The 111,396-nt window shown below is 32.8% G+C and overlaps 2 protein-coding genes and 1 non-coding gene across 5 annotated transcripts; 1 reads left to right on the plus strand and 2 right to left on the minus strand.

Annotated features, from left to right (window-relative positions):
• The first annotated feature begins 17,573 nt into the window (after positions 1-17,573).
• Positions 17,574-56,111, plus strand: gogo (thrombospondin-1 like protein golden goal). Its single transcript, XM_035349273.2, has 8 exons — positions 17,574-17,658; positions 25,957-26,026; positions 30,498-30,748; positions 36,476-36,778; positions 38,793-39,171; positions 41,455-41,622; positions 47,270-47,641; positions 54,834-56,111. Exons 2-8 carry the CDS (start codon positions 25,984-25,986, stop codon positions 55,472-55,474), a joined length of 2,157 nt encoding a protein of 718 aa, XP_035205164.2. The 5' UTR covers positions 17,574-17,658; positions 25,957-25,983; the 3' UTR covers positions 55,475-56,111.
• On the minus strand, positions 37,733-37,806 carry TRNAA-GGC (transfer RNA alanine (anticodon GGC)). The gene has a single exon. It is a non-coding gene; the product is annotated as a tRNA-Ala (tRNA).
• A 25-nt stretch (positions 56,112-56,136) lies between the features above and the next one.
• On the minus strand, positions 56,137-109,558 carry LOC118191114 (multidrug resistance-associated protein 1-like). Of its 3 annotated transcripts, XM_085808675.1 has the most exons (31): positions 109,476-109,558; positions 109,222-109,398; positions 107,786-107,911; positions 107,102-107,236; positions 105,691-105,813; positions 103,260-103,321; positions 98,986-99,105; positions 96,795-97,016; positions 96,494-96,665; positions 92,710-92,946; positions 89,915-89,980; positions 89,689-89,826; positions 82,513-82,653; positions 75,418-75,499; positions 74,311-74,504; positions 72,562-72,738; positions 72,298-72,465; positions 70,558-70,766; positions 70,333-70,444; positions 70,161-70,256; positions 69,959-70,061; positions 68,001-68,145; positions 67,723-67,888; positions 63,801-64,000; positions 63,593-63,716; positions 63,404-63,505; positions 61,142-61,288; positions 60,855-61,013; positions 60,591-60,736; positions 59,111-59,275; positions 56,137-56,442 (listed from the first exon to the last, which is right to left on the minus strand). In XM_085808675.1, exons 1-31 carry the CDS (start codon positions 109,509-109,511, stop codon positions 56,379-56,381), a joined length of 4,314 nt encoding a protein of 1,437 aa, XP_085664801.1. In that variant the 5' UTR covers positions 109,512-109,558; the 3' UTR covers positions 56,137-56,378. The 3 variants fall into 3 exon arrangements, with proteins under 3 accessions (XP_085664801.1, XP_085664802.1, XP_085664803.1); XM_085808676.1 differs by lacking the exon at positions 70,161-70,256; XM_085808677.1 differs by lacking the exons at positions 107,786-107,911; positions 109,222-109,398; positions 109,476-109,558 and adding an exon at positions 107,379-107,665.
• Positions 109,559-111,396: the final 1,838 nt, after the last annotated feature.

The raw sequence follows: 111,396 nt of genomic DNA on the forward strand, positions 1-111,396 counted from the left end.
ATGAAGAAGGTAATACCGTAAAGGTGGCAATGCTCACAGCATGTACAATAAATTCCCGAGAAACTGTAATAACCGAACTGGGTAAGGATCCTGAGTTTGGAAGCATTTATGAGTATTTAAAGGATCCTGAAAATTTTATTCACCAAGATATTGTGGCGATAAGAAATAGGGCGGCCCATTACGAACTAATAGATGGTCTATTATTCTATACAAAAACTACGAATTCCAACAACGAATTTCGACCTGTTATCCCAGCTAGTCTTAGATTAAATATCCTGCAGGAGCTCCATGACAGCCCTTTAGCTTCTCATGCTGGTATTCGAAAAACTATCCAACGCGTACGCGAGGCAGTCTATTTTCCTGAACTGCAAAAGTTAACAAGGGCGTATGTCCAGTCCTGCCCAACATGTCAGGCAGTTAATTATATTAATTTCCGCCCGGCCGGGTTTCTAAATAGTATTAAATCCGAATTTCCGTATGAAATAATTGGCATCGATTTATTGGGCCCTTTCCCAAAAAGTCAGTTAAATAAAAGTCGCTATCTCCTTGTTATGGTTGATCATTTTAGTAAGTGGACCGAAATTGTTCCCTTAAAACGAGCCTCCTCGAAATTAGTTACTGATTCTATTTTAAATAAATATATTTTAAAATACGGGGCGCCCCTAAAAGTTATATCGGATAATGGTCCTTAATTTGTAAGTAATATATTTGAAGACATGTGCCAAAAACTGGGCATACGTCATTTAAAAATGGTCCCGTATCGGCCGCAATCAAATATAGCGGAACGGGTCAATAGAAATATAGTGAAAATTATCCGTAGTTATGTTAAAAATTTTCATAAAAGCTGGGATAACTATGTCAATGAATTTGCTTTCGCCCTTAGGACCGCAAAACATGATACAACGGGCAAAACTCCTGCTGAGTTATTTTTAGGCAGAAAGATTATAACGCCGTTAGATAAATTATTTTATGGGCAACAAAGAGCCCCAGAATTTAAAATTGGTGCTATAGAAAAACTAATTAAAGAAGCAAAAAAGAATACTGAAGTAGCACAGAGAAAACAAAAACTATATTATGACTTGAAACGACGGGGAGTAACTTATAAAGTAGGGGATGAAGTTTTAAAAATTAAGCATTCACTTTCTTCAGCACCAGAAGATAAAACTGCCAAATTTTTTCCACGATTTGAAGGACCATATGTCATAGAAAAAATAACTCACCCTGTAGTAATGTTAAAAGCTAGAAATGGTGAAACCTGCTCCGCAAACATTGATCAAATCAAACCCTACTATGATCGTAATAAAATGAAAATTTTCAAAGATCTTTTGCAGGACCCGGCACGGCAGACACCGCAGGCACAAGCTCCAGAGGTGGAAAAACGACAAGTACAAGGGCAAGCCATTAAGAGGAAGGAGCAAGTGAAAAGAAAGTTTCCCCGCGGAAAAATTGAAGGTAGCAAGAAAAAGAAGCCGTTCCACTGTACAGAAAAGAGAGCTCACGAACACCCCCAGAATGAAGAAGGGAGAAGGACGACGTATGCAAAGAGAACCAGGAGAAATAACGGCAACTATAACCTGGCTCTAAAACGGAAGATCTACTCATCCGACAGGACTCTCCGCAGCAAATGTCGCCGAACTGCGGAAGGGCCACCAGCGACGGAGGAAAAGTTACAAGGAAAATTTGAACGGCCAGCAACGAGGTCCACACAGGAACACGAAAGAAGTTTCCCGGTTCCGCCAAGACCAGCTGCCATCAAACGACCTTGACCACAGGCAGAAGCGAAAAAGAAGGTATTCAAGGGTGACCGAACTGGAGAAAAAAGAAAGCATCTAGAGGAAGGCACTGAAGGGCGAGCCCGTACAAGAAGGAGGATAAATCAAACAACAATCTGCACGACCTTTCAGGACTGGGCCCAGAAAAGAATGTCCGAATATCACAACGATAAGTAAAATTTTATGTTACTTTGCAAACTTAAGTTAATCTTTCATTCTTACTGCAAGTGGCAGATTTCAAGAAGTTTTACCTCATGCCAAAAGGGCGAGAAATGAGTTGTTACCGATTTTGGTATTATGTTTTTCAATTACTCGCGCGTAAAACTAAAGTTGATGTATAATAGCGTTGTGTAAAGACTTAAATATTGTAAAACGTTATTGTATAAATATTATTTAAAACATTCTGGCAAGAAAGAAGTTTTAGTCTGAAAGACTTTTTGAAATGTATTATTTCAATGTAGAAAGAATTGGCACTTGCTTTGAAAAGAAGTTAACAATGTACTACTAATGTATGTTTTCAAATGTGTAAAATTAACGGCATGTTAATATGTTCTTATATACAATGTGAACTGTTATTTTAAATGTTAAGAAATACCGTGATATGGTAAAAATGAAAGTAATGTTAAAATTTTTTTTATTCGTGTGAGTGTAAAAAGACTAAATCATGGTGAATATGTGTTAAACGTTGAATGATGTAGTTAGGCTCTCTGACGTTACACTTACTACAGAGTTAGCCACTTTCAGAATAGTACCTCAGGGTTTAGAGTTGAAATTAGGGTGTGTTACGAGGTCTTGGTATGTTGAATTTTAACACGTTAGTGTTTTGATTGTAGGAGGAAGTGTTGAACACGTAGACAGAAACACATTCGTGTTTGGTGTTCTTTTACAACACATGTCAGAGAGCACGGGGAGAGATAATTAAAATAGTTATGAATGAAATAAGAATGTTAAGAGAAATATAATTATACATGTTACTTGCCATTTCATTGTGTAACATTTCATTAAACTAGTTTTCCTTCCAGATCTCTGGAAGGAACCAGATTTGAATAAAAGCTCCTGTTTAGATGCAGTACAGATGAAAAAAATTGTGTGTCCTGGGAGCTGCTATTGTAAAAACAAATTTATTTCTTTTAAATTTCTAGTTTCTAGTGAGAAATGTTTGTAAAAGATTGGCCTCGCGTTAGATTCTAGAGCTAAAAGTTTTCAACAAGGTCGTTTTAGACCTCAGTTTCAAACTAATTAACTCTGGCGGGAAGTATGTAAGGATCTTAAGTTTTACTAACGTTTATTTTATTTTAAATCTTTACTATCACTTCTTATTTTCTACTTCCGGCCAGAATTATAAGCGTTAATGTATTTATGCAAAGTTTGTCTGGCGAACGCCAAGTATTTAAGTTGTGGCTTTTTGCCAAGCGAGAGAGAGGAAGCAGTTAGTCGAAGCAGGCCGCTTACCATTAGAAGTTTTACTCAGTTGTTGGTTGCCTTCCAGGCCAGAGGTTTTAATCCTCTTGATAATTTTTAAACGTATTGTAGTGTTCACAGTTCTCTGTACTACATACGGCTTCCTGTTAATATAAGGCCAATCTTCCACGTTTATTATTTTAAAATTAAATTAGAGTTTAGTTTTATTTTTATATTTTTACGTTAGACCACAAGTAGCGGGTCTGTGTATTCCGAAGTACGGAAGTTATTGTAAATAGAGAAAAATAAAGGGTTTTGTATACCCTTCTTGTGTATCCTGTCTACTTCCCACAGTGATTGAACATAGCTTTAGTAAGCTCTCTGTTCCGAGTCAGGTCCTTGCATGTTCCCGAAGAAGGTAAGACGGAACACTGAACCTGATAGATTTACACGATGCATCGAAAACAACTCTTAATCGAGTTTTTTAAGTTTCCTCCGGGCAATAAACTGCGTGATGGGGAATGTAGTAACAAGTGTCACAGTTATCCACGGGCATAACAGGTTCCATGTGATTTAAGCTTAAATATTCGTTCATGAATTCCTTATACAAATTAGCCATAGTCTTATTAGCATCAAGACGATTCCAAATTGTATTCAGTCTCTTAATAGCAATTTTGTTAGATGAACCCAGCATAGAAGTAGCATCATCCTTCATAGGTAATTTTACTATGTATCTACCTGTTTTATCACGCGAGTATGTTTCATTAAAATGCCTTTCGCAAAATATTGTTTCTTCATCCTTCACGACTTCCTTACAATCTCCCGGGAAGGATTCTAATTCTAAAAACTTCTTAATTGCATTATCGAGACTTGATTCTTTCATCAAATAACAATAGGATTGATTATTAACAGTAGGTAGAGCCCCTGTCATTAAATAACCAAATTCTCTGTTTTGCAATATTATGTTTCCATTCAGCGCTTGAACTCTACCTTCTTTCAAGATGTTAAAGAATAACTCATTTCCTATCAATATATTGATTTTACTAGGTGTATAGAAGTTAGGGTCTGCTCATTTAATGTCATGCGGTATCGTTAGATTAGAAATATCCAGTTTTGTCGAAGGAATTACATCTGTTATTTTTGGAATAATACATAATTCTAAATTGTGAGAAAAGGTCTCTGTTTCGTTCGAAATATGGGCTAAAATTTTCGCTTTGATTGAATGAGCTGATCCACTTATTCCCGAAATGTGCGTTCGGATAGGTTTAGTTTTCAAACCCAAAAATTCTGCTCATTCTTTGGTGATGAGGCTCATTTGCGAACCGCAGTCCAGTAAGGCTCTTATTCTGCACCTCTGCCTGAACACATTCGTAACATACTAAATAACCACCGTACTCAGTAAGACAGAGTTTCCCGCACCGGAAATGGATGCAAGACTATGTACTGCTTACTGTAGTATATTCATGGAGGTAAGAAAGGGAGGAGGGGCCATTCCGCGCTAGAAGTGAAGCACTGCTTTGAAGCTTGGGTCACCAGACGGGGTGTTGTTTGTTTACATTCAGAAGCTCGCTTGACAAGATTCTGATAGTATTTCGACACACGACAGTTCCATAGAAATCGAAAAAGGGACACTCTCGCATGAAAGAAACATTCATAGTGTAATGGATAATAGCAATTTGTATAGTTTACTGACATTTACGCAAAAATCACATCTTGGTTATTTTTCGATAACTAACAACAGCGATTTTGATTATGAATTTGTTTTATAAAATTCTAAGCTGTTGCACTACAAAAATATAGATTTTAAGAAAATTGCTAAAAGAGATCTGCCAAAATTTATTTTCTAGAAGATTTGAAAAGTTTGAAACTTGATGGCTAAATGTAAATATAAAATTATGTATGTTAAAATATTTGTAATTAGGCACATAGGTCAGATTAAGTTTTTATGAAATAGAGTAACGCATGCAAATGGCTATCTGCCTAAAGAGAGAGATGCCATTGTGGAGGAATTTTGAAGAAAAACTGACCTTTGAGTGGGTATTAAAAATAATACTTATAATTTTCACTCAAATTATATTCATATATATTTTTTATGTAAAACTTTCGGGTCTAGGCTAAATTAGTGTAAATTACTTTACACGAAAAATATAGTGAATGCACAGAAATTAAAGATTTGCACATGCCGGAAATGATAAATAGGAAATATGTATGGGTATTTATGCATGTGCTTGCAAAAAGCATGTATCTGCCTTTGACAAAATACTTAAATATTCATTAAATTATTTATAAATGTATTTGAAATGAAGAATTTATTCACTTATAAACAACTGTGAGAGTACTGTGAAGAAATCTAATGATTAAATGTATCTAATTTATAATGATTATAAATGTTATCTAAATATATAATAACCTTAATATTGAATTGTAAACATAAATTGAAATCCTGTTGACAAATATTCTGTTGACTATCCTGTTGACTATTTAAGCAAGAATTGTTCGTATTGGAAAGCAATCTGTTAAAAGGTATTGTAAAGCAAATGCTATGAGATGCGCACTTAAGAACGTAATAAAGAGTTTTGGAATATGTATTGTTGAAATGAAGGGTAAAAAAAAAAAATCTGATAAGTATAATTAAAAGAATTATTCACTTTACATTTTATAATAACTCAGTTACAAGTTTTAAATAATACTTAAAAAAAAAAAAACTTATTTTATTCCCTTTCAGAAATGTTCAGAGAAAGTCAAATACTATTTAATTCCTAATAATTCTCTAATTTAAAATGAACCGAATAGAGCATTAATTATAAATTGACTTACATTTTTCGATTTAAAAGAAGCCAAAAAATCATGTCATATTTAAGAAAGTATTTTAGGAAGAAGCTCTATAAATAGAAAAGAAATAATGCATAATTTTAATATTAATAATACAATAAACTTTGATCTTAATTTTTGTACCTTAACTGAATAAAACCGAATTATCTTAATTTTTTTTTCTAATGTAATTAACGAAAACTTGTGAAAATATTTCATTCAAATTAAACCATTCTGAGAAAACTGTCCTGTGAAAAGTATAGCATTTAATTCCGTTCAGAATGAAATGTTGTTTAAAAATATGTTGTTTTCACATACTTAGGACTCTGAAGTGTTGTAGAAAAAGAAAATATATACATTTATATGTATATTTGCGACGTAATTACAAAATATTTACACCCGAACGCGTCAAATCCCATAGAACTCAATGGTAAATGACCCAATGTTTTGGTCACCACGTAGGGATCGTCGGTGCTTCAGAGCAGGGTACGGAGAAACTTGTTTAGGGCGACTCCTTCTATTGTTACCCGAAGCTTCTTCGGAGGGATTTGTTTTTCCCTGGTTTGGAGGAAAGCAGGGAGTGTCCGTTGGACTCGGAGGGTCATTGTCCATATGGAGAAGGGAATGATGTTTTCGGAAACAGTGGCTGCACGAAAAGTTTGAATTGCATTCTCCGGAATGAGTTTTTAGACAATTCACACATAATTTTTTATTTTTGACGATAATGAGTTTATTTCCAACATTCATTTGTTTGAACGCACTACATTTAAAGAGGACATGGTTTCCTTTACAATGGCTACATTTTTTTTTGAGTTGGAATGAATTGAATTTATAACAAAACCTTTTGGTTTTGCACCGATACTGGGTTTAGGAGGAAATTTGATAGGCATATTTTTATGAATGCTTTCTAGTACCAAAGTTCGGTTTTTCAAGAAAATTTAAAAATTCATCGAGTAATGGAACATTTTTAGATTTTAAGCTAAGCTCAAATTGTTTCCGTGTACCCTTGTCAATTTTCTGAAGAAGAATATTTATTAAAATTGCGTTAGATAGCCTATCAAGATTGTACTCTAACGTTTTTAAGGCGCGTAGATTGCGTTTGGTATGATCTAATAATCGGCGAAGTTCCTTAGGTGATTCCTGCTGAATTTTTTCTTAATTCAAAATATTTTGAATATGACTATCCACTATCACCCGTTTATTTTCATATCTTAATTCTAAAGCTTGAAACAGTGACTTGTATGTATCTTCGCAATTCTCGATATTTTTTGCTTCTCCTTTAAGAGCAGCCTTTAAATAATAAAGTTTTTGTGTTTCAGTTAATTTCTCATTTTCAGCAATTAAGGATATGAATTGGCATTTAAAATCATGAAATTCTTCATATTTTCCCGAAAATTGAGGTAAAGGTATTTCAGGCAATTTAACATTCATATTTTCAAAAGTATTATTACGTACTGGTAATGCATTAATTTTTTATTTTAATTTTGAAAGGAGGTATTTGAGACTTACCTCCATTTTCTCCAGATCGTCCTCCAGTTCTTGAATAATCTCACAGGATTCCTCTATGGAGACGTCTGCTGGTAGATTGAAGTACCGCTGTTTTAATTCATCCAAGGATCGCTTTATTCCTGATAACGATTGCAATTTCACTTCTAAAAAGGATTCACTTTCTTCATTTCGACGAAGTCAGGCAGAGAATGTTCCAGTTTTGTTACTTTCGCTTTTAGGCAACCGTGTTGCCTATTCAGAGATTTTATATTATCCATAGTTGCTGTTCTTCCTTCGGGTCGGTTAGGACCAAAATGTTGATAGCAATTGGTAGTTGTGGACTGTATATTAATTCATAAAAGTCAAGTTGAGAAACTTAACAACATTTATTTTCTTTCAAGAACAACATTGCCGCTTAAACGGGCAAAGAGTGAGTAAGGAATAATTAACAATTGACTGCCGCTTTGTTCGGGTAGAGGAACGGAGACTCGATGTGGACCGAGTGCATCCCTATCGCTTACTGATTAGTACTGGGCTCCCACCACTAACATTACGTGGCGCTGCAAACATTAAGCCAGTACAAATAGACATAAATATTCTAACCGAGACGGAACACAGCATTTATACTCAATTGGCGGAGCATTCTGTTGTCGCTGGGCCCAGCCAAAAATCTCTATGAAATAGTAAAATTTGTAGCAGAATTTATAAAGTTAATTCGGAAGATGGCTATTTGTGACCTGTGGTTTGTAAAGAGACCCTGTCAAGGCTTTGTGCTGAATGAGGATTTTAGCAATGTTTTGTGCATTCTGATTCTGAGTTTACAGAGAACTTTTACTCTAAAAGTCAGTGGTAACTTGGATATAAGAAGTTATTCAGATGCATTTATACCAAGCAATATCAATTGGGTACATCATAAAAGGTGTCGAAACATCGCCATCCCAATAGTCATAAAACGCAGAGTTTCCTGCAGATATTGGGACGTCACTAAGATTCATTATAGCATAACATCCTGCGTTTTAGCGATAAAATGCGGTTTGTAACGAGGTGAAGACGAGGTCTTTGCGTCGAAAGAGGTGGAGGCAATAAGTGAATTTCGCGGACATATCTTGGTGGCTTAAAAACGGCATGATGCGACGTCTTTGCAACATCATGCCCGACGAGATTGCTGCGTCATAACGATGTGATTGTGCTTCTTGGTTGCTGTATGCGATCTATACGTGGAATTAAGAATCGTTTGCTATTAATAATGTTGCAAATGCCAATAACATAAATTGCATTAATCAGATATATTACTAAAATTTTTTTAAAGAGTAATGTTTTTGGAATCTGAAAATTGTTTTATCTCTGAGTAATATACGCCTGATGCCACCCATGTAAATATAAGCAGTCCAATTCAACTTCGAAATTTCATTTTTTTTAGAAAAAATGCAAGCATTTTCAAGTATAAAAAATACAAACAAAAAACATAACTTTTAATTACGAAAGAAAAGCAAACATTTCCAAATTAAAGGAGGACTACATTTTACTTGCATTGTTGAAACTTGCAGCAAGTATAATATAAAATAACAAACGCAGTTTGCTCCAATTTTCTGTTTGAGTGAAAAATTGCAATGATGAGTGTAAATAAAATGTGTAAGACAATATTTCATATCCTTAATTGAGTTAGCATTATGAATGTACTCTAGAAATTTAAAAGTGTTTATAAATATTTAAAAAGAATTTTTCAAGAATGACATGATGAAATTACAACTAAACGGAATTAAATTCACAATTTATGAAAACATTATGCTACTGCTTTGAACAGTTAATTATATTTTGCTTAATTTGGCACGAATATGGTGATTTGAAGTAACTGTATTTTATTTTATAGTTTATTAATCATGCTCCATATTTATTCAAAAAAATTTTTTTAAGCTTTCGATCTTAGCTATCCAAACAGAAATGAATTCTGTGAAAGTTCCTTGTCTTGCAAAATTGTACAACGAAACACAAAATTACTAATTACTAAAACATGCAAAGTTACTAAATATCATAAAATATTAATAAAAATTTTTGTGATTACTATCAGTGTTTGCTTATTTACCTCGCCCCCCCCCAAAAAAAAGCTTTCTCATAGCACAGCATGTAGCTGCATTTTGGTAGAATAAGTAAAATCTAAACAGAACTGTTGAGCGTTTAATTTCATCATACTTGGATCTATTCAATTCCGTAAATGATAAATCATACCGTTTTGTTGTAACATAAGCAACTACTGAAGTTATGCCTCGCTAATAACGTAATATCATCGCATTCTTGCCGTTAAAATACACATAAGTATAAGACTATAAATGAGAATATATGTGTTTATGATGCATAGTATAAAGCGAATAAGTGGATTATCAGTAAAACCCTGGTATCAAATAAACTACTTTTATTTAGCAGTTAAAAAATTACTTTCATTTTACAGAGAGTTAGCCTCTCTGCTCAACGATTCTAATCGGAATTCAAAATCCTTCTCCTTTCTTGATTGGCTAATGAAAAGCAGTACTCTCTTTGCGCTATCCTCTTTACTACTGTAATCACGCGGCAGTGAAATACTATAAGCACTGTAAATTAAACGCTTAAAGATAATTAACTACTATCAGCTTTCTTGAATGTTATATGCGAAAGGATGATAACCATTGGCTTAAATCTAAGGCAGCGTTATTTTTTTAATATATTCATTACATGATTTATTTAAAAGAAAAGAAACTCCCCCCCCCTCCCCCAATGTCAGATTGTGAACAATTACAAATGTAACCCAGTCCATTAATCTTTACAAGGCCGAATGTGGTGGTTTCTTTATTATGGAGGCACCTAATAGGTGCACCACCATCGCCTCCTATGAAGGGGACGGACGGTTACAACCATGCCTTCTTCGGGATTCGAACCCAGGCCCTTCGGTATTGCAATCAGGTTTCCATAACCGCTATACCGTCTGGGCGGCAGAAAAAAGTAACTAAAATGCCTAATAACTGCACACAATGACATTATATTACTAACACAGCTGTCTCATTTTTACAAGCGTCCTTCCGGTAGGTGTTCATCCGAACAACGAAATAGTTAATCTGAATTTACATTAACTTTACATTATTTACATTTATTAACTACGAATTTACATTAACTTACGAAAGTTATGCCAAAACTTTTTATTTGCGTTCCCTCCCCCCCCCCCGTGGCGTGACTTTTTTTTTTTTTTTTTTTAAACCTGTAACTTTTTAGTCCAAAGGGGCAACTTGCCTAAAAGGACTATTAATTTCGTTTTGGCATTTTGCGTTGATTCACTATAAACGTTGATTCACTTTTCAAATTATTGCCACCAAATTTTAGAGTCCTGTATTACATTTAAATAAATAAAATAATGAAGAATCTGCATATGTATGTTTCTCGGATTGTGATAAAACAACAGTATCTAGAGCCATCAAATTTTGAATAACGTACGCTTCCACCCGAATATGGGCATATGGAAGCCCAAATTTGGAATTTTTAATTTGTTTTATTATCTGTTTCATATTTTGTAAAATCTTAATGAATTTTTGATTAACAAACTCACTGATTTCAAAGCGAGCAATGTACCGAAAAAAAAAAGAAAAAAATTTCTGCATCCAGCGCGCGAGACTATATATCGAAAATTCTAAAGATATGCTCATTTTAAAATTCTTTTGTTATTTTGCGATATTTCTGTTGAACTGAATTTTATGGTTTAAATGCGAAGAACATACAAACACACAAAATATTTTAACAAATAAAGGTAACCGCCCCTTTGAGCGTAATGTAAAATTTGAAAGCTTTCAGATTTTTTTTTATAAAATTTTATTCTGCATTCTGAAATGACAATCCTAATTTCATTTTTTCAATTCTTGATATATTTTTGTAGTTAGTTTATTTATTCTGGCTTTTCAAAATTTTCAAGGAAAATACCAAAACGTTTTCGGAAAGTACTCCATGAAAGACACCTCACTAATGACGGAGCTCTGTGTCATTCAACAAAATAAATTTTGCCAATTCACAGAGGATATGTTACAGTAAGTCTACATTTTTGACACAATATTTATTAACAAAGAAAAATTTTCATTTGTGTTTAAATTTGCGTATATATATATATATAGATTAATAAATAAATTTTGATTTACAGCAAATTAAATTTCGTATTTTACTCATATTTAGGAAATATTATTATTTAAGTAGTTAATGTGCTTGCATTAATAATAATTTAAAATTTTAATTAGACGTTTTCTACGTATTTTTAAGTATTAACTAAATTTAATATTTAAAAATATTTATGTTAAATTTACATTCGTATTCCAGATGCATTTTACTTTATATTAATACTTATAATTGAGGAAAAAAATGAATAAAAATTTACGAAGCGAATTCTGTGAGGTTGGGTTCAAATTCTTGAAAGGGCACAGTTAGTCTATTTTCTTTTGAAAAATAGTGATGATAAACTACAGAGGAAACTTAAAATAATCACGTCTGAGAACGTTTATTTCATAACGTTTCATTGACGTCAACAAATTGCCAAGATGTGACGGACAAATATTTTGCGCCTTCCCTGCGCGGCAAAGACGTCGTAAAAATTAAGTTACCACGACCTCTTTGCACCCTGTCGGACTATTTTGCAATACCTTGTGTCACTTGGAATTCCATTTCATAAGAAATTTAGGGGTATTGGCTGTTTTTGACCCTTGACTTGACGTATCTTATTCCTCTCAGTTACTTCCCTCATATTAATTCTCCAAATAGGCCAAATGCATGATAATGCGCGAAAATATTGTTCATTATTAATTTAAGTAAGAAATAAATTAACATTTATTATTTACAACGCTATCTAGTAAATGTGAAATAACTGCATGTAAAAATTGTTACTGAAGTACTAAATGGTTTGGTTTATATGAATCCGGCAAAGCTTCCAGGGCTATCTGCCTAAGAGGAAGGTCTTCGTGGAGGACGTTCTAAGGAAAACTGGCTCAAATACATGTCACAAATGAGGAAAACCACGAAAACGCCCAACAACCAGCCCCTTCGCGGGTTTCGAGCCTCGAGCCGAACTACCAACATTCAGCGACTTTACCTCTCGGACCCTAGTGGGCGAAGTACTGAATGGAAAGAAGTTATTAGAGGTTTCTGGAAAACAAATAAACAAAACCTCTAGATAGCTGTTTGCTAAAGAGCAGATGAGTTTAAAACTGAAAATGCGACCTTTCTTAATGTATTTTAAAAGTGAAGATTATCAGAAAGATGGAGGAGTATCGTTTCGTATAATTTTAAAAGAAGCAGCAGTAATTTCTATAAATTTGCCAAAAATTCAAGAAGAAAGCAGAATGACATAAGTGACAAGCAAAACGTCAGTTAAATAAATAAATAAAATCGAAAGATCGGCGGGCACACCAGCGGCTGAAAGTTAGTCGCTGAGCGCTGGTTGCTCGATCTAGTTTCGATTCTGTGCGAATGGAATTGACTGCATGGGCGTTTTCATTGGTTCGAGTCAGTTCCCAGGACGCAGGCATTTGTGAAATGCAGCAAAAAATACGCGCAATTTAAAGAACACAAAAGTATCATAAAATGTGTCCGGGAAAACAGTAGATTTTTGCGTATGTTTTTACTTTACAATACACATAAGTTCTACGTTAAATTTAGGTATACTCATAGGAATGATCGTGCTTTATTCGTATCTTTTAGGTATATGTTTGGTAATACTTTACTTATATTTATCGCATATATGTAAATTTTCCAAATTTTGCACTTTCCATGTACATAAATGTTTAGCAAAAATTCACACAGTAAAAATTCTTACTAAAATTTTTTAGTAAATTTTACATAAATGCGTCCAATTCTTTTATTGAGCATAAATTGTAGATGATTGCAATGATGGTAGATGTTTTATTAAGCATGAAAGTTTTCTTTTAATGGTAGAAATTTAATTTTCCCCTTTCTTTGCTTCGCATATATGTATAATTTGTGTAAAAGTTCACGCAAATCTTCTGTACTTTTTAGTATGGATAGACGCTCATTTTTGGAGGAAAACATTGTGTAAATCAACTGCTTTCTTACTAAATCTACTACTGCATTTATACGCGTATTTTTCGTAAAGTCTACACCCGGGCTTAATTTCTAAAATTAGAAGTGCCGGAGCCCTATGGAAGACCGTCAGCAAAGAGAAACAAGAGTAAATAAATAAATAAAATGAGTATTAAACTCATTAATAATTTTAAAATTAAATAGTTAATTATTATCAAATTAATTAATGTTTATAAATTGTTATTTAATCAATAATTATTATATAATTAATTAATTATAATTTAATTGATAATTATTAGATAATTAAATAATTATTTATTGAAATAATTAAAGATTAAAGTAATTAAATGATTAAAATTAAATTAAATGTAAAGAGATAAATTAAAATTTAATAAGCCATTTTATTGCTAAGAATAATATTTTCGAGATAAAATTTCTACTGAAATTGTTATTCAATTATATAAAAAGGAAATGCTGCAGCCTTCTTATTTAGGGCTTCGGTGCGCTGAAGCTAGAATTATGATTTATTACAAAAGCTAAGAAGCACCGGAGCCGGGATCCGTCGCAATTTAAGTTCTGATCGTAGGGAGAAAAAGTTCTTTTATCATCACAAAAATTAAATATACTTAAAATATAGCTGAGGAAAATTCAGATAATGCTAAAAACAGAATGAAACAGAATGAAAGGGTATGAGTAGGTGGAAACAAAACATGAGGGAAATCTTGGTGAGAGAGAACGTTTTCTTTGATCGCGGCTCTTTGCTGATATAATTATAGCCGTCAAGCGGATGTGTGTCAGGGGAAAATGAGTCCTGAATCTGACTCCTAAAGGATGAATGTAAAGTTGCTGGTTAGGCTTTTCGTCCCCCCCGTATTTGGTTACATTAGTGGATTCTGTGGGAATACGATGTATAGGACGTGCTTGAGCAGTTTATCTCAGTAAACACACCTATTGTACTTTCTGTCACTTAACGCCCATTTAAGAACTCAAATTGTCCTTCTTGCGAGGATAACTAACTGTAACCATCGACAACAATACACTAGGTACGATGGCATGGCGAGAAATTTACGCGTTCCTAAACAAACTTCCCCAAATTTATTGCCCTTCTTAAAGGGAAAGGTTTCCGCATGTGAGTGGGGGGACTTTACTTGAACGTCTCATGTTCTCATGAGTTCGTATTTCTAGGGAAATACAGTATTGCAAAGTCTGCTTATTGTTAAACTAAAACGTTAGGAGTTCTAAATTTTTTTTTCTTGAAATTATGGTTCAGTTTTATAAAAAGAAGTACCGGAGCTCATGTTATTTAGGGCTCCGGTGCGCTCCGGCTAGAATTGCAATTTATCTTAAAAATTGAGAAGTACCGGAGCCGACCTCTGGTGGGCTCCGGCGCAATTTAAGCACTGATCTACACACATTTTCACATCTATTCATACATATATTTAACACCATATTTCCTCTATAAATATATGCAGATAAAATACGCTCATTACGAATGTAGAAGCGCCGTCTTAAATGCATATGATTTTAATATCCGGGCGCTTTTAGTTACATATCTGTAAAATGGAATATATATGTATCTTCCTTTTTTTTACAAATTCTTTTTTTTTTTAAATAAAGTCCCCCCTGGCACTTATTGACAATGATAATGATAACAATAATGAACAATAAGAATCAAGCTTCTGTGAAAATCACCAAAACCCACTTCACCCTCTCCCTTTTTTAAAATAAAATCTTAAGAAGCTTGACTCTGATGCCAGTTCTTTATTTACACACAAGGTTCACAAGTCAAAATAAATATCAAGTAAAAAAAAATCTAAAAATTTATGTTAAAATAATAAGACGGAAAACCATTTTCGCAAAAATATTTTGTAGTATAAAATTTACTTTTATAATGAAATATATTCAGCTGTGAATAATAATTTTTCCCCGTTATTTGTTAAAAGAGCACATCTTTAAAATTTTAAATAAATATGAATTACTTTCTAGTAGTTACTCATCAAGTTGATTTTTTTACGTAATACCGGAGCCAGAATCACAAGTTTCATAGATTCTTTCTACGGCACTGTTTTCATCTCCTCCTATATTTTGAAAATGAGTACTATTCTTCTCAGTGATAAAGAAGAACGGGATATATAACTGACAGTAAATGATAGTTCTGCAAATCTGTCACAATTTAGTATCGCATCAAGACTGCGCCATGCCACTGGATACATCGCACATTAAATTTTGAAAAAGAGTTTGTCCTTTTTTTTATTGAAAAGAAAATTATTGAACCATAGGATTTGTTTGACAGTAACAAGTGGATTGGTGTGTGTGTGTATTTAATTATGGCAAAGCGCACTAGGGCTATCTGCCTAAGGGGAGGGATGCCTTCGTGGAGGGGCCCACTAGCGGCCGAGCGGTAACGTCGCTGAACACTGGTAGTTCGGTCCGAGGTTCGAATCCCGCGAACGGGCTGGCTGCATCGGCGTTTTCGTGGTTTCCCCATGTGTAACGTGTATACGAGCCAGTTTCCCTTAGAAAGTCCTCCACGAAGGCATCCCTCCCTTAAGGCAGATAGCCCTCGAGTGCTTTGCCGTAATCTAATAAAACCAAAAAAAAAAAAACCAACCTTCGTGGAGGACTTTCTAAGGGAAACTGGCTCGTATACACGTTACACATGGATAAAACTACGAAAACACCCATGCCCGTTCGCGGGATTCGAACCTCGGACCGAACTACCAGTGTTCAGCGATTTTACCGCTCGGCCACTGGTGGGCGCAACAAACGGATTGGATAAAAAATAATAAGCATAGGACTCCTTATGCATTCCCAAAAGAGTGGATGAAAATTGTCTGCGAATCGCAAGAAATTTTCAAAGAATTTCTCGGGAGTAAACTTAAAAATGTTCTTAATACTAACCTGCACTTTAATGAAATAAATTTGTTTGAAGTACGCTGAATAATTCCAAACGGCAACATATTTGTTTACTAAAGCAAGAAGGTAAGAACCGTAATAATAAAGAAATATTGATATTTAAATATATAGATCTCTTTTTCAAAAGAAGAAATAAAAATAAAGACATGATAGCATTCCAATTCAGATAAGATATATTCAAAATTTTTTGCATTAAATTTTAAATTATCATCATTACTTTTATTACTTAGTTCAATCTTAATGTTGAAATATATAAGGTATATATATATTTGAAAACAATATAATATAAGCGCGTAACATCATTTATAAAAAAGGATAACATGATGTATAAAAAAGGATAACATGATGTATAAAAAAGGATAACATGATGTATAAAAAAGGATAACATGATGTATAAAAAATATAAAAGATTATTAACATAACATCATATATAAAAATGTTATTGTAACATTACATCATGTACAAGAAGTGATAACATTAGGGCATTCCTATTCAGGTAAGATATATTCGAAATTTTTTGCCTTAAATTTTAAATTATCGTAATTATTTTCATTACATAATTCAGTCGTAATGGTGAAATATTGTTATAATGTATTTTATGTTAGTTAATAAATTATACTGACTGAAGCCGTTATTATTAGTTCTCGTTTCCATAGTTTTCATTAAAATGCAAATTATTTGTTTTGTGTATTTAAGCTGAAGTTTGAATGTTTAGATCAGAGCTTCTAGCAGCCGCATCTTGCTGCAAGCAGACGTAGTCGTTTTACTGTCATTTTACGGATTAACTGTAAAATTTGTTTATCTGAAAAGTTACAATAAACACCACGAAACGTTTCCTTACTGAGCCGAAACCAGGCCGTTCCTAGTGTGAGATATGTTAGTAATAGCATGATTTCTTAGGAATTAATAATAAAACATCTACCGTGGGCATAAAAAACTTGCATCTTTAGTTTTAAGAGTGCACGAAACTTTTGTAATTACATATTATTTTTGATTTTCATTGCCATCGTTAAGCTTGGACTACTGACATATTCGTGTTCCAACTGTGCAAAACGTCGTACCCTCTGATTTGGGGACTAGACCCACAAGGGCTCTTATCCTCTCTTCTGTGACGTCACGTAGCAGCTGGGCCTCTACCTGTGAGTCATTGTGAATCGATCGACAACGCTATTAGGTCTACCTGGTAGCCCAAGCTTCACAGCGGTGGCAATGAGCGTCTCGAAAGGGAACGGTGAGTAAATGTGAATTTCACACGTTTTATGTGTCGGTTTCTTAGGGGGAAAAAAATTATTATGAGTTTTGTTTCTATTACTGCTGTTTTTTTATTCGTTGTTGTTTCACTTATCCTTTTGTATTAGTAATATCGATAAAATGTTGATCTACATTTTCAATGCTAAATGATATTTCTGATTAATAATTGCTGTGTTAGAACTCTTAAAACTTTCTTTCTGCAATTTGTGGTGTTAATAATAATAATAATAATTATTATTTTTCCTCTTTATTTGTTATCCTTAACTCTTTTAAATTACATTGCTATTTTAATGTAAATGTTTCTGTTTATATATTTATGTTGATGAATATAGTGTCTGAGTAACATGCCTGAATGTTGATTGAAGTTTTATATGCCGAAGGAAATAGATTGACATAATTTTTTTTTTTTTTTTTGAAATTAGCATGTAAGTTGCACTTACAACAATTCTTTGAACATACTTTTGTTGAACTGTGGAATAAACCATACTGTAAAATGGTAACCGTTCGTTATATAGATAGCTTTTATTAAGTTGTGTGATTTATACATTCATCTGTAGCAAGATACATATATGCGTAGTAAAATGACATAATTTCGACACTAGAATGCACAAAGTTGGAATTTTGAGTTAGATTGAAATTTAGTTCTGATTTTTATTAATTGAAACTGAATTAACAGATAAATTTTTGTGTGCATTATAATTACGTATTTCAAATAATATATAACTATTATGAGCAGCACGATAATAGTCTATATATAGTTATTGTTTTAAATGTGTGGAGGGACAAAAATCAAAGTACATAAAAAGTGCGAGTAATTTTCTTAATTTTCTAAACAAAATTAAATCACCGAAAGGGTTGAAGACATAAATTGCTTAAAATTATGAACCACCTAAGAAAAAGAATATAATAAAAATTTTAATGGAAATGAAAGGAATATGCTATACATTTAAAGTAGAAAAGACTTTAATTGAATTAGAAAATATATTTAGTTCAATGAGCAATAATTATATATTAAATTTCAAACATTTCCATCTGACCACTCACTCATCTGGTACGTGATTACTAGAACTATCGATGATTAACTTAAGCATATTTTCTAGCATACAAATAATCTGGTATATTAACGGGTTGGTACGTCTGGTAAAGTGAGTAAAATTCATTTTTCTGTTTTTTTTTTTTTGTGTTTTGTTTTGTTTTGTTTTGTTCAGGAGAATTCATTATCTTGTATGCGGTTACTATGTTAAAATAAATAGTTGCTTGGAATAACTAAAATGTGTAAAATTTACGGTATTCTTTTGAATTCCCTTTTTCGCAAAAAAATACTTTACTATGAGAAAATAGTTTTTATTTGAAAATGTTTATACTATGGTACCGAGAGCGAAAAGCAATTTATATTACTAGAAAAAGAAAAGTAAGAAACATGCTTTGCATTTCTAATCATATACAGTTGTTCATTTATTTCTTTGACATAACAGACAGAAAAGGAATTTACTAGTTATTTTGATAGAAAATAACTTTTATCATCGTGTCGCAGTGTAACATATATACCATGAGGTACAGCAAAAGTAAAATTTCACACAGTGCATTCTAGGGTCAAATTTTTGTTTGAGTAATTATTCTGCTAAGTTTGAGTCGAAGTTGCTTCTAAGACTTCTCCAGTCACTTTCTTACGCGCAACTGTGGATCGATGATGTAATCAGCATAAATGTTTTACATCTACCTCGCATAAATTGCGTTGTCTTAGAAACCTTTACTCATTAGCAGAAACAATTATTTTGGTAACTAAAAGATACATTTGAGGGGAAAGAAATGAGCTTAAATTGTATTAAAGTCTACAGAAAAATCAAATCTGTAGTACTTCATAAATACGTCAAATACATTACAGACTGATTACTCTAATATTGAACTTTACATGAAAATAAAAGAGCTTCAGATTTGTAGCTCAGTTATTATTATTATTTCTCAAGGAAAGACACATTCTATCAGGAAACTAAGTGTAACTTGGAACGATAAAGTCCGTTTTATAACGTCGTCAAAATCGAATTATCTAATTTGGTAGAGAAAATGAGCTCAATAGGTAAGCGGAATCTGGCCCGTGGCCTTGGGTTCTAAACATAGCAAACGCACCGAGTTTTAGAAAGGCTTGAAGGAAGATCACCATATTAAACTTACTTTAAAACCTTTTCACGTGGGCTATAGAGACTAATTCTTTATGTTTTTAAGCCATTTAATCAACAAGGAACAGAAAAACAAGTCAACAGGGTATGCTGTTTCTGGCTCCCCATTAAGTAGCAAGTTTTAAATCTCCATATAAAGGAAAATTTTGTGCCTTGTTTAATGCAGGAGACATATACGTTCCAGCTCCCAAGAAAAGTTTTAATACACACGCACACATGTTTGTATATATATATGCATGTTTACGTAAGATGAAGAAAATGTAAAAACAAAATTCTAACATTAATTTGCAATAATTCCTTCAGTACTTTTTTTAATTTGGCTATTTCTTCTTTCCGTCTTAAAAAGAGTATCTGTTAACGGTAAATATTTCTAAACTGCGTCATTTCTTAATAGTCTTTCTCACATAACTCTTACATTACACTAATATCACAGGTACTTATGTAGTGCTTCAGCCAATGATAGTACTACAATTTGCGAGCTGAAATCTTAATAGACATAGGGATAAAATTTAATCAAAAGTGAATCATTCCGAGATAGGCCTTCGTGTTAGAAACTTAGTATTCCTTTTGTAGCTTCTGTCTGTTGCTCATGTCGTCAGCCGCATTTCCTTTTTTTTATTGCCATTTTATCTCCAATTATAATTATGTGAAGCTTTATTTGCAACTGTGGAACAGCGGGTCACCCACCACTGCACTTGTGTATTCAGTGGCGCAAATAAGGGTATGCAAGGAATGCCACTGCATAGGGGCCCGAAGGCTTAGGGGGCCTTTGAATGTGTTGCTAAACTATAATCCGTCTTCTACGTTTTTAAGGGCCTCATACATACACACACACACACACACACACACACACACACACACACACATATATATATATATATATGTTCCTGCCTCATATATATACATATATATTCATATACACATATATATGACTGTCTGCCTCATACATATATATGACGCAGCTAGGGGTCGTTGGAAGCAGACAAAACAGTTGAATTTAGTGTTGTATGTACCCGAACTTTAAATACGGATTCATTGTGAAAACAAATTTTGAATTTCTTGAGCCTACCAGGTGACAAAAATGAAGGTACAGGAAGTCAAGACCCCTGAAGTTCACTGCAATTCCCAGTTTTAGGAAATGATTTTATGTTCCCACCACATGTCAAATTTTCTCGCAAATACGAAGAGTGAGATGACTGATGTAAAAATTATTATTTCTACGGGGTTATAAAATTAATTTATTTACATATATCTCATGCTAATGATTCACATTAGAAGAAAAATTTTAAAAAGAATTAAAATCTCTCTTCTTCCTTTCTATTACGTTTCGTACTTTCGCAGTTTTTTTTCAGCTTTTAAGACTTGACTTCTGACGCAAATTGATTTCAATAATAGTTTTTGTGCATACAATTTTAGGAAACAATACTTAAGTCTCTTTGCTTACTTAATTTTTTAACCTGGTAATGAAATCTTATTCGATATGATTCATAAGGTATTGATGTAAATATATTTGAACTTCTTATATCGCATAAAAGAAAAGGTACATTATAACTAATGATAAGTCGTTGCGAATATTGACCTAATATAGACTCTCATCAGTTGTAGGCCTTTCCCACTGGTCATTGTAATAGAACGGCCTTTTTAACAAGCGTGGATTATGCAATTTCATAATAGATTTTTTCTTTTTTTTTTTTTTTTTGATTTCTTGCCTAGAATATTGTTTAAAGATTAAAAGGATATGTGGCCAGTTATGTCTGCAACTTATTTCCTTTTTTTCAAATGCAGTTTTCAAAATTAAAAAAAAAATCTTTTGAAAATGTCAGACTGTTATTATTCGCTGCGTTAAAGTGGATATGGCTTTTGCAGTTTCATCGGCCCATTTGTGGTTCTTTTTCTATTTAGTTAAGAAACCTTATAGCTATTTGCGATTATTCAGAGCCGTACATTCACTTATAGTTTTTCATTTGAAATTTTCATTCATATTTTTCATTTTTCACCATTTTGAAAATTCACATAAAGAAACGGTGCACAGTTTTTAACCGCATACTGACATACATGATAATTTTCACTTTTTCCTAAATTACATAAGCTATAGCTGTATGCACAGAAATGGGCCTAGTAATGGTAAATTGTATGTAACACGTCGCCCCTCCCCTCAATGAGAGAGTGCATTGCACACAGTTTCTATTATCACTTATTTTTTGCATTTATTTTATACTTTTTTTTTTACTTTTTCTTATTACTATTCCCCAGATCTCCTTATTTGATTCATATACTAGTGATATTTTACTGTCGATCTTCTTATGTATGTTTCCAGTTCCAAAAGTTTTTGTAGTCTTAAATTCATTATTTTATTTTACGTAATTTCTATCTAATAAGTACCCCTATAAATAGCGATTTAGAGAGTTGTGGGCGAAGATAAAGATCCTGGGTACTTTTCTGTTGAAAAACAGGCAATTAAACGTGTATAATTGTTTAAAAGCAACACAAAATTTTAGAAATTCGTAAACCCTAATAAATTAATAAACTTTGAATTACTGGTATGTTGCATCTTTAGAAGCACTTGAACTAATTAGTAGACTATATTTTTCTGCTTTCCCTTCTTAATATTAAGCACTGAATTTTCAGACATAAATGAAATTTTACTCTGAATGCTGAAGTCATACACTTTAATAAAAGTTAAAATTGTTTTAGTCGGGCGATCAAGAAGTCTCTCCTTCACAATAACTCTACCGGACAGGTGTGATAAAAATTTTATGTCCAACGTTTAAAATGATGATACTAAAGGCTGGTGCATAAAAGACGCAGTTGAAGACATGGCCGTCCTAATCATTATTTATTTTTTGGCCTAGTATTAAAGACGTAAATCGCAAATATACTTAACCCGGCCGCAAGAAGGGTGTCCGTTTTTCAGTAATTAACGGATGCACTTTTAATTTAATCACAGAACGGTGACTGGCGTAGAAACGATGTGACAGACTACGTGTTAACAGTTTAAAGGCATGTATGAAAACAGCAAGGTTATGTTATTGACGCTGGGTTAAGAGCAATGGAAATTACTTCAGTTTTCAAGAGAGGGAATATTTCTTCTGGTTAATAAAACTTTGGGTTTGATTTCAATTCCTTAAAAAATTTTACTTTCATTTTTCCCATTATGTAAGTACATGGGGGCTTTTGCTTTGCATAAGAATTATGTGATTATGCTGACATTAAGCAATTCAGTCGCATTCGTATTTACTGTTATGAAACAAATTCATCTAGACAATTTTTGCAGCTGAGACATCAAAGCTATTGCAGACAAACACTGAAAAAACTTTTTAACTAGATGTAAGAGATATTTTATTAAAGTCTTATCATTACTTTAAGTAAGGGATGAGCACCTATGCTAAAACTGAAGGATTGAGTTTGTTTCGTTTTCCCTATTTGTAATCAGAGGAAAGAGACAAAATTTTCTCAATTAATTACTTGCAATTCTGAGAAATTATTATGTTCCCTATAAGAGGCCTAGTGTCACACTAATACTGCTGGTCATTAAAGTTTTAATATCTGTATAGCCATTACATCTTTAGAACATTACATCATGTAAGCAGAATTTGTGATGTGAGAGACTGGGAAAGTATAAAGGAAAACTGAGAAAAACTGGAGACATTAATTAAATTTTACCAAATGAGAAATGCAGAGAATGAGCTCTGGCTATCTTTTAGAATGTGAAAAACGAGTATTTCTTAACCAAATAAATAGAGCTAATGGTGCTTTAAAGTAACGATTTGGGCTAGGAAGGGGATTTCAAAATGGTTGCACGGCTAGAAAAATGCTATACAAAGTTACATTTATTCCTCTCTCCCCATTTTCCAAAAGCAAAGTGTTCCTTTGCAGCCTTTCGCAAGTCGAAATGTTTTAAAGAGAAGAAGCAATTACTATTAATTTATAATTTATAAAGAAAATACCTTTGAGCTTTTTCAGACCTTAAGAAACGTATCAAATCGTACTAAACTTCTCTTCAAAAGCTAAAATAACATTGAAATAAATAATCGCATAGGAACAACATAGTCCATACAAACAAAAATAACCTTTCTGCCGTCTAGTTTCAATTATCAAAACTGAAAAGAGATGCTGAATTAAAGATGAACACTACAAAACTTAAAGAAGGTGACAACGACGATAGTGTGTCGAATCATCAGAAATATGGTTAGGGTTGTTAGATGCCCGACTTTTAGCCGGTCCATCCACTTTTGAAAGAGCAAAATTGAAACCTTCCTACGGCGTTTAGCCGGACGAGTTTAGTTCTTCTGTTATGGGTTAAAAATAATTTAATCTGTGGAAATCTTTACTACAGTATAATTCTATACAAGATAGCAATGCTAATACAAGCTCGATAAGAAAGCATTTACGTCTCTGAATTTTTTGAAATTTGGATAATCACTATGCACACAGGGTTATACTCCAGATAGGAAGATGGCTTTGTAGAAGCGTTTTTAAGGGAAACCACTTTTGAAGAAAGAGAACCCACGTTTTAGCGACTTATCGCTTTTCCATTGGCAGGCCGCAACACTAAATTGTTTTTAATATTATATCCATAATATTGCTAATTTTATGCATCTGATTGACTGACCTAGTGACATACATCACGTCACATTTTGCGTTTTAAAAATGTATGCAAACTAGAAAGATTGCAATTTCTTAATTGAAGTATGGTTCAGTTATAAATTACATTTAGCGTTTTATAGTATTTAGTTCTTAGAAGAGGAAATACTCACAAATACAGTTTTTAACCGTAAATAATGTATAAAAGACATTGCTACGTGTCATTATCATTTACAATGAACTGTCAATTTCGTTTTGCTCATCCCGAGTAATTATTGAAAGAGATAGCTATAAACTCGTAGTTTGGACCTATATATATGTAATAATAACACAGTTTTGGAAACACTGATACGTAGATGCGCAGAAATATTGATGGCGTAGATACTTGACCCATATTGAAGAGGAACGAGTCGAGCTGGATTAAATTCCTTTTTCTTTTATATAAATTCACAGTTGTGGCCACAATTCACTCCAGTCGTGCCTATTTCCAGAACAATTTTGATACTATTGCGATAGAAGCGAACATAAATGACTTCAGCAGCGTTTTGACAGGACGAAAGTGTAAGCGAAAGTGAAAGGGTGTCGCAGTAGTAATGCAGAGGAAGAAGGGAGGGTCACAAAGTTTTGGTTTACAATTATTTTGATTGCGAAAGAGGTGTCTGCATTAAGCGTTACATAAGATCGCATGATTAATTTGAATGACGCAGTTTAGACTTTAACGCATGATTAATTTGAATGACTTTTTAGTGGCGCTATTTTCTAAGACAGAAAGAGAAAGTCCTCAAATTAAATAAAAAATAAAACAAGTTATAGCAAATTAAATTTATAAGTTTGCTTTCATATTTTTTACCTTACCTATATATATGTAATATAATTCTTATATTTCAGCTCTATATTTGTTTACATCTTATTCAGTATTATATAAAAATAGGAGAACAACCCTAGCTATGCATTGTATTCTCGCTCCCATCACTTTAAAAAAGATAACAAAATGGTAACAGAAGGAAAAAGCTACAATATTAAGTAAGATATTGTGGGAAGTGAACGGACTACTGCACCAAGAATTAATCTCTTACAAAAGGCATAAGTCTTCATTAACAGGATGCCTTCTACAATAGTAAAAGTATTAGTAAAAATTTGGCAAATTTAATTAATAGCATCATTTCATTTATTTATTTAAATTTTCCTACAGGTATTTATGTGAAACTGAAGTTGTATGAATGTATGGGGCTTAGAATATATTATAAAACAGTAGCTGTTAAGAAACCGTGTATTCAGATGCTAGGTAAACCTACGTAACGAATTTTTTGTGCATAAAAGAACATTTGAACATTTCCAAACGCGCTTATTTTTCGGAATTTAAAATGGCAGTTAAGTCTTAAAAAGCTGTCATATGGGCATTGCATTCATGCATGTATGTTCCGGAACTTTGAACTGTGAATTTTTAAATATACTATTTGTTTTTATTGCTTAGAAAACTATCAATTTATAGAAAAATTGCTTTCCTCATTTTCCAGAAGAAGAGGGTGGGAGCTGAGGAAGTGATGTGGATCTGGCTTCTGTTCGCTGTTTTGCCATCGACGCGAGGTAAGTTTTTTTTTTTTTTTTTTTAAATTTTCTATAAATATCAGTCTTTATAACGCCTGATAGAGTTTCACTTGTTAAAGTTCCGATACCGTGTAAAATAGTATCTCAGAATGCTATGTTTATGACCAAATGAAACTTTCCAAGCCTATGACATAGTATGTAGATGTCATTCTATACACCGAGTCAAAACAAAACAAACAAACAAAAAAAGACTCTATATTTTCCATTTTATTGGGCCGAATTTAACTTACGTTTCTCACGTCTTGAAACCGCGACATAGGATATATATTAGATTTGTATATAGCATTGTTCTAACATACGTATTTTGACAAAATATCGGACTTTTTTAATGAAATACCATTTTTTCGCATATTTCGATTCTTCTCCTCAAACTCTGCCTAAGTGCCAAGTTTCACAAAAATCGCCCGAGTGGTTTTTAAAATAATTTTTTTTAAAAAAAATTTCCAGTGGCAGATTATTAGACAACTATAGTCAGAACTACAAACAGATGAAACAGGTAATAAAACTAAAACTACAGTAAGTCTATTATAAATCCTTCATCTTCTGCCGAGCTCTCCTGTATTTCTCCTGCAAGTGTTCCTAGCCCAGTGCAGGGCAGTGACTCAAATGGTTCGCGTCCATTTCCTCAAGAATGTTGCGCAAATGGCAATGAGGACTTGGCCGTATTTTTATACGATATGGATGCTTGGAGAGGCAATCATAGCCAGTAGCGAGGCGAAAAGTTGCAACGGATCTGTCCCTTTGCTATAGTGGAATATCTGTGATTTCCTCAATCCTTTTCTTGCCTTTGTTGTTTTTCCAGTAGTCCTCTCTAAATTTTTTTAAAATTAACAGTTTCGCGGTATAAAAAGGAATTGTTTTATCTGTTATTTGGGCAATTTTTTGTTGCCTTCTTTGCCAGGGAGTCAGCTATTTCATTACCCTGGAGGTCCACAGTGTGCTGGTACCCACTGCAAACCAACCTTTTTATAGTTTTCGATTAAAGCATTTAGGATCAGACGTATATTCAAAATATGAGCTGAAGCAGGAACTTCAGATGAAGCAATGGTCAGGAGCGCAGCCCTAGAAGCTTGTAGTATAACAGCTCTTGAAAACCTTTCAGATTGGCACTGGAACTGAGACAAGGTAATTTGAATTACAGAGATCTCAGCGTCAAAGGGTATTTTAAACCTTCCGACAAGAGTATAAAATGAGAAGAGCCTGCAGAAGACGCCAGCGCCAGCATTGATACGGTCATTCAACATTTAAAGCCGTCTGTAAACGCATGCAGCAACTCATTATTTGGGTAGAATTCATGGATAGTCTCCAAGACTATAGCATTTACAATTAAGTCATTTATTTGTTTCTTTCTTAAAAACCTCACTTGATAGGTTTATCCTAAACCATACTGGGCTTTAAGATTCGGTGAAGATGATGACAAAGGGCTACTCCACAGGAAAAAACAGTCTGGTAGTCTTGCGATCTTTCAACATAAAATTAGTGCCTTCTCTTCGATTACTGATTTAATACTTATATGTTGGGTAGACATCAAAAGCGCGTTAATCGGAGTTGTCTTAACATTATTAGGTTTTTGATGCTGAGAGGAACGGGGAAACTAAGTAATACCCTCACCGGGATTCGAACCACGGACCTCTCGTATACGCACCGAGTGTGCTGACCACTACACCACGAAGCCATGCTAAGAAGGCGGCAGAAATACCTTATAAGTTTAACACATAAAATTCAGACTTCCCGGCTTTAACATAAAATCGGACTTTCCGTCTTTAATTGCTAATATTTTCACCCTCTTATGCTGGAGGATTCTTTCTACAAGTTCGGCCATGTATTTACCGGTTTCAGACTCATTCTATCAGATCCTTCCCACTTCTCCGATTTGCTGTTCGTGGTTATCAACTCAACTCGATCTCGCATGTGACTTAGCTTTTGTTCGCTGCCAACATAAATTTCGGCAGGATTAACAGTTTATAAAAATGGAATGACTGAATGCGTGAATCACGTGATTCTTGAGTGTTAATTCTTTTTCTACTTCCCCCCCTTTTGTATTATTTTAAATTTAGGCCTTGCGTTTTCAAACTGTTGCTGATTGGCTTGTCAAGAATACAAATCTAGAAAAAGACATTAATGTTGATATAAATATTCCAAAATTGTACTTTAAAAGGATATGCAAAGCTAAAATAATTGAATAATGGAATTATGATTACATCACTTCTGATCACGGAGGTATTACAAAAAAGTTATTTCCAATTATCATCGAAAGGCTAAGGAAAGAACGTTTCGAATTTTAATGTTATGCAATTTTCGTCTGGGCATGGAAAGTTTAATGTTTATCTTGAACGGTTTTAAGCTATCGTCTTCAAATTGTGCTATTCTGATCTCGAAGTTCAGCAAAGTGTCTTCCACTTAATGTTGATAGCCGTTTCCTTAACTATAGAAATTCATTAAAATGTAGTCTGAAATTAATTGGCCACCAACATGTCATGAATTTTTCTTCTTGCCTTTGGCCTATCTTACTTTTAATGAATTTTTTGACTCTTATTTTAAACAACGCAGATGATTTTCTGTGTATGTTATTTTTTGTTTTATTTTTTTATTCATATATGTTTGATTTATTTATATTATTTAAAGCTGATGTGTTTTCCTTTACTGACATATTGTAAGTCTCGTGTGATACGCTGTGGTGCACGAGGAAAAGTATTTTCTTATATTAAAAAAATAATAAATAAGAAAATTAAGTTCAAATTCATCTGGTAGCAATGTCAGAAAAAAATGGCCTGTAGGGATTAATTTCATGCACCATACCCCAAATAAATGACTCTCGAGTAAAAAGTATTTCTTCTACTCAAGATCAACAGCTTTCTCCTTCTCCATTAGCATCGCCCACTTGAAGATGGGAAAAAGGCAACAGGCTAAAAATGCTCCAGTCTGCTGACATCACAGTAGCCCCTTCAGCACACAGAACTCATAGCCCAAAATCATTACCCACTTTTAAAGTCTACGATGCGCATGCTCGCTCTGTGTCAGACCGGCAGTGTTTATTCGCATAATTTCTGTTGCCTTTTAATTTAGTTAAGTCAGCCCCCTTTCTGGGTGAATGAATCTTATATTCATCCTTATTTTTTTTCGATTTATGAGTTTGCTTCCAACTTATTAGCAATTTTGACTTTTGTAGTTACGTTAGATTACCGGAATAGTGTTCTTGAAAGTTATCATAATATGGTTTCTGAGAATGATCAATATTCATTGTTTTTGAATCAAAGGCATCATTTAAATTAAGGGCAAAAATAGTACTTCAGTGACAGACTCAAGAGGGGAATAATGTTAGCTTATTTGAATACGATAAAGCACACGATAGCCATCTGCCTAAGGGAAGGCATGCTTTCGTAGAGAGCTTTCGAAGGGAAAGTGGTTCGTATTCACGTTACACATGAGGGAAACCATGAAAACCAACCATGCAGCCAATCCGTTCACCTGGGATCGAACCCGAATCAATCTCCCAATATTCAATGTTTTTAACCACTTGGCCGCTATTTGATTTCAATTTCGTATTTTACTTTATTTATTTATTTTTTTCAGCTAATTTAAATTATGTTAAATTTTTTAAATCTCCCTCAAAACATACGCTGACGACAGCTGAATGGAGACTTTCCATTCTCCATTCAAAGCTTCATATATTTTTGAAATATTTTTTCGATGTCCACACTTTCTGACATTATCGATATCTCTTTTCTTATTTATATATATTAAAATTTTAGTCTGAAAAAGAATTTTAACGTCCTCATGAAACAAATATATAAAATAAAATGAATTGAATAATATAAGAGGTAAAAATTTATTAATTTTGCTGTTTAAAGGCAAATTAACCTTTACTTTGTAATTTCACTTAAAAATTCTGGCTACTTCCTAATATAGAAGATTAAAATCTCCGATGTGATTTTCTTCTGAAATTTTATTACATAACATCATATTTCACTTGTTTTTAATCTTTATATTCACTTCTCTAATTTCATAACGATAAGCATTTTTCTAACTCCATTTTGTCTATTGAAACTAACACCTTGCATTTGAAATCAATCTGAGCTGAAATGCTATATAGGTATTATTTGCATCTGAATGACAAACATAATTCGTAGATCACAATTTAACTATTTTAATAATCAGCATAATACATTTTATTTTTTTGTTCAAATGAAAATGACCAATTACATATTTTACATTTTAGTTTCTGTGCTCGTTAAAGTTCAAGTTACATTGTTATTTACTGACAGTAGTTTGTTATTATATTTTTTTATCATGGAAGTGCTTGAAAGGAATTTTTTTCTTTGAGACCATTCTATTATGGTTTTGTGTATTTTGCTATATTTTTATTTCTAAATTTTAGTCTCATAAAATCTCGTTTGTTATCTCTAACTTTCCATTTTGTTCTTAAATTTCTTTCTTTTGCATATCACAGCGGATGCAGAATATTGGCTTTCAGCTCCAGTCGTGCATATTCTACTTTCTGGGGACACTGAAGTGCTGTACGGCATCCCATCCTCTGGCCCGGATCTCAGGTTACAGTTGGTACGAATCGGTACTGATGGAGAAAAGCTAGTAGCAAAGCGAGATGTACCACGGAGAATCTCAAAAGGCAAAATCATTTTTCCATGTGGGATATTTGAAAGAGCGGGCCAATTTATTTTTAAGCTCATCACTGTAAAGGAGGTAATGTTCATACTTTTTATCTAGCAATTTTTTCCTCTTTTTTCTGTAGTATTTAGTAAATCAGGAATATCTGGGCAAGTTTTCCTTACACAGCAGGGATTTTAAAACGAATGAGACAAATTCAAATGGCGGTTTCTAAAACTTCGTGCGCAGAGGGGCAAGCAACATATCCGAACGGATAATTTCTCAAGATTTGCTTATTTATATTTAAGTACCCTGTATTATTTCCCCTTTTTACTTGTTTATTTTTTTTTACACGAGCAACGAAAGACGATAATCGGGTGTTAAAAATAGCGTGAAGGATGATTAACACGGGAATAATTCCTTAATGTTAACCGTATATTAATTTGATATACGATTTGACGTATATCTATGACTGGAGAAAGGTAATCTCTGACTTTTAGATTATTGTCAAAATGTTCATCATCCTTTCTTAACTAACTTCATTATGTTTTTAGTGAAGTCGCTTCTCTTGCTTTTAATATATCATTGTAGACTAAATGCTTAGTTTTCACTGCTGACCTTTTAGATCAGCAGATCTGAGACTTGTCCCTTTGAGGGTATGCATTAAGACGTTCTGTTGTTCTTTACTAAAATTGTCTATAAACATACATAACCTCAGCACACCTACAGAGGCTGTCCGCGCATTTTTTAGACTGACTTTGCTTTGCTAAAGTAAAAAAAAAAGTCTCGGGTATATTTAAATAACCGCAATAAACAGAGGTTCATTTATTATCATCAAAGAGAAGAAAAAAATCTTAGAACATGGTTCAAAGAATCTAAAGAAAGTTTTTCAAAGGGATATATGATTGTTGTTGGTTTTTGATATAACGACAAATAAAAATAAAAGAGAGTGCATGAAACTGTTAAGATCAACTCCACATATTATCAAGAACAAATTTTATGCCAAGTTTTCAAATATGAAATACCTTCTCTATACCCACAGTGTCATCAATCAGTAGAACTACATCAAGACAAAGCACGCTAAAATTCATTGCTAATTTCCTAAAAAAAAAAAAAAAAAAAAAAAAAAAAAAAAAAAAAAAAAAAATGGAACAACAAACGTGTATCAAACCTTCACTCATATCCCTACTAAATCTGTTTGCGCTTTTGGGTTATTAAAAAGTGGATTATCCAGACGTTGACCTACAACTCTCATTGGACATTGGGAAACGTGTTGAAGAAGAATGGAATAAAATAAAATACTTCTCCGCTACTAAAAAAAGCTTTATTGGCTTGGAAATTACTTTGCAGAAAGATAGTAAAGAATAAGGGTTATCAAATGGAACATTTAAAACACAAAAATTTAGGAAAACTAGTTCTAAAAATGCAATGAAAATCGTTTAAAAAGTGTGCGAACAGACTCTGAATTGCTATTTCTGCGCCGAGAATATAAGTATGGTAAGAGAGTATAAGTATGGTCGGCGACGAACGGCTTGCGACGCCGACATGTGAATTCAAAAAATGCGGCTTTGACAAATTTATAATCTTAATATTTTTTATTACAAGAATTTTAGAGGAGGGGATTATGCAGTAAAATTATATTTGAAAAACAATCTGTTACTTAGGTTTTGCGAGATTTTTAAAAAAATATCTAATTCAGTATACCTAAATTTTCATTTGTTAGCCATGCAAGACCTTGCAGACTTTCTTTTGATATTGTCATAAGTAAGATTTAATTTTTAATATTAAAACTAGTTTTAAAAATGGCCATTTGTATTTATCAAGTAAAGTAAAAAATATAATTTAAATAAGTAAAACAGAAAATGTTTTAAACTGAATTGCTAAGTTAGAAAAATGTATTATTAGATACGTTTACAAAGTCTTTGAGTTTTTAAATTTATACTCGTTGTAGATATCTCTTTAACCACATATTTGAGGTAGTCTTCAGTCCTATGCTTAACGTTTTAGTTCCCATCTTTCAGCAGATTTTCGTTTTTACTTCCTCGCAAAAATACAAACATTTTAATTTTGAATTTTGTTGTTCAAAGAATTCAGTTTTTTTAGACTGCGTGCGGTATCCAAAAGCATATAGAATACATTAATTCTGGATTTATCTGTAGGGTTTGTGGGGTTTGCCATTATTTTCGTGTTGAAACTATTAACTCCTATGTTTTCGTTGAATTTTAATTGTAAACTTCAATGCTGATTTTTTATCCACTATCTTCAGTATCGTTTTTTCCGTAAGTTTCAAGCATATTCTGCAGCAAGTACCTGCTCTCCATTCTAACAAAATGTTTTTGCCTTTGATGAATTTTAAGACAAGTTTATCTTAGAAGTTTCTCTGAGTACATTTATTATATTAAAAAGGTAGTGTTAAATTATCAGATAAAATATGCATTTCAAGTCACCTATTTTAATGCAAATTTTTTTTCATGATTCTAATTAAAATTATGAAGATTCAGAATTTTATAAAAAGCAAAATAAATATTTGCTGGATTATGCTGTAGAGTCATAATATTTTTGAACAGGCGGGGTGAAAAATGTGCAGTACCCTTGCCGGGACTTAAATGCTGGATCTCTCGAATACGTGTCGAATATGCTTCCAATTACACCACGAAGGCATGCGGAAAGGAGGGAGAACTCCTTTATATACTCCCCCTTTTAATGGGCGACTAATTATGAGGGGACCCAGTTGCCAAATCCTGGTGGTGATGAATTATCGCCCACCACCACCACCGTTTAGTTCGGGTGCCGCTATAGAGTCATTAGGATTTTTGATGCTGGAGATGTGAAAAATGAGCATTGCCCTAGCTGGGACTCGAACCCTGGACCTCTCGAATACGTGTCGAGTGTGTTTCTAATTACACTAAGTCATGTGGAATGGAGGGAGAAAATACCTTACAATGCGAAGGTCGAATTGCTCCAATTTTGCTTTTCTAAATGACTATAATGATTACTTCAATAATAATTTCAATACAAACTCGAAAAAAATTTTCCAAAGTCTTACTGAAAAATCGAATATTAGTGTCTTCTATGATTACCAATTTATTACTAAATTTAGAGCACGAAAAGCACACAAAGCAGAAATGCTCTCGAATTTGTATTACAAGGCAAAATTTATTTGTTTTCCCCTTTCGTATCCATTGCATTATGTACTTGAATGATAATATTTTGAGAGATAATATCACATTTTTTTCAAATGTTTAATTATTTAATTATATAAATATTGTTCTCTAGAGTCATTCCTTTGCAAATATATAATCTTTTCCCTTGATTCCTATAACTCCATAAGTAGGTTGAGGATTGAAGATAGGAATTTCTGTCTCTCAAGACTTTTAAATAAGCTTAAAAATCGTATTTATTAAATAATAATTTTGGTTTATTTTGCTCTAACTTATAATCTTAATTTGTTTAGAAGTAGTATCATGAAAATTAAACGATGGAACAGCTTTGATGTGATTGTCAAAAATGAACCTATGGCAAGATTTGCTGTTGTAAGTTAGCTAAAGTGCAAGATGATCCATTAAGAAGGTGTAAAATACGCTCGGCACAAAAATAAAGCACATGAAAAGCTATTTATGTAAATCTGTAATTTAAATTTAGATAAATAATAATAGTTTGCTAAATAAGTCTGCTAAATACCATTTAAAAAGAACTATTCTGCTACATACTCTAATAAACGTGTCTTTTATTTGTATAAGAGTGCTTGGATTCAGGTTAAATTTAAAATTAAACACAACAATCGATCTTCAAGGTTTTAACTACGCAAATAGAAAATATATTATAATTCCGTCTGTCCTGTTTTGTTCACATCAAGGGCGCAGCCCAAGAATCTATAATAGCATTTAGTAACATTTTTCAGCATAAACTAAAACTTTATCCTTCTATATCTCATATTACTTAAAATTTGTAAAATTGTGATGTGGCTCTCTCCTGAAATAAAGTACACTAATATTTCAGAGAAATGAAACACCATGAAGGAATTGTCGGAAAGGAATGAAATTTATTCCACATAGCATTGGTAGTACAAATGAACAATGAAACGTACAAAAAATTAGTTAAAAATAGCCCTCAATAAGTTAAAATTATTAGTATTTTGTATATTATAATTTTGTAAAGTAATTTGTATATTGCATAGTATATTAGTTAGATTAGTATAGCAATAATAAGTAAATAAAAAAATAAAATTAAAAAAAAAAAAAAAAAAAAAAAAAAAAAAACACGAGAATGTTTAGCATTTTCGCCTGAGGGTGAGTATCTAAAATTTGAAAATGTTAATGTTTCATAAGAACTGTAGGAGTACATTTTGTTATTCATATGCTAAGTTTTTTTTTTTTTTTTTTTTTACCTTGAGTGAAGAAGCATAACTTTATTAAAGAAGTTTTAAAAGCGAACTATTTAAAGAAATTTTGCATGTTTGGAATTAAAAAACTGAAATAACAGTTTCTAAATTTATCATTATACAGACAAGTTTAAAACTAAAACATCTTATGAAAGGGAGGCTTTACCAAACTAAACATTTAAATTGGAATTTTATACTATGTATTATATGAGGTAGGAGTAATAAGAAATAAGGGTAAGTTTCGTGTTACATCCCATTCACATTCTGAACAGTTTCGAGATTTTTGTACAAATAGAACTATTTTCAGATTTTTATGGCTTGTTGAAAAGACTAGTTTTTATGTTATTAAATGAATTTTATTTCTCTATCACTCTAAAAGTCTGTTAAATTATTCCGATTTATTTTACGTTCTATTTGATGATTATACGCAAATTATGCGAGAACTATCTATTATAAGGGACTTTCGTGGAGGACTTTCTATGAGAAATTCGCTCTTATTCTTAATAAGCATTCTGAAGAAGCCATTTTTCTCGTACGAATAGTGCTGCAAATAGTTAAACTGGAACTACTAATTTGATAATGATGCGGCTAATATAGGATAAATATGCGGCTAAACTAGAATGTGCAAAAATATCAAACGAGTTCATAGGGTTAAAATTATATATTATACATTCATCTCTCTGTATATCTGTCGATATACATATAAAGATAGATGTCTGCTAATCTAAAATCTAGGTTAAAATTTTCGCAATATTCTTTGCAAATCGAAGAAGCGTTTAACTAGGTTAACAAATCACTGTCAACTACTCTAATACTTCATTTTAATGTTGAAACATTCATTAGACTAGAAGATTAAAAATGCAGTGTTACGCTGTGACTGAGTGATTATTACTAATGAACACGACAAAACGTTGTGAGAAATCTGTATTCCTAGTCTTCTTCAGCATTAATCGGAAACCAAAAGTGGTAACTCGAGAAGCTAATATGCTTTACACATAAAGAAAAAAAAAAAAAAAAAAAAAAAAAAGAGCAGAAGTATATGACTTTCGTAAAAAAAATCACGATTTTACTCAGTACCGCAAATGAAATTTCGTTCTGCGTAATGTCCTTCGACAAACTGAATTACAGATACACCATTCTGAAATTACGTTCTTTTAAAAATATTGCAGTTTCATGAGAATTATGACGAAAACTTACAAAGCACAAACAATAAGTAAATTAAATCAAAATACCATTTCATCACACTCAGGTAAATCGCGAAAAATTTGATCTATAGAGAATATTAAGCAATTTTGATGTAATGCAGCGGTTAAAGTCTCTTGTTATATATATGAAAAACGTTTTTCAGTAATTTACTTTTGCGTATATTTATTTAAATTGAATGTCATTACTTATGTGAAAATATGTGAATTCCTTGTTTTTCATTAAATTTATCCTTTCAGAACAAAGTTTTAGCTCAGACTGAAAATCTTGATGTTCGGTGGCCAGAAGTAACGGTTCATGTACCTTTGATGGTCGAAACATACAGTTCTGATGTCTTAGTTCAACTTTTTGTTGAAGAGCTGCGATGCAAACCCCGCTCTAGTTATTCCGTATATATGGATCTAGTTTATGAAGGAGCAGCTTTTACTGCCTGGAATGAACCAACAACACTTACGAGCAAGGAATTGGTTGGGTGGATATGGGACCCTTCGTTTGATGCCATTTTGGAATGTGAATTCTTCGATAAAGCTGGAAATTACACAGTAAGTCTTTGAATCATTATATAAGTGATTACCATCTTTCTTTTATATATATATATATATATAATTTGAGGGGGCTGAAAGAAGAATATATCTAGCGCCTTTACAAACTGATTTCTTTAACATAAAAGATATCAGACATAAAAATATGCGTTGTATTAGAATGCTTTGAAACAACTGAGCATGCATATCTCTTGCATATTTGTTACTTATATAAGAATAAGTTCTAGTTGCCTCACTGTTATAACACACTAAGCATACTGTTCTCAAGAAACTACGCATTTGGCAGAAATGAATCTATCTTCTCGCCGAGTTTGGGATCGTAAGACTTTATTTTATTTCTAAGAGGGAAATCCCAAGTAATAGATCGCCATGCAGAAAGTGGACTACTGTGAAAGGAATAGATCTCAGCCATATTCAGTTAATTGTAGAATCATTAGGTTACATCGATGCAAGAAAGTGAAAAATACTCATTGTCCTCGCCGGGATTTGAATTCCGCACCTCCCGAATACGCTTCAAGTGTGCTTCCAGTTACACCACGATGGCAGGCAGAAAGAAGGGAAAAAATATCTTATGTAATTTTTAAAATTGTGATTGGCGTTATTGTATTTCTGTATTAAGCTATCGTACCCACAAATTTATTGTTCATATCATATTTATAAAAATACATAATTAGAAATGGGAGAAACTAGTGACAAGTAAAACATAAGTAAATTATAATTTGATTTCTAAAGTAAGTAGACGATAGAGATTATTTTATTGCTCTAATTAATAAGCAATATTTATAAATTACTTATCTAAGTAATCTCCATATTTTGTGGGAATTCCTTTCTAATAAAGTTATTCAACATCATGATCTATTACATGTATTTAAGGGAATGCATATACATATAGATTTACAATTTGTAGAGTCATTAGGTTAATTGGAAAAGTCGGAGAGATGAAAAATTAGCAACCGCCTTCGCCGGGAATCGAACCACGGACCTCTGGAATGCCGGCCCAGAGTGCAGAACCACTACACCACGAAGGCATGCTAAGAAAGCGGGAGAAATACCTTTTAAATTAAAGACTAAAATATAAATTTCTCAATTTATTACAAGCAAGAGAATAAAATGTAAGCGTAAATGTATAGTGTGAGAATATGTAAGTTAGATACACTTTGTACACCGCACAGCTGGAAGTTCAGAAGTGAGCAAATTACGTAAGACAGACAGGAGGCGCCTGTGGAAGTATTTGTTATATGGGATTGCATATCATGTCTCAGACTGGTAATCTTGATTTTTTCTCGTTCTAGAATATCAGAACGCCCTAAAGCTGAACAGTTTTAAGCCCTTTCAAAAAGGGATTTGCATATTCACTCCAGAATGGTAGCACGACTTTAGTTAGAATTGATTAGTATTTCTAATATAGGAGAGATATACGAAGGAAAATTATGAATCGAAGACCAGATGATATTGCCTGTATACCTGGATATAGTATCTTAATACTATATATCTGTATTTTATTTTTAATAGCATCTCTAATTGATGTAATATGCAATACTTCAATTACTTTTAATACTTAATACAATTTATAATGCTCTTAGATCCGGTTATCTATAATGAATAATTAAAGAAATTACATTACCATTTTAATAAAAAAAAAGTTGTTTGTGGCCCCGTATATTATATTCTACAGTTCCGAATACTAGACACTTAAAATCTGTAGGCTATCTGGCAATTAATTTCTTTTCCCTGTTAATTACCTTTGTAATTGAACATCTTATTCTTAGCAATATGTACTGTTAGTTAGACATTTTTATTCTTTTGTCAAAGTTATGTTTGAGAGAGTAATAACTTTATGAACGTGCATATAAATCCATAAATATTTAGCTCAATGTCTGTATTGAAAGGATTCATCTGCTATGTAATTTCCCTGAAATTTTTCATAAGCATTTACTGCGAAAGAAAATATTGATAAAAATCCTGTTTTAGAATTTATAATTCTTATAGATAAAATGTATGCCTTTTTTTTAAGGTTCGAATACGTACGGGCTATCAAAATGCACCAGAAGTGGCTGTCAGTGATACCATACTTGTTATGTGGAGTCATAGGTATTCAGTGAGCGTAGCTAAAAGTTCGGTACAACCATGTCATGGAAGTTTATCTGTTATATACCATTATCCAAGATGCATTTTGGACCAGGACAGAATTCGCGTGTATGGCAAAGCTTTGCGTGGTCCTTTGAAGTACATTAGAGAGAGCCGGATCGAAAGTGGGAAACATGCCACCAAACTTTCATGTGATATATTTGATGACGAGTTTCACGAATACTGTTTCAGCTTTGTCAGCACAGCTCGGAATGGGGCAGTATACGACTTGAAAACTCATTGCCTTCCTACCCTTACAGATAACAGTAAGTTTTCAATTTTTAATCTACTGTTGATTTCTTTAATTCTTGTTAATGTACGTTATAATTATTTACTATGTACAAGAAAATATTTAAACTGTAGCTAATGAAATAATAATGACTGGCGGTAAAAAAGTATTGTTTTTCGGTATTAAGATATTGTCTCCCAATCGAACATCAAGTTCACCTTTTTTTAATACCAAATCTCAGAGTGTTTTCTTCCTTCAACGTATAAAAGACAGCATAGAACGCATTATCAGTGGCTTTCTTCAACTATGAAAACCAAACTTCTGTAGAAAAGATATATACCATACCTTTCGCAACTGAAATCCTGTACCCAAATAGACTATATTTTATAATGAATAGCATATTTAAAGCACTGCCTCCTGAACTTTCAGCCTGCTGGCCCACATGCTTGCAACTGTAAATTTTCGCGATCTATCTGCATATAGTTTCTCAGGAAAACGAAAAGGAAGATATACAGAAAATGGTGAAATAAAAATGGTTATTACCAATTAGTTAATACTTAGGAATAATTAAACAATTATAAAAAGTATTCGTAATTATATTATATAGTTTGATGTTCCTTTGTAGTATAACTGGTATCCAAACTCCTAACAGACAGCGAATTATCGCTCGTCGGAAGATGAAGACAAAGACTTGAGATGGTCACAAAATAATATTTTTATTCAATCAGAAAACTTTGAACATAAACTGCACGTCTCGTGCTTACAGATAAACCTCCACTTGTGGGCGATATATGTTAAAGTAACAGCCAGATTCAAGTTTAAAACTAAGATTAGAAGGCAAAAGCCGCACAATTGGATTAATACGAAGTTGGCTCAAAACTTTTCACAGAAGTAATTTTATCAGCGCTAGCAGAAACCTAGTGACATGGCCATGAGAGACAGAAACACGCTCTGACTTAAATCCGAAAAAAAAAAACCTCAGTTTAAATAATCTTAATCTGATTTGTATTCTAGTAGGGAAAACAGATAGAAGTGACAGGAGCTAAGTCATAATAACTGGTTAGATTAAAATAATGGACAATACAATATAACAAACCAGAAAACTGAAAATTTTTCACACGCCCTCAAAATTTTTCTTGCAACCCATCTTTGGCAATCGCTGGTTTAGAGAAGAGGTTTTAAACAGTAGTTCGAAGGACTAAATTTTGGCAATTTATTAATTTGATTACCAGAGCCATAAATTAAAATAGACGTGCAGAACATTTTTTCTCCTGGTAAATTATTTCCTTGTTGCTAAATACTAAGTAGGAAATATAGTCCTATCTTTTGGACAATTTAGTGTATTCCTAAAGTGGCCCCAAAAGCCTTGAAAATCTACAAAACTTAAATTGAACAGATGGGCGTAATTGAGTGCAATTTGTACGAAAATGACTTCACTGCAGTGACAATTCCAATTTTCATCAAAATTGGGCTTTTTGATTTTCGATTTAAAAGGAATGAACTTAGCTCCAACATGCTTCCCTGGAGTATATAACAACTTCTGAGAGAAATACAAGAGCATTTAAAAAATAAACAGCTAAGAAAAAATTATGAGATGATATTTCTCTAACAAATACAAATGGTATGTCAATTTATGTAATCACGCTCATTCTTATTACACTTCAGAATTGTTTTATGTGAGCTTTTCGTATTCGTCAGGAAAAAAAGGACTTTTTTGTGCTTAGAGATAAGGAATGGAACACTTCCTTGTACGGTGATTATTATTCAGATGTCACTCCTAAAATATCGACTCTTCAAAGCATTTTGAAGATACCCAGGTGTAAAATAAATGAAGGAGATATGCTGTAACGTTTCAAATGCGCTTCCACATGGCAATCATAACTGTTGCCATTATTCAGAAATAGCAATTTTAAGGCCATGCAACAACGTCCTTGCAATCCAGACTGTTCTTCCTTTGCTTATCATGTGTTTACGTCCTTTGGATTCGTTTTAAGGAAATCTGAGGTCAAAGAAGTAGCGCATTCCTAACTCTTATTGCACACTCTCTCCCACCCTCTTTTTTTTTTTTTTTTGTTTTGTTTTGTTTTGTTTGTAGAAATGGTGGTAGGAATGCTCAACAGAAAACATCAGGTACCAATTCAAGTCAATCGTTAGGCAATAAAGATGGACCTAGATGAGCAGAAAGAAATTGAATGAGAAAATACATTTTACACGCTATTAACCGTCAGATATAATTATTTTTAAATATTAGTAACTTTCAGGATGAAACTAATAATTTCTATTACACTCTCATTGTTCTAATTTATTGCAAATCTTTCAGAAGGTCTTATTGCAACGTGGAATGACTGGGGTCCTTGGAGTGAATGCTCTTCATCTTGTGGAAATGGGGTTCAGACTCGTTATCGATTTTGCGTATCTCCAACAAATAGCTCAACATGCAATGGGAAAGCAGTACAGTCTCAGTCGTGCAAAAAGGAATTATGTCCAGGTGTTGCATATGTCTTTTATTTAAATTAAATTAAATATATTTGAATAGCAATATCCTTTTGTAAAGATTAAGCAATTAGTTATGTGAATATAATAATAACACATACGAGGATTATCTTTTTGGGTAAGGTAATTATTTCAGTTAATTTGACTTTTTTTAGTATCTGCATGGTAAGTTAAAATATCTTCATAGCTCCAAATGAAAGGCTAAACTGTTATTTTACTTAGAAATCGAATTTACAGTGTCACACACCTTGCCCACAAAGTTGTGCATGTGATGGCAACTTTGGCACTAACTAGAAAAGCTACAGACTTTCCAAAGATAATCACCACGAAACCTACAGAGGAAGACAAGCATGTTAAAAAAACAACACTTGCGACGTGTGGTATTTTGCACTAGCCCCACAAACCCCAGAACAGGAGGTAAAGTAGCGCTTCCACAATGTATACAGCTACAGACTAATATATCTATGAGTAACGTTACCACTGTGTGAAAAAAACACATGTCTGTGTAGTAGCATGCGTACCGACTACTGCTTTGGTAGTGTGATACAGAGCAATACTCTGTTTAGCAACTAACAACTAGTGTTGTGCTGTTAGTCAAATGACTTGCAATCTTCTTCTTTGTTATAAACGCTAGTTACAAATGTGACGAAGAAACATCCGACAGACAACACCATTCCAACGTGCACTGAAAAGCTCATTGTTGAAGTTGTTGAAGCAACATGTCGTAGGCATTGTTGCTATGTGGTATGGAGAGGCAATGTGGTATAATAGGGAAAGTGATGAAATATGCTATCGGACTAAATCGATGCGCCTACTTCTCTGCTCCACAGCATGGCATTTATTCTCTTCTCACCCCCGCTTTTCACCCGAGTGAAAAGAAAAATCGTTCCTAAAATAGTTTTCGGGTGAACTCTGAACAGAAATTTACGATAGCGTGAAAGAAACGCAAATGATAATAGGGTCATTCGCAAATGCTAATATGGTGATATGGTCATGTTCGTGATGCTAATATGGTCATTACTTGGCTCTGCACCTGCATAAGCTCTAAAATATTGCTTTTTCGCGTTAATAATATGGGGTGATGAATATGTATTTTGTGTTGACATTGGAAGGCCTCACAGCTTACAGGTGTCTTACGTGTGCCAGTCTACGGCTACAAATTTCGCAAGCAGGCAACCCCCACACACACTTTGTACGCCTTGCTGTGGGGGCTGTAGGAAAATTAAGCGAATTGCACCTGTTGCTTATTTCGCAAAATATTTATCCACCCTTTAAACTTTCCTGGCAGTTGTCATCGAGGCGTCTTATGGCTTACTTTGTCATATTGATAAAATATTAATGATTAGTGTGCCTAATCTGAGTACAGAAAGTGCCTAATAAAGAATGGCACTACTGAATAGCCTTAGAACGATTAGGATAGATCCATGGCTCCAGTTTACGAAATGAATTGAATAAGGTAAACTTTTTAGACAATTTGATCGTTTGCCGTTTATTCGTAAAAATATATCACAGTAATTTTTTATAGGAAATCACAGAAAAAAATTACCCCAGGAAGAAATTCGGACAACGAGGAAAATGTTTCTCAGCCGAATTGATGTGAGGGGGGGGGTCTTCGTATGCTTAAAAATTATTCAAGATATGGTTAAGGGAAAGTCATACGCAAATGTTGCTAATAACAACTATGCAAGCTAACTTTTCGATTGTACATTTTTAAAAGGTATGTTATATTGTAGAGTCATTACGTTATTTTGAAGCAGGAGATGTGAAAATTGTGCAGTGCCATTGCCGGGACTCATACCTGGAATACCTCTTGAATGCGAGCCGAGTGTGCTACCGTTACACCACGAAGGCATGCAGAAACGAGGGAGGAAATACATTATAATATTAACAAACATGAATATATAGGTATGGGGTTTTAATTGACGATATACCAAGCATTAAAAATAATTATTAAACATAACTCAGGTTATATGATTTTCTGAAATCGACGATGTTTATTACTAGTTTTCGTAAAGAAAAGTAACTTGCATTGTAAACTTTGGACAATTTGTTTTGAATTCATTGAGACGTTGCAGAACTAGTTGTTTTGAAAACCGATATTTAATTAGATAAGACTTGACCTACTGTTCCAAAATTCTGTATAAAAGGCACATATAGAAACATAAAATTTGGAATATTTTAATTAAAAGTTATCATGTGACTCACATTTTCATACACTGAATGCCTTCCTCCTTAGATTCATTTCTTGGAAACACCTTATAAAAGCACTGACCACATTTGACAAGAACTCTTTTCATACCATGAAATCAGTGCATATTATACCTTGCTATATTAATTAAAAATGATTTTAAAAACTGTATTAAAAATTTAATGATACGCTTGAAGTTTAATTTTTTATTGTTCTCAACGAATAGGGTGTAAAGTCTATGTCTCTTAGGAAGAATACACTATAGACTTTAAAAGGACTATTGAAGAATTATCTTCTAACGTTGCGAAACAAAACAGAGGTCAGAAGAAGGGTGTATAAGACCCTTTTATTCGAACACAACTTAACACAGTAATTTTTTACCCAACTTGGGTTTACACAAGCCAAGCACTTGTGGCTTAACAGAAATATATAATGTTGAACAAATTCAAAATACGATAGATTAGCCTAACGGCTCACAGAATAATTAAGCATTCAGGCAAGGCTCTGGTTTGTAGAAAAAAGGTGAAACAGAGCCGAATGTGTAGAAGCAGTCAATGCCACTAAATCAAGTCACTAATAATTGCAGCACAACGTGGCGTGGAATAGGCAGACACGCTCTAAAACGAACTTCTGCTTAAATAGCACTTCATTCTACCTTAGTCTGAATAAACGCTCGCTATCTCATTTACATTTCTGGCATAAAAGCGTGTGTGAAAAGAGAGTAATATGAAAGTACTATCTTAAAATGAACTATTAGTTAAAAATAAATAGGTAAACCTCACCAAGGGGATAAAGAACTAAAGCATGTTATGAAGAGATTGTTATCTTCTTCTTCCTCTCATTGCTGTCTAATAATTTAGTCGTCCTTTTAACTGAGATTCACTAAGTGCGATGTGCGATAATCGTGCAGTACAGTTTTCATCTTGTTTTGAAAATTTCTTGTAGTCATTGTCCTTTATACAACTTATGGAATTCTAAAACATCACTCATTTTATCAAGAAGTTTACTGGCATAATAGTATAACATATTTCCCTCATAGATAAATTTTTGAGTACATATTAAGAGATGGTTTTTACGCTTATTCGCGTAATTTTGAAAACCAAAATTAATGTAGGTAATGAAATCCAGAATAAAATAAATTTCGAAAACCAAAATTCATATAAACAATAAAATCCAGAATAGAATAAATGACATTGTGAATCTCGTCTTCTAAAATAAATTTCGTGCACGTACACTATTTGGATCACGATTTATAAAACCGATATAATGTAAGTAAGAACAAAGTAGTAGAGAAAAATTCACTAATTTATACAGATTTGAAGGCTACGTAGAATGATAATGTGAATTTGCTTCTAAGTAAAAGTGACATGCTAAATATTGATATAAAATTACAAGTTTTCAACTGCCCAACGGAAATTCTTCTCCTTTCCCAAAATAATTCTTTGAAATTAGAAGCACAATATAAAGTCTAAAACATTCTACATTAATATAAAAAATTGCACATTAAATTTGAAATAACTAGCTGTCACACATAAATGCAAATAACTCCAAAGTGGCATTCGAATAAATTATATAGAGCAGTTATAGTCAAACTGATTTTATTCGGAGCGCCCTGGGTCTGTTCTAATCAAGAGTTTATGGCAAAGCTTGGTTTATATACTACTAAGACTTTGAGAAGACAGTTACTATAGGAAGAAATCTTCAGAAATGTTGGATAAATTAGGAAGCAATATAAAGTAAAGTTATTATAAAAAGTGAAGATTTTGTTTTGCAAAATTTTATTTGATTTGTCATGCCTTTTAAAAAAGTAACACTTTCGATAAAGCTGTAATGTTAACCAATACCTGTGTTTCGTCGCATGAAAGTTTTAAGGAAATTATCAAATATCTCTGTTCTCAACATATTAGGAAGGTGAAGGCGCCCGAGTGTGGTAAGGTTTACTGTTACAATGAGGGATAACTGTTACAGTGCGCGTGCCTTGTATACTTACTTCCAGTAAGCTCTCCAGCAAACAACTTATAGAAGTTCTTTGTCCTCGAGTATTGGCATGTGAACTATTCATTCCTCGGTCTACAATATATAAAATCTGGCATCTATTTTAAAATGTTATCCGAACAAGATCCAAATAGTCTAACATTTAAAACCGCAAGATTCACTTAAATGCACAGATTTTGAGGTTTTCTAGAGAGAGCTAAAGTAGAATGCAAACATTTTGACAGATGAAGCGCATTTGCACTTACAGACAACTGCCACATATGGTGTTTCTCGCGTCATTTATATAGATAAACAACATACTTTATTTCTTCATTACGTTATTGAGTGATGTAGTTTCCATGTCAGTTTCGGTCTCTAGTTTTAAGCTTCTTTCCATTGAGCAGCTGAATTTTTGGTATCTTGTGAGGTATACAGTAACGAACACATAATATAACTAGCATCTTTCTCCACAAGTAGTTTTTGTCTTCCAGAAACGAGGCTTGGTTATCCTAATCTCTAGATTTAAATCCCAGTGACTTCTGGCTTTGTAGGATTTTTCAACGTTCAAGTACATTTATAGAGTCATTAGGTATTATTTGAAGCAGAAATACATGAAAAATAAGCAATGCCCTCGCCGAGACTCGAATCTGGACGTCTTGAATACGCGCCAAGTGTACTACCGTTACACAACGAAGGTATGCTGGAAGGAGGGAGAAAATACCTTATATGCTCACCCTTTTAAAGGGGACCCAGAACTCAAATTCCTAGTGGTGACGAACCATTGTCCACTACCTTTTGGTTCGGGCTCCACTGTAGGGTCATTAGGTTATTTTGAGGAAGGAGTGCAGGAAAAATGAGCAATGCCCTCGCCGGAACTTGAAACTGGACCTCTCGAATACGCGCCGAATGTGCTACTGTTACACCACAAAGGCATGCTGGAAGGAGAAAGAAAATACCTTATACATTTAGGAAGTGGGCACTATTTGTCTCAAACGAAGGCCAACATACTGAGGCATAGCAGTCTTTTTTTTTTTTTCACGAAATTCTTCGTGCGACTATTTATAAAAGCACATTACGATTTGGACATGCAGGCTACAAAAATGCTCCTTAGATTGTTTTCATAATTTTATAATTTAAAATTTTATTTTTTTAATAAAATTATCCTTGCAACTCCAGTTTTCTTCTAATGGAGAAAAGTTTCCGTAGTTATTTTGTTTTCAGAAATGTTTTCTTCCTATCATGCCCAGTAGCCAAATTTCATGAAGACTGGTTGATTAGAATAGATTCCAGACGCTTCTGATAAGAACCAGTTTAGTTTTTGCACACATCAGACATTTTATTTTGCAAGGAGAAAACATGATGTGATGACACTCGGAAGTTTTTAAAATCCTTTGTTTCTAAGATTACAATTTTTTAATTCTTCCTGAGTAGGAATTGTATGAATGCGTGTGAATATATCATTTCTGTGCTATATTTTCAGATGATTCTCCGACAACTACTCAGGAGCCTTTTCTACTACAATGCTCTTGTGGATGTGATAAGAACATAACAGAAAAACTTTTATTCAAGTTACTGGTATCTCACTGTGAGACGGAAGTAATATGGATCATACAAGCCTGGCCGTCAGGACACATAACTGTTGACATTGTGAATCTCGTATTTCCGTCCCCAGATTATTGGTTGACCATTCGTGACGGCAGATCTCCTCTGGGAACTGTGCTGGCCATCGTGAGACCATTTACATCTCGTTATCCTATTCATTCTTTAACAGATACTTTGAGACTGGAAGTTCATTATATTAATTCTTCTACACTGCAGGATATAGAAATCGTATGTCTAGCTACCAGATCAGGTACTAATTTAAATATCAGAACTGCTCTTACAGTGATATTTACTTTAGTTTAATGATTATCCATTTAAAAGTTTGAGTTGAAAATCTACTAGAAGAACTGAATTTATATGGATGAAATTAATCCTGGAGGCAGAAGCTTTTTAGAATACGAAAAATTTAATTTTTGTTTTCATATTTCTGTTTTGAGTTTACAAGTAAGAAGTTAACACAAACAATAACTTGCTGTCATGGAAGAAACAATTTATGTTTCACAGTAAAAGTCACACGCTGGCTTTAACTTTATAGATGAGCCAGAAGAGTATGGGGCAAAAGAATTTTCTAATTTTGAAATTCAAGATGAAATCGATGAAACTAAGGAATATTCCTGCCAGGCTTATAGGTCATTGAGGAGATTTTTTTAAGCATATGTGTCTGCAAGTTAACGATTTCGAAACCTTAATTTAGAGAGTCTCGGTTTTTTTAAGCAACATAAATTAATGAGCTCTAAAAAAGACTGAATGAGGAATTATCTTAAATCTTACACAGCAGAAAAGTCAGAAGAAAGGCGCAACGGACCCTTTATTCAATCACATATACTTGAACAGATGGCCTCGCTTGGGCTTACATAAACTTGCTCCAACACTTCTGGCTTAACTCAAACAGGTAATATCGAACTTAAAACAAAATGTAATTAAACTAGCCTAACTGCTCACAGGATAATTTAACTCGCAGGAAGGGTCTAACTTGTAGTCGCAGACGGAAAAAGGCTTAATGTCTAGAAGCACTCAGTGCCACATAATCAAATTGTTAGTAATTCAGAGTAACAACGGGGGTCTAGTTAAGATTGAAATAGTTCAGATCACCAGAAAAAAAACTCCTTCAGTTAAAAAAGTAATAATTAAGTTACTTTTTAAGGAAACTTACAAATAATTTGAATTAATTCTCAGCTGAAATACTAAGGCTGTTCGCGCACTTTTTTAGACGATTTTCGTTGTAATTACAGAAATATTTTACCTAAAATTTTTATGTTTTAAATGCTCTATTTCATAACTCTTATTCTTCACTATCTTTATACATCGTAATTTCCAAGACAATAAAACCTTTTATGGTATTGGAAGAGGTATTTTATCCCATTGCTCTCGAACAGCTTTCCAAAGTCCAAAGAGGTTGTAATTCGGCGTTTAGACAACCCGATTTTTAAAAGTCCAAAAGCCTAAATATACATTTCTGATAGATCAGAGGACTTAGCAGGAATGTGAGAAGGGTTTGAGCCTTGATACCCGTTTCTTGTTTCATTTCTTCCCGGAAATTAACAATAGACTGACGTGTCGCTGCTTGCTTTGTCTTGATGCGGTTCTACTGATTGATCATACTGTGCGTAAAAAGAAGGTATTTCATATTTGAAAATTGGGTATAAAATATATTTTTGATAATACGTGAAGTTGATCTTAAGACTTTTATCCACTCTTTTTATTTTTAATTGCTGTTTTATCAAAAATCAGCGACAACCATAAATCCTTTAGAAAACTTCCTTTAGATTCCTTGAACCATGTTTTAAGATTTTTTCCCCTCCTATTTGATGATAATAAATGGATCTCCTTTTATTGAAGTCATTTAAGTACATCCAAGATTTGTCTACTGTGACAACATTTTTCAAATTTTGTCCGGATAATTATTTCTTATAAAGAATTCTGCAGCGCGTTCTGCGATATGTTGCGGAGAAAGACAATGCACATTATGTTTTTACTCCTTTTAAAGATTCAAATCAGCTAATTATCACTGTGTTTACAGCTGACAATGAAACTTTAATAATTTTTCAACTGCCTTTTGACTTGGCGGGTTTTCTATTAAATATTAAAAATTCTTACATCTGCAACATTCGAAACATTCCGTTTTTCCCTTGGATATGTATTTGAAGCAATTTTTCCATTTGAAGCTAAGTTTTGACGTATTTTCCCTTTATTTTTACCTATTTTAGCTTTTATATATCGAAATGCCATGGCTCTCATAACGTTTTTTTAATAACTAGATACCTATATTTTTTCAGCTCTGACCTGAAGTCGACGTGGCAAGCTTAACGGCAAGAATAACGCAGCGCCGCAGAATACTATTCTCAAGAGAATCAGTTAGCAAACATGGCCTCCAGGACATGCGCGGGACATGCTCTGATTCTAAAATCCTCCTTTAAATGTCATCTCCTTTCTACTTCATTTGAATACACGCGAACCAGAAATTTACATTCTGGCAAGAAAATGGGAAACGAGAAAGACAGTAAGGGACATTAAATGGTTAGCCTAACTAAACGAATCCTTATAAGACACTACAATGGAATCTTACACCCTATTATTTCTTAATTAAAACCTTTTATGTAGATATATTTTAAGTAAAAATTCAAATGAAAAGATAATTGTTACATAAAATAAAGAACAATAAAATTTTACAACTTTATTTGACAATACAGTATATATTCTATGACTTAAAACAAGATTACTAAAGTATAAAAGTATTGCCACATCCCGTCACAGAATAAATAAATATTTAATAACGCGGTTTTGCACATAGGTTATTTTAAATTGATTGAATATGACAAGCGCTTTTATAGAATTTTATCGGTATACGTTTTTAGTTTAATTTTTCCATCGACGAACCAATTTTTTTTTTCGGCACACAAGGGTTAGCCCAATGTCTGCAGCATACTGGACCGCTAGTATATTCGGCTCTGCGATGTAATTCAACTAAATGGGTCAACCTGTCACGAGAGTAGAATTTATGGTAGATTTCGAGAGTAACATGTGTAGTTTCATCACTGCAGTCTATTAGACATCTTACTACTGCTCTTGCATTTTCACCACAGTGATATGAAAATACACCCTTTCTAAGCATTAAATAAAAATCGAATTTACATAAGAACAGTTGGTTTTATGTTAAAAATTTTGTAGCAAAACCTTTCCAAAATATTGGATTTTTATGGTGTTTCTTACATTATTAACTGCATATCATCCATTTGCTTTGGTAAGTGTTCCAGGGCAGTAACATTGCAGTGCCATATAGTGGTGATTGAAAATGCATAGGTCATAAGTGAAAAATGGCTTGAAGCTTCCCAGTGTCTTTCGGATTCATTTAATTTTAACAAACTATCTAAATTTATTGCACTACTCCACTCAGATGACTATGGTGACTTTACATGCTGACCACCAGTATCCATTGATCTGTGGTGACTGATGCGTATGTCACTGATAAATATCTTGTAAGTCAGCGGTAGGCAACTTCAACGGGCAATGGTGTATTTTTGTTTAATTTTATTTTGAAATTTTTCTAAATTCACTCTTATGCTTGAACGTCAAACTTGTCCATTATTTTAAAATTAAACGTTATGCTTGATTTTCACTGTTAAATCTACTTAAATTTATCTTCCCACACTGGTGCCCATTTTTACCTGTGTGGGACAATAATTGTCAAACTGTGGGTCATCAATGACCATCAGCCTTTCTGGGCTGCAGTGTGCTTCTACTTTATTTTAATTTACAATTCTATCTAAGTTTACTACACCATGCTACACCAGGGATTTATGGTTTGTCATAAGTGACTGTCTACCTATATGCTCCCGTTGATCAACAAATTGTAATGACCATTTATGAACTTTCAGTTTCATTAAATTTGAACATGTTTCTAAACTTACTGCTCTCTCCCACACTCCGACATGTCGGTTAACCTCAAGTCATCCTCAATTTGTAGGCTATTAGTGATCAATAACATTGACAGGCGTGACTGACCAAAAGCTTTGATGGGCAGAGATTTGCTTCTATTCAATTTAAATATGTATCTAAATTTCTTGTAGTACCTCAAACTGGTGATATATGAGTTGACCCAACTGACTTTCAGCTTATAGATTTCTTGCAACCAAGTCTTTTATATCCTTCGATTTAATTCTGAAATATATCAAAATTTATTCTATTGCCCCAAAGTTGTGTCCATACAGGTAATCCTCAAATTGGAAGTCAAAATCGCCAACATCGGTGACCTTGATGTTTATGGATGTGTCTACGGATTTAATTTTTATTTCAAACATATATCTAGTTTAACTGCATGGTCACACACTGATAATGCATAGGTTGACCGAAACTGACCGCATAACTGTTGGTCATGAGTGACCAACAATGTTGATGGGGATATGTATCCTTCGATTTAATTTTTAATTTAAAGTATATCTAAATTTATTACACTGCCCAATAGAGATTTAGTTTAATTAGTTTAAATTTCTGTCTAATTTTACGTTACTTTCCCACACTGGTGGCGTATGGTTTGACTCCAACTGACTCTTAATATATAGGTCGCTAGTAACCAATAGCCATGTTAGGCACTATTGTTCCCAGATTTTATTTCATTTTAAAACTTTATGCAAATTTTCTACCTCATTCAACATCGGGGATTCATTGATTATTTCTAACTGACACTCAGTCTGTAGGCTACAGCCTTGATGAGCATCGGAATCTTCAGATTTTATTTTTGTTTAAATATTTGCCTAAATTTACTGCACCGCCCTATACTAATGACATACGTGTCGATCTTCAGTGACACTTCAAACTGTAGATCACACATGATTAACAACCGTAACTGGAACTATTATGTTTCAGTTTAATTTTAATTTAAAATACATTTATATGCCGTTCACCACCTCACGCTGGTGATTTATTTGTTGGCCGCAAGTAATTGCCAACCTGCAAGTAACTTGCGATTTTCACGGTCACCTACGGTTAAATTATTTAATTATCTCCCTAAGTGATATAATTATACAATTTGTATTAAATCAATATGATAGGTTTTATTCATATCTGAAGCATAGGATATTAAAGATATTTCCTGATGCTATATATTCTATAGTAGGTAGAGAAACGTTTTTAAACTTTGTTTTCGTAATTTTGGTATTTTACAATGAATTTTTACTTTCTATTTCTTCCAAATTAGCGTTATTTTTCAGCTGAAGTAGTTTTAATCAAACTCCATTAAGAGCTGTCAAACACTATATGTGCCAATTTACAACGTTACAACTGTATAGGCGAGTAGTGGTGAAGCAGATAAAACCATTGAACGCTAGTAGTTCCGCCCAGGAACGAGCTAGTTGTGCGTAGAATGTCTCCCAGAAAGTATTTCGGTAGATGCATCAAACTAATATTTTGCTGTACTTAAATTATATCCATATTTTACCTAATTACATGTCAGTCTTTAATTATATTTTATTGTTTCAAGCCGTACTTTTATTAAAATTGATAAAACCAATAACTAAGATTTATGTGTTCAAGAAAAGGAACAAATGTTACTGCAATTTCGTACAGTTAAATACTCCAAAAGCTTGAAGCACATCATTTATTATTAATTACAACAAGATGCGTATAAATAAATTAACAGTAGTCTCAATGGTAGAAAAGTGACAGGCAAAGTGATATGTTATAATCAGATACCTTGTTACGAATAACATTATAACTGTCATGAAATTGGTATTTGTTTATCATTCTATGTTATATCAGCAGGTTTTAGATTGGTGCTGGCTATAGTCCGCATTGGCAGACATGGCTCATGCTACATTGCCTCAAAGTGGTGTGGTGTGGTGTATTTAATTACGGCAAAGCACACTAGGGCTATCTGCCTAAGGGAAGGGATGCCTTCGTGGAGGACTTTCTAAGGGAAACTGGCTCGTATACACGTTACACATGGGGAAAACCACGAAAACACCCATGCAGCCAGCCCGTTCGCAGGATTCGAACCTCGGACCGAACTACCAGTGTTCAGCGACTTTACCGCTTGGCCGCTGGTGAGCCACATTGCCTCAAAGAGAACGTACCACACCATGAAAAACCAGCGCAGTTTTATCCAAGTGTTAATGGGAGTACGCACATACAAATTATGCCAATTATTGCATTTCAGGTCCATACAGGATTTCCTGCAGGCACTTGACCATAGAGGCACCGGTCCATAGAGGCACCGGTCCACACAGGCACCGGTGCTAGCGGCCGCAGTCGTCTGGACCTTTATCATGGAACCGTGTTTTAAATCATATCACCTTCTCACTGCTAATACATGGATACGATAAAAACAACAACATTGGCATTTGAAAGTAGATCAGACTGTTTGCGCACGAGTTCTAAACATTCAAATAACGCGCGAAGCCCCCAGTTTGACACCGTCACGGCTATATTACGCGATTTTTTATGCAGTTTTCTGGTCTCATGTATGTGAAAGACGATTCAATAAGTCTTTTAAGGGTTTTTAAGAGGTCAAAGGAGGATAGAGATTACCTCGTCTCTCAAAACACGGACGGATTCATGATGTGCTTCATTTTGGGCGTCTGTGCTGCTGGTTGTTCCTTGCATCTTATTGCAAAGGATATGCAGATTGATCTAAAATTATTGGTCGGCAGTGGATGGACCTAGAAAGGAAATGTGAAGCGTCGTAGAGGATTCTGAAGTAAGGTGACGGAAGTTGGAGACTGATAATCGCCGCAGATGATCGCCACGCCTTATCTGACCCATGGTCCACAATCAGTATTATTTTGAGAAGTGCACAGGTGTTTCCATCAGTCCAATATTCATGCCGACAGTTTTACGATGGTTGGCTGGTGCACATTTAATAACCATCTATCCTTCACAAAAGCTTCTTTTAGCAGCGAACCATCATCGTAAACATTTGAAATATGCCGCACAAGAGTAGCATAGGGTGCCGAATGTGATAATGTCATTGATGCGGTATAATGATGTAATTTAAGAACGTACTGCTCGAAATGTTTTACCTACCCTGTATATCTAAGTAAGTCTTAGCGTACAACTAACATCTTAACGTACAAATAAGAAAGTCCAACGTTGTCTATTTTTGAAAATAAAACATTTGTTAAGACCGATACACTTGATTCAGTTTCTAATCATTCTTTCATGGTGTGGCACTCTCTCTGCCAGGCAGTGCATGAACGCAGAGTGCTAATTTTAGCATAAACTAATTATAAGAGAAAATATCAGGCCACCACATTTACTTGTAAAAGGTATTACATTTAATTCTGTTGATTGGAAAGCCTGAACACTAACCATCCTATTATAAAACGAATGATGAATATTTGTATTTCAACAGAGCTTATAGTTCGTCTTTTGTATATACAACCAGTTTACTTTATTATCTGTTATAATATAGTTTTTTATCATTTATTTCTTAACATTTTCCCTTTCAGAGCGTCCGAGGGAAAGCCTTGCTATGGTTCAACAAAATATGAATACCCTTTCATTTAGCAATCTATCTGCCGTCCATGTGACCATCATAATGCTAGCTACTATCATCTGCTCTACTATTGCCTTGTTGATCATATTCCATTTTTGGCGACAGTACAAAGTGAAATCCGTGACAGAAAGCTCTCGAAATCTAAGCTGCCCAGAGCTTCAAACTTCCACTTCAGAGTTGTCCATAAAGTCTCCGTCCGCTAGTCCTGAAGACTATCTTTATAATAGCTTTATTTTCCGTTCATCTACATCCCTCCAGCCGAAGCTCAAATGGGATAAATTACCTGCAAAAGTCGAACATACGGATACCTCATCACCAGTGAGGCGGAGAGGTCGTCCTACAAATAAGAGTAATCAACGTGAAAGTGCAACTCCTTTAACTGCGTCTGTGTCTGAACTGTCTACTACTGGCTCAGAAGATGGCCTCGAGTATGATTATTATGATTATGGTTGCCACCAAGAGCCAGGATCGTTTTTTTGCCCTGATCCTGTACTCCTGGGATGGCCTCCCTTTATACCTTTACCACCTCAAGGCATGGAAGAATTTGGTGATTATCCTTTGCAGCATTTTACACCATCTCCAGATCATTCGTAAGTTGATTGTAAATATGAAAGAAAGAATGTGCGATCTTTTTACAAAGCTCGTTGGATCTACTTTAGATACCAAATTAAGAGAGAACAGAGAATTTTAATCTAGTCAATATATAGTTAGGGATCAGATGACATATCATGCGTTAATGTCATAAAGATTACAAAAATGTTTGTTTCTCATTCTTGTTTTAGTTATTGACACGTAACTGAACACCTTTTTGTGATATTTTTTTTTTGTATATCAGATTTTTATATTCATTTATTTTATATTAAAATATTTAATTTGTTTAATGATTCATGGATACATTTGCATTATCAAAGCCTAATTATGATGTTAAAAGACTCTAAAATTTGCTATTTTATGTATTTTCCTTAAAATTAGCCTGCATTAAGAGTAGTTGTTTTACTTTATCATGCTTTGAACTTAATATATTTTGTGAACATATCAACCTCAAAACTGTATTATCAGTGCATATAATACAGTCATCTATTTTTGTTGCAATATTTACTATTTTATTGGAAATCTACTATCCTGTCCGATGTCAAATTTCAAGCACTTTTAAACTGTCATTTTATGCCATTTTATTGACGTTGAATTTACAATGTATTTGTATTTGTGCGAAATAAAAACAAATCTTCCATTATGTTCCATAAGAATTCCATTCCTTAAAATTGAAGATACTTTTTTAATAAAAGTACAAAATATTCATAAATCAACTATGAATGTATCAAATGCTAATACACAGTTAACACTTAAAAATGTTCAAATTAGTGAAAGAGAAAATAAATATGGTCGTGAAGTATATTTTACTAAAACAAATATGATATGAATTTAGCAAACGCAGGCAAGTTGTTTTTAAAATCTTTCGTATCCTTAAAAAGTGCTATAATTTTGTATGCACTGGGCTTTATATTGACGTCAAGTTAGAAGAACTATCTTCTGTTACTTCTCCACTTGAAATTTTGATTATCCTGAAATATATTAAAAGTAAGACATTAGCTTTTTATATTGAACAGACGGATACATAATAAAGAACGTAGAAAAACATTTTGAGATTCATTGAAAGATTTCAGCAATATAAGAGTCTTATTGTAAATGTCATAAAGAACTTATTTTTGCGCATAAATGTGAGTCGAATGCGAATTCAGCAATGGGTTCAAGATTTTCGCCTGTATACGAAATTGTATGCTCAAGAAAAAGTTTAATTACGCATTTTTCCAATGACTCCATATTATGCAGTTTAAAAAAACTGCAGCAGTTAAAAGAAGATTATATTTTCAGGTATCTTTACATTACATGGTGTCTTAATGAAGCGGTTTCCAAGAGCTTCAGTTAGCGGATCCTTTTTTTTTAGAATCAAAGGCTTACTCTGTATCTTACAAGCTAATGGTGTTTAAGAATAATGTTAGGGAGAAGATAAAGAGATAATTAGTAAATGAACGCGTAAAAGAGCATATCTAAACAGCATCAAAATTTCCATGCAAAGAAATTATTTTACAAAAATTTATAATCTACTCTAATATCTTAGTTTCTGAACTACGAGCCTATACCCATAGTTTTAAACATATTATTGGTGGGAGCAGCAATAAAAAACATCCATATAATAAACTCATATTTTTTAGTTAATCATTATATCCAACTCAATTAAAATACATATTCGTTCAATATTTGCTATGAAAATTTTTTATTATTCTTAACAGAAAACAATTTCAGTTTCAATTTTATAATTAGAGTGCACCGTATTGCAAGAGTAGGCCTAAATTAATACATAACTCAAAATAATACATAAACATTTAATGATATACTACATATGATTGCAATTTTCGACATAGCTCTCTTTTTTAAGTTCAGTTGATGACAATTGGAAGCGAACATCTGGTTCTGTATTTAAGCTATTTTTGTAGCTGTATAGGCGGAGAACTTTGCTTTACAGAGACAGAGATATGTAGTTGAGAAAAGCAGAAATAAGAAACACTAGTTTTGCTTTTTCTGATAAGATTTTGAATTTAATTTGTAAACATATCCAAAAGTTCAGCAGTCTTTGGCGCTGAAACGCGAATTTTAGTTCGCTGTGAAATGCCAAGTCTATAAAGATTTCGCACTCTGCTGAATTTAACCTCAGTGGCTTTGTGTTCACGCTGAACATATAAAGAACTCACTAAAGGTCATTAGGCACCTTATTTTTAATTGTTCAAAATAATATTCATCATTGTTTGCGAAAATATTCTCCCGTGTGATCAATCTGAGGTATGCCTGAATTTCATGATAATGTACTGGATGAATTTGAAGGTGAGGCTTCTTCATTTATTTGAATATAATATGTGATATTGAAACTTTTTCTCGCTCTTTGCGCAACTTATTTGCTCGCTCTTTCTTTTCTTCATTTATCTAAATAGCTGCTCTCTCTCTTCTCTGTTTCAATAATTTTTTTTTCGTTGACTCATTTTAAAATTTTATTAATTTCAGTGAAACAGAATTTACAAAATGTACAACCATTCACGACCACTTCCAACAAGCAACTGATGCACGGCCACTCATTGTGCAAGCGCACAATGTATGACGTCATCAAAATTCCCGAGAATTTTTTAAAATTTGTTTCTCAGCTGTGGCTAAACCGTTTCTGAATTTCTTTCTTAGTTGTGGCTGAATTCCAAATTTGAAAATTTATTTTGTATTTTGTAGGGTACACCTTCGACTATCAAATGAAACATAAACCAACTCTCTATGTTTTGTAGTTACGGAGATTTAAGCGTTTGCATAACCCGCAAAAAGCATCATAATTTTTTCTTTCCACAAATCACCATAGAGGAACGTAAGTCTACGTTAAATATAATGAAAGGATACATATCGTGGGTTCTAATCAGAACGTGGGTAATGTACAGGATGTATAAAATGCAACATATATTATCATACGCAGATGTCATATCAATATATCTACGAGACAGGAAAAACTATGCTGCTTTTTGCGGGTTATGAAAACTTACATGTTTGTAGGAAACTAGAGAAGTTTAATAGATTTATGAAATAAGCTCCAGACTCAACGAATGGAATTTCTATTCCTTGCTGTGCTTTCTTTGCTACATCACGATGGGCATTTTGTGCAATTGTGTAGCGAGGTAACTATTATTCAGAGTATTATTGAAACTGCAGTTAAACATACCGCTAGAGCGCTATTAAAGTCAGTCTTTTGTAGTTCTCTAGGTGACTCCTGGCACTCGTCCTTTTTTTTTAAGGGCCGGACATGTAATGGCTAAATACTGGTCAGCAAACAGCCCCGCCAGCCTTTTGAAAGTTTCTACTTTCATATCATTTTTAAGGAACTCTTCAAAAATTTAATCTGAAGTAACAATAAACTTAGACATTTGAAAGATTTTTTGCAGAATAAAATGTATAGTATTTTTAAAAACTCCTTGTATAATTGTTTTTATTATTATTATCATTTTTTTTTTTTTTTTTTTTTTTTTTTTTTTTTGTAAAACTGATTTAAAATTTCACAGATTTGCAAACAAGGACTCAACAAATTTCGGGCATTGAAATAATCATCCCCCCATACGAAAAGTAAACTCGATCTTTACATACGAAAACTAAGACAAGCTAGCTTAATTAATTTGTTTATCTTTGATATGCTGTTTTGCTTACCTGCCGTTATGTTCTGAAATCTGGTGGCTGCAGAATTTAAGTATTGTGCTGTTTTGAAATACATTTTCTCCATTTTTTTCATAAGCTTCAGATTCATCAAGGATTACAATTTTGGGTCTTTTAAGCACGCATCTTGCAATCGAAAGTAAATTTTTCTTTTCATTGCTGAAAATGAAAAATAAGGAATTATGAATGAATACAAATATATGTACGTAATAGGATTGTAATAAGAACCCAATTACTTTTTTAATATTATGTACATATTAAACTTAAGACATTTACTATGTAATAATAATAATTACAATGTAATAATAAAAATTACAATGTAATAATAATAATTACAATGTAATAATAATAATAATTACAATGCAATAATAATATAATTATTATTTTGTCAAAACTAAAAACTATCACTTAATGTCTTCCTACTTCTGAAGATTACAGTTAATTAGGTATATCTTTCCTCCTTTTCGCATGCCATTGTGGTGCAACTGGAAGCATACTAGACGCGTATTCGAGACGGCTGGAGTTTGAGTCCCACCTAAGGCATTGCACATTTTTCATCCCTCCTGCTTCCTGCTTCAAAATAACCTAATAAATCTACAAATGGTGCTCGAACTAAAAGGTAGTGGACGATAATTCTTCACCACTAGGATTTGGCGATTGGGACTCCTAATCTCCAGTCGCCCTTTAAAAGGGGGGTATATAAGGTATTTTATCTCTCGTTTCCGCATGCCTTCGCTGTGTAATTGGAAGCATACTCGACTCGTATTTGAGGGGTCCGGAGTTCGAGTCCCGACGAGGACAATGCACGTTTTTCACCCTTCCTGCTTAGAAAAAAATGACTTTGCAACAAGTTATCTTTTTCAAATCTGGAATTTTGTTATTTTCTAAGAATATTTTGTTGCGATTTTGTACCCCTCGAACTAATATGAAAATGCTGCAATGATAGTATTGTCATAGCATTTCTGACTAAACATAGACGGAAAGATGAAATTCTGTATTTAAATCTTACTCAATCTACTAAAAAACTTCATTTTACAGAGCGCAACTTATTGAACAAACGTTAGGGGCTATCTTTCATGATAGCAAATATTTAATTTTGCTTACATGATTATAACGCATTTTCGTACTCATTTGTTCATTGGGAGATAATGATATCTTAGATTATTTTTACAGAAATAAGTAACAATTCAATTCAAAGAAAATTATGTATCCATGATTGAGTAGAAAGAATTACTAAAACTGGTAATTTCATCGAAGCTTTTGTTTTCTGACAAAAGGGCTATCTGTATCAGAATTCTTTAGTTTTTCAAACCATCGGTATGACAAATAATGAGCATGCTTTCTTTCTCTCCAAGCAATATCGTTCAAGCCAGATAATCCTCACGTTATTTGGGATAGAATTTACTTGCGTACCCCTATTTGCAAACTGCTGTTCAACCTACAGCCCTTTATATATGCCAAATTGCAAACATACCTCATCTTCCTTTCAACTGAACTATCAAGACTTGAAATATGTGCCTTCAAATCAGCAATCTCTAAAGCGGACCATATCTCTTCATCTTTGAATTCTTGATAAGGATCCAAGTTCTGTCTCACTGAACCATTGAAAATTAGAGTATCCTGCAGCGAAACGTTTTATTTAGATATAGTGATTGAATATTATTTTTCTCTAATCATATCATTATCTCAACATTTCACATAGCATGAAAGAAACTGATAAAAATAATTTTGATCTTACTTGTGGTATGATGGCCAATCTAGATCTCAAATCTCGTAGACCTATTTTACTGATGTCAATATTATCTATTATGATTTCACCACCTGAAGGCTCGATAAATCGAAAAAGGGAGTATAATAAAGTGTGCATTCCAGAATCTTCTTTACCAATTATTGCGACCTAAAAGGAATAATTAATAATCAGATTTGTTACACGTTAGCAGCTACGCTATAAATGATATATAATAATTAAATTTTTGAATACTATATGTTCCAGTCAGATTTTTCAGAAATTTAACATTAGTTTACTTTTTCACCAGGCTTGATGTCGATGCTTATGTTGTGAAGAACAGGGTACAGTCCTTCTCCATATGCTGTACTGAGATTCTGAATATGTACTAGACCTGAATCTGGCCATGAATTTGGGGGAGCATTTATTGGATCCTCCCATTCGGACTAAGCAAAAGAAAATAATTTCTTATAAATATAAAGCAAAAAGACTGTAAAAATGTAAAAGCTGATAGAATACCTCAGTTATACAAATATGAAATACAGTTACAGCCAGAATTTAGTTTTACAATTCAAATGTAACTAAAAAGTGCATTGCGAAAGAGAAGACCGTATTTAAAATATAAAGGCATTTCTCTAATTTCTGCAACATTTCGTTGCATTAGTGATATTGTAACTCTTAATTTAAAAGTACGTGATCAGGGATCTTGATCTAATAGCCACTGTTACCTACGGATTTGTCAAGGCTAGTTATGATTTGCATTAAAATAAAGAAATTATAAAATAACTTAAAATTAATTAATTAAAAATTTTTAATATCGCAGCATTAATCAACTTAAACGGAAAGAAGGAAAGATAATTTACGGAAAGAAATTTCTTTATTTGCAATAAAATTCTCAACAGGCCAAACGTCTTTGACAATTAGAGAAAGTTTGATTGATTATCGCAAGTAGATATGTGAAATTTCCTCAAGGAAATTTAGCATTAATTTCGTCTTAATCCAAGCCAGGATCTCAGAGTCGTTACCAATGACAAATTGCGATTAATCTTACTTCGGTGACAAACTTTTCGGTCATGAGTCAACGAAGTTTGGGATTTAGCAACAGCATGACTTGTAGTTAAGGAACCTCACGTAATTAAAATTTGAACAAACTGCTTCTGGACTGGACGAATTGTGGTGATAAGAGTCAAGAACATATACAGAGTGAGGGTTAAAAATTTAATTGGTTGCGAAATTACAACAATTGCTTTAACCTAGAATTGTCTGTACTTTTTAGCACTTTGATGAACTGAAAATTGTCAACAAATAAATGGCTCCAGCCTTAAAAGACTTTTGAATTAACTACTCATTGCAGTCATTTTGAAAAGCTTGCAATCTTTCTTTTCCTTTAGTATTACTGACTACATCGAAATAAAACATTATTGTAAAATTTTTGTGTAACTAACTAATTTTCTTTTAAAGCAGTTTTAATTTTCCTTTTCTTTGTAACCCAAAAGAGGCAAATTTAACAACAGTTTAAGAATACGCCGAGTCGACATGGATATGCAGTTTTGACTAGCCGCTGGTGACTTATAACCAGTTTAGATATTCTAATGCCAATGCGCGTAGCTAGAACCTATCTACTCCCAAAACGTTAGAGAGGGAAACGATGGAAGTGAAAACCTTTAATTTATTTTATCATATATTGTAAAGAACTTAATACAGAAGAAGCTTAATACAGAAATTAGAATTAGAAAGAACCTAATATAGAAGATTATACAGTTTGACTTGCTTTGGTAGCATAAACTAGATTTAAATTTCTAATGGACAATTAAATTTCTAATTTAAATTTCTAATGGTTATTTTACAAAAAGTTATTTTACAAAAGCGAATTATCGCTGTGTCTGAAATTAGCAATAAAACGTTGGAAAAGTTTTAGAATCATCTTTTTATTTAAACACAAATTTTGAACATAAATGCACTTCTGCTTACAGCCTCAACCATCACTTCTGACGATGTAACTAAAATAACAGTCAAATTCAAATTTAAAACGGAGACTATTAGTCAGAGACTACACAATTCAGTTTAATTCGAAGCTGGCTCAGATAACTGGAGTATCAGTTTAAATGTCGGCAGCAAATAACGCAAAGCCGAAAAATTACAATCTTACCAGAGCTGACGGTATTACACAATGTTGCCCACGAAGGACAGAAACACGCTCTGTCTAACAAACCGAAATACCTTAGCTTAAATACGCTCCAACTCATTTACATTTCTGGTGAGGAAACGGAAAGGAGAAGTTGCAGTAAAGTCTGAAATTAGAAATAACTAGTTAATTTAAATAACGAATGCTATAAAATTTTCAATGCTTTCAATATGTAGATCATATTGCCAGTCTTTCTGTATCACAGTTTCATTTGAAAATTTATTATATTTGTTAAATTAAGCATCAGTTTGAGTTATTTAGGTAGTAATGTGAGAAGTTTTAATTATAAGTCTAACTTAAAAATTATGCAAAACATTGACACGAATTAACAGAGCTTAGTTTTAAAACTTAATAGGCAGATTCAAAGTATGTTTACCTCCTGCTTAATTTCTGAAAATGCCTTTAATCTATCAAAAGCCAGCATGTCGACATTGAGCACCGAACTCATATAAACTAGCAAAACAAGGTACTCGGCTATCTAAAAAATAGTAAAATTGTATTAATTTTCTCTTCAAAATAAGTTATTGTAATCATTTGAATTATCGTTTAACTGCTGAAGGCATACCTGCATAGAGAACACAATAACTAATCCAGAAAATCCATCTTCTTTGTTTCCTAATGTTAACACCACTGTCGTTGTGATGAGTACGAAGACAGCTCCAATGATATTCACAGTGCAACTTAACCACCTAATTAAAGGCATCAGTTTAAACAGAAGAATAAAATATCGCTGTTTGATCTGTTTATGATGAGTAAGGCTAACTTGAACCTACCTTGATACCAAAAAGAAAAGAAAAAGGCAGTTGTTATGAGTGTTTAGTTTTGCGTTAAAACGGATGAGAAAATGGAAACTAGCTTGAGATGCTCGAATGTTTGATACTCCTTGCAACGTATCCTCTAACAAATCTGACAGTGGACAACAGGTAGCAGAAGTCAAGTACTGCAGTTGTTGCCAGGCATTTAGATATAATTTCTGAAATAGAATAAAAAAAATATAACGGAAGAAATTGCCTTGACTTTGAACTGAGTTTTTTGATTAAATTTAACCTAAATAAAGTTTAGATTGAGTTTAATAAAAAAAAAAAATTCTCTGAGGGCATTACCAGTGTACGTCGAAAACATCTCGGACGAAAACAATATGGCGATAACAAATCAATAAGGAAATCTCGTAGTACAAAACATCGTAGGAGAAAAGAAAGCAAAGAAGAACATATCGCAGCTCTAAAACATCGTGGTATAAAACATCGTCGTCGAAAATATCATGCTAAAATTTAAAGCGCCTACAAATCATCGCATGATGATAACATCGCAGATATGTGTTTTTCAGGCTTTAAAAGTTGTAAATGCATATTCGCATGATGATGTGCGAGAGCAAACAGGAATGAGGAATATTTTTATTTTTGTATTTCATATTTTTTTATGTATAAAAAATTTAATGCTACTTACAGCAGTTAATAAAATGTAAAACCCTCTACTGAAATATTACGTAGTTAACATGTTTCGTCATAGCAAAAAAATCGACATCCAAATGATTACCTACATGTTGTAAATGAAAATGTTAATGACACTTTAGGAAGACCCCCCCCAAAAAAAAACAATAAATAAGATATAATTTTTGTTATAAGAATATCAGATTAAAAAGATTAAAAAAAGTTATTTTACAATTTGATAATTAACTAAGCAACTCTAATAGAGGTAACTTTATAAGGAGTTTCTCCAGAATTCCTAGCGTGCCTTCGTGGTGTAGTGGTTCTGCACGTAGGGCCGATATTCCAGAGGTCCGTGGCTCGATTTTCGCGAAGACGACTGCTAATTTTTCATCTTGCCTGCTTCCTAAAAATATCTAATGTCTCTACATTGAAGCCCGAACTAAACGGGTGTTGGATGATGATTCTCCTCACCTAGAGTTTAGCCATTGGGTCCCATAAAATCCCCAGTCACCCTTTAAAAAGGGGATTATATAAGGTATTTATCCCGCCTTCCTAGCGTGCCTTCGTGGTGTAGTTATTCTGCACGCTGGGCCGGTATTCCAGAGGTCCGTGGTTCGATTCCCGGCGAAGACGATTGCTAAGTTTTAATCTTGCATGCTTCCAAAAAATACCTAATGTCTCTACAACTTCATTTACTTTTTCCTTTTTTTAATCATTTTTAGATTATATTTTTTATGAAAATTTATCATTAAATTGACATTGATCATATCCTTATAAAGGAGATTAATTAATTAATGGCCTTTGTTAGTTAATCATATAAGTTAAAAATTTTATTAACTGCTATAAGTAGCATTAATTTTCTACTCATTTGAAGCTTTTGAATGCTTAATTATCTTTCTTACGTTTCCACCAAAAATTATTAATTAATACAAAAATATGAAATATTAAAGTCAAACTATTATTTCGTGGTTTCACAAATCAGTATGCAAATATGCATTTACAACTTTTAAAGCCTGAAAAACACATTATGTGACGTTATTGTCATGCGATGATTTTTTTACCACGATATTTTCAACGACCATGTTTTTAAACTGCGAAGTTTTTGAACTGCTTCATTTTTGACGATGTTTCAGAACTGTCTTGTTTTCTTCTTGCTCTCTATTTTCCCTCGATGATTTTTTGTACGATAAAAGGTGTTCGCCTTGCATTGTTTTCTCCGCGACGTTTTCATCCGTGATGTTTTCGTATGTAACCGTATTGACGATTACAAGATAAAATAAGTTATATTTTAGGTATGTTAAGAATTTAATGTTTACCATTTCAACCCTGATTATCTCACATCATTGACTGAAACTGATTATTACTGCTAAGTTTATATTTTTAAAGGATTGTGCATACCTAAAAATAAAAAACAAAGGAGTAAGGTAAAATAATATAAAATAAGCTTGCTCGTTTAATAGAACCATGTCTAAACTATTAAAGTCTCCTTTTTAAATTTTTTTATAAGAGTTCGAATATGAATTGAATTTTTGTAATTCAAGTCTTCCTCGTTTCATTGAAATATTTACATATTCTATACGGATAGCTGGCTAGAAATACTCAAATAATTGTTTGTAGTAAATTGATAAAGTGAATGTTATATATCTTTAAAATTTTATGTAATTCATAATACTATTTTAATAGTCTGCGGTTCTGAGAATTCTAAAATCCTACGACTTATCTAGTTTTCCCTTTTTTTTTATCGATGAGCATAATTTTATGAGATGTTGAAAAAAAGCACATTTGAAGGCAAAGTAAATATTGCCGATTTTTTTATAAGAACTCTCGATGATAATTTGATAAGAATAAAAAGAACAAAGAGAGTAAACATTACTATCAGAAATTATCAGCTTGAAACAAAACTCTTCACAGAAAATACGGAAATGTAAATAAAAATCCGCGCAATGATAGTACATGGTGTCTGCAGATGAACTTTGCCAATAAACAAGAAAATCTAACAGACGTATTTGACGCGAATTTGATCTCAATGACATGGTTCCAATATTTTCTTTAAATACCTGTATTTTATGCCATTTATAACTTGTCCCTTTAGTTCTAGCGATGTTTATTCTTCCATTATGTCCAATGTGAACTGTATCCTTTATTCTGAATGATGATTTAATTTACAAAAGCACATAAACTTATTCTCCAAATTAAATTACCTTAAAATGTGAGTAAATTGATAATAGCAGTTTTCTTTTAATCATGAGTTACGCCTTCTTCCTGTGTTTTTTTAACTGCCCCAGGTTTAATCGTGATTTTGAGTCCCAGGTTAATCGGGAGTTGATTGTACAACAAAAATGTAAAAAAAAAATAAAAATAAATCCCTATTGTATAAAGAAAACAGGATCCCAAAATAATCTAGTTATATTATAAAAGGGAACTGAAAGAAATCAAAACTTACTGCTAAATATCAAGACTGCATTAAATATCAAGAATATGAACTATTTTATTTAAATGACGATCCTATATGTTAAATTGGCACATGGGATACTCCCCTGAAATAAAATATTGTAACGGATTTTGTATTTAATTAGTTAATGTTAGTAGAATTATAAATAAAATTGTTTTATTCCCCGTTCAATGCAGCGCGGGACGAATATTAAAAGAAAGCTAAGCCGTAAAATTAAAAATACAAGAGCGCGTACATTTAACATTTAATAAATAAATATCTCTTCTTGATTTCGGGAATATACCAGAAAATTCTCGCGCATTTAAAAAGCTTATATAAGTGGCAGGAAAACCTCTCAATTCGTTATTAGTATTTAGTTAGTTGTTGTTTAAAGAGTTTGTTTAGAAAACTGCTCTTGTTGACTGTAGCGAATTCGCGGATTAGCTTTCTCTAGCTGTTTTGAATTAAGTTCTCTTGAACGTTGGAATAGTTAAAAGATAACTACTTTGAGATATTGTAATACTGCACGAAAATCTGAGGAAATTTAAGCATTTTTATTGTGATAATAATACATTTTGTTAATTTTTCATCGGACTTGTGCATTCAATTCCTAACGAACCTAAAATTACAATATTTGTAAGTATTCATACCAAAGCAATATAAAGGGATATGTTTCTGTAACAACAACCAAAAGATAAAAGTGAAACTAGGCTTAGATTCCATACTCAAAGCAAAACTCGCTAAGGTGAAAAGACACAGGTCTTTCGTAGATAATTTTCTTTAAAGAATTAAAGAAACAGCCTTCTGCAGTGCGTAGATAAAATTGAAATTTACCTGTATTACAAGAAAGCCAAATACTAAAGGTATTATAAGTATGGATAGGATAGGTGACGCAATGAATATCGGGATCAGAATAACAGGGACTTTAAGAGCTGTCAGGAGCCATTTATACAACGCCATAGGTATTTTCTCGTCTACATCATGAAGGTCTTCATCAAAACTGAAAATAAAATTATATGTATAGTTTTAAAATTGGAATTTTAATCAAAATTGATTATAAATTATTCCTGTTAAACCATGGTTAATATATAGGAAATGAAATATGAAATTACCTTTCAATGAAATTTTGATATGGCGTTGTTTCAAATACGATCTGTGGAGCACGCATTATTCGGGTAATTAACCATGTATGAAGCTTTTCAGCTGAATTTGTTGAAGCAGCATACAAAGATACACCACAGAAAATCACAGATAAAACTGTTTCAAACAAAATACATACTTTAGTTTCCATTCAATAAATATTTCATAAAATATTATCTTTGTTTTATAGAATGTTATCATAATAAAATGCACGTGGTCTGAAAAAAATGATTAAGGAGATTGGCGTCATTTAAGTGCGAGTAAATTCTAGTAATTCGTCTTAGCCTCTTACTTGCTGTCATTGCAATTTCTTTCTATGAGAGTTAAAGGTTATAGTCAGACGGTACCTGCATGTACAAAATTGGATGCCTACTCGGCACGAAAAAGAGCTATTAACTATGATCCAAAATTATTAAATTAGTATTTCCACATGAGACTTTTTCAAAATGGCGTATGAGAGTTTCCACATTTTGATTTGATTATCCACAGATGCAGGTGCTGTGACTTCGATTTAAGTTGTGAGTATTTTCAGACAGATAAAATTGTTTTATTATTTCGGTTTCCAATTCATTTCAAACCTTTTTGAATTAATAGATAAAGCTCGAAATATGTAAAAATTTGAGCGAGTGCTGATAAGCCCATAGATATTGCTGTTCCTGAAGAGACTGCATTTCTACATGAAGAAATTTTTTCCCAAATTGCAAATTTTGCTACTTCGTAGAGACATTAGTTTTATTTCGGATACAGAAATACGAAAAATCAGTGATGCCTTCTCCGGATTCGAACTCGTAGCTAGCCGGACGGGCTTCCAGTTGCACCATGAAGATACGCCGTACAGAAGGAGAAAATTCCTTACATTTTCTCCCATTCACAGTATGACTAGAAAAGAGGGGACACAGTGACTAAATTCAGGTAGTGATGAGCTATCGTCCACCAAATATTAGTTCGGCTTGTACAGTCATTTTAGATTTTTTTGGATAAAGTCACATGAAAAATCAGTAATGTTGTCTCCGATATTCAAATTCCAGATATCTCGATTGTAGTAATCTGATGTGCTTTCAACTCCGAGAGAAAAGCATGAAGTACGGGAGAAACAAATTCCTTATAACATATTTTGCTTTTTTGAGGGCAAGTGAGGCTTATTAGAGTAGTAAGACGTTAGATGATAATTTCAATGCCAATTTTTACTAACTGCTAGAAGGAATGTTGCATTAATGACAGAAATTTTGGTTGCAATGAAGTATACTGGAGCTTATTTTACCTGAGATTATTCTGAAATTACAATGGTCATAAGGCAGTTACAAATTGCCTATTACTCATCATAACACATCGAAAGAGATACTGGTAACGGCAGCTCTGTGAAGTCTTTCAGCTCTAATATTGTGTTCTGAAAACTGAGGCACCTTTATAAGAAAACATTAATGCATATGAGATCGGTGAACTGGGGAAGAGAAGAGCTATACTCATAACGAGAAAATAATTTTTGTGGAAATATCTGATGCGAAAATCCACGCACACTCTGTCTATATGCTTATTGCCCCATTTTGGAACCAGCTGGGACCGTAAGTAATCCATATCCGTACATCATCAAGTACTGATGAAGAAAGAAGCCTTGTAGCATCCATAGAAAGTGTTCATTGGAAAAAATTACAAAAAATCAGAATCTATTAGTATAAACAAAAACGTTTTTAAAAGGAGCATTTTACATGCGAAAAGAGGGGGGGATTTGTTGTAGTTAAAAGAACAAAGCAGTGATCTGTTAAGAAGCCGGAACAAACTAAATACCAGTCATTTCATGCTGCTGATGATGATAAACTAAGATCTAGTATAAAATATACATTTATGAATTAATTTCTTTGACTTTAATGCTATTACGAATTAAATTCAAATAAGGACAACAAATTAATGTAAAAAATACTTTTTCACGAACCTTCGGCAAGAATAATTCCAGCATAGTAGAGGAGATATTGTTCAGGCTTCAGTTTATCAAACTGCTTGTCTGTCCATACACTTAACCATATACCGCTTACCACCTATGCAAATGAAATTAAATAAATAAATAAATAAATAAAATGTAGCAAAAATCAAAATACTTTCTCAATAATTATTTAAATATTTCTAATATATCTTACTTCGCAGCAGCAAGCTAGAAAAGCTGCCATAACAGCTAAAGTAGTTAATATGTAGCCAATTGTTTTTACGTAGTGTGCAACTTTTATAAACAGACCCTATGAAGAACACTAGTACTAGTTAATATAGCACTAACATTTCCATAATTGTTATTAACTTTTGACAGTCCCTTACCTTAGATGCAGTAACAGCTTCATTGCTTATTGAGCTTTCAATCCCGATTTCCGCAGGTATTCCAGCAGTCAAAAACCAAACGTCACACTGTCGATCAAAATATTTAATGGAACTATTAAGAGAAAATAAAAACTAAGAGTGGATGAGAAGAGAACATCAAAGTAAGCGAAATGTTGTCGAAAACATTTTACCAAGGAATATTGTAAATTATATTTAAATCCTTACGCTGAATCGTTTATCTCAGCTGCTAAGCATTCTGTGGATTTTCTCTTTTTTTCAGTGCTTCCTACTAAGTTAAGATACGCTTTTAAATATCCATTTTTCTCGGTTAATTGTGAATATGTTCCCTGTTCCACTATACATCCATCTTTCAAAAATATAATATGGTCTGCGAGAGGCAAAAAATCAGCGTCCGTAGTCGTAAGGATCCTTGTCTGCAAGGAAAGAAATATGCTATTTATTAATATTTGACGAATTAGTTGAAAACATAATAAACTTACATTAAAAATGAGATGGTCTGAACTTAAAACAGTGAACAACCACTTAGTATCAAAAACATAATTTGTAAGATCTCACTCTCTTTTGGTATCATATATATCACTAGATCTTACTAAAGAACCTGGCGACTTCTCGCACAGGCGTAAAAGGATACCAGCACAGAAGAAGAATGAAGTAACCCTTTGTTATTCTCCAAACTCTTAACACAAAAATGCATGCACTTTGTGCTTACAATAACACCGAGGACTTGCGGTGGAATTTAAGAATAGTTAGACAATAATTTCAAAGATAAAGAGTAGTACTTGAGTAACAATTTAATTTATGGCTAACTAAGGTTACTCAAAAACCTACCCCGCGATGTACTTATTAAATGGCCAAAAAGGTGTATCAGAAATTCCGCGTAACAGCAAGGACAAACTAGTTACGTACGCTGGCTCGTAAAATTACGCTCTGAATAAACTACAAGATTTGTCTGTTTAAGTACTCATTTCACTTAATTTTAAATTTGCATCCTGGTGAGGAAATACGGGGGCGGAATAAGAGGTTCAGGAAAGATACAAACTTCTAGTAATTTGTTACGTAAACTAAGGGAAACCCTACAAATTATGATGTTTTTAAATATCAGGTCATCTAAGATCATATGATAAACGTTGGGACGGGCTGTTACCCAGCTCTGAATTTCAAATGCGACTGATTATACCCGCATTCCAAATTTAAGATACGGATAAAGACGTGGCTTGCTATATCGTTTTATTTAAACCAAATAATTGATTACTTTATTGTCAGTCTTCATCGGTTGTGTTCAGAAATACTGAATACAGTTAATTGTTCTGCACAATCTTAATAGCTCATTCTAAACATTTAAAAAATGTGTTAAGAAATAATACAAAGGCATTTACTGTAGATGATTTCCAAAATTGATGAATATAGCTATGTAAAAATACTAGAATCATCAGAAAGCTTTGAGAATTTGTATTAAAATAAATGGATAACAAAGTAATTAACCTGCAACTGTAGGAGAAGATTTTTCAAAATCACTTTGAAAATGTGCAAAACTGCATTTAGCATCAAAGTGTTACAAAATTTATGTCACGAAAATACTCAATTAATTGTTTTTAAATTATGTGATATCTAAGCAGAGACAAAATGGTCTTTTTGCTAAACCGCAACTGATAATAAACCAACTTTGCTCATGGTACTGTTAAAACATTCTCATTAAAACATGAAGCATCAATTGCTTTATGTGAAAGATGTTTCATGTACAATATTTTCGAAACATTGAGAGCCACCTACATGTACATATCTTTTATGATACCTCTTAAATTAAAGACAAATGCAGATAAAATCGAATGTGTTGGTCATTCATGAATTCACACATATACACTCGTTAATACGAAATATTGTTTACCTGATACTTTAAAGAAAGTTAATACTAATGCGCAGTTACTGAACTTGAAAATTTCTAACCTTTTCTTTCAGAAGCCCACTCCTTCCGATAACTCTGTGATATAAGTACTCAGCCAAAGATGAATCCAAGGGCCCCAGTGGATCATCCAGGAGATAAATATCAGCATTTTGATACACTGCCCTGGCTAAATCAATTTTTAATCTTTGTTCCTTGGACAAAGCTACACCCTGTAAAGAGCACAAATATTCAATTTAACCGTTTAAATACGAGTATATTAAAAAAAAGTTTACTCCTTATTGCAAACTGTTTACTTTAGAATTTACCTTTTGACCGATTTCTGTTTCATCTCCAGCTGGTAAACTTTCAATATCATAGTTCAGAGAACACGCATCTATTGTCTTGCGATAGGCAGCTTCTACTTTCGGTCTCGTAAAGAGAATATTTTTTTCAAGTGTAGTACTTTGAATCCACGCATTTTCACCTACAAAAGCAATTCGTCCCTAAATTTAGAAAAATTAAATAAAATTATTTCTTTATATATTGCTAAATATGTTAGATATACAAGACTAAATTACAATTACGTTATTAAATATACAGAGTTAAAGCTGGTTCTCACAATCACATTTAAATGAGCACCAGATATGCTTACATATATATATACATACTAAAATCTATATATACAAGAATTGTAAGAAAAGCAAATTATACGTAAATGTTGTATGGAGCTGAAGAACAAATAGCGTAAAGATCACGTTATAAACTGATTCTTATTCTGCCTTTAAAATCAGTTTTCTTAATATGAAGTTACAGTTTCAGAGAGAGTTTTAATGCTAATTTCATTAGAGTAGCTAATAAGCTGAGGCTGAGTTATAAGTAAGGAAAGTTAAAGTAATATTATACTAAATTACTAAATGAGGTCAGCTGAAAACGCGAGTGGAAAGAACAAAAATTCAATATTCATCATTATTTTATTCGCGAAAGAGCTCTCTAGACGAGGATTTTGCCAAACCTATACAGACGAAAGGCTATTTAAAACTCTTTTACAAAAGTTGAAGGGTCAAAGTTCTGCAAAAATAAATAGATAAAAATAAAAATAAAAACAAAAATGTTAGAAATGACCTATAAAGTTAGTCGTCACAAATTTAGAAATTCTTATATTACATTATTTACCGTAATAAGTGCAAGAAAAATGAAATATTAGAAAGGAATCTTAAAATTAGACATTCACAAATTTATTTACTAATATTAATGCATGATAACATTATTTTAAATAATAATTTATTTTTTACAGTTAGGCTTAATGTTAAATTAATATGAAATTTTTTTGCCCTTACACTTGGTGAAGCGATGTGCTAAATTCTGATAAATATTATCCTGAAAAAAATGATGCCATAAAATACCTTAATTTCATTTTTACTGTTTTTATCTCTGAAACGTCTAATCACAGCAGTACCGAACCGCGGAATTAATCGAAAGATATTTTGAAGTATTGCGCTCGAAAGTTTTTCAGAAAGGCATTCGAAAGGTACATGAGTAAATATCTAAAGAAATACTTCTTTTATATTAATATGTTTCCAAGTCATGCCTTACGAAAGCCTTTCCCACGCCAGTCATTTTGTATCCATTAGCACAAATGCCACTAGCACAAATTCTGTGAGATACAGAAGTATCATGTTTCGTGCTTCAGAACTTAATTCATGGAATTCCTTCTTTCCCATGTTGTTGAATTTTTTCCAAAAAACAGACGACGCTGTTATAAATGAAGTTTTTCCATTATTTCAATTTTTCCATTAAATATCAGTCAAAAATAAAATTGCTGAAATATTGTGGCCGATTTTTCGCTTTGCTTACAATACTGGACGATTAAATGAAGAAAGAAAAGTTTATAAAGGCTGAAAAATGTCAAATACAGTCAATAGTTCTTAATTTCTGGTATTGTTTCTTGATTTAAATTTTTGTGTTAATGAAAAAATAGCAGCAACTTTTTAGTAAATCAATAGCTATCATGCATTATATTGTATTAACAAATTTATTGTTCAGTCAAGGAAATGTATTTTAATGAACATGTTCACCTTGACACACGCAGTTCCATCAAGCTTTTCCATCTCACCCAATAATGCTCGCAATAAAGAAGATTTACCGCTTTGCGTTTCGCCAATCACTGCTACCAGAGATCCTTCCAAAACATCGAGATTGAGATTCTTCAGGCAGGGCATCTCCACGCCATTCCAAGAGAATGAGGCATTTACCAACGTCACGCTGTTTCCTGGAATGGTTGCAGTTAATTAGCAGCTTCTTTTCGTTTCTCAACATAAAAAGAAGAAACTAAGTAGATTTTTTTCCCCTAACAGTGAAAGTTCCCTTTTCTCTAGTATTTATATCTAGTTGGTTGATTTTGCTTCATAATGTTACATTTTTTCATAGAATGCAAAAGTTTAATTAATTGTTATCCATAATATCAAAATCATTATCTTGCCATCATATAATATATATTCTACATTTAAATTTCAGCATGTAATTTATTCCAACATTATCCGAATAATTTAAGAAGTTTCAATATGTTTGTCTCTGTATGTCTCTGTTTAATAACACTTTGTGTCCGCATGTAAGAAACAATATAAAGTAACATTTATGAATTTCTGAAGTTCGACTTGATGAGCATCCTGCTAAAAATTGATGTTCATTATTTTAAGTGATTCTATTAAGTTAAAAGTTTCATTTTATAATCACGAAGAAAGTACACTTTTAATAGATCAAACCCGCTGCCATGTATTTTTATGAGTTTTATCATTAATAAACTCCTAAAAGAAAGCAATAGGTTACCTTGATTACTGATTATTGAGCTACATTACAAAAAAAAAAAAAAAAAAAAAAAAAAAAAAGATTTTAAATTAGAACCCAGTGTTTCATAGGGCAATGGAAATATTTCACGAATAGAAATAGCTGTGCAGTTTATTCATTTATCATTATGTTTTTTCAAAGATGCAATTCAAATGGGAAAATATTTTCATAAAGAGGCTATGTGAATAGTACAGTAAATAGTTATGAATAATGTTCATAGTATATTTTTGAAACTGTTTTTACAACTGTGATCCATTCTCTCTTGTACGTGAATATTAAAAAAGTTAGGTTATTATAAATACACAAATGTCGGTAAAAATTACGTCTGTTTATCTTACCTGTAGTGCCTTCCTCTGTAGGAAGACTAGTTAGTTCTGTCTTTCTAAGAAAATTCTGAAGTCGCGAAACTGACGATAAACCCTATGAAAAGAATATTATTATGGAATGGAGCTGCTGTATTAAAGGAATAATAAATATATATAACTCATAATTTCGAACCCATTGCAGAATTTTAGATTAATACATATTATACAAAGCTAATTAAAACAAAATTTACTTAAAATACTACTAAAAACTTACTTAAAATTCAAAACTCTGCAAGTTTTGAATTGAAACTGGTTTAACTGAAATGATTTTACTACAAGTTCAGAGAGAAAAAAATAACACAAATGCAATTACCTGACTGTATCGTAAGAAAAGTCGTTTACTATCGAATAAAAGCACTTGAAATTAATCCAGGAGGAATGTCATTAAAGGATAAATATTACTTTATAGATACAGTATTTACGTTTATATACTTTCTCTAAAGGAGAATGAAGGATTATCCTATACATTATTATAGAAATTTAACAGAAATTTGCATCATAGCATTATTTCGAAAAGTTATTTTAGATGTTTAAGAAACGGAGGATTTGCATGGCAACTACATTGGAAATTTGCTCACAGTTCATAACTCACAGTTCTGTTAAGGAAAGTATTTAGGCAAATCAATGTAATTTGTGTTGAATCGTAGTCGATGTAAAAGAAAAGGATTTTGCACAAAAAGTGGATGTGTCATACTTGTGTCACGAAACCGTTATTAGTAAGGATCTGGACCACCTTTGGCTTAAATTATAGCTTGTATCTTATCTTGGATAGGTAAAATGCAAGTCTTTCAAAAGTGTGCATGGTCATTCTTCGTGGGGAGCGGTACCATTCAAGTAATGTAACTAGCTGTACTATGCAGTTTGGTTTCTAAAATGCCCACAAACTTTGAGTCGCGTTTAGATTTGAGAATTGAGGACAGCAGATGAAATTTACAGTTCATTCTGGAACCTACAAATCATATTTAAACATACTCAGCAGTGATCATTAAAGTGGATTAAAGCAAACCACGAAATATTTTAAAAGTTATTGGATGAAAACGCCGTATCCTTCAAAACTTGTATATTGAATATTATATCATTCGTGAATTTTTCCTAAACTTTTCTACTACATCTTCATTCTCCGCAAGAATTTTGAAATTTTGCAATTTTGTACTTGTACAGTAAGACCACGAAATTTTCGAAATTTTAATCTCAGTATTATGTCTTTCAAGTGTTAAGTAATTCATAAGACATAATACTGATAATACTGAGATTTATCTACGTATTTACTTAGTTTTTGCATTTTGTTTATAATTATAATACCAAAAGAACATAAGAGAACATTTTTCTTCAAAATATCCATATTTTTTCCCAAACGTTATTTCTTTAATAGCTTTGAAGTAACCTATTAAACATATAGTTATCTTGTATTTCTGAGACAGCCGATGGTCCTGCCCAACGAGATAATATACTGGTAGAGAGCGTATTGCAACCTTCAACCGGTTCCAACATTAGTGTCACGTGACTGCTGCGCGAATTCCGAAAGTGCGGAAATACTTTACATTGCTTTCTATGGGACGAAAGACTGCTGCTCTGCTTGGTCACATAAAATTTAAGTAAAAATGGTTATTCGCTGCAGCGCCTACGGATGTAAAGAAAGTTTCGTGAAAGGAGGACTTGTAACCTTTCATAGGTAAGTTAAAACTGCCTAATTTATTATTTTATTTTCAATATTTTTGTCATTTTACTATCTCTGTTGAATTGGTTGGAAAGTTTCAGCCATATTGTATAAGAAAATTACCGCCGTATATGACATTTTCAGCATGTATTATTAGCATCAAAATGTGTTAAATACTGTGTTACTATTTACTGGAATCACCCTTTACAAATAATTGAATTTTATATGTTTTTTCCGTGTATTCCGTTGAAATAGAATGCTGCGCCAATTGGCGTTAACCTTTTTTCGCCAAGTCGTACGCGTTTTGATTTCATAAACAATTACTGCCTGCGATAAAAAAAGAAAACGCTATTATTAGCATTAAATTATTGAGAAAAGATTGTGCGATATGTTTACTTTGTTAAAAAAAAGCTAAAGATCTTGATTCATGCAACATTGAACATAAACAGTTAAACAGCATTATTTTAAAAATCAGATTACTTTTATAAAGCTCAATGCTTTATCATTATTTTCTATAAAATCAATTAAAATAAAAATAATCTGGATTATAATTCTGTCTCATCTACGATGCTGTTAGAAATTTATTGTAATTGAAAAAATGCGATGTGAAAAACTTACCATATTTTAAATAGTATTTAAAAAAAAAAAGGAGAGTGAGAGAATTTTTAACTGTAATATCGTTTTGATCCTAATAATAAATACTGAGTTGAAGTTTGTTACCGTTTGATACATATTCAATATAAAATAATTTTTATAGTTAATAAGATGTATTGATCCCCCCATGACATACACATGAGTGTGGAAATCAGTAATTAAGATTGCATTATTTTGTTCCAGTAATATAATCTCAAGAAAAGAAAGGCAATCAATGGCATAAATACATATAATACAATGTGATTTTCTTTTTCTCTTTAGGATGCAATGCATTAAAATTAAACGAGATTTTTTTTTACCTTCTCAAATATTATAACAGTAGTGCAATTAATTTTTTAACGTTATTCAAAATTAAAGTTTCCATCTCAATTTTTTTATTATTTATTTTAGATTTTCTTCCTAAAATTATTTAACCTAAACATCTTAAACAATGGTGAAAATAATTTAAAGCAATTGTTAAAAATATAGATAAAATATTCAGGAAAAAAGGGGTTCAGTTATATCTAAATATAATTGTAAAAAATCGAACAACCTAATTCGAGGCCGTTGTCTGCTGACAGCTAGCAGACGGAAACAAAATGTACTATCTGCCATATCAAAAGCGGGCCAAACTGGCGATGAACAGCCTAAGCTATCACTCCCCAAGAGCGCCACGAGCATTTGTCACGTGGTATATGTTGGAGACACCCTAGCAGACGAATTCTCTGTGGGTGAGCCGTCTACCTGTTATATGAAGTCGTTGGTCCTGCCAGTGTCTGAGGGAAGTCACGAAGCTAGAGAATTTAAGTAATATTTTTATCAGTACAGAGAACTTCTTACTGCGTTTCTGTTGAAAACTGACCGAATTTAGTAGTTCATTACTAACCTAGGAGCCTTTAACTATTTTTTATTTGAAAAAAACACACTCAGAAATTATCATCAAGATTTTCTATTCAAATATACTTTTCATGCCATTACCTTTCCAATGAAATTTGATTCCTTGCCAGATAGTTAAATGTTTGTTAGTTTTTTTCGCATACGAATGCATTTCATACGAATGCAAATGAATACTGAATACATACTGAAATATTTTACTATCATATAAAAAATTAATGCAAAAATTACAAATTTCAAAGCTCTTTCGGGAAATAAGGAAGAAGCAGAAAAATTTTGAAAAAATTCATATGTGATATATTAACTCATACGTAATATTTGATGAATAGTTTTTTTCATCCGACAATTTTCGAAAATTTCTCGGTTTTATATACCATTACAAAATTGCAAAATTTCAAGGATTCTGTGCGGAAGGAAGATGAAACAGAACAACGTTGAAAAAATTCACGAGTGGTATATTAGTCAGTACTGTTGATGGGTAGAGCGCTGCAATTCTATAACTTTTATCCCCCCCTTCCTCCGTCTTTGTGCGCTTTGTGGCGTTGTTTTCACGGCACACACAGGTGATTTGCCAGGAAGCATAATAGAAAATAAATAACATGATATAAAGGAAACATAATATAAAATCACAAAATGCAGAACGATACCCAAAAGGCTGCAATATTGCTCTTTTTTAATGTTGCAACACAAGTGGTACCAAAACACGCCAACATATCACGCCCCACTCCAACACAGACCCCCTCCATTTTTAATGGTTATGAACCATGCAATGAAAAAAATCTTTCTGTGGGTGTTCTCTAGGAACCAGACGCCCAATGGTCTAAAACGCGCCGTGCCACAGTTTTGCAAGAAGGAGTTTCAACAGTGGCACACGAAGACTTACTGAAAAATTAAAAAATTTGAAAAATATAGTCTGTATCAACTCCGTATACCTGTAAAATGCACAAAGTAACTTATGTATGTATGTATAGAATTGGATTGGATTATAGAAATGGACTGTAATTTACAGTAAAATCTGTGTAAAATGTTTAACTTTTAGTGTGAAATGTTTATGTACGTGCAACAACGTACGCATGTGTAAAACAATCATTACTGAAGCAATATATTCCTAGTGTCTAAACCTAGGTACACATAAAATGCACCACGCTAATGTTTAATTATTGGTGCATAATATTTAGTATGTAAAAGCTACGGTGCATGCATCAATATACAATTATTGTATTGCGTTAAATGTTTAAATATCAATTTAAAATGCTCAGATTTCAGTATATAGCATCAAAAAATGTTTCTATTAAGCTCCTGATGCCGCGCGTCTGGAGCGAGAAAGAGTTCTCGCGTTTTACAGTTGTGGATCCCGGATGACACCCGAATAGTCCTAGTAAGCCGCCCGAGTGTCCGCACCCACTCCCATCTCACCTGTCACCACCTGTCACCTGTATCAAGCCCTTCGACTGACATATTAGACACATAAACACATTATCCGTCGATTGGCACATAAACACATTAGAAATTCAGTTTCCCTGAAAGACGTCAATTGTTACCCAACTGAAGTCGAAATCAAAATTATTGACCTACAGCAGTATACTACTCTGAAAAGCAAATATAAAGAATTTATTTCAGCTGCAAATGATCTAAATTATATTGAATTTTTGAAATTGTACCAAAAGCAATTTTCCAAATTTACACGATTTGGCTGTCAGGTATTGTTGTAGGTTTGGATAAACATATGTTTGTGAACAAATATTTTCTATTACGAACTTAATAAAATCAAAATATAATTCAAGATTAACTGATGTGCACCTAAAATACCTAGTTTTGTTGACATCTTCGAGAACTAATCCTAATATATATGACTTGATAAAAAACTACTTATTCAAAAACCACATGAAGTAAGTATTGATTGCTTAGTTATGCAGAATTAAACGTTTCACATTATTAATTTTATTTTATGCATAACCTAACTGAATGAGCCTTTAAAAATGTTTATTAACAGTAAAACTCAGTTTTTACGTTTGTTTTATTTAATATATTGTTTCAAATGTCCACTATTCAGACTTACATAAAAAATGTGCTATTTACCTAAAACTTCCATGATCAACCTATAAATAATATTTTTTTCACCTTTTTATATTTTTTAGTATGTCGGAAAAGTTGGAAGTGATACGCATAACTTTTCTTTTTCAGATAGTGGCACTCTTCCCAGAAACGTTGGCCATTCCTGGTCTAAAATAAAATAAATGCAGGTTTATCTGACGAAATAAATTGCTACTTTATCTGTACTCTCAGCCCAGCTTTCGTTGCTTCATAACACTACCGATGTCTCTAATATATTTCGAATAGTCATTCTGCCGTGTCTATTAGCCGGATACATTTTCTTTTGAATAGTTATTATTGATATGGCAGTCGGCTATTCTAAAGATGGATGTTCATTTCAAAGATTGTATGGGACGCCATTTTCTTGCGCTGTCGGGCCACTATTTTTTTAACATTCGTTCCATCTCAATAGATAAATAGAAACAAACTTCTAAACAGAATAGTGAGCAAATATTCTGTTTAGAAGTTTGTTTCTATTCTTATTATTTGCTCACTATTCTGTTTAGAAGTTGAAGTCTTACCTCGTTTTACGTAAGCTGTTGTAAGAGCTGACAAAAATAAGGCTGGATTTTGTTTTTATCGTGACTCCAGTGAGGCAAGCTTCAATAAACATACCTCAATAAATAATCGTATTCACACACGTCAGACATACGGCGTTTGAGTCGTGCAGAATGTTTGCACATAATCTGCGCAAACTGCTACTATTTAAATTATACCTTTGCCTCCACAGCCACTGTGGCAGAAGGCAGACTTCTGCACTAAATGGCGTGGCTGTACAGAGAGTTATGGTGTTGCGAAAGGCGAATTATGATCAAATTACACATTGGTGTTCATACAATTTTGTTCACCATGTGTATGTAGCATTAGTTAAATTTCAAGCTATGTATTCTAGATCATAGATGAAGATCACAGATGATCTAGGATAGTGGTTCTCAAGTTATGCACCCTTTTCACCATTGCTAGAAGATCACTTCCCCCTTCTTTTCAAAACTCAAAAAATACATATGCACATTTATTTAAATTTACATTATTTTTAATATAATTTATAAATGAAATAACAGAACGTGTAGAAAATGTTGATAAATAATAAAAGTTGAATAAAAGTATTTTTTAATATTTATAAACTAAAACTAAATACTTAAAAGCTGAATAAAAGACTGACCGCATTCCCTCCACGAAACTATGAAATTCTTCCCTAGAGAAGAATTCTCTCTTGGTTGAGAACCCCTCAGATCATAGATACTAAATCTTCAAAAATAAAGCTTTGAAAAAACTGGAAATGTAATTCAAAATTGTCTTTATATTTATTTCAAGTAATGTAAGATTTTGTTCTGTATCAAAATGCTGTAAACCAGGATGCTAAAACTTACCTTCTTGAATTTCCTAACAGCTAGTTTTTAATTTTATCATACACAGGCACACCCTTGCTATTTCAACACCTGTTAATGCCACTAATATATTTCATTCTATTGAGCACTCCCTGTCTGTTAATTTCATATATACAAAGTTAAGTCTAATTGTATAGCCAATATTAATCTATAATCTCATAACGTAAAATGTTTTATTGCTGAATTCAGTAATTTCATTGCTTCAAGTAATCTAATCTCAAATAACTAATATTTCTTGATAGAAAAGAGAAGCTGTAAGCTCTATCTTAAGAGATTGTGAACATGCGTTTGAAAAACTATTTAATGAGGGAAAATGTTGTTGCACTCTAGAATATAAGAAATTATCTTCAGATTTTTAACATATACGTTATTTATTACTTTGCATATCAAAAAACTACGTACCTGAATAAAAAAGGAGATAAGATGAAGAATGCTTCTGAAAGGTGTCCTTAACAAACATATAAGTGAGAAAGAGACAAAAATAGAATTTGGATCCATGGAATTTCCCATCAGAACGTAAATGGCGTAGGTTGATAACATTATCTGAGGGTTGAAAAAATTGCTGTCTTAAAAGATGCTTTACTAGAATATATTAAAAATTATTAACAATTTTCTGATATAAATAAAAATGCAAATACTAAGAACAGTTGTTGAGTTCCATTTAGTAAATTTAACGATATCCTAATGAAATTTTTTTATTGTATAGTAGTACTTTCGGTATTAATTTTATTATATGTTCAATAGATATTAAACCTGAAGAAAGAAAATATGTGGTATATATACTACTCTGTTCAGGTGATTATAACTAAACTTTCCCTATTCAGCATTCAGCATTTTTAAGCCCACTGTAAATAGTGCACAACAAAGGAACTTCGAATATACGTTATTGAGATTATGGGGAAATGAAATGCGAAATTGTCGCTACTATGGGGCGGTTTAAAAAAAATTATTCGAAATAAAATATATCTTCTTCTGTGCACATTAAAATATGCTGTTATAAAAAGAGGGCCATCAGTACCAGAAGACTATTATGTTTTGGCCAGTATGCCTCTTCAGAAGGAAAGAATTTTTCTGTTTGCCAAACTATTTTTGGAGAAAGGGAGCAACAGATTAACTGCATTTTGTGAATATCTTCAACTGAAAGGCTATGAAAAAGAGCCAATGACAAGGACTCGGGTTAAGAAAACTGAGATTAGTGTTCTTGTACATAGCAGTATGAATCTATACCAGCTCACCTGGTGGTAAGGTTTGCCCTCCATACTTAGTCCTGTCTTTTCCTAGCTGGGGGGATTTCTAAGATATCGTGTTTATTAAAAAAACGTTCAAACTGTCAATGAGTCGATAGCCAGCATAATGTGATATGTCATTGCTATTCTTCAGGAACATCTCGCTCCGACTATTGATCATGTTGTTCAACATACCAGATATACACAAAACGTGCATTTTAAACCCTTCCTGTAATCCAGTTGGTCTCTTGCTTTGGCTTAGAATTTTATATCTTGACTTGAAATATAGTAATTTCTACTTTAAATTAACTGTAACTAAAAAGTATCGCCTAGTGATGAAATTTCAATTATTTACTTTTCTACTTTTTTTTTCGTATTAAGCTTTTCTATGTATAAACAACTTCCATTTTAAGTTCCATCAATGTATCTATTAAAGCGGGCTGGAAAGGCTTCTGAATCAAAAAACTTTCATTACAACATACTGTAGGACTAGAAAGCAGGAATTCATTTGAAACTGTTTTCCTTTTATGGCATATGTAATTTGAATGTGTTTTTAACTAAGTTTATAAAAACTGGACTTTACCCATTCTGAACTAAGAGTAGAACAGAAAGGGAAGCAAAGCGCTGAATGAGAGCGATGTGGTTAAGTGATCATATGAGATTTGAAAGCAAAGTTTACATGTAATATCTATATGCATTTATGTCCAATGAATAAGTACTATTTGTTCGGGGCCTGTTTTCGACTTACATTTTGTTTTAAAAAGAATACTATACTAAAAAACCAACACACGTTAATATTTTATATTTCCATTGTCTTATATGTAGCTGAAACTTTGCTGTTGTTGCTGTTACTAAATTTCGTGGTCTAAACTTGCAGCCATATCTGGCCCGTGAATTTTTTATCATGGAAAACAGGCAAGGGTTTTCCCTGTCGATGTCTTAGGCCTTCGGCACCTTTCCCAGTTTTGAAGAATTCTCCAGGCTATGGATCCAATGATCTGGCCCCTTCGCTTACTATTAAGCTCTCGAGCAAGACTCTTGGCTCGATATTTTAAGTACCCCATGCGGTAAAAACACTATAAACTTAAAAGCACCCATGAGGTTTTAATCCGGGCCCAAGGTAATGGCAGACGGTTCTTCTGTTACTTTGAAAACAGGGCGACTAAAGAATTAACATTGCCAACAGGCGGCTAAATAGCTAACCATGCCAACAGATAGAATTTAAAGCAAGCCATTTTGAATTATCCTGTTTCTAGTTTTATTGTTGCATTCGTGTAATAGTAATATAGTATTATTTACTAGAATGAAGGCTGTTGTCGGAAATTTTCGAATTCAAGATTTTAGTATATTTAAAAATGCCCTTAGTGTTTTATAACAATTCGCATATGTTTAGCATAATGAAGCAGGTTGGGCCTGCCATTTACTATCGTTATTTGCAAAGCCTGCAATTAGTTAAATTTGTATGTCTTTCAAGTGTTAAGTAATCATTCACGCGATTTTTTTCTTAAGTCAAATGAAATTCAAATAAAGGTAACCTAATTTAATTTTCCCTGTTCAAAATTTTCCATTAAATAACCATAAATACACTATGAAAAATGCATTTTCGAAATAAATCAGCAGAAAAATACTTCAGATATTCAGAATTATATTTTGTTTATTATTTTAATCAAATTAGTCCTGTGAAATATCCTTGGCAGAAACAAAATTGAATTTAGGCTGTATATATTACAATAATAAATTAGAGACATTAAATTTAAAACTGACCTGTAATTAATAACCTACTAACGATAGTCTTTGATATGGTAAATGTTTTCTAACAATTAATAAAGGAATTTAATGTGCCTTTCCATTTGATGCATCTTACATATACAGAGGACTGTTAGATCCGTAATGTGACCTAAAGATTAAGGAATCTATGAAAGATGAGCCCCAGAAAGTGGAATGCACATGCACATCAAGTATAATAGGAAAAACTTCGAAAACGACTATTCGGGGAATTAGAATTCCCACTTCTACTATTAGATAGGTCGATGGAGTGAGTAATGTTGGAAGCTCTTTTACGACTGTGAAAAAAACTACTTTGGGAAAGCAGCTATATTTAAGATAAGAGGAATAAATTATCATTGTACTCGCTGTCTTGCACATTTTAGAAAGAAATTCTGTGGCCGATACACATTGAGTGTGGCATCATAAACCTTAAATTTTTAGGACAGTGTACAAAATAATTTCTCGAAACGTTTCTCTAAACTAAAAAAATTTACTTAATTAAAAATTTTTAGTTTAGTTACTAACCAAAAGTTACCTCTCATGTATCCTGATACAACTAAGTTTTAGTGAATTTTTCAGCAGTCTTATAGAATGTTTTGACAGTGTACTAATATTTGTAAAAATATCTAGAAAGGCAACTAAGACAACAATGTAAGTCGTCTTAGTGTACTCAGTCGCTAAACTAATTTATAGCTTGACACTTGTAGTTGCCGGAAAAGATGTTAAAACTCATAAAGTATCAACTTGCGTCTTGATTAGACCATGCAATCCTATCACATATATGTAGCGAATGGTTCCTTGATAAAAGCCCAATGAACGAAAGCGCACTCGACAAAAGCCTTAAAAAAACTCCGTTGTAATAGTTGCCAATGCAAGAAATACTCATACGGATGAAAGGGCACATGCATAAAAGCCCACACCGATAGATAAAAGCCCACACTAATAAAATAATACATTGTTTTAATTCATTTCAAAATATATTTAAGATTGCATTCATAATAAATGGAATAACCGAATTAAATTTTTGATGTCTGAAAAGTATGTCTATTTATATATTTTGTTCTTAATTTATTTGTTTATTTTATTCGGTCAGAAACAAACTTTTCTGTTTTCTGATTAAGAGGTTAGCTATAAGGTTTTGACATTAAATCGCAGAACTTATTTTATTTATTCATTTATTATTATTTTATTTATTTATTTATTTATTGTATATTTTGTTAAAATGAATCTCATTTTGAAGTCCCTGGAAAATATTTTTAACGTTAGTGGCTAAGACTAATTATACGTATGTTTAAAATTAAAAAGTGGGGGGGGGAGATTTTATTTAATCAAAGGATAGAGTAAATTTCTTTTGCCGTTAGAACGGAATACTTTCAAGCCTCCTTTAGTTCTTACTACAGTGTAAGGCAATATCCTCGAAGATTTAGGTACTTTTACTAAAAATAGCATACCCTTTACTTAATTGTTATTATTTTAAAATCAAATTAGACGTTTTAAAAAAATGTATGAAAAAATAATTAATTTTCATTCTCAAAAATTTCTTTCATTTAAAAGGGAGATTGATTTATATCTTTCATATTTTTGTTTCATTTCTCACTGTGACATTGCAAAAACAAGCTAAAAGCTTGTGTGAAAGCGTACATTTACCTGCAGACCACAATAAGTGATGGTCGGACTTTCTCTTTGTATTGCTATGTCGAAAGAGATAGTTTCCAAGAATCTGAGGTATCACAAAACAAATTTTTTGGTTCCCCGGGTACTAAATTTACCGCTGAATACTGGTAGTTCAACATTGGTTTGAACTCAGGAGAATAGATTGTCTCCATGTTTGTTTTTAATGGACGTTTCTTTGTGTAACGTGAATATGAGTCAGGTTTTCCCAGCAAGTCCCCCAGGAAGGCATGTCCGTCCTTAGGGAAATATAGCGCTTGTGCGCTTTGTTCAAATTCAGATAGCCTAACCTAATTTATACAATTCTAATTATAATTGCACTTGCATGGTTTCTCTAAAGCATCATCTTTTTAAATTTCACTATTGGTATACGCATTTATCATTACTTTGTCTGTTAATATAGTAGGAGCTGATAATGTTAATTGGATTGGATTGGATTGGATTATTTAATTATGGCAAAGAAAGCACACGAGGGCTATCTGCCTAAAGGGAGGGATGCCTTCGTGGAGGACTTTCTAAGGGAAATTGGCTCGTATACACGTTACACATGGGGAAAACCACGAAAACGCCCATGCAGCCAGCCCGTTCGCGGGATTCGAACCTCAGACCGAACTACCAGTGTTCAGCGTCTTTACCGCTCGGCCGCTGGTGGGCCTGCTAATGTTAATAACTTATAAAGGAAAAACAAATGATGTAATGAAATATTCATAATTCTAACACATATTATGTTTTTTTCACTATATTCGAAATACAGCCAAACAATGCAATAGATTTCCGAGAAATTTAAGAAATATAAATAGCTGAACAATATGCTGTAGAAATGGTTTCCTATATCAAATTTCAAACAGCAGAAGTATATATGTAATTTGAAAAGAATTTAATGTACCGAAAAATAAACATTCTTAAAGGAATTCCTCTAAATTAATATTTTAAAAGGGTTGTTAACTGAGAATGACTGGATGTTTAGTTACCATAAAATTAGAATAAAAAAGAATTATATTCCTTAAAAAGGAAAAAAGAAAGACATTTTCTTCTTTAGGAATTTTATCGAAGTTTAAAAATTGTGATCTTAATTTAACATTTGGTACCATACGGCATTGATGAATTATTTCAAGTCTTTATAGAATGGATTCTGACCTCTATTCATCAAATGCACGGATTATCTTTTGGAAATCCGTACAGTTGATGAATAAATGAGCCGTGACTGCAATTTCTGAAGCTTGAATTCAAATCAAAACCAAAAAGTATTTATTTAAAAGACGAGCATATTGTGTTTTTGTCTTTACAGGCCAGTTTCTTTCACAGTGAACTCATTGCAACGTTAATTGAACATTGCCTGCGCATAGATACATCTAAACATTAAAATTCTGTACAGGCATAAATTATCAGATGAATTTATTTACTTATAAACGAAGATGAGAGCAAAAATAGCTTTAATTTATGATGGGACATTTTAAAAACCAAAATTCGCTTCAACGTTGAGAAGCAAAATTTGTTCAGTGCTACTAGGAGCTCTCTTTTAAGGTTTTATCCTATAAATTTAAACTCGACGTTACCGCTTTATATTGTAGTTCAAGACCTAAAAGAGGCATAAAAATGTTCTGTTATAACTATAAAAGTAATTTATTTTGTTCTTTATTTAAATAATATTTTCCCCGTTTTTTGATATCAAGACGTACGTACAAGTAGTCTATATAAAGCTAAAAATAGCATTTGTGGAGTTTCGCAATGATATTTTTCTTTTCTTTCTGTCTCTCTCTCATCCACACACGCAATAAATAAATACATAATAAACAAATAAATAAATAAACAAGTGAAATTTTCATATTATCATGGAAACTTTATACCTGCTCCCTCAATCTAAATAAAAGCATAAATGCTTGTTTCAGCCTGATAAAATAAACAAATGAAATAGCTATAAAATAGAAAAACATACACATTTTTTAGACATCAGATATTCTTTTTTATAAATGCAAATCTTAAATAATTATACTAATAGCTTGGGCTTTTATGCGAGTGGATATTTGTCGCTCAGGTAATTATCATACCGGGGTTTTTTTGTGAGCTTTTGTCATCTGCGCTTTCGTCCACTAAGCTTTTATCTGGTCACCGTAGCGATGTTACAGCTGTTAAATTAGCAAGCGACGTTTTAGTGTGTGAAGCTAATGTGTAAAGAGGATACAGCAAATAAATCTGACGCTATCTTTTTGAGGAAGCAGAAACAACAATTTTCGTTTTATACGAAAGATAAAAAAATTAAGGCCAGCAAACAGTAGCAATAAGAATAATTATAATGCATATATTATAATGTACCATTTTGATTGTAATAATGCATATGTTACAATCAAAATGGCGTTAAACAGCTGGTATAATTTATTAGACAAAGACAGACCATCCCGCTTTATCAAAAGGCATATTGTTTACCGACGGAAATAATATGCATATTTCTATATTTTCATTTTGTTATTTACAGGAAAAATCGTGATCGTATATTGACTTTCAATAAAAGGACAGATCAATTTTGAAATTTTATTCTGTGTTTCAAAATTATTCTCCAGTATTACAATTTCATTCATGGATTCGTAGAACTGGACCATACAGAGCACGCAAAAAGTTTTCACCGTATTATTTCATTATTAATAAACTGCTAGTTGTATTTAAATTTAACTAAGAAGTAGTTCTCAGATTTTAAAGTATAAGGCATTTTGCTTCTTTTAAATGACAAAATTTTAAGAAAATGGGTTCTTAGTTTTAAAAAAGTAATTGAATGTGGATTATAACACATATCTAAATTGGAAGAAAATGTCAAAATATCATTTTGATTTCAATAGAAATACTAAGATTTATTAGAGAATAATAATAGGAATGATACGTATCAAAGAGTCAAAAAAAGTAAAAGTTATGAATTTCTCACCAGTGATGTTGCTGATACAGTAAGAAAACTGAAAACTATCTTTATATATCCAGATTTTCGCATTTCACTACTTTCTGATTTCCGCAAAGACATTAGCTTTCGTAAAAACAGTTCTTCCCATGCATAAAGCTTCACAACCTGAAAATATGATATTGAGAAATGTTGCCAAAATCTTTATATTTGGAATTATTTCAGAATTCTGAATTAAATCGAAAGCAAAACTTACTTTTATTCCATGCAAACATTCAGATAATACCTCAAGTCTTTCTCCTTGTTTTGCTTGAGCTTTTTTCTAAAAAAAGATACATTTTATGAACGCATTATTATTAATATGATAATTTTTCATTAAAAAAGCAATACATTTTTAAACATTTATGTATAAGAAGAAAATGACACATTTAAAACTACATCTCATTATCAAAATGAAGCCCTGTAAGATACAAAAATAGTGAATACGTTTTCGCAATCAGTATCTAAAGCTACATTTGCTTATAATATATATGTTTCAAGGGTTTTTTCCCCCTCAAAAAACGAAAAAAAAAAAAAAACGAACTAACTTCCTTATGAATTGTTCTTTGAAAATATATTGCTAATAAACAGGTGTCTGGCATAAAATTATCATAACCTATTAAATATTAACGGCTCATTTTGAAATATAATTTTGCTATAGACAAAACTAATTTGAGAATCAATAATTATTGCAAGATTTGGAGCAGCTAAAATATTAAGAAAATGAATTTATTTATGTAAACTGTCCGGTTATGAATAATCGCAGTTTGAAAAGTCTAGATTCTTACGGATGCTTTATCACTTTTCGGCTTAATATGTTATTAGTAAAAGAAATTAAAATATTAACTATTAAATAAAAATATTAGCAGGTCCCTAGAGCAGCGATTCCCAAAACCTTTAGACTGGCGGAGCACATTTTACGATCAGCTCGTCTAGCAGAGCTTCTTTAAGACTATTCTAATTTTTAGAAGTTAATGATATTTAAGAATTGCATTAGAGGTTAGGTTAGGTTATTTGAATATGGCAAAGCACACTACACCTATCTGCTTGTTACAGGGGTAGAAAAAAGACATAGACGGTAAGGGATTGTAAAGTAAAGAGCTATCTACATAGCTGTGCAGTGCCCATGAAAGGAAATTATACAATTATGTTATATGCATGAATTAAAATTTTAACTTTAGAATAATAATATCTCTATTTATAATTATCTTGATATTGTCAAAAGTTAGCCACACATAAAGAGTCTTTCAAAGTTCAATAAAGCTCAATTTGCGTTACAACAGATATTTTACATTATTCCTGACAGTATCATTAAAGTAGTTATAATAAATTCGGTTTCTGCAAGTTAATGATTGCATGCAGTCACACACACACACACACACACACACACACATATATATATATATATTGTTACGAAATGTACAGACGCGGTAAGATGGCTTCCCCGCAAAGCAGTTTTAGGGTTCCATAAAATGGCAAAAGAAGGCAGGTTTGCCACATTTGGCGCGAAATCGCCCATTTGGCGACCAAAATTGGCGCTATGCCACGGACGGATGGAGAACCTTCTGGAACGAATTCTTACCGGTTTAGCCCAGAATGTTCTCGAACACAAGCCGAAAGCTATATAAACCGTGCTGGTCCGCAGTCAGGGAGAGTGTGCCTCGTCTAGCAAGCTGATAGTCAGTCATTCTGCGAGTGTCTCGAAGTCAAGCGCCTAGTTGGTCGTCGAGTTCATCGAAGAGTCTCTCAGTGTATCGCGGTTAGTGCATCCTCGAGAGAGTGCGTTAAGTTCCGGGAACGACTAAACCGAAGAGTCCGGAGCTGTGCTCTATGTGACGTCGAGTGCATCGCGAGTTGTAGCGTGGAGAGTCTCGAGAGTACGTGGAGTTCCGAGAACGACCGAGCAGAGTCGGGAGCTGTACTCTGGTGCTTTGAAGTCAAGCTGTCTCCACCGTTATTGCCTACAGTGTGAAGGCTGTGTCGCTGATTGTTCCAGCGTGTTTATTATAGATCTTCGACGACTGTAAAAGTGTTTTGGAGCTGTTCTGATTAATATTGGTAAATAAAGTGTGTTTCGCTACTTCATCAAGAAGTGTCATTATTCACTCCAAATCGCATGAACCCCGAACGCAACGTAACTTCAAGAAAGAAGAAGAAAATAATGCAACGTAACTTCAAGAAAGAAGAAGAAAATAACGCAACAATATGTTATATTAAATATAGTATATATGTTTAATGGTTTAATAAGACCCGTGACTGCTTTTCTGCGTCAATACCTCAAGACGAACATCTTATTCAAATGTGCAGCAAGTGTAACACTCTGTTCCCAAATTTTATGCAGTTTATTATTTTTATTATCGCCTTTATTAATGAACTCTTACTACTATATAAATAAACTCAAAAAGAAATCAAATATACAGAAAACTCGTAGAAGAATCACTAAATCATTAAGAAATGACAATATTATTGCTGTGAACCTTTTCTAAGAATCAACTTTCGAATCGACCAACCACCTGTATTCATATGGGGCTAAATTTTAAGAATAAAGAAGCTTCGTGAATGTGCAGTTCCTAGTAATAGACAAGCATGTTCTGCCAAAGCAGACAGGAAATTAAACTTGGAGAAATTTCGTTTTCAGAATACAGTTTCTAAAAGTAGAATCACAAATATGTAATCTTACTGTTTGCTTCTGATTTCATTCAGTTTTTAGTCATTTTATTTTCCTGGAGCGGTTGAGGGGCCGCTCGGAACACATTGCGAACCGCTGCCTTAGAGAATCAAGGGTTAAGTTTAATTTATGCCTTCTATATTTGAAAGATTATTTTATTATGGAATACTCTGATATTACTGAAAGCAAAAGTATTAGCAGTTTTTAACTCATTTTGATCGTATGTTTCATTTCAAAAATAGTTATTATCTCTAGGTTCTTGGTTCTCCACTTAGATTATGAAGGTTTGTTCATAAGATATTCTAGAAATCAATTATTAGTACAAAAATGTTGAAAATATTTACCTGGAAATAATTCGCTCCTTGCTCAACAAGTATGTTCATAGGAATAAGTAGCACTGCTATAGCTAATCCAGCAAAACAAGAAGATCCTAAGCACAGCCAAAGTCCATATAAACCAATCAAGAGGCGTAAAGGAGCTCCCCACACTTCAGTTAGCAGACATACCATTTGAAAAATATTATCTGCATCTGCAGTTATATACTGCTTGACGCAATCTGATTCTTGGCATGTTTTCAAAGACTAGAACAAAATAAGCAATTTGCATATTTTTTAAATTCGCATTTCCCCTACAATCCGTTATTATTATTTAAAAATTTCTAAAAGTACATTTGAAGTAGATATAATAACAAACAAATAATTTTTGAATTATGATATTAGAACTAAGAATGGTAGATGAAATCCTCCCCCCTTTTTTTACTGCATGATAAACTTAAAAAATTGTAATTGCTTTAATAAACGACAAAACACAGGACTACTGCATTAACTTCAACAAAAATGAGTTTGAATGCATTTCAAGTGATGGAGTGACCCTTTAATCAAGAGTTTATATTATTTTGGACAGGTACAAGTAGGGCGAAGCACCGTAATTTCACCATTGATTGCACAGGTGTATGTCCCACTGCATTAGCTTGGAAGGAGTATTTTAATTTCATAAAAGTCATTTTAATTTAGATAACCTTTCCTGTCATTTCTTGTTTCAACTTGCAACTTCCTACCAGAATGAATTTTTAGAATGGGGTTGAATGCAAATGAGTAAGAAGTACTATTAAAGGAAGGTTCAACTTGGAGAGGGAGAGCTTGGAATCCTGAGTCGCGTATTTGCTTTCGGGCTAAGTCTATAGAAGCTGTTACCATGGAGGTAGTAAGTTAGCTTTCCTAGGACCTTTCTTACCTCCATGGCTGTTATGATCAGCCGTATATTACGTGCCTTTCAGATAGTCACCGAATAGTTCAAATTTAAGGGCCAACTACATTAGATTTGTGTTAGCTTCAGCTAAGTCTCTCAGTTAGTGATAGTTATTTCTTAAAGGGGCCGACTGTTATTCTTATTTTTAGTGAAATAAGGGGTAGTTAACCCTTCTTGAGTTTAGGCTTTCTGTTGTTTGAACTAAGCGATAATTCGCTTAACAGTTTAATACGTTCCTGGATATTTACTTTAGTAGAATAAAAGAGAGGAACTCTACAAGCTCTTAAGCTCCATCCTAATTTTGAGGACACACACTTCAGGTTATTGCCCTAGGGTACCCATCTCTTTTTTACCTAGGACAAAGCACTTGATTACTTTCGCTCCACCGTGTATTTTGTGTCCCTCTCCCATACAGCACAGGCACTACACTCTTCTGCACTTTCGCAGGGATTCGAACTTCAGCTCAGTGATACAGCAGGTAGGAGCACTGACCACTATATCGATAACTGCGTATTATTTTACACAACATTACTCGCTTGTATATTGTATAAAGATGCGTAGGAATTTTCAGTGTTCTATTTTTTTTTAAAGAAATATCAAAAACATACACACCCTATACCAATGGTGGCGAACCTTTTGGGAGCCGCGTGCCACATTAAATTAGAATTATTCATAAGTTACCTCAAAATGCTTAGATCTGAAAACTGGAATCTATTTAACAATGAAACTATTAAAACTCACCGGCAGTCTGCAATAAAGTTGAATTCGTTTAGCAGACATTAGCTGCTTCAACTTTGGCTTATTCTTTGTCATGTAACAAGTAATATGATTGACCCAAACAATTGAAACGGCATAAATTGGATCAATAAATATGTATATCATTTCTCCGGCGATATATGAAAATCTTATATCTAGATTTAGGCCGTATGCCAGTGGCATTATGCGATAAGTAAGTGAAACATTCAAGAGCAGACTAAAACACTTATTTAAATTACGTAGTATCATTTTATTGTGATTATTGATTATTGAAGTAATATTTTAGTCATGTGCTGGCTGATGAGGCTCTACGTGCCGACTGTGGCATGAGTGCCATAGATTCGCCATCACTGCCCTATACGATAATTAGACTGTGTCGGATGGTAAAAATGGCAATTCGGAGTATTGACTGCTATTGACAGATTTTAAAGAATATATAAACTATTTCCCCAATATATAGTTAGTATTTGAATTAGTTCTTCAAATAATTTTAGCGAGATATATATAGGAAAAATGCTCGAGAGATTAATAATGATTAGCTTCAGAAAATTTTGTTGTCTATGAAATCTCAAGGCTCTGCTATTTTGGTCGGAAATCACCGTAACAATACGGATATAAATTTTACAGAAATTTAGCTCTGGTATAGGCTTTAAGACTGAAATCTTAATTTTAAAACCTACCAAAACAAATTTTGCTTTTGAGAAAGAGGAGGCAAGCTGCCGTACTTTGAAATGCACTGTGCATCCTTTTTATCGAAGTTAAGACAAATAAAGGCTAAAATTTGATTATATATCAAATTCTGAAGTGATATATATCTCTTATCTTCGTTACTGCAACTGCCTTTGACTTACTGTAACTGGACTTACTGTTACTGTAAATAATTAGAAGATAGATTAATTTTAAATTAATTTACTTAAAGCATTTAATTGGTAATAACTATTTTGCTTATTTCATTGGTAATAATTAGAATTACATGCTTAATTATTTGATACGTATTGCATGTTTAGTCGCAGTTTCATCACTGGTGAGAAACTGTGGCTTCAGTAGAATGTCATAACATCTTTTGATGCATAAAAATAAAGTAGTCAATATATCAACAGTTGTTCATGAACTGTTTCATTTACAGCAACATTTTCAAGTGTTTTAAAGCATAAATTATGAAGTAATTTATTTTCCTCACTAATATATATACAGTTATTGAAGTTCTAAAAAATGATCATTTTTGAAAGTACTGTTTTTTCAGTATTTATTGTATCTGTCCACCTATCGAAGCACAACTAGGAAATTAGTGCATAGGAATCGTAAACTTATGATCTCAGGTGAACTGTGTCACTTAGTTACAATGCAAATAATTTTAAAATAAAGTCAGAATTATAGGAGTTAAATCTCTCCCTCCCCCCGATATATTTTTTATATGTAAATCAGACTCTGTATTGACTGCATTATGTTTTTTGAATGGGCAGTTTGAGCACCTCTTCATTCTTCTCTGAAGAGGCAACAATTAGTTTTCTTCAACCATAATACTTTATTCCTTTTAGCAACCTAGTTTATTAAATTTTTTATAATGTTACACTACGAATTTAAATAAAGCTTATTTACTGGTTAAAACAAATTAACGCTTAATAGGCAGTTCATTTAAAACTTTGCTTTAACAGCGGAAAACGTAGATAGCTAGAAAATTTAAAATCCCTGATTCTTCCCAGCAATAAAACTCTTTATCTTAAGCTGAAGAATGATTCAAATATAGAGTATTAATTTTCAAGTTTTGCTAACTTTCTTTATGGTTATTGTTTATTAGGCACCATCTCGATTTCAAGAATCATATAACTGTATCTGCTTCAACTTTTCTTAATCAGTGTTATACTTAATTCCTATTTTATGCAAACAATTGAAACAAATTGCGTGCATTTAAAAAATTCAGACTAGCACTTTTAAAATCAAATGAGTTTCCAGGCACCTTGTAACTTCACATATTTATTAAGATTATATATTGTAACTCGCATTCCTCGTGGGTGTTTCAATAATTGTTCAGAAGACTAATTTTTAATGCTTAATTACATGAAGAGCGGGGAGGGGAAAGAAGTAGCTATTCGCTTTCATCACCCAAAATAGTTTCCCACAAACCTTTTCAAAAACGGCATTCATTACTGCCGTCTTGATTCTTAAAGCTGCCATCAGTCCATAATACTTCCGCTGCGAATCAACTAGAGAAGAAAAAAGCAACACAACGAACAGAGCGGTAGCATATACGTAATTGTGCCATTCCTGGTCTTCCTTTCCCTTGCTCAAAATGAGGCTGTAAAGGAAAAAAAATTATCTGATCGTGGTTAGCGGAAACGCTTAATAGCATTTGCAGTCAAATAAATTGAGCTTAAGTGTTCTATTAACGGGACAGATCGAAGGAGAATTAAACATCAAAACTTACTTCAGAATGTAAGATGGTAGAAAATATAGCAAAGTGAGCACCAGTTCCAGAAATGATGCAAAAAGGAGGAATTTTAAGGCGACTTTTATTAAAATCGGGAAAAGTGATTTCTTTTCTGGGAAACTTTGACTGTTAAGTACTACATCATCCTGAGATTCTAGGTCTTCCTCGCCATTTTCTATAAGAGATGCCTCATCCTGTGCTCGTGATGTAACATTTTGTCTGAAAAATTTTAATATCAGGTAATCATATTACATAACTAATATAAACTGCTGAAATTAAGTTCGATTATTACATCTTTATAAATCTTTTTCGTGCGAGATTAATGTGTTTTGTAAGCAGCTAAAATAGATTCTGATTTAGTTTACGTAGTTTAGAACTAATATTAACGTTTAATTAAAATGAATAATAGAGTATTTACCAGCTTAAAAACTAACTCCATGGGAGTCAAAGGAAAATCCGTATTCACCCCTTTAATTTCAGAATAAAGGATCGAAGACTCAATAAAATAAAAATAATTATAGCGCCATTTTACGAAAAATGCAAACAATGATTAAATTTAACTCTATAACTAAGCAAGATAGAAAAAATGGCAAAAATCACTGTTATCCAATGTTATTTCATCAGTATAAATCTACATTCAGAAATACTCTGAATGACAACAGTTATCTCACAAACATCATTTATTATAAATCGATAATAAATTAAAAGCTGATTGACAATGAAATTTTGTGATATTTGGGACATATATGACGTTTATAACACCTTATAAAAACTTCCCATAGGCCCATCACGTTCGTTCTCAGACTTGAAGTTTGTTCTGACATCACTTAAATACCTGATCCCCTAATCTACCAGATATAGGGCTACTAGCCTTTTTAAGAAGGAAACCTGTTCGACCATTTATTTATATGTAGGCCTGACAGGAAATGTTTGAGAATTAAGACTATCTCAGATAATAAGATTTCACCAGAGGTTCTGTCTTCAGGCATGCATTTGCATGAGCATAGTGGCAATAATTGAGGTACATGGACTGGCAATGCGTTTGGGAAGCTTTCACGAAGCATGGTTTTATATGACAGGTGAAAGCGAGCTCGGACACTTATATTCACGTGACGAGAAAAAGTGGTTGGGACACCAGCACTTAACGAATGGTTTTACAGGTACAGTTCCACCGCACTAATTGTATAGCTCCTATTTTTGGATAGACAGCACTTGAGTGATCTCACACCTCTTCACGTATCACAAAACCTTTCGAAAGAATTTCCGCCTCTCGAATATTTTAAGTGTCCCTATGCAGCACAGACACTATACATTCACAAACATTCAAGCCTTCACTGTCCGAACGCTAGCCCAACGATGCTGTAGCCAGCGTCATTCACCACTATACCGATAAGGAGGGGGCATATTCGTATGTCAGAAATATCATAAAACATGACAGAAATATCAGTGCAGATGTGTTTGTAGCAAGGCAATGTATTTCATGGGACAAGTACATTGGATAACCCATAACTGGTAAGTCCTTCGTCTAATTTTTTAAAATAGTAACGGCATATCCCAAGACATAATTCTTCGAAGTTACTCGACAACTCGAACGTTGAAACCCTGCCAACCTTTCTTTCGTGTTCCCAAATGTTGCAACTTTCTTGTCTTGTTTTCTAATGTTACAGCCTTCCTCTCCAGTTCTTGTAAAATACCTGTGATAAGCAGGGACAATGTGTTTCTTAACATTAGAATTTTAATTAATGCTCTACAGTGAATAACTGAAAGTCAGTGAAGGGGAAAATAAAGGGTTTTATCTGCCTTGAGTTATCGATAACCAGCCACGGTAATTCTAAGCAAAGCGTCTCATTGAAAGTAAAATAATCTTTCAATTTCAACAAAATTTTGTTTAAAAACTGACTGAATATTCAGAAAAAGTAAAAAATTTACATAATTTTCAAAAGCTAACATAATACGAGCAACGAACACGTTTTAGTTCATGAGTGGCCTACCTTGATAATTAAGAGAGGAAAATATGTGTTTTATTTGGTGCTATTTCAAGGTGATAAAGTCGATTTAATTTCTGGAAAACAATGGCAGTGCAAGGACTATTATTTCAGACACTAAGTGAATAAAGCATATGCTTGATCAAGCATATACATATTCATGATAATTGCTCACAAGTTTTAGAGGTAAAAGTAATACCTACCTGCTTCCTGATGCACATTCGTGGTAGAAGTCCCTCGCTACGTTGGATGTTTTAAGTTCATAGCATAAAGGTACTAAGTAATCTTGGTGTAGACTGCTTTTTACGCTCTTTGTTAGCAACCTAAGAATAAAATAATCACCTGACCTAACTAAATAATTAATTTTTATTCAAATAAATTTAGTCTTTATATTTTTATGACATGAATCACATCCTTACCTAGTTGGTTTTTCACTAGAGGAAAAAGAGACAAATTCACGTCCCTATACGCAGTAGAATTTGACTGTTACGCGTACGCGGTATAAAATAAATATATTCTAAGATAGCTTTTATAAACTATAATGCTACAGTTAAGTATACCAGTTCTTAATAGTAGCTTTTTATTTCCAACAAAATAAACATACTATAGTTGCAAAGCAAAGAACAGTAAATATATTTAAATTTTTTCAGTCAAAATAAAAAATAAAAAAACTGTATTAAAAAGTATGAGTAACATTAATTAAAAAAAGTAACTTATTTTAAACATATTTTTATGTTTTCTTTAATTTAACGAAGCGAAATCATCAATAATTCTCTCAAATTATTTTTTAAATTTTAACTTCTTAAGTAATTATTCATTTAAAACAGAAATGACACCTACTAAACACGAATGTTTCCTCTCCATATGATAAGTTATAAGAAAGAACAGTAGTATTTTTCGAAATCATGTTTTAAGTTTACCGCAATCTTTTTCACGAAAAACTACAGCAACTGGCAACATTAGAACCATCTTCAGTATGTATAATGAATTCTCTAACTGTAGCTATTATTTAATTATTATAATTTTTGAAAGATTTGAATCAGTAGCTGTTTTAATGCTCCAAGTGATTTCACGGTTTTTAAAATTACATATATCTGTAGCACTTACATGATTTAAATAGCCAAGCGCTCATACAAACTCTTCCTTTCAAATCGCCTAAATCTAATGACAAATTTTCTCCAGTTAGAAATTGGAAATTAGAAGATATCTCATTTAATTTTTTTTATAAATATTTTGGGTGAGATCAAAACATCTGCTATATTTTTCATTTCTAATAGGAAAGCATGATTTTCCGGAAAAATTAGTTCTTTTACCATTTTTATTTATAAACTAATTTATTAATACTATTATTGTATTCCTGCTGAAATTCTATTCATATATCCACTTTTAAAGCAAAATTTTCATAGTTATCAAAAATTTATCGTAAAACAGATATTTAATGTATTGTAAAAAAAAAGGTGATCTCCTAGGGCGCAAATTTATGTGCAGTTAGTTTCTTATTATAGGAATTCAATAACATTTTCTATTTCTTGCAGTGTTTAATTACTCCACTCCACCGATAACGTACACAAAAATTCCAAACTGATTTTCTGCCTATGTCTGTTAGTTCCACCATACTGCTGTTATTTATCATTTGATACAGTTATAGAGATATTAGGTTAATTGGAAAAGCCAGAGAGATGAAAAATATGCAAAGCCTTCGCCGGGAATCGAACCGCGGACCTCCAGAATACCGACCCAATGTGCAGACCACCACACCACGAAGGCACGCCAAGAAGGTGGGAGAATACCTTGTAAAGGGCGACTGGGATTCATCACCAGGACCCCCCTTTTAAAGGGCGACTGGGGTGGTCCTGGGTGAGGAGAATCAACTTCCAGCACCCTTTTAGTTCGGGCGCCACTGTAGAGACATTAGGAATTTTTGGAATCAGAAGAGATGAAAAATTAAAAACGCCTACCCCGGGAACCGAACCACGGAACTCTCAATTACTCGCTGAGCGTGCAGACCACCACACCACGAAGGCTTGTCAAGATGGTGGGAGAAATAAATTATACAGTATAATAATAATAATAAGAAGAAGAATAACCGATATGGGTATCTCTATCTTTAATATATTACAATTGAAATTTTGTTATTCATGATTTAATTCAAGTCCCCGTTAAACATGTTTAACAATTTACATTCAAGTTACTTCAAAACATCTTTCGAAATAGAACTTACTAAGTATGGATTCACTCTTTTAAGATAATTCTACTAAAATTAATCTCAGGAGATAATATAATCAATATTATTTAGTAAATATATTATATATTATATATATAATGTGCATGTCTCTATGTTTAATATATTTAATATTTGATATAAATCTCTATATTTTAACATATATAAAAATTTTTAATTGATTTTCGGCATTATCTGCTAGTTCCAACATACTGCTATTATTTATCATTCGATAGCGTGTAATAATAATAATAACAATAATAACCTTGTAAGGTTTATCCTAAATTTTTAGTTAAAGTCCCTTTCCTGTCTCTTCTACGAGAATTTCAGTTTACAAATTTCCTGCCATAATGTGTTTTCAGAATTATGAAAAATGAAGGAAGAGCAAGTATTTAAAGTCGAAGTTCTACTGACTTCGTTAGAGAGCCAGAGATTCTGAGCAGCTCGCGCTCGCCTTTTGGCTATACTCTATGTAAGCTATTTCGACGCTCGGCCGTATTTCAGGCCCTTGATAGCTTCGCCGTTGAGTTAGCGTTAAGGGGTCAAATCCTTTAGAATTTTGATAGCTTCGGCTATATCTTTTTAGTTAAGGTTTATTTCTTAGTATTCTTGAGTTCAAGCCCAAGTAGAGGGTTTTCTGTACGTCCTGAGAGAGGACGTCCGACTGTGAACTTTATTTTGAGCAATAAAGGGTAATTACTTCGTGAGTTTACATTTCTATCTTTCTGAACTAAGCGATTAATCGCTTACCAGTTCTCAAGGTTCCACACATTTAGCTGTAAATTCTAGGTTGGAGCATTACAACCTTAATAACCGATGTGGGTATCTCTGTGTTTAATTCATTGACACGGTTTGTATTCATTGCTTGTCCACAGGTTTAATGCTATTTATAACATGGGCATAGTTACATCACATAAGCTCAGAGCTGTTTTTTTTTTTTTCCTAAAGAACATACAAATCCTCTGTGAAGTTTAAAAAATCGAAAATTACTATCCTTGAGCTTGTAAACGCACCCTTTTCTCGTATGAATCTTAGGCAATAACCCAAACAAGAAAGGCATTTGTCTTAATCATTTCTTTGACAAATAGCGATTTTATTTACCGGCCATATTATCTTCTTTATAGTATCCTTTATCTTAGACACATCAGATGTTGGATATCAAGAACGTTTCGGCAAACAATGCCCATGATTTCGGAAAAAATTCAGAATACTCACTTCTGTCAAAGAAGCTTCATCAACATGCTGATGCAGAATTGTTTTTGCGAAGATGTGAATTTCCCTGGGTTTACACATGATTTAAGTAAGTGCGTAAAGATATTAGGATTTTTGGAAGCAGGAGATGTGAGCAGTGCTTTCGCCGAGACTCGAACCGCGGACCTCTCGAATACGCGTCAAGCGTGCTGACCACTACACCGCGAAAGAAGGCGGGAGAAACACCTTATATACCCCTTTTTTAAAGGGCGATTGGGATTTAGGGGATCCGATCGCCAAATTCTGGTGGTGAAGAATCATCATTCACCACCTTTTAGTTCAGGCGCCACTGTAGAGACATTAGGAGTTTTGGAAGCAGGAGATATGAAAAATGAGCAACGCCCTCGCCGAGACTCGAACTCGAATACGCATTACTCTCGAATACGCATTTACGGACCTCTCGAATACGCATTGAGCTTGCTGACCACTACACCACGAAGCCATGCTAAGAAGGCAGGAGAAATTCCTTATAAGTGCTGTGTTGTTAATCACTTACACGTTGTCTACTAATCAGCTGAACGTTAATTGCAGCATTAGAAATGGAGAAAGGTCATTCGTTTCTCCATTTCTAATGCTGCAATTTTAATGTCCAACAATAAAGGTCATTCGTTTCTCCATTTCTAATGCTGCAATTTTAATGTCCAACAATGTATAAACTGATTAATTATTCTAATTTTAACTTTATGACTTTTTCCCTGTTAGAGATGATGACAAATTTAAATTCATTCTTCTACGTTACTTTTTGTTTAATAATTAGCGTGCCGTTAGTATAACTGTCATAACCGAAAATAAATCCTTTATAATTAAATGCTCATGAGAAGAATTTATTGTAGATAAAGCTACGTAATTTTTGCAGTAATATAAGTTTTGTAAGTATTGTTTTAATACACGAAAGTACAATTAATCAAGGTGCACCATTTGTAATTTCAGAAGTTTGATCTTCAAGAACAAAATATAGGTCTTAGTTGAAATAATTTTAATTTTTCATAACCAAAACTGATTTACCTTAATAACCAGCTGAATGTTAAACGGGATGGCAGAGAGGATTCTTCAAGAGGACAATACGTCTGGAAAAAAGTTTCATTTCAGCAACATTAGTGCAAAATATAATAGGATGACACTTTCGAAAATCTCGAAACGGGTTAAAAGGGTATTTTCGTATGAAGTCATGAATATTATCTATGATATTAAGCCTACCCACGGGAAATTAGCGTTATAAACAACCACAGTAATTGAATACGTTATTAGTAAAAAATAAACACAATAGGAACATGATGTACTGAAATAGAAGATTTAAAGAAAGAAATAATAAGGCTAATTAATGTTTAAGTAAATAACCAGGTTCAAATACAATTTATTAATTTCTATATTAAAAAGGCAGGCATTAACTTTTCTATTTAATTTTTTGACTCTTTATGGTATGAAAACATTACCTTAAACCTTAACTGGAGGGTAATGGAGGATTTTGAAGAGTTAATGGATTATACTTGTAAATATTAATTAATTATTAATTAATTTGTAAATATGTATATTTAATCAATATCGGATTCTTTCTTTTTACTAATGAAGGGCCAACTCTTTTCGAAAGTCTTAATTATAGCCCGAGTTAAGTGAAAATTTTTATCTTTTTCTAATTTTCCTTACCTTTGGCCGGCATTTAGTAAAAGTTTTGATTTAACTATTGTAGATTTTCAGTTTTAATAAATTCAGTTTATTACAAAAAGTTTCTTAGGAAATCATTTTCCATTTCATTCATTTTGTATTTTTAAAAATGATATTTTTAAATTTAATTTTTTTTTCAAACTTTAAATTAAATTAATTTAATTCAATTAAAATGTTTATTCGAACTTTTAATTCATTAAAATTTTCGAACTTGGCAGTTTGCAACATATATTTTCACGATCCGTAACAGTTTGCAATATTTTTGCAATCCTTTACAGTTAGCAACATTTTTTCATACAGAACAAGCATTTAAGATTTCGCATTACTTAAGAGTTTACAGCATGGGTTTTTTACAATAGATCACACAGGTAACAGCTTAACACTCAATTGTGCATAGTACTAGCGCCCTCTATTTATACAGTTAGCAGAAACAAACTACTCAACCTCACTTTGTTTAGCAAATGCTACTTCACTCTCCAGGATACAAAATATGTAGTTACAAGTTAAATTAAAACTTACTATTTAATTGCCTTTTAGGTATTATTTTTGTATTTTTACAGATTGTACTTAGTTTGTTTTGGTTTACATGTATAATTCGTGTCGGGGAAGTTTCCAATAGGCAAGGGTTTCTAAATTACTTTGGATTTCTAATTAGAAGTATACTTTTAATTAATAATTTTGTTTCCTAGTCGATTTGCTTACTAAATTTCTCGAAATTCTTAAAAATTTGTTTTTAAGCAATTCACTACATTTGATTTTACTTTTGGTTTTGAATACTTCTATACCCATATCTATATGGATGACGACAAACGAATTGAGTAACTGAAGAATTAGGTTTGGAGGCAACTTCCCCTTGAAAAGATCTGTCTCCTGCCTGCTCAAGAATTATTCACTTTATGCAAATTAATTTAGTCTTAAAATTTCTTTAAAATTTTTAGGATTGATTTTCGATTATTACATTTTTTTCATGGTTTTAGATACTTGCAATTAATTTACATATGCTCTCTGAATTTAAATGATATTGTAAATTAGTTCGAAGCAATAATAATACTTTAATTTATACAATTTTTCATAATTTAAAATTAAAAAAATTTAAATTTAAATTAGCTTTAAATAAACTTCATTACGAATAGCAAAAACTTGTTTAATTCAAATTTCAATCCTTTCAGCAATGGCGCAAGCGTATTATTTAAATTTAATTTAACTTTACTGTTTATTCTTATGAAACAATTTACTTTATAAAATATAACACATATAAAGATATACTTCTATAAGTTAATAGACAATTTTAAAAACAGAATTTTTAAGGACAATATGAAAATAAAATTTAAAAAAAATTATCGAAAAGAATTTTAGATTTGAAAAATGACAAGACTTCGAAAACGCAGATATGCTTGTCATATGGTCTTACGTATAAAAAAGTAAAATTAAACTGGGAGAAAATATAGCTAATAAAATTAGTATGGTCATTTGGCATACAACTGTCTTTTGTTACCAAATGATTAAATTTTCAGAAGATTATCTGTGTACCTTTACTTCGGAAATATATGAGAGGAATCTGGACTGAAATTTGGTTCACAAGTCCCTTCTTGAATTTTATTATATGTTAAGTAATAATTAGGTCTTAAAAGCTGTTTCAAATGCAATTGAGTTATAATCCAAATTAGAAAGACTCTTTTGTTGAGAGGGGAATATTGCAGAAACACAAATATGAACAAAATTACAGTATTATTTTCATAGAATGATTATGTGCTTGTAAATAGAAAAGGCATACCTTGTATTCTCTTCCACGATACGACATTTTTTTATCAGCAATGGATGATAAAATCAGTTGAATTATAGAAATAAAAAACACAATGCTATCATGAACAAGGCTTGCCACTGAAGTCCATTCCTCCTAGAAAATAATTGCGTGTGCTATTTTTTATATGCAATAGAGTGAACTAAATATATTTACAGATTGGTAGAAAGTATCTGTACATATCTACTTATGAAGCGATGCATTTGTTACTGAACCTATTAAAGCAATTTATGAAAATAATACCACAGATTTTGATGATTAAAGTCAAGTAATAGAATTTCAATACAAGATGTAGTCTAAATATTACCTATTTATTTAATTTTGGGATTCTTTTTTCAGTCTTAAACTCTTATAAGATGAGCTACAATCGGTCCTGGTAAATTTCATCTTGAAAGACCCTTATTTTGCATTAGAGGCTCAGCTTCAAAAAACATTTTGTTAAAAAAATTGTTTATTTGCTTTCATATTTAGAAAACTCACGAAAGTGAAAGTACAACCATACCGCTCAAAACCTAAACCGTGAAACCAGAAATGTAAAGTTTAATCTTTATTTCTGAAACTATAAGAAAAGAGTTAAATCACCGATAGAAAAGTGAATAAAAGTTTTGAACCATTCAACACTAATTAGAATTATACAATACTACATGTATAATTCCAATAGATTATACAAATACTACACGTATAATTTTAATCCAGATTATAGGATTTTCCAAATTACAGGTAAATAAGTAAATAAATGTGCACGATATGGATTTTTCAAGGGCATAATTTGAAAACTGATACAATAATCTGAGCAAAAATAGAAGTACTAATTTGGTAGACATTATTTTGATCATCTAAAAATGTAAATCGTCAGAAATTGATTAAAATTGCGGTACCCGTAGAATAAATAGTATTAGAGTTTTTACTAACTTCTGCGATAAAGAAGCACTTTTTTGAAATTTTGCCTCCAAAATACTTGACCTGAAAATTCGTAACAACTTATATCAAATCAATTATTATTAAGTTTTGTCTTTGGATAACTTCACAAGATTTCAGTATTATGACGCATTCTTTCAATGCGTCAGTCTGTTGATAAAATATGTCATTTAGAGCTCAAAAATGACTAACGTTGAAGTATGGTTACTAAAACTTTCTTAAAGCATTATTGTTGCAGACGTTTCATAAATTAGATACATCAAATTTCTTTCTCAATAAGTTGATTTTTATATTGCATGGAAAAAAAAAGAGTTCGTTTCACCTTTCTTCGAATGAACCAAAACTAAGTCATAAATTATAAGATCAAAATTGTGTAGAATTTTGAAAATGATATCATCTTTCACCCTAATTTATGTGTATAAATTGACAACAAACTAGAGCTTTAATAAGTTTGAACTTTGATTACCGGATCCAGGTCTTGTATCTCGTCATAAATGCTGATGAGGGTTGTAATCGTGGATATCATCCAAAAGGACGGCAGGGCAAGAGATACTCGTAAGCCTCGGCGCTTGCACATCATGGTCAGAATTACGGTTAAAACCTAGATTGAACATATACGTTGAATTAATCAAGTAAAAGGAAAGCTAATTTTTTATAATACCTTAAATACACTTAAGCTTAAATATGTATAAATAATGTATTTTTGCATACATTTAAAGCAAATATCTTCATTTATACTTTACCTTTCGAATATCTTATCTTCTGGCGAAACAGTTAATTCAGGTCATCTCCAATGGAAAGCACTTCTACGAATTATGTTTTAAATACGCACCTTTGAACTTAGCATAGCAATAAATATTCAACCAATTCAAACATAAGGCAACGTCACCTGTCAATTCATCAGACTCCTGTATATTTAAATTTATGTAAAAGTATATATCATTTTATCGAATCAAAGATGCAAATCGAAGAGAAAAAATATCATTGTATTATGACAAACCTATGGAATCAGTGGGAACATATATAGATAAAAGCATTTCTTTATGTTAGTATTTTCTGAAATATAGCACGAGAAATAAATAAACTTAAACGACCTTAGAAAGCATCTAAAATACAAAAGAATCAATGCAGAAGAAAATGTGCAACTTACTATAGTGAGAAGATAGGCAACAGCAGCTATCAATCCATCAAGTCCCTTTTCTTGATAATTTACATAGGCATAAACTTCTTTTGCCAGATCAAGGATGCATATTACCAAAAGAATCCCCTTAAATACCTAAAATGGAATGTTACCAGGTGTGATTTAATACATTCATATCGTATTGCATTCTTTAGGCTTGATGAAATGTACAGTTAAATCTTTATATCGATCACAATTCTGTTATCATTTAATTTTTCGATGGTCTGCACATATCCAATATACTGAAAGTCATTAGGTTAATTGGAAGCAGGAAAGATGAAAAATATGCAATCGTCTTCGCCGGAAATCGAACCGCGGACCTCTGGCATACCGGCCGAGTATGCAGACCACTACACCACGAAGGCACTCTAGGAAAGCAGGAGAAATACCTTATATACTCCCCTTTTTAAAGGGCGACTTAGGCTTTTAGAGGGCCCAATCGCCAAATCCTGGGTGTGGAGATTCATCATCCACGACTCTTTTAGTTCGGGCGCCATTTGTAGAGTCTTTAGGTTAATTGGAAGCAGGAAAAATGAAAAATATGCAACGTCCTTCGCCGGGAATCGAACCACGGACTCTGGAATACGCGCCTAGTGTGCAGACCACTACACCAAGAAGGCACTCTAGGAAAGCGGGAGAAATACCTTATAATATTAGATGTCTTAAATCTAAGCGACAATGTTATGTAAAGTCAAAAATGCATTTTAGTTAAACAGACAGCTACTCATTAAGGTACGCAATTTCCAACCTTGCATATTACATTAAAACTAGAATTTTGGGAGGGGGAAAAAAATCTTCTACTCTTACTTGTGTTCCCGGCAGAGTTTCTTTTGCATTTTCCTACGAGTTTTATACCGAAATATTGTGCTCACAATACTTGCCTTTTAATTAACTTACTATTTTAGTTATTTATTGATTGATTGATTTTATAATGAATAATATTTTCTTAATAAACAATGTATCCTGCTCATAACAATCCACGCTTCAGATTGTTTAATTATCTTGTAGAGACATTAGGTTATTTTTTTTAAACGACACAGAAAAAACGAGCAATACCCTCGCCGGGACTCGAGCCTGGACTTCTCGAATACGCACCGAGTGTGCTACTGTTACACCACAAATGCATGCAGAAAGGAGGGAAACATACCTCATCTACACCCCTTTTAAAGGGCGATTGGGGATTAGGGGACCCAATCGCCAAATTCTGGTTGTCAAAAATCATCAGCCATCACCTTTTATTTCGGGCTTCACTGTAAAGTAACTAGAATTTTTTTGATGCGGGAGACGTGAAAAATATGCAATGTCCTCGCCGGGACTCGAACCTGCACCTCCGAATACGCGCTGAGTGTGCTACCGTTACACCACGAAGGCATGTAGAAAGGAGGAGAAAATACCTATAAACTTACTATTTTCGTGATAGACAGTGTTGTCCACGGAGTTGAGCTGCCATGATATTTAGAGATTTTGAAAAATTCAAATGGTGCCACAATCCATAACACTCCGCATGAGCCAATGACCAAAACTAGGTGTTGAAAGCAGTGACTTAAATAAGGTTTTTCTGCTTCCCAGGAAACGCTGGAATTCTGCAAGAAAAACGTATCGAAAATAGTACAAAATAAAGCCAAAAAATATACAGCATTTCAAATTATTTCCTCCTTACCCAGAATGGAGTACTACAAATTGCACTGACATCCATTGTTGTTTGTTGTCATTTCCTTTTTGAAAGTATTTACTTTATCGAAGCTCACAATATGACCATTATCAGAAAGTTATCGAATTGTCATGTGGCTCTATTCACTTTTCTTTTTTTAAATCCGAGGAGATAACATTTCATATCAGTCGATGACGTGATCCAAAAATTAGTTATTTGCATTTTATTCTTTTGGTTTTCTGTTAGTTCCATATTTAAGGAATATATGTTTTTATACCGGGCGTGAATTTATATTTATACTTAAATTTGCATTCAAATGTGTGCCGATTAAAGTTAAAAGAATTAAGTTCTACATCATTTGTTTTCAAGCGTCTTTTAATGCAATAAATTAGACATTCTTTTTACTAATTTACGCCTAATTTTATAATTACTTATAGCAAAATTATATCCTTGAGTTTTATATTCTTATTATTATTAGATATTGAACATATGTTATCTCTGAATACCGGTAATTAAATTCAATTCTAGACTCGGTAAACCTCTATTCAAGTCTCGACTGAGTAGGCTTTATTTTGATTTTCCCCAAGTGTAATATAAAATTGAACCAGATTTTCTTTTTCCAAAAAACCAGCGGCGAAAGTAGTGTTTGAACTGATAAGGCCTCTGAGCACTCGTATTTCAACCCATGTTCATACCCCGGTAAACGGGTTTGCTGCAGATGCGTTTTCATGTTTTTCCTAGTATATAAAGTGAATTTGAGCCAGCTTTGCTTTAGAAAGTCTTCCAGGAAAGCACCTTTTCCCTTGGGCAGTTGACTCAATGGGGTGCTTTGCCGTAATGCAATAAATCCAATTCTCTACAAAGGTAACCCTTCCGTTAGGCAGATGGGATTCCGTTAGACATTCCGTTTGGGTGCTCTTCCATACTCAGCTATATTCAACTAACACTACGATCTCATTTGTATTAAAAATTGTTATTCAGAATCATTTTGATCAAAAGTTTAGCCAATTATTAATTTCACTTTTATCACAATTTAGATTTCTTTTAATGTAAATTATAAACTAACTACATCAGATGAAAGCCAATTTTATGGCTTACCAGTGGTCAAACTATTAAGTGGTTGAATACTAGTAGTCCGATATGGGTTCGTTTCCAGGCGAATATCCTTGCTGGATGGGCGCTTTCATGGTTTTCCCCATGTGTGATGTGGATATGAGCCAGTTTCCTTTAGAAAGTCCTCCACTAAGCATTCCTTCTCTTAGGCAGATAGCCTTCGAGTGCTTTTTCATAATAAAACAAAGATAGCCAATCGAAAGCCATTATTTTGGGCAGTATCATGAATCTTTCTTCCTCTTGCAAAATAGGAGGTTTTCTTCGAAATCGATCTTATCTGCAGTTTGATCTTGAAGCTGTCCAGTACTTTCTACTACCAAACGCGTTCAATTGGTTGGCGTTGTACTATATTTTTTAATCTGCAAGGGGAAGATCTGTATGTGCAGATCGTTTTCGAAATGTAGCTGTTTTCTGCTTATTTAATAAAATAATATCAGAAAGGACAGCTGCTGGAAAATGGGATATAGTCAGGGATTAATTGTATTTCGGGTTTTACGAGCTTTCTCTGATGTAGCAGTCGATTAATGGCTACAAACTCGAAAGAATGCTAGTTTGTCACGGGCTTTATAACCGTTGAGTACGCGTGCTATCCAAATAAGATTTTCGTTGTTTTCTCATATTTAATATCAAGTCGAGACGATTTCGGTAAAAAAATTTTCCACGAAGATAAGCATATAAGAATCGTTTCATAAGCAGATAGCTTGGGATGCTGTGCTATAATTAATTAATCTAAATTTTAGATACAGCCAAAAGTCGCATTTTTTCTCCTCTCGCTGCATAAATAAATCCCATTTCTAAACCAAAAATTTTTTCTTTA

The sequence above is a fragment of the Stegodyphus dumicola genome, chromosome X1 (assembly GCF_044657685.1).
Source record: "Stegodyphus dumicola isolate Sdum_Otavi_A_Nest chromosome X1, ASM4465768v1".
Lineage (NCBI taxonomy): Eukaryota > Metazoa > Arthropoda > Arachnida > Araneae > Eresidae > Stegodyphus > Stegodyphus dumicola.

What these genes read in the sequence shown, in the direction of transcription:
- LOC118191114 (XM_085808675.1), bottom strand. Translation starts at nt 109,511, where the DNA reads ATGGATGTCAGTGCAATTTGTAGTACTCCATTCTGG. An exon ending in TGAATGCCGTTTTTGAAAAG is followed by an intron (nt 92,947 to 96,493) that starts GTTTGTGGGAAA and finishes ATTTTGTTCTAG; the next exon opens with TCTTTGAAAACATGCCAAGA. An exon ending in ACATCAAGCCTGGTGAAAAA is followed by an intron (nt 61,014 to 61,141) that starts GTAAACTAATGT and finishes TATTCCTTTTAG; the next exon opens with GTCGCAATAATTGGTAAAGA.
- gogo (XM_035349273.2), top strand. Translation starts at nt 25,984, where the DNA reads ATGTGGATCTGGCTTCTGTTCGCTGTTTTGCCATCGACGCGAG. An exon ending in TGTTTTGCCATCGACGCGAG is followed by an intron (nt 26,027 to 30,497) that starts GTAAGTTTTTTT and finishes TGCATATCACAG; the next exon opens with CGGATGCAGAATATTGGCTT. An exon ending in ATAAAGCTGGAAATTACACA is followed by an intron (nt 36,779 to 38,792) that starts GTAAGTCTTTGA and finishes CTTTTTTTTAAG; the next exon opens with GTTCGAATACGTACGGGCTA.